General features: G+C 37.7%; 2 protein-coding genes across 4 annotated transcripts; both read left to right on the forward strand.

The window, feature by feature from the left end:
* Positions 1 to 50,350: 50,350 nt before the first annotated feature.
* Spink5 (serine peptidase inhibitor, Kazal type 5) lies at positions 50,351 to 113,293 on the forward strand. 3 transcript variants are annotated; one of them, XM_006526279.4, is made up of 34 exons: positions 50,351 to 50,579; positions 52,554 to 52,604; positions 53,927 to 54,166; positions 55,249 to 55,274; positions 57,805 to 57,932; positions 60,098 to 60,173; positions 68,455 to 68,582; positions 71,938 to 72,001; positions 72,986 to 73,113; positions 74,352 to 74,418; positions 77,102 to 77,229; positions 78,587 to 78,674; positions 80,164 to 80,291; positions 81,470 to 81,548; positions 82,968 to 83,095; positions 83,685 to 83,733; positions 87,422 to 87,549; positions 89,589 to 89,670; positions 90,607 to 90,734; positions 91,317 to 91,377; positions 94,001 to 94,128; positions 97,177 to 97,270; positions 98,435 to 98,562; positions 99,988 to 100,060; positions 100,715 to 100,842; positions 101,006 to 101,084; positions 103,648 to 103,775; positions 104,729 to 104,798; positions 105,494 to 105,583; positions 105,690 to 105,817; positions 106,395 to 106,491; positions 107,174 to 107,304; positions 109,507 to 109,597; positions 111,630 to 113,289. In XM_006526279.4, exons 3-34 carry the CDS (start codon positions 54,112 to 54,114, stop codon positions 111,645 to 111,647), a joined length of 3,054 nt encoding a protein of 1,017 aa, XP_006526342.1. In that variant the 5' UTR covers positions 50,351 to 50,579; positions 52,554 to 52,604; positions 53,927 to 54,111; the 3' UTR covers positions 111,648 to 113,289. The 3 variants fall into 3 exon arrangements, with proteins under 3 accessions (XP_006526342.1, XP_006526343.1, NP_001074649.1); XM_006526280.4 differs by lacking the exon at positions 52,554 to 52,604; NM_001081180.1 differs by lacking the exons at positions 50,351 to 50,579; positions 52,554 to 52,604 and having other exon boundaries at positions 54,047 to 54,166; positions 111,630 to 113,293.
* Positions 113,294 to 118,674: 5,381 nt separating this feature from the next.
* Spink14 (serine peptidase inhibitor, Kazal type 14) lies at positions 118,675 to 123,014 on the forward strand. Its single transcript, NM_001039218.2, has 6 exons — positions 118,675 to 118,701; positions 119,503 to 119,628; positions 120,351 to 120,394; positions 121,681 to 121,817; positions 122,669 to 122,714; positions 122,829 to 123,014. The coding sequence occupies exons 2-5, from the start codon at positions 119,565 to 119,567 to the stop codon at positions 122,712 to 122,714; spliced, it is 291 nt and encodes a 96-aa protein (NP_001034307.2). The 5' UTR covers positions 118,675 to 118,701; positions 119,503 to 119,564; the 3' UTR covers positions 122,829 to 123,014.
* The last annotated feature ends 21,165 nt before the right edge of the window (positions 123,015 to 144,179 follow it).

The following is a 144,179-nucleotide window of genomic DNA, read 5'->3' on the forward strand; positions in this document are numbered from 1 at the left end:
CTGTGGCAACCAGGTTTTGAGGAACCAGTATTAGCATCAGTCTATAACCTAATCAGAATCAGGTCAACCCACTACTTAGCTATAAAAAGCTCTGTATTTAGAGGCTGAAATTTTAACTCAAACCCTTATGCTTATGCAATAAGCACTTTTATCTATTGAGTCAATCTGCTATGGTTTTTCTTGTTTGTTTTTTGTTTTTGTTTTTGTTTTTGTTTTTGTTTTTGTTTTTGTTTTGGACAGGGTTTCTCTGTATAGCCCTAGCTGACCTGGAACTCACTTTGTAGACCAGGCTGGCCTCAAACTCAGAAATCCGCCTGCCCCTGCCTCCCGAGTGCTGGGATTAAAGGCGTGCACCACCACTCCCGGCCTACTGTGCTTTTGGATTGGGATTTCTAACTGAAATTTTGGGCTCAGATTCCTGGCTATGAAATTCTCTGGGAACCAAAAGTCTCATTGTTCCCAGGCATCTTAAAATGGCCTAGTTCAACCCATATTTGATTCAAGAATTAATACTACACCTGATTATTTGGCTTATAAATTCATTATGCCCTGTAGAAAATAAAAAGAAAACACAAAAATTGTATCCAGAGACATCTGTCAAATCTCCTCAGTATCCAAAAAGAAACAAAGTCAACACGCACATTCATCATCATGAAATCCTGTTTTGCTTTGTCATATTTAGGAAATAATCAAGTCTCACACTTGCTAATTAGATAAAATATAAAACATGCACAAGAAAAGTTTCACATACCTTCTGGGTAGAAATAAAAATGTCATGGGTACATACAGGTGTATACACCTCCAATTTGACAATGATTAACAGTATCTTTGGCAGATCTTTTGTTCTTTCTGGGCATCAATTTTAATACCATGCTAAATAATGAAGGTAGAAAAAGATGACGCTTTAGGGCCTCCGTACTCAAAGGCTAAGAATATGGATAGAGCTGAGGATGCTGCCAAACAAAGGTAAAATGTGAGTACTCTTGGAAGGTTCAATGCCCCTTTGTGATTTTTTTTATGTGAAATATTATGAGAGTTTGGTAGAATTCTATTGAGTGGTGTTGACTGAGTTACTCTAGAGCATATTTAGATATTGAGCTGGCTAAGTCAAAAGTAATTTTCAAACCCAGACCAGTCTTAAAAAATCATTTTATCAAGATAAACCTATTAACAGAATCTTCAGATTTCAGGCCAGAACTACCCAGGGATTTTACCTGTCACTTCATTCAGGTGTTGTTCTCCTTCCACTCACTACATAATATTACTTAAATCTAGTGGCTCATAGACTGTGGGCTGATTGTGACTGTGTGGTTCACTGACTAGACAACTGTTCTAGCATATAGGTTAATGTAGACAATGGGGCAGTGAGTAAGGGTGAAGAGGTTGGTGATGTCTTAGCCCCAGGCAACTGCACAGTGTTTAATCTGCATACACTTTAACAGAGATGGATGAGACTCTGTATGGTTTCCTAATCCCTTAAGTAACTTACATGAATTTGTGGGGAAGCAATTGTAAATCTTTTATGATTTAAAAAAATAAATAAAGGTGGTCTGGTTATAGTTTTACCACTGTCTTACTCTTTTAAACCCAAACTAGCCATTGATGTGTCAACAATCATTCTCTACAGAGTGGAACTTGGGATATATATGTTATCGGTTGGGTAGAACACAGAGAAAGATTCTGTAGATGATGTGTCACATCATGGGACTAATTCTAGGCAGGACCTTTTAATGTCTGGGAGATTGCTAGAATGTGGAAGTCTATCTACCTACTGCAATGGGGAAGTGGTGGGCAGGGACTCTATTATAGATGATGCAATTAGGTTTTCCAAGTCAGCCAACACATATATATATAAATGGAAGATACGGTTAAAGACAAGTGCTAGTTTCCTTATGTACTTGACAAGTTAAAAATGCCCATGTTTTAGTTTAACAGTTCAAGGATCAAATATACTATTTGTTAGCATGGAAACTTTATCTTTCTAAGCTCCAGTTCAAATAGCTACAAAATGAAAGCAATAATTTTTTATACAAAATTTCCATGAGGAAACACATGCAACAAACTTAGCAGTTTCTCAGGAACAAGAACTTGTGCTGCTGTTGTTAGCCTAGGAGCATTAGTGTCATTTGGCATTAAATCTGGGGCAATGACTCCTCATGGAGGAAGGTAAACATAGTCAGAAACTACTGAAACCTTCCTTAGATATCCAGTCAAGTTTACAATGTTGAATTCTACCAGCAAAACAAGTAGGCTTGATCTAGCATTCTTGGACAGGGTTCTATACCATGAGGATAAACAAAGAAAACAATTTAGTCTTGGACTTAAAGCGGATGGATTTTACTTGAGTGGATAAAACACTGGTAAAGTAGAAATCAAGTTCATTACATTGACCCCAAATAAATAACAAGAAACAGAGGAAGAATGGAGGAGTCTTGGAATTCTGGGGCACTTCATGGAGATAGATATAAATCAGGACTCCCTAAACCTCAACAGCTCCATATTGAATGACCAGGGTGGGGTCTGTTAAAAAGTCATTGAGTACTCTTTGAACACTACAAAGTGATGAACTTAACATGAGATAACGTTCCTTTTTGTAGAATGAAGACTCAACTTCACCCTGAGAAAATGAGCCCTGGTAATATTGGCCCGTGGTCTCATCTAGTTATATGCAAAGAAATGCCTGTGGAGAAAAGAAATCACAGAAACTGAAAGAACTTTGACTTATTTATTTTTTACTTATTTATTTATTTATTTGTTAGATCTCTATTGTATATCTAAAGAAAAGACAGCACTGTACCAATATATGTCAGAAGTTTTAATCAAATGATCTAAAAAAAATTGTAAATAATAGAGTCCCAAGATGTGGTCTATCTTGGTTCCCTAGAGGGCCGGTTTCTTTCCTAGTTCTTAGCATTTGTTGTCTGGCATTATTTGTTTACTTTCCTAAATCCCAATAGAAATAGAAATCTTTCTTCCTGTTTGGCCAGGATCATCGTTTTAACATTTCATTAAGATTATCTGAAGAAGGCAGCTTTTGCAGTGTTTCCTCAACATTTCTGACTTAATGGCAGTGTTCACGATGGCAATGAGGGCCAACATTATTATTTTTTTCTTTTACATTTCATAAAGATTATCTGGAGAAATGCAGTTTTTACAACATTTACTCAACATTTCTGATTTAGTGGGTTGGGGGGCAGTGTATATGATTTCATGTACCACAGAAAAAGGAGATGAACATTATTCCTGGTGATGTGTGGTAGTTCAAGAGCCCAAATCCTGGAAATTTAGGAACCCTGAAATTTAATTCTGGGCACAGATAGCTACAGGGAGAGATTCCCTAATTGTTTGAAGACAAAAGCTAATCTCTGGGCAAAGAGATAAAGGTGGGTTTTCCAGGTCCCAGGAGGAAGAGGAGGAGACAAAATTGAGAAAAGGCCTTTTTGGCCAGGCTGTGGTGTGGAGAAGTCAGACACCATGTAGGGCTGGGGGCTATTAGATCTGCCACCAGATAAATTCTAATATAGAATAGCTGATGAGTTTAGGACAGTAGATTCTGAGCACCGCTGTTGTGTCATCTGGCTGATTTTAAAATATTAGGATTGTCTGGTGTTTTCCATTTGTGTTGATTCAGGTGGGCAAGACCATGAAGCAGTCATTGGCGGTAGGCGGAGCCTACCACCTGGGAGGTCAGTCCTTGAGAGTGGCCTTTCAGGCACTGGGCAAGGAGCAAGTGAAGACTGGGAGAGCCAGCCATGTGAGCTGAGTAAGACCTGGGCGGTCCTTAGAGACTGATGGAGCTAGCTGGGAGAGGTTGAGAGAGCACAGAGCTCTCTCAACAAAGAGCAAGCATGGATTATCAAACCACACGCAACAGATAACTACACAGTTCTTAAATAAATTCAGAGGCTCACTAAATACTGATGTTCATTGAAATATGCAATAGTTTGTCTTGCGACTGTAGATAAACATCCCTTCCCCTAAGACATTCATCAGCAAAATGAGGCACTAAACTGGCAAAATACTAATGTCCTTTCACGCTTTGAATGTCTTTGGCACTCTAATTCTGAGGCTTGTTATGGAAAAGAGTGATTACTTCGAGGAATTTGCTTGGCAACATAACGCTGCTGCAAGACTGTGCTTGTTATTTTCAGCAAAGGAAAGTTTTTTTTTTGTTTTGTTTTGTTTTGTTTTTGTTTTTGTTTTTGTTTTTCTGAATTTAACTGAATTTCCAAGTTGGTATTCTGTTGACCCGAGATATGGGGCTTGATTGGTGAAACCAATTCTGTTTCATAACATAGTAGCTTAAAGAATATTACAGGCTAATTGCTTAAGATATGATGTTTAATTTTTAAAATTCTAGAAATTTTTTATTTCAATTTTTTCTGCCATCAAAATATAGGCATCTTCCACCCCAAGGTAAAATCTATAGTTCCAGATTTAGTAAATGAAGGTACATTTAACAATGCCAAAAATAAGAATAGATTTTAAAAGTATCTGGTAAACACAAGCTATTATTTGTATCTGAACTTCCAAAAAGAACCAAGTAAATTCTTTACATTCCTCTGGTCTGGCGTTTCATTGCAGCAAAGAAAAATAGTGAGCAATATGTATAACAGCAGAGTAAAACAGTCTTCACAAGAATGTGTTGGAAGTCCTAGAATTTAGCAACTATTCAATATATTTTTGGGTTTTAATATCGAAAACATGTGAAGAACATATATCAAAAATGGGCTGATACCTTAGAAAAAAACAATGATAGCTGGATATATGGTGACTGCAGAAAAACAAGAAGCTACTGTGACTTTTCTACTGGAACTCAATTTTTAAGATCTAATTCTAGGCTTCTCTATCAAAAGGTTGAGACTGATAACTTTTGGGGGGCATGCTGCCCTGACCATTGTAGGTTATTTATCATTGTAGGTTATAATGAGTCTATATCCATTAGATACCGATAATAACTCCCTTCCCCTACCCCCACATGAGGCAATCAAAATATATTTACATTTTATGAAAAAGTAAAATCTCAATGTTTTGAGAATTTCTCCTTTTTATTGGATATTTTATTTATTTACATTTCAAATGTTATTCCCTTTCCTGGTTTACCCTCCAGAAACTCCCTATACCATCCCCCATCTTTCTGCTTCTATGACGGTGTTCCCCATCCACCCACCCATTCTTGTTTCTCCACCCTGGCATTCCCCTACACTGTGGCATTGAGCCTTCACAGGACCAAGGGCCTCCCCTCCCATTGATGCCTGGCAAGGCCATCCTCTGCTACATATGCAGCTGGAGCCATTGGTTCCTCCATGTGTATTCTTTGGTTGGTAGTTTAGTCCTTGGGAGCTCTGGGGAGTCTGGTTGGTTAATATTGTTGGTCTTCCTATGGGATTGCAAACCCCTTCAGCTCCTTCAGTCCTTTCTCTAAAGTTTTGAGAATTTCTAATAAAATTATAGAGTCCAGTGATTCCTAGTCTCCCCTTTCTTTTATTTTTTTTCATTTTTTTATTAGATATTTTCTTCATTTACATTTCAAATGCTATCCCGAAAGTCTCCTATATTTTCCCCACACCCTGCTCCCCAACCCACCCACTCCAGCTTCCTGGCTCTGGCAATTCCCCTGTACTGGGGCATATGATCTTCTCAAGACCAAGGGCCTCTCCTACCATTGATGGCCGACTAGGCCATCCTCTGCTACATATGCAGCTAGAGACCCAGCTCTGGGGGATACTGGTTAGTTCATATTGTTGATCCTCCTATAAGGTTGTCGACGCCTAAAGAAAACTTTTTAATGGTCTTTTAAAAATATTTGTTTATTGCCTTACAAGGTGGGAAGTTCTCAAAAACAATATTTTTATCTACTGTGATGAAATCATAGTAGTAAATGATATAGTTTTCAAAAGTGTGAATTACATTAGCCTATCTATTGATTGTGTTAAGAGCTGAACTTCAGGGCACAGATAGAGCACATCTTTAATCCCAGCACTTGGGAGGAAGAGGCAGGCAGATCTCTTGAGTTTGAGGCTAGCCTGGTCTACAGAGCAAGTTTCAGGACGGCTAGGGCTAAATAGAGAAATTCTGTCTAAAAACATCCCTGAATTTATTATGATGAGTAGGAAGCCACAGTATTCAATATTACAGAACTTATATTTCAATGTACTGGGCAAGAAAGAGTAGTCAAAAATAATAAGTGAATAAATAATTATAGATGTGATAAATGACACAAAGAAAATGTTCATGATTCTTTGACAGAAAACAATGATAATGTTTCATATGAGATATAAATTTAAAGGAAAGTACGCAACAGAAAGTCCTACAATATGAAGCATCTTTATAATAAAAATGATGATGATAATGATCATAATAAAAATAATGTTTTCAAAATGTTAGTAACATTAAAGAGACTTTTAGGGGTTGGAGAGTTAGCTCAGCAGTTAAAAGTACTTGTTGGCCTTTTAGAGGGCCCAAGTTCAATTCCCAGAATCCACATTGGCATATTGGGCCACTTACAACTGCCCAGTTCCAGAATATCAAACACCATCTTCTGGCCCCTGTTGACAGTCACATATATGTTGCATAAACTCTCATAGATATACACACATACACATAAATATTTTTAAAATATCTTTTATTTAAGGTCTTCTAACATATATAGAATCAATTTACAGTAGTGTGGGTATCACAAATAAACATTAAACAATTATTTAGGATTTTAAAAGCTGGGTAAAGAACTTGGTTGCTCAATAAAGATGTGGAGGTGCTAGTGGAAGCTGAGAGGATACCATGTGGGATCATGTCTGTCAGAAGCTGTATCTGGAACAGCGGGTGATGTATGCAATGTATCTGTCACTTTTGGCAATTTAAAGGAGTAGAAAATAAGAACCAGTCCTATAATTTTGGCATGATGAATGTTTAAAATTGTCTTGTGTGTAGCTGTAATCTGGCAATCTGGAGTTGAAGGTCATCTGGGGATCAGAAAAGTCAAGAGCTATCCTTAAAGAAATGAACGTGAGAAGATGAACGTGAGAGAATTGTTAATAAGGATAATAAGGCATAGATTTGGGATGCCATAGATAGAACTGATAAGAAGTCATGACCATTAGATATTCTTAAGCATAAGAGAGAAAAGTCTGAATACAAGGAATGAAAGAGGAGGAGGAGGAATCTTTTGGTGATCTAGAAACAGTAAAGTTGGATTTGAATATATTTTTTAATAGTGTTTCAGAAAAAAGTTTAAATTACGAGGAATGTTAAAATGGAACATATTCTGGATATTCTGAATATTATAGATTTTCCTACACTGCCCTGCTATGTGAAGTCTGTTCCTGTGGGATTTTGTTTACTTCCCTTGGGAGAATGCCTCTGCCTGTCCAAGCACTGCTACCAGCAAGGTGCTCTCCCACCTCTACCCCAACCCCAGCAATACAGCAATCCACTCAAGGACATCATACAAACAGCCCCCAATTGGCAGTGCAACTTTATGTTTCCGAGCACATCTGGTGAAAGTGATGAGAACTACTGAGTCTGTTTATCATTGCTTCTCTGTCCGTGCTTTGAATCCTGAGCTATTCTGGAATAAAAGCCTCAGAGATGTGCAGTGAAGGGCTCTTGAGCAGTCTGACCTAGAAAGTCTCCTTGCTTTGTTGAATTTCTAATTCTGCTTACTTTCCTCAACACCCACAGTCATTGGAAAGTCAAGATGGATTATCTGCATGTTGCAGAAATAGTGAAGCAGATATTAAAGTTTCAGACGTTCCAGATTTAACCATAGGCAATGAAATTATGGGCACTATTCTTGAAATATAGGATATTGACTTCTTTCAACAAGTACTCTTTTGTTTATCTGATTGTTGTCTCCCAATGGGCTGTGTCTGGAGACATGCGGAACCAAGGCACCCAGAGACTAAGTAAATAGTCTCAGCTCAGATACAGTAAATGGAAGAGGTGGAAGTCTAGGTTAGGTCTGTCAGAATCTAAATCCTGTCTTCTAAAGTAATTGGTTAGAGGTGAGTTTTTCTAAGAAGTGACTGAAGTTGGTTTAAAATAACGTAGCAAGAAGGTGATCAAATATCCAAAATGACTGATCATTGCCTTTATGCTAATAAACAAATAACAAAGCTTAGGAAGAATATGTGTGAAAAGATCAGACGAGTGGGAGAAGAGACTTCTGTGGTTACATGGAATGAGCTGAGTGGGTGTTATACATCAGGAAAGACAGATATCAGAAAGAGGACTTTAGATTTCGCATCTTGAAGGTGGAGTGATTCTTCATAATGATGAGACCTAGGGTGTGTCTTTGTGTACATGTTGCTAAAGCAGAAATTTCAACAATAAAAAGTTATTGGATAACATAAAGAACATATTAATTCAGGGAGAAATAAAAAAAAGCTCCATATCATTAAAATACAGAGAACATAATCATACTTTATGTGTCTTTTAATGAAGAGCAAATTTTATGCAGTATTGTTTATTCACGGAGGCAAATTATATATTGATAGATTACTTTTATAATAACTTCCTTAGAATAGTTCCTTTGGATTTTATGTCATATGGGCAGGTAGAAGTTAGTTCTGAATTATTTAGGAAGTTTGATTATATTAAATAACATCCTCTAAAAGATTTGCTCATTAATGTCACATTTAAAATTATTTTCATTAACTTTATATTCATTAGATGAGGATAGCCCAATTCTGTAATGAGATTTTTTGTTGCATGTGGCCAGGCTACCCATGAGTCCTTGAGGTGCAGTGCCAGTAGGTAAAGGAGTCCTCAAATCTCTCCGGTCCTAAATCGGTTCTTAAGAATAGATCAGATGAACTTTCTTTCCACCACTGTGTCTGAGATGATATTTTTCCTCTTGCGGATGACACTTCAGGAAGTTGACTCATACATTCCACTTGAGTGCCACAGCTACTTCCTACTCAAATACTTTTGGGGTACTATAAATATCTTCTTTCATCCGGCCTTCCTGTCTTCTTATGGAAACAAGTGAACAATCATCAGGAAGTCGTCATAAGCGGGAGCCTCCACAAAACGTGGTCTTCATGATGTTTGTTTGGGAAAGCTCCATCACATTCAAATCTCTAACTGATGAGAGATGTCAGTAGCTTGCCCAAGTTTTCCTTCTCCTAGTCAATAATGGTGGCCATCACAAGAAACTTCATTTTGCAAAGCCGAGTCCAGTTTCCAAGTGTGTGATCTAACTTACAGGGTTATTTCAGAAGTGAAAACAATAATTTTGGATGCTATCAATATTACCTTTCCATTTATTGATAATAACTTTACCCTCAATGTTTTCAGCAGATGTAAATGATACCTATTTTCCCCCTCTATCTCTTTGTTCTCTTTTTCCTCCTCTTCTTTTTCTCTTTCTTACTTTAAGTTTTATTTTGATTGTATTTCACGGAGGCCAGAATATTACCCATGATCCTCTGGAGCTGGAGTTAGAGGAAACTGTGAGGCACTGAATGGATGTAGGGGCTAGGAACCAAACTTGGGCCCTTCAATAGCAAGCACTCTTTATCATTGTGCCCTCCCTCCTCCTTATCTGATTTTTAAAATATTAGTTGTACATATGCTTCAGTGCTCACATATTATGATAACAGATGAAATCTAAGTATCTGAAATGAAAAACTTTACTCAATGTTAAGGCATATAATATGCAATAACTAACAGTTTTTAACAGTAAATACCGACTCCTTTCAAGGTAAAAAAAAAAAAAAACATTGTACTTTAAAACATTTTTAGTTTGATTTCAGATTGTCTCCCTAAGTAAAAATCCTTGTAAAGTATATGTTTAATTTTCTAAATTATGAGGAATTTTGTCCTCTTGAGATGACAGAATTTTTTTTTTACCTTCTTAGGTCCATTCATCTAGGTCTATTTGATTTTCTGTATAATAAACAAAATTATTCTCCATGTATCTTCTCCCAGTGAACCTCTAACCATAATCTGCAACCACAGATATTAAAGCATCCAGCTCTTACTTTGCTGGGGCCATGTTTTTGTCTTTCTAGGCCCTCTTCTTTGGGAATAATATCGCTATTACTTCTTATTATTCTCAGGGAATACCAGTTTGTTTTAGACAAATATTCTCCAGGCAAAACCTTTATTATTGATTACATCATTAAAACTTGGGGGTAACAATTGATCTCAGTATTCTAATGTATTTACTCAATAGATTATAGTGCAGTGTAATACCACAGTAAGATGTGACTTTGTTGATGTTTTAGGGTAGTCCCTAATGATTCATATTGACATTCAAATAAAATGACTTTTCCTATGATCACTCTACAGTGCAGATTCTACATGATAAACAATAATGTCTCATGCTCTTTGTTGAAGTTAATTCCTTAATCCGGAAAGAGGACATCTAGGCACTTTCAATTGGAAAGCTACATCTCATTCACATCAAGTCAGCATTTCTAGGTGTTTCACATATTAATTAATGTATTAAGTTATTAACTTGCTTACAAGTAGAATTTAAGAGTGCTTTATGCTTCCCTAAAGTTGTTTTTATTTCTAGCTTCTAATTGGAGTTAAAAGCAAAGTTATTAAATCTGAAAGAACAGTTAAGCTTTTGCTTCAGTAGCTGCTGTCACAGTTACCCTTTCAGATGGTCCCTGCTGTAGTTGTTTCTCTAGCAGTCTCTAGCTTACAGTTTTCCATAATAGTGACTTTTACAATGTTGAGCATAGGGAATGTGCATAGGGAAGACTAAATTCTGTTCCCAAATAATTGAGAAAATCTTTAACGTCTTCTTTTAAAGTCTGGAATAAACCTGTTTCAATGAGGAAAAAAAAATCTGTTCCCAAACCTAACATCCTTTATTGATCAGTATTTCTGGAATGCTTCTTCTAGTTATTGCCGTTCTCCAGGGTGACTATTTAACATAATCTGGATGTATTGTGTAACAGATCTTCCTGTAGCTTGTTTTCTGGACATTCACTCTCATACTACATTACATTTTTTCATCTTGTCTGTTTTACTGTTTACTACATTCTGACTGCTATTTGTATTTGAAAGTCATTCACACCACCATTATGTAGTATTTATAGTGGGATATATCACATCTTTTGTGTAGCAAATCAACATTTTTATACTTCCTAGCTTTTTTGATGTCATGAACAATGTACTATACACATTTAAAAACATGTAGCTGAAGTAATTTCATGTATACATTTGGGGATGGGAATACAACAGAATAGCGTTATTGGGAAATCAAATCCCTTATTATAGTTTGAATTTCTGTGACTGCAGATACATTTCATTTGCTATAACATAATAAATGGAATATAATTCCCCATCATCTTTTGTGTATGACTTCTTTCAATTATAATACCTTGATAAGGTTGAATTTAGTTGTTATAAAGAGTTTTAATGCCCCCAAGCCCTCCATTGCTAAAGAATGAACTAAAAATGATCAGGCTAGATGAACTCTAAGACCTTTTTGAGTTCTGGAAGTCAGTGAAAAGCTTTCTCCATTGTTTTGCAACAATTAAAATTCATGAATACTGACCTGAATCAGTTGCCATGATACCATAACAACACTGGGAATGACAGTTTTGATGTGTAATCCAGTGAGAGAATTTACATTGCATATCTGGTTGGGGAACATTTTATGTGCCTGCATTATGTAAGGTTAGAACCAGTGTTCCAGCTTAGGATGCCCTTGCTAACATCTGAGTTCTCCCACATCCAGCATTCTTCCTGGGTGACTTGCTCAGTTGGATTACACACATTGCAATTTAAAAAAATGATAAACAGGATTAAAGTGAAACTATATTCAAAACTCCTGCCTACTTTTGTTTGGCAATATATATTTGTAGTCTTTAGGAACAATCTACAGGGTCAGGTAGACTAGTATTCAAATCCTGGTTCTTAATTCCTTCTTGTAAGACCATAGGCAATTGGTGAAATCAAGCCTACATTTCCCCATCTGGGAATGAGATAAGGACTACTACCTCCCAGGTTATTATGAGGGACTGGTGAGATAATTGATGTGAAGGGATTGGAGTTCCAGGAACAGGGATTATGCATACTCCAAGCTGGTCATGACTGGTGTTGTCTCTCTATCAAGACAGTCATCCTACCGTCCTGGAATTCTGATTTCTCACAGAGGGTTCATCTCTATGCTAGTCCTGCTTGGTCACATTTGGTGGGAAAAGGTTGGTGTAAGCACTGAGTCGTGGGCAGCCAAATGGTGTGAAAGCAATGCTATAGAGAGAACATTTTAGGGAGAGTGGAGTGGAGCAATAATAGAATGAAGAGTATGAACCTGCATGAAGAGTATGAACAACAGCCTGGGATTAGAAGCCCTGGTTCCTTATGACTTTTCTCATGGGAAGGTATTTCAGGCTTTTGAATGAGCCATTAAATTTCCTTGGGAAAAGCAAAGTTACATAATGGTTTACAGTACAGATTTGACTTCTTTCCATTCAAACCATATTTTACCACTTAAACTCAAGTTTCTCAAACTCTTCCAAAGGAAATTTTCTCTTAAGAAAATGAGTTAGGTTTCAATCTTTTTCTTTTTCTCTTTCTTTTTCTTTTCCTTTTTCTTTTCTTTTTTCTTTTTCTCTTTCGTTCTTTTTTTCTTTCTTTCTTTCTTTCTTTCTTTCTTTCTTCCTTCCTTCCTTCCTTCCTTCCTTCCTTCTTTCTTTTATCTTCCTTTCTTCTCTTTCTTTTTTATTTTTTTGAGACAGTTTTTTGGTGTATGTGTGTAGCCTTGGCTGTCCTAGAGCTCACTCTGTAAACCAAGCTGGCCTCAAACTCACAAGAGTTCCACCTGTCTTAGCCTCTTTGCCTTCCAAGTGCTAGAATTAAATGTGTGTGCCACCACCACCCATCTAGGTTTCAGTCTTAATCCTTGTATTAAAATGTGCATGAGCTCTCAGAGAGTTTATTTATTTTTTTTGACTTCTTGATTTTAAAATAGATTTCTTTGAGTTGGTTAACTAAGAACATTTTAATGTTCTATCCAGAATAATCCATTAGCAAATGATCCATATTAATGGTAGAGTAGACATAATGGTATTTACCTCTCCAAGCTGTTGGGAATATTCAAATGAGATGAGATAGTTTAGTGGCTGGGACACATCCTTAAGATACCTCACTGCTACTGCTAAACATTGTGATTTATGAAAACACAATTTGGATAAGATGTGATAAGGAGATGTGAGGAAAATGTCAAGTAACCCAGTACTGAATTAACAGGGTCTTCAGTTTCTTCAATGACAGAATGAGAAAACATGAATGGGAAAGGCTGAAATTACAAAATCCAGAAAATAAAAGAGATTATATTTTTGTTCTGCAACAGGAAAAATCAAATGAGAATTCTCAAATCAAACAATAAAAAATATAAAAATGATAGGGATAATAATATCAATTAAATGTGTTTGCATGAAAAAAAAACCAGTTCTTTATGAAATAGAGTCTTTGCTCTATGCAATTTGTGTTCTCTACAGAAAAACAAACACTAAAGAATTAAGCATATTCATTAAAAGGAACTCAATACAGGAATTGCTCTACAGAGGTAGGAAGATAAATAATGCACTAAAAAATGAATGGTCTGGGAAACAAATAATAGAGTCTGATTTAGATTTGTTACAAACAGAATTCCCTAAAAATCTAACTTTTATGTTGAACTACGTATAATGAGATTGAACCAGGCATTCACAAAACCATGTTTTATGGGCAGATGGAGCACCTGGCATATGAGGGTGAGGTAGAAAGAGTTCCACATATTAGAACAGCACCGATTGTTCTAGACAATAATAAATGAGGCTTTGAAAAAAATAGCACAATTTGATATTGGGAGGACTTATGAGCACCAGTGAGACACACCTAGAGTTTGAATCTAATTCCACATGTGAGGTTTAATGGAAAATAAGTAATTAAAAGGCTGTAAAAATATGACCTAATTGCTCTAGTGTATATTTTTCAGATTAGTCATCTCATGCTATTACATGAAAAGTGGCTTGAGAGTAGTATCTAAATAGAATCAAGGAACTAAGGAAAAAGCCAAAGCCATATGAGTTAGCAAGGCAGAAGTAGATTCGTTCTGCAGGTTGGGTTGCAGTGGAGAGACTCATTGGATTTTTTTTTTCAGAGACAGGATTTATTGGAAGAGTAAACATTAGAATTCAGGAGTTCTAAGATATTGACCTGGAAATTTGCATTTCAGTTATAGCCACTTCCTAGGATAGGTCAAAGTGATGGAGGTTGGGACTAAAGAGTTGAGGTGCTCCAGCATAAAAGCTGTATCATTATTAATATATAATATTAATAATATAAGAAATTGTAGTACCATACCTAAGATATTATTTTGTTTAATGTAAAATACTGAAATTATGCTTATTTTATTTTATTAGTATAAAGAACAAAATTCTAAGATTGGGATGATCACCTCATTTGCAAAATCTAACGAAGTTGAATGCCTGAATAATCATTCTTGAACAGTAATATGCAAATGTGCAAGAAATATCTGACATAATGCCCAACATGAGTAATCAAGAGAGAAATTAAAACCATGATCATGACCACAAATCATTTCTCTTCATATAGAATGGCTATTATCACAAAGATCAACAAATATTAAATAAAACTTTTAAGACTCTCCCTACTTTTATCAGTGCAAAAGGGCAAAGAAGGAATTCTCATACACCATTAATAAAACTGTATAGTACCATAGTCATTATAGAAAATGCTATGAAATTTACTCAAAAATATGGAAATATAATAGCAGTTAAATCCAGCAATCAATTTTTGGCATACAACCAAGTGAAAGGAAATTACTTTATTGAAGGAAATACTGTGTATTTACTAAAGGACTATTTTGAAAAAAAATCAAGATTTTAAAATCAATCTAGATGACCATTGGTAGAAAATATGACAAAGAAAATGTGGTAAAGGCATGCAATGGAATATTATTCAGCCAGACAACTATTTTAGAAAATAGTATTAGCCAGAAAAATAGCTAGAACCAGAAGACAGTAGGTTAAGAGAACCATATTAAGCACAAAAATACAAATGTCTTTTTGTATGAGGAAGCAAAAGTTGATCTCAAAGAAGTTGATAATAACATAGTGGTTACCATAATCTGGGAAGGGTGTTGGGAGCAAGATGGTAAAATGATCAGGAAAACAGTTGTGGGAAAGATACTGGGACAGTGCATGTAAAGAGGAATTAGTGGAAGCAAAGGTAGTTATTTGCAAAGGATAACTTTCAGTGTTTTATAGCACAATGCACTAATTAAAATTGATACCAAATTGTTGAATATTTCAAAAATAGATGTTTCTAATGTAAATAAATAATATGGGAGATGGCACTGTACATGAATTATTTACTTCCCATCATAAGGACCTGCAATCATATATCCAGCACTAGTGTAAAAGTTGGACATCACAACCTAAGAAATGTAATCCAAACACTAGGGCGGTGGATACAGAAGAGTTCTTCCATGTGCATTGGCCAAATAACCTCACCTGATTGAGCAGAGCAGTGGTAGCGCATGCCTTTAATCTCAGCACTTGAGAGGCAGAGGCAAGTAGATTTCTGAGTTTGAGGGCAGCCGTGTCTACAGAGCAATTTTCAAGACAGCCAGGGTTACAAGAGAAACCCTGTTTCAGGATAGCCACGGTTACAGGAGAAACTCTGTCTCAAAACAAACAAACAAACAAAAAATCACAACAAAAAGCAAAAAGAAACAAACAAAAAGCAAACAGAAAAGTCTCCAAACAACAACAAACTTCACTTGATTGATGAGCTCTGAGTACAAAGAGACCTTCTCCCTTGCTTCAAAAATCAAAACAGAGAGCATTTGAGGCGCTTTGGAGTATGCATGGGCTATTGAATGAAATCAAATAATTATAGTATCTAATACCCATTGAGACCTTAATACAGAAGGAAAAAACATAACCAATGTGTATGTATTAATCTATTTCATTTTGATTTGTTTAATCATGAGATGGCAACTCTAAAATTTATGAGCAATTGGAGATAAGAAGGAATATAACTTGCCTACATTTACAGATGCAGAACAAATAAGAACTAGGAAATGCTTCTCATAACCATGGTCTTCTGATCTTCAGCAAGTCATGTGAGTTTTCTTCAAAAAACTGAAACAGTATGGGACTCTATATGTGGTCCAACCACCCAGAACTGTAGTAGTTATGAGAAACCACAAACAGGCTGTATAATACAATGTCTTCCTCAAGGATGATGCGATTAGCATTACCTCAAAGCTCTGAGAAAAAACAAAACAAAACAAAACAAAACCAAAACAAAACAAAACAAACCTTCCCTGATCTTTTTTTTTTCTGTATAAGTGACCAGTTACAGTCACTCATCACCATTATCAACAACTATTGGGAATTTCTATGTACCATGCCCATATTTATAAGTATGTTTGTATTTTCCACAATCTTCATATAAGCCTTACCCTTTCACAGATGGAACAAGCTAAGTCAAACTCACAGGATCCAGTAAGCATGAAGTGCCTAAGACTGGATTGCAAGTTTGCCTGCATCTAGCCTCAAAATCCCAAGTTTTCATCAGTGGCAAATGCACAGTCAGTGTCGAGGGTAAAGGGCTTATTTGCATGTATTCCATTGACCACATTATGTGGGCTTTGAAAACTAGAAACAGGAAAATAAATTGGCTGAGAAAAGCTTCTGGACGATGTCTTTTATGTAAGAGCGTGTAGATATGAAGGAGGGCTGTGAAATGGTCCCTATATGTGGCATGGTTGTTTCACACATAGGGCAGTTACCTCCACAAGATCATGTGTACATGACCAAGCAGTGGGGAGTAGGGGCTCCCCAACCCTACTCCAAACTCAGATGCTACTGAAAGTTGATGGTTACTATCAATTTTCTGAAATTTTCTGGTGGGTTGTCCATCTCCTTATGGATGGTCCCATACACATACTCAGATGGTCAGTATTAATTGGACTCGTTCGGTGGATTGGTTATGAGCAAGAATAGAAGATTAAAATTGGGAGGGAGATGTTTGAAGGAAAGAAGGTAGATATGACCAAAATGTACTACATGAATGTGTGAAAATTTCAAAATACAATGAAAAGTATAGAAATATCAAATTACTCTTAATCTTAAAGGAAAAACACAAAATAATACCTTTAAAAGGTGACTAGAATAGATATCATTTACTGAGAATACTGGATCTTAGGAATACTCATGCTTTGCCTTATTAATACACTAGCTCTAAAATCCTATAACAGAGGAGTTGATATTTTCATGGCTGATCGATGTTGGAGCCAAGATCCAGGCCCTGAGCTGTAATTTTAAAGCTTTTGCTTTGTTTTAATACTTTAACATTGCATGAATGCAGTCTGACCACACTTGAAATTGAGCCTGCTGGAGGCAGGCAGGGCAGTGAGTCACCCTTAAGTAAAAAGACTCTGAATAAATCCCAATTCACCGTGGAATATAGAGAAATGTGTAAATTCTCTGGTTGGCCTTTTTTTCTTTTTTCTTTAAAAATTCCCAACCCCCACTTCTGGAAAAGGCCACAGATGATTCATTATAATTTTTTTAGTATTTCCCAACTTAAAACCACTTTGTGTGTTTTATATATGTTTGTGAGAATGATGCTGTGTATGTGGGTGTGTGATGTGTGGTATATGTGCCATGTGTATATGTGTTCTATATGTGAGAATGGTGTGTGAATATAAAATGAATGTACTTGTTAAGTGCTTAGAGATGAAATTATATAAGGAAGATTTACAGCTTCAAATTGGTCCTGAGATATACAATAGATTTAAATGGGATATACAATAGATTTAATGAGAAAGGAAAAGGAATACAGAATATTGGTGGTTTGGCCTTCACTGTGAGATTTCTTGGAGATTTCATTTTGAAAAGAACTCCTAGCAGCTAAATGCAAGTCAAAAATTCACGTACAATGTAAGTATATGACTGTACTTTATAATGTCTAATTCTGACATGAGTAATAAAGATGATTTTCTAGCTGAACCAGGAAATAGTTATAATTTTTAGCATATTTTAGGTAGACTAAAATTTTAACTAAAAAAATTTGGAGAGCTAAAGAATGAGGCTTTTCTTATCATTGAATATTCATTGGTCATTGTAGTTAGATGAACTTATGAGATATTGATTCCATCCTGTTAGAGACACAACTCAGAAGATAAAGAATAACTCATATAGTCACTAAAATTATTTATCAAGAGAGTAATCTGAGTTTGGTAAGTATGTGCAGGAGAATGTCAAGGATGGTGTGGTCCTTGAAGCCAGGAGGATAGAATGGCTCCTTGTCACATGGATCCGTGGTTCCTCTCAGTTTTAAGGCAGTAGGCAAATTGTTTGATTGCTATTGCAATCCTATACTATAACAAAATGATGGAATTGGCTACTGTAACACTCAGATTTTACAGCTATAGAATCCAGAAAACAGAGAGAATAACTGCTAAATTAAAGATTTTTAAAATAATGTCGTCAACGCTTCACGCTAAATGCATATGGTTTTCAGACTGCATTGTCTCGCTTTCTCTCCTTGCTCCTTTTCTCTATGTCATCATCTCCTTGGAAAGCTATTAAGTAAGTAGACCGTCCTATCTTTAGGCTTCGGTTTTTATCTGGAGATTTTGATTACAAGTAGCAGTTGTCTGACTTGGTTGCTTGTTAGACAAAGCTGGGGCGGAAATGCACGATTAAGTGAAATTAAACAGATACGGGTACTTCTGCAGAAAATGGCACCCTCCAAGTCTCAGGAAACCTGTAAGAGGAATCAAGTCTCTTGCAATCCCCTTGATAATTTTGTCTTGAAGACTTTTCTTGAAAGCAAGTGTTAATTTTAGTCAGTTTAAAAACGGTGTGGGTCGGATCAGAAGGAAAGGGAGAGGAAAATTATTTATTCAAATGGATTTGACAATTTTGAGATAATTTTCATTTATTTTTAATTCCCTCTTGGTTTCATGATATCGTTTCCATCATTTGACCTTATTCTGAACTCATACCCCTGCCTAGGGAGGTGATCTTAAAAGTTTGGACCCTTCCTACTGCTTTGTAAGCATTGTGCAATCTTCATATCAGGAGAGATCTTCTGTTCACTTTCTTACAAAATGGGAACCATATTCCATTTCTCATCTATTTTCCATAAAGGAAAAATAAAGCAGTGAATTATTACAAAATATAAGTTAAAGATATGGTCAATTTTTGAAAAGAATAAATTAGTATTGTTTTCAGTTAGTGATACGTGATACTGAGTGCTCTAGTGCCCTTTCAGATTGCTGCTTCTGAAGTAGAGAGTGATGAATTCCATTGCTGGCTACCCTTAGATGAGTCTTTCTATCTAAACTAGTCTAATAGAAAATCCCCCAACAGACATGGCTAGACATTTGTCTTCTAGATGATTCTAGATCTGGTCAGGTTAACAGCCAATAGTAAGCATTAATAGGTCCCTAGAAATTTACATCTCGAAGCAAATACAATGGCATGACTTTGTTAGTGCATCCCTCTTAACTTGAGATCTGAGCTACTTTATGCTTTTAAGATTTGGAGTAAGTTAGTTCAGGCATCAGAGTCGATGTTTCTAATTTTAACATGGAGATGGTAGTACTGTATAGACTTACTGTGAACCCTAAGCCACATGGTAGTTGCAACACATTTCTTTCTATGTTCTAAAGAGGTTTTCTTTAAGCAGTTGAACAGAGTAGGAATGCTTTATGAGACAACATGTAACAGGAAGATAAAATAACTCCAGGGAGGGGTTGCTACATACACACAATGGAATATTATTTGGTTATCAAATTAGAAAATCCTGCTATGATATAACATAAATAAAGTTTGAAGACACTATAGTGTGTGAAAAAAGCTAATTGTGGACAAACCCAGTTCGACATCACTTATATGAAGTCTGTAGAGTAACAGAACTGATAGACAGAAAGAATTTCAGTTTCCAGTTCTGAAACACAGGGAAGTAGAGATTGCTGTTTACTGGGGGGTAGAGATCTAGTTAGAAAACTTGAAGTTATAGATTCTCCTATATAAATAGACTTAGGAAGAACAACCCTCATCATGTGCTTACATGCTTGCTGATAAGTGGGTCTCAGGTTATGGGCTTTGGATCATAGAAAGAAGGAAACATAGAAGGGTACTAAAGAAATTCTACAAAGGCTTCAGTCTGAAATCAATATCAGACAAAGCAAGCAGTTCAATAACCAACCAGAAATGTGCTGAAACTCCCAGAGACAGAATTTTTAGAAATTCTAATATGTTGATATTTCATTACAGTATGTGTATAGCCATGAAAGGAGAATTCACATATATTAGAATTTTATCTTATTTTATGTTTAGCAATTTTACAATTTTGAATTTTATATTGTAAAAAAGAGTGTTTGTATAATCTGAATTTTAATTGAGAAGCCTTTCCTTCATCTCTGGAAAACATGGGCTCTCTTGCTACTAATTTTCTTGCTTTACGGATAAAATTTAGGGATTTTTTATTTTTTATTTTTTTTGCCATTGACTCTATGTTGATTTTCTCTATTTTATACTCTCAAATTTTAGCAATGCAATTATTTAGTGAAAATAATATCCATAATTTTTATTTAGCAGATATACTTTTGCATAGTATACCCAGCCAATAGATAGACATCTTAAGACCAATGAAAAGCCTAAAGCTTTTCTTTTATTAAATAAATCATATGGCACAACTTCCTGCAGACATGGTAGGCATCATGGAAGACAGAATGTTTATTGCTCTTGTTTTTTGGGATGGAAGAGCATTTGGTTCTCTCTATGTGAAATAAATAAGAAATCTCTGATAGAGATAATATGGGCTTTGTCCTAAAGCAGATAGCTTGAAGTGATATCCAAGCAATTGTATCTAGTCAGTCTATCATATCTGGATATTTTGAACTATTTCTTCTATATCAGGTATTAACAGTCTAGCCATCAACTTCGTTAAGGAAAACTAGCCTAGTGTGTCGACACTTTCTTTGAGAGGGACCTTTTTGCTTTTGTTGTTACATTTGTGAAAGCAATTGTTATCCCAGAATGTGTAGATAGAGATGGGTATAGATGGAGATAGAGGTATAGATATATACCTACAAGTAAAACCCATTTCTCTCTCTGTCTCTCTCTCTCTCTCTCTCCTCCCCCCCCACTCTCTCTCTGTCTCTCTCTGTGTATTTGGGGAACTGACTCCAAAATTGTTCACAAGATAAGCAATTGATCTATATGTCTGATAAAACTTTAATGTACTTTCATTTAATAACTTATTTTGGAAACTTTGACCAAGTTTTAATGACATGTCACTATTGATTATATCAAATCAATATTTTTTCATTAATTATGTTTTTAATAGTTCAGGTAGCACTTTGACTTGACATAATGAATTATAGTTGCATTCAATAAATATTCAAAGTTGAAAAGTAAATGAGGATACTTATAAATATAATATTGACCCCCAGTATGTCTTCTGTTAAAAAGAGGTTAGATGTTGGTGAATTCTGGGTAGGAGAGACATTAGAAGCAAGTCAGCAGAGTAGAGTCTAGGTGTGGTGTCCTCTTTGGACCAGGTGCATTTTCAAGTTCTATAATCATTTCCATCCATCTTTCTGGGAATAAACTGAACTCTGTAATATCACTTTTCCTTAAAATATCACCCCTAAGTTTACCTACATATCCAGAGAGAAAGTGAGAGGTTTCTTATTTTGTAAAGCATTTGTTAAATTACACTTTTTCTGAAATTCCAGTCTTCGGCATCTCTCACCTGATCATGTATTTCATCTGTGGAATTTCCCGCTGGGTTTTATCTCTCTACAGTTACAAACTAATGTTTGAAGATCACCCATGCTGAAAATATGATTTATCTACCTTATTGCATCACAGGTTTCCCCAAAGACAAGATTCTTGATTCATCTCCAGTACATTCCACAGAGCTGTGAAATTAATGTTCAGTTTGTCTGAATGAATGAGTGAATAAGCAGTTTTGATAGAACTACAAGATGATGAAAGACGTTGCCCTTAGACATGAAGGAATGAGTAACACATCTGGAGGACATGGTCCACAGGAAAAGATCCACTTCTCTAACAAGTGAGGGCTGGAGCACGTTATCACACGCCTCAGACACTTGTCATCCAGAAACTATAGTAGAACTGTCCACATTTGGCACCATTGAGATTTGATGTTTTCTTTCTTTTTTTCCATCAGTAATCTAAGGCTCATTCTGTTTGAGAAGCACACAGCATGGGCTCTGCGTCTCTCTCTTGGCCCTTAGAACTGGGTTATTCCTTGCTGAGTATCTATTGTATAAACATGCATTGTATGCCCTATTGGATACTTAACAGTGTTATCAGGTCATTTTCCTGTAGATTCTATAGAACCTCACTAAGTACAACCAAAGTATCTGCATACACTGCCAAATGTCCTTTAGGAGCAGAACAGCCTCCTAATGTCAACTACTAACAGCAGTGGAGGCGCACACCTTTAACCCCAGCGCTTGGGAGGCAGAGGCAGTTGGATTTCTGGGTTCGAGGCCAGCCTGGTCTACATAGTGAGTTCCAGGACAGCCAGGGCTACACAGAGAAACCCTGTCTCAAAAAAAAAAAAAAAAAAAAAAAAAAAAAAAAAAAACCCAAAAACAAAAAACAAAAAACCACCTTAAGATTTAATCCACTAATGACTTTAGTAATCTAAAGCCAAACTCTGCATTAAATGGTGTACACAGATCTGAGTATGTTCTGTGGAACATAAAATGATAAAATGACAATTCCTTAAACTGCTCATAACTGTGTTAGGAAAAAAAATTACAGGGCCTGGAGAGGTGGCTTAGCAAGCAGTTGAGGACACTAGATGCTCTTTACAGAGACCCAGGTTTTATTCCTGCCACTCACAAGGAAACTTACAACATCTGTAACTCCAGCTTTAAGATATCTGATGCTCTCTTCTGGCTTCTGAGGGTGCCGCATACATTCAGATGGAAACATCCATACAGAGCCAATAAAAATAAAAACTTTTAAGAAAAAAAAAAAAACTGGGAAAGTTGGAATTTCTGGCCCCATCTGCTTTCTATCCATTTGTCCTTGAAGCAGTGTCTTCCACCTGGCAGTGACTGGGGGGCGGGGAATTATCAATATATTCAAATATACTAAGCTTCCTACCAGCTTAAGTCCTGTTTGTGAGCCTATGGCACTTTGGGCAATAAACTAAAGAATTTCTTCTAGGACTTTTGGTTTAGCATTGGAAATGTAAATGAGCTAAATACCCAATAAAAAATGGAAAAAAAAAAAAAAGAAAAAAGAAAAGTGCTCCAGAAATCTAAAAAAAAAAAAAAAAAAAAGAATCTAACAAAGTTCTATTTTGATGAGGGCCAAATGTGCTTTCTTACCAAAGTCTAACCTCAATGACTTTCCTTATTTCTTGTTTTTCCTGAAACACAAATGTCTTCCTGATCCATCCTAACTGATGAATGAGAAACAGAGAAGGAGTGATCTGGCAAAGGCACTTTATTTGCCCTAAAATGACGCTAACTTTTTACTTGGAAAGGTGGGCAGGGCACAGACTACGTTAGTATTGTTAGCACTTTTTGTTGAATTCAAAATGTCAGTAAAGGAAGCAAGGGCTAGATCTAGCATGAGGTTCTGTGAGAACTGCAATCCTCAGACCTCTGCACTTACCTCTCTCTTCCCAGAAAACGGATGTCAGAGGACACTCAGCATTTCCGCCACAAGTAGGATGTAACTGCATCATTGCATCAGGACACTAAAATGGGAGATTACTCGGCCTCCCAAGATTGTTTTCCACACACCAGCTAATTAGGCAACACAACAGCAGGGTGGAGTGATACTGGCTGTCTCCACACCCACAATGAATTTGGCCTGCTGCCGCTGCAAACCACCCTCTTCTCAGAGCAGGGCCATCTTCTGCAGTCACGCCCAGACACAGCAGCACATTGTATTTTTAAGAGCTCATTTTAATTTAAAAATGTGTATATCAGTTAATCTAGAAGCAAAAAAGAAAGTATCAGCTCCTTCTTGCCTTTAATTTCTCTTCTTAAACTTTTTCTTTCTTTCCTTCTTTCTCTCTTTCTTTCTGTCTTTCTTTTTCTTTCCAAACATAGAACTTGACTTTTTTTTAAAATAAAAGAATATGGCTTTAAATATGTAAATAATCATACCTAATAATCACGAGCTGTTAGTCAGGACCTGAGTTTTCGTTTCAAATTCTTTCTCTGTCTGTCTGTCTGTCTATCTGTCTGTCTGTCTCTCTCTCTCTCTCTCTCTCTCTCTCACACACACACACACACACACACACACACACACACACACACACACACACACACTACACATACTGTAATGTTCCAGCCAAAGAACTTATCATTTAATTTAATGTTACTTGTAATACTGTGTTCTATATATTATGCTTCTGAAAGCAGCATGCCCATTGCATTGATTAGTAGTCACAAAAACAGATTAATTTGTCTAACTTCTCTTTGTCTTTTTCCCATTTGTAAGGTGCCTCACCTCATGAGCAATCTGGAAATTGACTCTGTGCTGACAGACTCATGTCAGCCAACAGTGAAGGCAAGAATTCAGAGACAAACTTCCTAATTATCATACCAATTCGATTTTGGCTGCATCCATGACCTTGCTCTCCATGACTTAACTGAGAACATTGACGGACATTTTACCTCCAGTTTGAGAATTCAACATATGATTTGTTAAACAAGGGGGATGTCTGAACATTTCAGAGCTTAGAGTGAGCTGTTTTTCACAGACCAAATGACCTGTCAGTCTATTCAGCCATGTGTGACTATTGTTCATTGAAAGTGACCCAGTTCCCTACAAAGGTTTCGCCATCTGGAAAACATAAGCTGTCCAAGGGAAGGGGCGTTGATGAGCAAGTGACTCCAACGCTCTGGAGGCTATGAGTTTGCTTCCTTAAAGGCAAGCACTATTTTGGTACTTGCCAAGTTATATTCTTCAACGAGACCTAAGTAGACTTCCAATAACAGCTAACGTTGACAATATCTTATCCTTTCAAATATGACATAAAGACTTCACATGACTTAACTCATTTAATCCTTGGTACAGTCATTATTAACAATTCTCAATCTAATCATGACAAAACAGGTTGACATAGAGACTCCAGCTAAATTATCCAGTGTTCATGTGACAAAGACATTAGTTAGGATTGCTCCAGAGCTCACTTCCAACTGGCTCTCAAGTGGACATTCACAGTTACCCATGCTAATAATGTCAATGGCTACAGCGTTCTCACATCATCCTCACAATGTGCTTAACAGTTTTGACTAGTGAAAATTATTGTAACCATTGTTCACTTAGATAAAGATGTTTGCAACACAACATTTATAAAAAGTCGTTTGTCTTCTATGTGTCGGTTGGAGAACTGATCTCTGTCAGGAGTTGAAGGATATATTAGCAGAGGGTGAATCAGGAAATTTAAAAATGCTTTGCTTGGAGAATCTGGAGTAAGGTATATCTATAGCTATATATCTTTATCTCCTCATCTGTCACGTCTACATTCATATCAATCATCTGTATACTACTTATATATCCATTTATTTATATATTTATAAAATCAAACATCTATACGTAATTTGTCTATGTGTGTACTTATATTTATCTATCAGTTCTCTATATCTACAATGTATTTATAATATTTTCTATCCATATGTAATATCTGCTATCTTTCCCCAAAAAATCTTGCCTAATACTGGGGAAACAGACTCAATGCACTTAAATGTCTTATGAAGCACCCCAAATGTCTAGTTACTTTGTAAAAACAACGTTTCTAGTTACAAAATAATATTCATTTCATATAATAATTTTAGACAAAAGTAGGAAGAGAAACATAAAATGTACAAGTAAATATACTAGCCGAAGGTGAGAAATATTTCCATTTTTAGAAGGGGAGGAATTTATTTCTATATTATATACCTTAGTATATAATATGTAAGTAATTTAAAAACAGTCTAATAGTAAATGTACTTTTTTCCATACTCAACATTTTTATGATACTTTTATGAAAGCAGATTTTGTGTTTGGGCTGAGTTGAGACACACTTATTTACCAGCACTGCAATCCAGACGTACAGTAGTGCCATCACCCCGAATGTTCACGAGTCCCCCTACTCTCACCTCCAGTGTGACTATCACTAACATAATTATTACCTCTACATTATTTTCACTTTGACCTGTCACATAAGTGGAACCACACAATTTTTTATGTCTTGCTTCTCACAGAATAATGTTACTGAGCCCCCCCACCCCCCGAGATGTTGTAGCAGGTTTAGCAGTTGATTTATTTCTGTTCTTCAGTACCAATCTATTGCAAAGATGTTGTATTGTCTGCCCATTTATCAGTTTACATAAATATGAACTTTCTTGGGTTATAGTGATAATCAAAAATGTTGTGGTAACATTTTTAATATTCTCTCCCAACACTGGAGTTCAATTACTATTTTTCAATTAATTAATTAATTTACATCCCAAATGTTTCCCCCTTCTGGTCATTTATCCCAGAGTTCTTCACCCCATCCCCACTCTAACCTCTCAGTGGGTACTTCACAGCCCCTTCTCTGGGGCTTTAGATCTTTACACAATTAGGCACATCCTGTCCCATGGAGGCCAGACAAGGCAGTCTTCTCCTGCATATGTACCTAGGGCCTCAGACTGGCCGATGTATGTTCTTTGGTTGGTGGCTTAGTCTCTGGAGATTTCCAGAGGTCTGGGTTAGCTGGCACTGTTGGTCTTCCTATGGGGTTGCTCCTTCAGCTCTTTCAGTCCTTTCGCTAACTCTTCAATCAGGGATCCCAACCTCGGTCCAATGGTTAGCTGTATCTACATCTGTCTTAGTCAGCTGCTGATAGAACCTCTCAGAAATCAGTCATGATAGGATCCTGTCTCTAAGTATAACATGGTATCAGTAAATCAGAAATAGTGTCAGGTTTTGGTGTCTGCCCATGAGATGGATCCCAAGTTAGGTCAGTCACTGGATAGCCTTTCCTTCGGTCTCTGCTCCATTTTTGTCCCTGCATTTCTTTTAGACAGGAACATTTCTGGGTCAAAATTTTTGAGGGTGAGTTGATGTCTTCATCCCTCTACTGGGAGCCCTGTTTAACTTCTGGAAATTGTCTCTTCAGGTTCCATCACCCCACTGTTGGGAATTTCAGCTAAGGTCACGCACAGTGAGTCATGGAAGACTACGTCATTCCGGATCTCTGGGATGTTCTAGAGGTTCCCCACCACCACCCAATGCAGCTACATATTTCCATTCATTCTTTTGGCTATCTTGTCTTTTCTCTTGTCTCCCCCATACCTGATCTTGCCCCACTTTTCCTCTTCTGCTCCCCTCTGTCACCCAAGTCCTTCTCTCACTCTGCCTCCTGCACTTATTTTGTTCCTCTTTTTTTATTGGATATTTTCTTTATTTAAATTTCAAATGTTATCCCATTCCCTGGTTCCCCTCTGGAAACCCCCTATCTCATCTCCCATCACCCTGCTTCTATGAGGATGCTCACCCATCCATCCACCTACCCCTGCCTCCCTGCCCTGGCATCCCCCTACATTGGGGCATCGAGCCTTCACAGGACGAAGACCTCTCCTCCCACTGATGCCCAACAAGGCCATCCTCTGTTACACTGCAGCTTGTTCCCCTTTCTAAGTGGTATTGAAGCTTCCTCACTTTGGTCTTCCATCTTGTTTAATGTGAGGCCTCCAGTCTCTTGAGGGTTTGGTGCATCATCTCTGAATGAACACAGACCCAGAAGTTCTCTGCTGTATGTGTGTTGGGGGCCTCATATCAGCTGGTGTATGCTGTCTGTTTGGTGGTCCAGTGTTTGAGAGATCTCAGGGATCCATATTAATTGAGACTGCTGGTCTGCCTACAGGATTGCCCTTTTCAGCTTCTTTCAGCCTTCCCTAATTCAACAACAGGGGCCAAGCCAGCTTCTTCTGTCCATTGGTTGTATGCAGATATCTTCATCTGACTCTTTCAGCTACTTGTTGGGACTTCCAGGGGGCAGTCATGATAGGTCCCATTTTGTGAGCACTCCCCAGCCTCAGTAATAGTGTCAGTCCTTGGGACCTTCCCTGGAGCTGGATCTCACTTTGGTTCTGTTCCTGGACCTTCTTTTCCTCAGGCTCCTCTTTATTTCCACCCATGTATTTCTTTTAGACAGTAACAATTAAAAGTCAGAGTTATGACTTTGGGATGGCCCCTCTCTCCCTCATTTGATGCCCTGTCTTCATACTGGGCTCTATAAGTTCCCTCTCCCTACTGTGGGATATTTCATCTAAGGTAACTTCCTTTGAGTCCTGAGAGTCTCTCATATCCCAGGGCTCTGGTGCATTCTTGAGGGTTCCCCCCAACCTCCTATCTCCTGAGCTTGCCTATTTCCATTCTTTCTGTTGGTCTTCAGGGCTTCAGTCCTTTTCCCTCACCCAATACCAGATCAGGTTCCCCTCTTGCCGCCCCCCCCCCAATCGACTTTCCCTCCCTGGACTCTCCCTCCCTCCCCACTTGTGAATGCTTTATTCTCCCTCCCAAGTGGGACTAAGGTGTCCTCACTTGGGCCCTTCAGCTTGTTGACATTTTGAGTTCTGTGGACTGTATCTTGGTTATTCAGTAATTTTTTTTTTTTTTGGTGTGTGTGGGGGGGTTAACATCCACTTATTAGTGATCACATACCATGAATGTCCTTTTGGGTATGAGTTACCACACTCAGGATGATATTTTCTAGTTCCATCTATTTGCCTGCAAAACTCAGGATGTCCGCATTCTTAATAGCTGAGTAGTATTCCATTGTGTAAATGAACCACATTTTCTGTATCCATTCTTCTGTGGTGGGACATCTGGGTTGTTTCCAGCCTCTGGCTATTACAAATAAGGCCACTATGAACATAGTGGAACATGTGTTACTGTGGCATGGTGGGGCATCTTTTGGATACATTCCCAAGAGTGATATAGCTGGGTCTTCAGATAGATCTATTTCCAATTTTCTAAGGAACCTCCAGATTGATTTCCAGAGTGGTTGTACCAGTTTGCAATCCCACCAACAATGGAGGAGTGTTCCTCTTTCTCCACATCCTCTCCAACATGTGTTGTCACCTGTGATTTTGATCTTATCCATTCTAATGGGTGTAAAGTGGAATCTTAGGGTAGTTTTGGCTTGCATTTCGCTGATCACTAAGGACTTTGAAATTTTCTTTAGGTGCTTCTCAGCCATTCAAGATTCCATAGTTGTGAAATCTCAGTTTAGTTCTATACCCCATTTTTTTGATTGGGTTGTTTTGGTTTTTGGTGACTAGCTTCTTGAGTTCTTTATAAATTTTAGATAGTAGTTCTGTATTGGTTGTGGGGTTAGTGAAGCTTTTTTTCCCAATCTGTAGGGTGCCAATTTGTCTTATTGCCTTTGCCTTACAGATATTTTCCAGTTTCAGGAGGTTACATTAATAAATTCTTGATATTAGAGCCTGAGCCATTGGAGTTCTGTTTAGTAAATTTCCCCCTGTGCCAATGAGTTCAAGGGTCTTTCCCACTTTCTCTTCTATTAGATTCAGTGTATCTGGTTTTAGGTTGAAATCCTTGATCCACTTGGTCACGAGCTTTGTGAAAGGTGACAAATATGGGTCTATTTTCATTCTTCTACATACAGGCAGCCAGTTAGACCAGCACCATTTATTGAAGATGCTTTCTTTTTTCCATTGTATATTTTTGGCATCTTTGGTAAAGATCAAGTGTCTGTAAGTATGTGGCTTTATTTCTGGGTCTTTAATTCTATTCCATTGATCAACATGCCTGCCACTGTAACAATACCATAGCTTTTATCACTACTACTCTGTAGTAAAGCTTGAGGTCAGGGATGGTGATTCCCCTCAGCTGTTCTTTTATTGCTAAGAATTGTTTTCACTCTTTTTTTTCTTTGCAGATGAATTTGAGAACTGATCATTCCATACCTTTGAATAATTGTGTTGGGATTTTGATGGGGATTGCATTGAATCTACAGATTGCCTTTGGTAGGATGGCCATTTTTACTATGTTAATTTTGCCAATCCATAAGTCTGGGAGATCTCTCCATTTTCTTTGATCATCATCAATTTCTTTCTTGAGAGACTTGAACTTATTGTCATACAGGTCTTTCACTTGTTTGGTTAGAGTTACCCCAAGATATTTTATACTATTTGTGGCTATTGTGAAGGGATATGTTTCCCTAATTTCCTTCTCAGCCTGTTTATCCTTTGTGTAAAACAATGCTACTGATTAATCTCAGATGATGTTATATCTGGCCATGTTGCTGAAGTTGTTTATCAGCTGGAGAAATTCTCTAGTAGAATATTTGGGGTCACTTATGTATCCTATCATATCATCTGCAAATAGTGATCCCTTTATTTCTTCTTTACCAATTCATATCCTTTTGATCTCTTTTCATTGTTGTATTGTTCTAGCTAACACTTAGAGTACTATATTGAATAGATATGGGGAGAGTGTCCTTGTCTTGTCCCCAATTTCAGTGGAATTGCTTCAAGTATGTCTCCATTTAATTCGATATTGGCTGTTGGTTTGGAGTAAATTGCTTTAATTATGTTTAGGTATGGGCTTTGAATTCCTGATCTCTCCAATACTTTTAACATGAAGGGGTGTTGGTTTTTGTCAAATGCTTTTTCTGCATCTAAGGAGATGATCATATGATTTTTTTCTTTGAGTTTGTTTATATAGTGGATTAAGTTAATGGATTTTTGTATATTAAACCAACCTTGCATTCCTAGGATGAAGCCAACTGGATTGTGGTGAATGATGGTTTTAATGTGTTCTTGGATTCAGTTTGCAAGAATTTTATTGAGTATTTTTGCATTGATATTCATAAGTGAGATTGGTCTGAAGTTCTCTTTTTTGGTTGGGACTTTGTATGGTTTAGGTACCAGAGTAACTGTGGCTTTATTGAATGAGTTAGGTAGTGTTCCTTCTCTTTCTATTTTCTGGAATAGTTTAAGGAAAATTGATATCTATTATTGTGTGGGGTTCAATGTGTGTTTTGAGCTTTAGTAAAGTTTCCTTTATGAATGTGGATGCTCTTGCATTTGGGGCATAGATATTCAGAATTGAGAGTTCCTCTTGGTGGATTTTCCCCTAGATGATTATGAAGTGTCCTTCTTCATCGTGCTTGATAAGGTTTTTTTTTTTTTGGCTTGTCTATCTATCTATCTATCTATCTATCTATCTATCTATCTATCTATCTATCTATCTATCTATTTTTATTAGATATTTTCTTCATTTACATTTCAAATGCTATCCCCTTTCCTAGTTTCCTCTCCGAAAGTCCCCTATAACCTCGCCCCGCCCTACTCCCCAACCCACCCATTCCTGCTTCCTAAATTTTGGTTGAAAGTCTATTTTATTGGATATTAGGATGGCAACTTCTGCTTGTTTCCTGTAACCATTTGCTTGGAAGACCTTTTTCAATTCTTTTACTCTGAGATAGTAACTGTTTTTGAGGTGTTTCTTGTGTGCAGCAAAATGGTGGATCTTATTTGCAAACCCAATCAGTTAGCTTATGTCTTTTTATAGGTGAGTTGAGTATATACGTATTGAGAGATATTAAAGACAGATGCCTGTTGGTCCCTGATATGTTTGTTTTTGTCGGTGGCTTTATGTGCTTGTGGTTCTCTCCTTTTGTCTTTGTTGTGAGATGCTTAATATCTTGCCCTTTTATTAGTGCAGGTACCTTCCTTGTGTTGAAGTTTTCCTTCTAGGATCCTCTGTAGGGCTGGATTGGTAGATAGAACTGTTTGAATTTGGTTTTGTCTTGGAATATTTTGGTTTCTTCGTCTATGTTGATAGAGTTGTTTTGCTGGGAATAGTATTCTGGGCTGGCATGTTCTATTAGATTCTAAGTGACCTCTGACCAGGCTCTTCTGACTTTCATAGTCTCAGTTGAGAAGTCTGGTGTAATTCTGATAGATCTACCTTTGTATGTTTCTTGGCCCTTTTCCCTTGCAGCTTTTAATATTCTTTCTTTGCTCAGTGCATTTAGTGTTTTGATAAGTGTGTGACGAGAAGACTTTCTTTTCTGGTCCCATTTATTTGGTGTTCTGTAGGCTTCCTGTACCTTTATGTCCATCTCTTTCTTTAGGTTGGGGAAGTTTTCTTCTATGATCTTGTTGAAGACATTTTCAGGTCCTTTGAACTGGGAATCTTCATTCTCTATTCTGATTGTTCTTAGATTTGGTCTTTTCATTGTGTCCTGAATTTCCTGGATGATTTGGGTTAGGAGTTTTTTATATATTGAATTTTTTTGACAGTTGTGTCAATCTCTTCTAGTGTATCTTCTACACCTGGGATTTTCTCAAGATTATCTCTTGTATTCTGCTGGTAATACTTACCTCTGTAATTCCTGACCTCTTTCCTAGGTTTTCCATTTCCAGATTTGCCTCCATTTGTGTTTTCTTTATTGTTTCTACTTCCACTTTTTTTAAAAATTTTTTATTAGGTATTTAGCTCATTTACATTTCCAATGCTATACCAAAAGTCCCCCATACCCACCCATCCCCACTCCCCTACCCACCCACTCCCCCTTTTTGGCCCTGGTGTTCCCCTGTACTGGGGCATATAAAATTTGCGTGTCCAATGGGCCTCTCTTTCCAGTGATGGCCGACTAGGCCATCTTTTGATACATATGCAGCTAGAGTCAAGAGCTCCGGGGTACTGGTTAGTTCATAATGTTGTTCCACCTATAGGGTTGCAGATCCCTTTAGCTCCTTGGCTACTTTCTCTAGCTCCTCCATTGGGAGCCCTGTAATCCATCCATTAGCTGACTGTGAGCATCCACTTCTGTGTTTGCTAGGCCCCGGCATAGTCTCACAAGAGACAGCTACATCTGGGTCCTTTCGATAAAATCTTGCTAGTGTATGCAATGGTGTCAGCGTTTGGATGCTGATTATGGGGTGGATCCCTGGATATGGCAGTCTCTACATGGTCCATCCTTTCATCTCAGCTCCAAACTTTGTCTCTGTAACTCCTTCCAAGGGTGTTTTGTTCCCACTTCTAAGGAGGGGCATAGTGTCCACACTTCAGTCTTCATTCTTCTTGAGTTTCATGTGTTTAGCAAATTATATCTTATATCTTGGGTATCCTAGGTTTGGGGCTAATATCCACTTATCAGTGAATACATATTGTGTGAGTTTCTTTGTGAATGTGTTACCTCACTCAGGATGATGCCCTCCAGGTCCATCCATTTGGCTAGGAATTTCATAAATTCATTCTTTTTAATGCTGAGTAATACTCCATTGTGTAGATGTACCACATTTTCTGTATCCATTCCTCTGTTGAGGGGCATCTAGGTTCTTTCCAGCTTCTGGCTATTCTAAATAAGGCTGCTATGAACATAGTGGAGCATGTGTCCTTCTTACCAGTTGGGGCATCTTCTGGATATATGCCCAGGAGAGGTATTGCTGGATCCTCCGGTAGTACTATGTCCAGTTTTCTGAGGAACCGCCAGACTGATTTCCAGAGTGGTTGTACAAGCCTGCACTCCCACCAACAATGGAGGAGTGTTCCTCTTTCTCCACATCCACGCCAGCATCTGCTGTCACCTGAATTTTTGATCTTAGCCATTCTGACTGGTGTGAGGTGGAATCTCAGGGTTGTTTTGATTTGCATTTCCCTGATGATTAAGGATGTTGAACATTTTTTCAGGTGCTTCTCTGCCATTCGGTATTCCTCAGGTGAGAATTCTTTGTTCAGTTCTGAACCCCATTTTTAATGGGGTTATTTGATTTTCTGAAGTCCACCTTCTTGAGTTCTTTATATATGTTGGATATTAGTCCCCTATCTGATTTAGGATAGGTAAAGATCCTTTCCCAGTCTGTTGGTGGCCTTTTTGTCTTATTGACGGTGTCTTTTGCCTTGCAGAAACTTTGGAGTTTCATTAGGTCCCATTTGTCAATTCTCGATCTTACAGCACAAGCCATTGCTGTTCTGTTCAGGAATTTTTCCCCTGTGCCCATATCTTCAAGGCTTTTCCCCACTTTCTCCTCTATAAGTTTCAGTGTCTCTGGTTTTAAGTGAAGTTCCTTGATCCACTTAGATTTGACCTTAGTACAAGGAGATAAGTATGGATCGATTCGCATTCTTCTACATGATAACAACCAGTTGTGCCAGCACCAATTGTTGAAGATGCTGTCTTTCTTCCACTGGATGGTTTTAGCTCCCTTGTCGAAGATCAAGTGACCATAGGTGTGTGGGTTCATTTCTGGGTCTTCAATTCTATTCCATTGGTCTACTTGTCTGTCTCTATACCAGTACCATGCAGTTTTTATCACAATTGCTCTGTAGTAAAGCTTTAGGTCAGGCATGGTGATTCCACCAGAGGTTCTTTTATCCTTGAGAAGAGTTTTTGCTATCCTAGGTTTTTTGTTATTCCAGATGAATTTGCAAATTGCTCCTTCTAATTCGTTGAAGAATTGAGTTGGAATTTTGATGGGGATTGCATTGAATCTGTAAATTGCTTTTGGCAAGATAGCCATTTTTACAATGTTGATCCTGCCAATCCATGAGCATGGGAGATCCTTCCATCTTCTGAGATCTTCTTTAATTTCTTTCTTCAGAGACTTGAAGTTTTTATCATACAGATCTTTCACTTCCTTAGAGTCACGCCGAGATATTTTATATTATTTGTGACTATTGAGAAGGGTGTTGTTGCCCTAATTTCTTTCTCAGCCTGTTTATTCTTTGTATAGAGAAAGGCCATTGACTTGTTTGAGTTTATTTTATATCCAGCTACTTCACCGAAGCTGTTTATCAGGTTTAGGAGTTCTCTGGTGGAATTTTTGGGGTCACTTATATATACTATCATATCATCTGCACTACTTCCACTTTTAGGTCTTGGATCACTTTACTCAATTCCTTCACCCGTTTACCTATGTTTTCCTATATTTCTTTCAGTTAGTTATTGATATCCTCTTTAAAGGACTATGTTATCTTCATGAGATAGGACTTTAAGTCAGCTTCCTGATTTTCAGGTGTGTTGTTGTATTAAGGGCTTGCTGTGACGGGAGAACTGGTTTCTGATGATGCCCACATATATTGTCTTCTGTTGCTTATGGTCTTGAGATTGCCTTTCGACATCTGGAGTTTCCGCAAAAAAAAAAAAAAAAAATTGCCTGGTGTTTGTTGGTCTGGGTGAATGTCTGGAGTCTGCCTCTTTGGTCCCTGGGTTGCTTCAGGTCTCCTGGTAGGCCTGTGGCCTTGGCTATAGCAGACTTCCTGTGGGGCCTTCTAACTGGGGGCTCTTCATAAAGGCAAAGAAGCTGCTGATCTGTTTCCCTGGCTGCAGTAGATATCCTGGGTGGCCTTCAGACTGTTGGGTCTTCAGTGGAGCAGTCAAGCTGTTGTCCAACTGCTCTGGGTGCAGTGGGTCCTCAATTGCTCTGAGTGCAGAGGGTCCTCAACTGCTCTGAGTTTAGCCAGTCCTCAACTGCTGAGTGCAGCAGGTCCTCTAGGATGGGTCATGCATGATATGGTGCATTTACTGGAACCGACCAGTTAAGAGTCTGCCCCAAATGATAGGACTAGGTGGAAGGGCTGAATTTTCCACTTAACACTGTTTCATTGTATCCTATACGTTTGGGTACGCTGTGCCTTCATTTTCATTTCTTCCATTTGTCAGCAAAGTTATGGTTGAGTAGAGAGTTGTTCTGTTTCCATGAGTATGTGGGCTTTTGTTGTTTTTGTTGTTGAAGTTCAGCTTTAGTCTGTCGTAATCTGATAGAATGCATGGAATTTTTTCAATCTTCTTGTATCTGTTGAGGTTTGTTTTGTGTATCATTATAAGGTCAAGATTAGAAAAGGTTTCATGAAGTGTTGAGAAAAAAGCACATTCCTTTGTCTTGGAGTAAAATGTTCTTTAGATGTCTTTTAAATCCATTTGATTCATAACTTTGTTTAAGTTCACTGTGTCTCTGTTTAGTTTCTGTTTCAATGATCTGTTCAATGGTGAGAGTGGGGTGTTAAAATTTCTCACTATTATTACATGAGTTTCAATATGTGTTTTGAACTTTAGTAAAGTTTCTTTAATGAATATGGGTTCCCTTGCATTTGGTGCATAGATGGTCAGAATTGAGACTTCGTTTTTGTGGATATTTCCTCTGATGATTTTGAAGTGTCCTTCCCATTCTCTTTTGATTAATTTTGGTTGAAAATATATTTTATTTGATATTAGAATGGCTACTTCAGCTTGTTTCTTGGCACTGTTTGCTTGGAAAATTTTTTCCAGGTCTTTACTCTGAAGGAGTATCTGTCTTTGTTGCTAAGGTGTGTTTCTTGTATACAGCAGAATGGGGAATCCAGTATATGTATCCAGTCTGTTATCCTGTCTCTTTTTATTGGGGAATTGAGTCCAATGATGTGAGTGGTATTAATGAACAATGATTGTTAGTACCCATTGTTTTTGTTGCTGGAGGTGATATTATATGTGTATGATTCTCTTCTTTTGGGTTTGTTGTGATATGATTAATTTCTTGCGTTTCCTTGAGTGTAGTGACTCCCTTGTATTGGAGTTTTTCTTATGGTATCCTCTGTAAACCTGATTAGTAGAAAGATATTGCTTAAAATTTTTGTCATGGACTATCTTTATTTTCACATCCATGGTGATTGAGAGTGTTGCTGGGTAGAGTACTCTGGCCTGGCATCTGTGGTCTCTTAGGGTATGCATGACATCTCTCCAGGATCTTCTGGCCTTTAGAATCTCTGTTGTGAAGTCAAAGGTTATTCTGAAAGGTTTATATGTTACTTGATATTTTTCCTAGATAGCTTTTAATAATCTTTTTTCTTCTGTACATTTAGTGTTTGTATTATTATGTGGTGGGAAGATTTTCTTTTCTGATTCAATGTATTTGGTGTTCTGTATGCTTTTTGTATGTTTATGGCCATATCTTTGTGGTAAATATTTTTGTAAATTTTTATATGAGAACATTTAAATTTGTCTTGGATAAATGTCTAGGGGTTACACTGTTGTGTTATATAGTAAGTATATGTTGGATTTTATAATATACCATTCAATAACATTTTTAGAAGTGACTATGGATTCATGGGAAATTGAAAGATGGTAGAAAAATACCCTCTGTAATTTTTATTTATAGTTTCTAAAAGTTAAGTCCTAATTACAGTGCAATATAATTTGATGCAGTTTGTCTGAATACTTGGTGACATGCTAATCATGCATAGAATTACTAAAAATGCACATATTGCCAAATTTTATCACTTTTAATATCACTTTCTGTCTGTATAGTCATATTTATCTTCTGTCTATCAAGTATTTTCATGTCTACAATTTTATAATTTTAGGATGTTATATAAGTTAAAATGCACTATAAGAACATTTAGAGAAAGGTCATTTTTACTCAGAATAAGACCATTGGGAACCATCTGAGTGGCTACATATACATATATTTTTTAGTGTACATTCTAATTTTTAATGTTTTCTAATGTTATTTCTAATATTTTTGTTCATACTAACAACACTACTGCTATAGATCTTTCTAAAAATTTATTCCTGTAAAAATTTCCCTCTCATTCTTATTGTATTTTATCCATAATTCTCATCCATCTACAGCTGTTGAAATGGCCCACACACTCTTACATAGGCGTTCTATACACATTGTTCTTGGGTCTTAGTCTTTGCTCTATGTAACCACCATTCATTTCACACCCTCAAATGTTCAAATGTTTTTAAGTCTCAAGGCCAATTTCAAAGGCCATTTCTCTCAAAATAGTCATTGTGCATTGTTTTGGTATAAATAATATGTTTCCTGTAGGTAACCTAATTTGTGCTATTTACTATGTTCTATTAAATCAATTGTTTTCTAAGTGTTATCATCTTCATAATATTTTGTAGGTTGCTACATTTTCTTGACCAGAGCAATTTTTGATTATTCTCTCCTTCCCTTCTGTGCAGAGATTTCCTCTGAACTGGAGTGTGTTTCCTCCTAGAGTGAGGGTGGAAACTCCTAAGACTCAAGAGACTAATGAAGCAGAGAGCCTCATAAAGTTAGATGCTTCTCAAGTCCCCCCCACCCCTCAATGTTACAAAAGAAGTAAACTTGCTGAGAAGAACTTGACTCTCTTTAGTGAAGCTGACTGCAAGATAGGCAGGGTCCTGAAGAGGTGCAGATTTTGTGAGTCATCACACCTGCTGAGGTAGGCTTTCTAATGATGCAGCTATCTCTGAGTCACACATATTCCTGTAAGAAACCCCTCACCCGTCTCCTAGGTCAGAGTTGATTCACTTGTCTGTCATCTGTGTCATCTGTCATCAGTGCATCATTTAATGTAAACAGATGTCTGTTTACAACTTCTGAAAGAAATACACATGTGTGCAAGGCTCTCTGTCTTCACTAATGATATTCAGTATGCTGCCTATACATCAATATTAAGATGAGTTTTTGCTATCCTAGGTTTTTTGTTATTCCAGATGAATTTGCAAATTGCCCTTTCTAACTCAGTGAAGAATTGAGTTGGAATTTTGGTGGGGATCGCATTGAATCTGTAGATTGCTTTCGGCAGGATAGCCATTTTTACTATATTGATCCTGCCAATCCATGAGCATGGGAGATCTTTCCATCTTCTGAGATCTTCAATTTCTTTCTTCAGAGATTTGAAGTTCTTGTCATACAGATCTTTCACTTCCTTAGTTAGAGTTACACCAAGCTATTTTATATTATTTATGACTATTTTGAAGGGTGTTGTGAAAATTCTGAGTTTTAATTGGATATTTTCTTTATTTGCATTTCAAATGTTTTCCCCTTTCCCAGTTTCCCCTCCAGAAACCCATTTCCCCTCCCCCTGCTTCTCTGACAGTGCTCCCCAACCTCCCTGCCCTGGCATTCCCCTACACTGGGGAATAGAGCCTTCACAAGACCAAGGGCCTCTCCTCCCATTGATGCCTGACAAGGCCATCCTCTGCTACATATGTGACTGGAGTCATGGGTCTCTCCATGAGTACTCCTTGGTTGGTGGTTTAGTCCCTAGGAGCTCAGGGGTGGGGGGTCTGGTTAGTTAATATTGTTGTTCTTCCTATGGGGTTGCAAACCCCTTCAGTTCTTTCAGTCTTTTCTCTAATTCCTCCATTAGGGACCCCATGCTCAGTCCAATTGTTGGCTGTGAGCATCCACATTTGTATTTGTCAGGCTCTGGGAGAGCCTGTCAGGAGACAGCTACATTATATTCCTGTCAGCAAGCACTTCTTGGCATCAGCAATGTCTGGGTTTGGTGACTGCATATCCGATGGATCCCCAGATGGGGCAGTCTCTGGATGGCCTTTTCTTCAGTCTCTGCTCCACAATTTGTCTGTATATTTTCCCCCATGAGTATTTTGGTCCCCCTTCTAAGAAGGACTGAAGCATGCACACGTTGGTCTTCCTTCTCTTGAGCTTATAGTTTTTATGGTAACAGAGTCTTATCATAGCTTCTCAGCTTTTGTTTTCATTTTACTGCTGGTAATTCATGGTGGTTCTTGGACCTGCCAGTGTGAAAACCTCTGGGATGTTGCTGTCTCATGATTTTTTTCCTGCTTCCCAAGCCCTACACAGGGAGATCACAGGTGCATCCAGTTAGCCTTTTTCTAGTTCTCCTTCAGCCCTTTTTTCTATTTATTTTGCCTGGTTTCTATTGTGTACATTCATGTTCCCTACTCTTTCTTTTACAAAGTCAATTCAATGTTAATTACATTTAGTCCATCCTCACCTTAAGGTAAAAGGGTAAACTTCTATTCAAAAAAAAAAAAAAACCTTTTATGCATGCATCTTATATTTTTGAGCATGTAAAACAGATTTCTGGTGTTTTAATTTCATTTTCTTATAAATATAGCACCCCTCACAGCTGCGCAACAGGTTTGAAAATATTCTGATTGATCTTTATTTCCCTTGGGGCATAAATTTTTGTTTGTTAACAGGCCTTTGGAATCTTAGATTAACATCAGGCACTATTAATGCATTCTTAGTTGGTGAATTTTGTGTGTGTGTGTGTGTGTGTGTGTGTGTGTGTGTGTGTGTGGTGGGGAGAGTGATATATGTTTGTTCTCCAAGACCATGTAATGATTTTATCATTTATTATAAAATTCTGTTGCATAGAATTAGGGGGATAATTATTCAGTTTATGGCAACTTATCCTCTACTAATGCAAAGCCCCTTTGAATACTTAGTCCAAGTCTTTGCAAACTGTCATGAAGTTCACCATGAGAGGTAAGGAGAGCACGATTCCTGACCCTGTGAGGAACATAAGTGCTGCTTTCTGTCTTTTCAAATATAATAGGCCTTTCATTAATCTCAATTTGCTCCTCTATATTCTTTTTAAATTTTTATCATATTTTGTTATTTTGTATGTATGCTGCTTTGCCTACCTGTGTGTTTATGCACATTATTAGTGACTGGTGCACTCAGGGGCCAAAAGAAGATAATGGATTCCCTCAGAATTGGGGTCACTAATGATTATGAGCCACTATGTAGGTTCTGGGAATTGAACCTACACAGTCTTGTGGAAGAGTTCTTTTTTTTTTTTTTTGGCAATATATAGTTTTTATTTCAAGTTCTCAAAAACAACTGCCAGCCTAGACTCAGCAAAAGTATGTGTGTGGTATTGTTCCTTTTTTTTTCCATTTTTTATTAGGTATTTAGCTCATTTACATTTCCAATGCTATACCAAAAGTCCCCCATGCCCACCCACCCCCAATCCCCTACCCACCCACTCCCCCTTTTTGGCCCTGGTGTTCCCCTGTACTGGGGCATATAAAATTTGCGTGTCCAATGGGCCTCTCTTTCCAGTGATGGCCGACTAGGCCATCTTTTGATACTTAACAGCAGAGCCATCTCTCCAGATCTGCCCCCACACCCACCCCATCAACAATAAGCATGCTGCTGAATACTTGAATGATACTCAGGTCTCTGGAGTTCTTACTTGGTTTATGTTTCTCTTATCCTGGGACTTCTTACTTATTGATGTTTTATTCTTCCTGCAAGCATGGTCTGTTTAACTGCTCTTTTGTTTTTCTTCCACACCCTGAAGCTAGAAGATACACTCAAACCAGAAGATTGGCACAATATTAGAACACTGTATGGTTTATTCTGTCACTAGGGGATTACCTGTCTTTATTTTGAGACACTGGTATGTACACGTTTAATAACTGGATTCTCTCATTTATCCCCTCGGTTTTTATTTTATTGTTATTTCTTCTATCTTTTTACTTTATATGTGGTGGATGGCAGGAAGCATAATTCTAGAATGGGACACATATGTAGTACTGTAACAGAATAAAAATTTGTTGCTGGAGAAATCTTTTACTGCTTCCTATCAAAATGACTTCTAAACATTCTTGTATGTACCCATAGATTTTGGTTTCTATCAACCTTGGTCATTAAGAAAAAAATCTTATTTGGAGTAGGTGGTGGTTATTACAGGAACTCATAACTAGAAGCTGCTGAGAATATATGATTATGGAGTGACAGGGTGGCCTGATATCTCACCATAAGAAGAAAATAATCATTTACCCTTATCACACTTTTCAAACTCAAGGAAACAGGATGAAATGTTAATAGAATGTAGGAGCAAGTAAGTGGTATATGCTGCATTCATGTCCTCCAAATTAAAATCTTTTCTCCTAGAAGGAGAAGGATCACTTCTGAGATGCAAGAAGCTCACAAAACTTAGAGTGCTCAACACTTGTGAGCCTCTCCACAGTGTTACATAAGGATTAAACCTTTGCTACAGTAAAAGAGAATCTTCATTGAAGCTGCCTGTGAATTCTTGAACTATGACCCATGCTAGAGCGGGGCTTTCAGGAACAGAGAACTACTTGAGTCACCCATGCTCCTATAAATAACCACATTTTATTCCTTTTTCCCTGGTAGACTCGTCAGTTCGCTAAAGGAGACTTGAGTGGAATGATGTTTTTTGTCTGTTGTTGCCCCTTTAAGTTTTGTTTTTTAAAAAAGTTTTAAAAGTCTCCCTAGGGCAAGTTATGTAACACCCAGTATCTTTGGATGTATTCAATTGTTCTGTTGAATATGAGAGAGCACAAATACAGAGTAGAAGAAGACTCCAAAGTCTTGAGTTCTGAAGCAACTCTTCTAATTATTGCTGACAAGCTAGAGGCCAATCATCCAGTCATATTGATTTTTAATCTTCCTGACTAAGACATGGCAATGAAGCATTCTATGCGTAACCTATTATGAAGATAAAATAGACACATGATTAGTAATGGCTTAACTCATGGTTTTTCAGCTTCGGGGTAGTGAGAAGATATAACACATCCATTTGGGGTTTAATTTTGGATTTTGAATCTTTGTGGTTTTGCAGGCTAGCCAGATGTTGTATGAAACTCTGTGACGATGTTGAGCAACAAGGCACAGCTCCCTGTGAGACCATGAGGATTAGAAATGCAACCTCACACTGCACTGCTTTCGCAGACTTTGGGGTTCAGTTACATCATGAGCATTAAATATATTATTGACATGTGATCATTTCAGTTGATAATAGGTTTGTTAAAATATAGCCCTGTCATTAACTGAAAAACCTTTGTATAAAGTATAATTTCTGCATATAAATGGTATATACATATCTATATACATGCATATATATATATATACACACACGCATATATATATATATACATACATCTAACATTTATATGGTTTAATAACTCACAAATGTTAGAAATAAAAGAAATTACATAAATACAGGATCTTGTTTTTCAACGCTCTTTGCTTATATAGGAATGTTGATCTCTAATGTAGTTATCTATATGTTTTAACAATTTATTATTCCTTTTCCCAGTAAATAGAAATAAAAACACATTATGAGGAAAGTTATCCAGTCTGGTTTAAAATATTTAACTTCATTATACAAATGTATGAAGTGATGAAGTGATCAAATAATTTTAAAATTGAAAAAACAAAATAACTAATCTGTTCAACAAGTTATTCTATGATCACATAATGCTCTGTAACAAAATATATGCATGCTAGACAAAAATAATAAATCAAAGAACATCTCATTAACTCTATTAACTATAAAAACTACTTAAATTATCTAGTACACATTTTTATTACTTTTCTTCATAAAATAATTTCTGTTTTTCTAAGAGAAAAAGAAAAACATGTATATTTTATAATTTTGACTGGTCCTGGATTTTCCATTCCAAGGCTATTTAAAGTAGGCAACCACATTTCCTCAATATAGAATTTCAGGCAATAAAATGTTAAATTACACTCTAGAAAATGCTTTCTCCAATCATGTGATTTTTACCATAAAGAATTAATAATGAAAGAAACTAATAACACACAGGAAAACTTATTTCAAATAACCAAGGCCAACTTATAAAAATATGTCTGTATTAATTTGAATGTCACCTAGGCATATTAGATAACTAAGTAGTTGTGTGTTGAGGGACATGATGCATCTATAAGATGATATAAACTGTATTAAACAAAAATGAAAGAGATGGAGAGTGAAAGAAGGAGGAGGAAATTACAAGGACAATATTTTACTTCCTATAATTATTTAGGAGATAATTCATTCCAATTAACTAATTTTTTTCACTAAAAAAAAATTGCTTCACTTTTCAGTACTCAAACTCATTTTTGCATCTCATACACACTGCCCACTCAATTTACAAATGATAGCTTATATAAATTAATCTGCTTAACTATCTGCAGGGTTGAACTTAAGATCATGTATTGGTTCAGCAAGAAAAAAAAAAGCTTTTGGTAGGTTACAGTCTTATAGAATGGTTTAAACAAATTACCAGTAGACTTATTCTTAGACCACTGGATAATCAAAAGAATTGTTCAACTGGGGCTTTAAATTGTTTAGAAGTTGAATGGTTGGATGTGTAGATTGTTTCTATCATCAGTTGGTCCCCTTCATACTTCTTAGTGACACACCACCCTCACTTCACTTTTGCTGTAGCTACTCTAGACTTCCTACAATAATTTCTTCTTTGTATCTGCTTAGAACACAGATGCTTCCTTTTAGTTGCTTTCCAGCACTAACAGGAGTTTGCTTTTGAGTATATTTGAAGAAGGGGACTGAATAAATGGCTCAAACATTAAGGGCATTTACCTGGGTTTGGTGCTCAGTATCCACAAATTAGAATGCTAGTACCACCATCTATAGCTTGTTTCCACCAAATTTGACACCTTCATCTGATCACAACAGGCACCAGGCACTTATTTGGTTCATATATATGTGCACACACACACACGCACACGCACACATATGTGCACATAGACATAAAATGCACAGACAAATAAAAGATGTATATTAAAAAGAACTTAATGTGTATAATTTAATCTGGGATCTCTTTATTTTCACAAGTAAAATCTTTGTACTACACAAGAGCTTCCTAATAACTTCATAAAAGTTCCCTTGTAGATTCAATGAGATAAAGATTCATTTTTCTGTCTCTTCCACCAAATTACCTATGATGCCTTATAAGTCAGATAGTGCTTGGTCTTGTTCTTCAGTTTAACATTGGGTCCTCTTCTGGGGTCAGACCAACACAGGTATTTAGTAAATATTTGTGGTGTTCATGAGAAGATTCATATGCTTCTGAGAGATAGGATGTTCGATTACATGTTCAAGTCCCTGAAGTTTAATCCTTAGTTCTATCAAAATAAATGTGTCATTGAACTACTATAAACCTATAAAGGCATATTGGAATTTTGTCAGTCTTGAGTTTTTTACAGGTCTTATGCATGCTGTTATAACTACAGAATTCAAATATTCATCTGCCCAGTTGTGTCTAGAATACAATGTTTCCTTGTATTTATCCACTGACTCTTTTACACTCTTTCTGCCTCATTTTTTTGGTATAGGTTCCTCATTCTTGGGAAGAGGAGTATACATGAACATAAACATGGATGCTGGAAACTTAGGTACACTTAAAAAGTAGCAAGTACTCAAGACCTACAACTCAGCATTTTGACTGTGGTGTTTTGTAATAGTCTATACTTTTTGCAAAGAAAGCACTATAAAAGTGATTTGAAGGAGAAAATGAAAATGCAGGGCTCTTATTAAGGAAAGAGTGCTGTTCTCCTATCTATTGCTCTTCTATCCTCTACAAAAGGTCCCGGCAATGATCTCTTTATACCCATAGACAAGTGTAGTCCTCACCCCTCAATGAAACTTCTCTTTGCAACAACTGTAGCAATAAACTATTACAAAGAAACACAATTAAAATGCACAGTTGTCACCAACTGTGTCACTCAAAATCTAGTCCTGCTCCTCACCTCCATACTACAGCAGAGCTGACCCTAGCACTGGGGTACAGATGAGCCAGCCCTGAGGCTCTAAGAGCTGAAGAGCTAGCCCAGCCCCTCCCAGGCTGTAGCTCTTGGAAGAGTGGGCCCCTTGACTAGGCAACAGAATGGAGCTGTATCTGGAGGAATGAGTGTGTATAACTCACCCTGGTGGTACAAATGAAGAAAAGCCAGTGGGCTGACCAGCTCGGTTACCACTCAGGACCATAGTTAGGGCTCTGAGATGTGCAAATCTAAGTCATCTGCAAATGGTTGGGAAAAGGCCAGTCCAGCTGAAAGGGAACTGCAGGATCTCCATGACACAGGGCAACAACAGGATAACTGGAAGGATTCCCAATTAGGTTCCAATATTGATGGAGTCACAGAAGCCAGAGATCTTGAACCAGACCATTGACTCACTGCAATAAACATTTGTCAGTGGCGATGCATGGACAGATGGGTGTACTCTAGGACACACTATGAAACACTACAGCATCCACAATGAGATGTTTTCTATGTTTTGTTTTTGTTTGGGTTGTTGTTGGGGTTTTTTTGTGTGTGTTTCATTTTGGAAGGAAGTTGCAAGGGCAAATGGCAGATATGAGGGGATGGGGAGATGAGTAGGACTCCCCACATGATGTGAAACTCAAAAAGAATCAATAAAAAAGTTTTAAAAATGCTGAGTTGTAGATCTTAGTAAAGATGTCTGAAAAAGTCATAAGAAATAATACTACTATTTACCTAAAATACACATAATACTCGCAAGTCTGTATTTAAATATACATATGTAATTCAAATGAAAATTTCCCATTTGAGTTGACAATGCTTCCTACAAAATCCAAAGCAAAAAAAAATCTAGCAAAAGCCACAGCATGCCCTCTTTTATGTTGTTGGTCCAGGTTGTCCAAAAGATGCTCAAAACATTAAAGTCTATTGATATCACTTTTGGTTGCCCCAAGGGTTGTAAATTAGGTTTCTATCCTTGAAGATGCCATGCACTTCTGAAACAGGGTCTGTAGACATCTACGTCGGAACTGATCTGAGTGTCTTCTCCATGAGAATTAGCTTTCATGGTACCAGAAGCTTCCAAAGAAGGGAAACAACCAAAAGTCCTCCACAGGTATGATGCCTATGAACTACAGCAATTACTACCAGCATGTCAAGACAACCATAATGCTGCCATAGTGGGACTTCTACCTTGATTGTATCCAACAGCTCTGTAATTGGCCTTGAAACACATTCAACAGGAAAGACATCATGCCCCAGGACTAGTGAGGCCATGGATCTTGAAGGAGAACCTGCAACTACCAAGTAGTTTATTTTAAACAGGCACTAATCCCTAATTCCAGCCCCTCATTCTTAATTTTGAAGCCTAAATCTCTATAAGTGAATTTCATAGTGAATTCATATGAGCCATACAGGTATTATCTGTCACTAGTCACAGAAACACATTCGCTTTAGGTTAGATTTTATTTTATTCAATTACATTTTGAGATACCTCACTGACTCACACTGCACAGCCCCAAATTGCTCTCAGACTTATGATCTCCCTTCCTCAGCCTTCTGAGCTCTTGAATCATAGTTATACATCAAGCACTTGACCTTCTTTCTAAAAGCAACTGAAACCAAATAAACTATTATTTATAGAAATTTTTTTATTATAAAGCAGAATTTCCTTTTCAGGATTGTATTCAATTCTATATTTCCCATTAATTCTCTCTCTTTTTTTTTACAAGAAGGGAGGAAGAATAATATAAGATAATGTGATGAACATAAGTTTTACAAAGCACATCGTGTGCATGATTAACTGACACTAAAGGATGCTGAGAATGAAAGGCACTGTACCTATGCTCAATATATACTTATCTCCCCTTACTTCATGTTTCTATTCAGGCACCACTGAGATCCCTCAACATGAGGAGGGTCCTGAGAAAGGGGGAATGGGAACTGTGCTGATTCAATAATGACTCAGAGTCAGCAGTAGATCCAACTGTCAGTTCAAGTCTTCCTCTTTGTCCAAGGATGTTCATCATTCTTCCTTCTTCTCCTTTCTTCACTTTTCATTATTCTCATTCTTTTGCTTTCTCCTGACCAGAGATCCTGAACCTAGTCTTTTATTTACTAAAACTACAACATCAAGGCTTTGAACATTGTTAAAAAATGTTTTTTAAATCCTTAAATGTACATAAAGTTCATGAATTTCAGATCATTAGTTCCAACCCCTGCTTCCTTAAAATAGAAACTAAACACAAAGTGAAAGCACATTTCCTTATAGTTTTTACACAGCTTGTTCTTCACAGGTAGCTGGGCACAGTTCTTGTGGGTTTCTAGTACAGCAGACAGCAGTGATTAAGTAACTTTTTTATGTAAGAATAGAAAGGTGACAGACTAGTAAGGTTAAAATGCTTTCTTACAAAGTTTTAAAATTTATGTAAGTAAGGCAGCTAGAACTTGCTAATATCTCTCTAGGCACTGTCATCTCCAACTCCTGAAGGAGCCAGAATGAAATACTAACCTTTTATAAGGTTATACATTGCCACTTATACTCTAGTCCTTGTTTCCTCATCCTAGCAATTCCATTGCCTCAGGTATTCTCTTTCTAATTCTATTTGTTTCTAGATACAAACCTTTTTTCCCACAAAATAAACCCATCTATCATTTGCTTGTTTTTTTTTAATATAAATTTCTTCTTTTCCTATCCATGCCTTTTCTTCCAAAGATGACTTTAATTTTCCATCCTTGTTGTCCTCAAGTTCACCCTGAATAATTTATGCAACAATCATTGGACCGGAGGGTACATGTATCTCCTAATAATTCCAAGTTCAAGGCCAAATCACACAATGAACAGTTTCTATGAAGGACCATGTAGGCTTTTATGGCCTCTGTGGTTATACTGTCTAGATCTTTTCCCATGGCCCTAAAGGCTAAGGAGAAGGCCCCTAACTTGACCTCCACAGGCTTATGACCACTTACATTCCTCATCCCTGAGAACTGCATTTGTTTCCTTTATTATGGGGTGATTAGCTTGGTGAAATTAGTGAAGGCATATTCCTCAGAAAGAGAGATTGAAAGTAGAATAAAAGAAACAGCAGATCAGCTTCAGGGCAACAGCAGTCATCAGCACAGGTCAAGATCAATGGCCTGGCAATGCTCCAGAGGCAGGCACTCCCCTTAATTAAGCCATGCTGGACCCAGTATGCATGATTTTCAGATGCTGGGATTTGAACTCAGGACCTCTGGAAGAGCAGTCAGTGCTCTTAACTGCTAGGAGCCATCTCCCTAGCCCACTATACAGTTTCTTTTACACATTGCAAACTCACATGTAATACTTAATGCATTAAAAATAGACATGAGTCTACCTTGTTTTCTTAACCCTAATCTAATAAAAGCAATAATTATATCTATAAATAGCAGTCTAGATATTCACTAAACAAACAATTTACTCTATTCTTAGATACAAATAGATTCTTATCTCTTTCATTCTGAGTCTTTCCATGTAAACAGAAAGGAATTCTCAAAGAGGGAGTGAGGTGGATTGTTAATTAAGCATTCTAGATAAGAAGTTAAGTAAAGACTATATTCCAGTTGGTGTCTTTCCCAAAGAAGTGCCAAAATATAAAATACATAGAGAAAATAATATAATTATAGGAGAAAGGAATTAAGAAGTAAAAAAAAAATTTATTTTGTCTTCAAAGATCTATTATGAAATGTAGATACTCCTCAACTAATAATTCTTGGGGTCCCAAGAAATCCATAAAAGTTGAAAGTACAGTACTTCAAAAATGGAACACATACAAATTCTGTCAACAAAGCCAAGAACCTCTGATGACATAGGTCACAGGCCCTAGAAAAGCACCTGCTACTATCCTTCTGCTTGATTACATAACAGTAAAACAATTCCTGATGATGTATCACTATACCATTTATTAGCATTGATCAACCCTCAACAGAGACTCTTCCTCCCCCTACCAGTGGACAATTAATGAAGAGACTGACAACTGGGAAATCTTCGTAGAATAAGAGACTCTGAATGTCAGACATAAATGCGATGTCTGTACCACACCACACCCTTAATGCTCAGGGATTTATGTAAAAGCGATGGTACAAAGATGGTAAAATCCAGAGGTTCTGGATGACTTCAAGGAAACAATGTTTTCCAGACACAACAGGTTAAATGAGCATATGAACACACAGACATTGTGACAGCATGCACAATGTCTGCACAAATTCAAGCAAGACAGAATTTCAGCATAGAGACAGGGAGAGGGAAAGATATCCCATCTATACCTCAATAACTGTTCATGTTTGATAGCTGTTGGGAGAAGGAAACTTAGTTTTCATTAGTGGTGAGACAACAAGCATATGGTCTACACTCCAGGACAGGCCACATGCCCAAAAGTAATTGGACTCAATTAGCTTTAAAAAGACAATGAGCTTTTAAAAAGTTGGGGAAGAAAGGAGATGGGTGAAGAGATGAGTAGGATGATGGATGATTTGGGAGAGGAGATGAATAAGATCCAAATACATTGTATGAAAGAGGGGAACCTGATATGGTATTGATGAGGGAAAAGGACTGAAGCCCTGAGGCCCAATAGAAAGAATGGAAACAGGCAACTTCGGGAGGTAGGAGGTTGAGAGTCCCTCCAGAATGTACCAGAGACTTAGGAGGTGAGAGATTCTCAGGACTCAAAGGGAGGGACTTTACATGAAATGTCCAACAATAGGAAGAGGGAACTTACAGAGTCTACCTCCAGCAGGAAGACAGGGCATCAAATGAGGGAGGGCCCTCCCACAGTCAAAATATTCACCCACAATTGCTCCTGTCTGGAAGAATTACGAGGATGGAAATGGAGAGGAATCTGAGGAAAAGAAGATCCAGCAACAGGTGCAAAATGAGATCCAGCTCAAGAGGAGGTCCCAAGGCCTGACTCTATTACTGAGGCTATGGAGTGCTCACAAAAAGGGACCTAGCATGACCGCATTCCAGAAGATCTAACAAGCAGCTGAAAGAGTCAGATGCAGATATTTGCACCCAGCTAATGGACAGAAGCTGCTGACCCCTGTGGTTGAATTAGGGAAAGGGTGAAAGAAGCTGAGGAGGAGGGTGGCCCTGTAGGAAGACGTTTATACTGGAACTGCTTATTTCTTTGGTTTAGTTTGGTCTGGATTGTGTGTGTGTGTGTGTGTGTGTGTGTGTGTGTGTGTGTTTCCAACTTAACATATGCAACATTCATCTGGGGAAGAAAAAGGAACCTTAATTGAGGGACTGCATTCATCAGATTGTCTATGGGTAAGTCTGTGGGGAATTTTCTTGATTAATGATTGATAGGGGAGGGCAACCTACTCTGGACAATACTACCCCTGGGTAGGTGTCTAGGGTCGTATGTGGAATCAAGCTTGAGGAGGCTTTGGACAACAAATCACTAGGCAGCATTCTTGCATGGCCTCGCTTCAGTTCTCCTTCTACATTCCAATTCTCACTTTCCTTCCCAGTGGCCCGTGATAGAGCATGTAAGCTGAACAAACTTTTCTGTCCCAGTTGACTTAGTGTCTTCTCCTACACAGAAAGCAAAACCAGCATACTTATTTTCATCATTGTTGTCTATTTGACTGTTGAGACATATAATTGTGTGTGTGTGAGAGAAAGAGAGAGAAATAGAGAGAGAAGAGAGAGAAGAGAGAAGAGAGAAGAGAGAAGAGAGGATAAAATCAGAGAACCAACAAAGGAATCAAACCAATGGAGTAATAAGTGGAAGATCATCGTGAAAGCTGGGGAGTTATAGCATAGCTATTAATTAACCACTAAAAATATCAAGTATCTCAATGCATAGAAAAAGAGAAAACAAACTTTGATGTCTAGAAATGTTCATTGTCTCCAAAGATATTGCTGTTCTATTAAAATGCTTTTTCTCTCTTTCTGTCATGTGGGTTCAGATTTGAATGCGGCTGACAAATGAACAGGACTGGACAGGTCACAGCTTTTTTTCATCCAATCCTTTTCCTTTCTAGAAAGAGGAAATGGTTTTCTGTCTGTGATGAGTAAACTGGATGCTCAGAAAACAAGGATGGAATTGTGAATTTGAAAAATATTCTTTGGTAGCCTAGCAGTGATCTGAACTAGGCTTCAATCTCCATTTTGATTTAATAACTGTGATTTTAAGAAACAGTGGATGAACAACAGAACCTGTGATTCATCACCTCCAGCTTTGCAAGGTTCCTGAAGTGAACTGAAGAGAAAGCCTTGATGGCGGGGGCAGCTAATGGGATCTTTCAGTATTTGGGGAACTGGGTGTTCTCCTCCTGGGAGTGGAGGCCCTGGCTGTCAGTGATGAGCATTTTGCCAGGAGGGAGGACTCCACCTCCTTCATGTTTCCTCATAGCAGAGATTCTTAAAAGAGAGACTCACCTGTTGGCTCTTTTGTTTTTTCCTGCCTGGTTCTAAATCCACCCCTGGGAATAGTCTTCATCTGATCTAGTGTTGGGATCATCAGAGCATTTTATAGTCACTGATTCTATTGTACAGTATTAACTTGCCTACCAGCAAACACAGGTGTCAGGTGGTCTGACTTGGCTGATACAAAATAAACTATATTAGTAATTTTACATCAATATTTAAAAAGCTTTTACAGGCAAGGAAGTTCTTTTCTGGTCTCAGTGGGGGAGGATGTGCCTAATCCAGTAAAGACTTGATGCCCCAGGAGAGGAAGATCCTGGGGCCTGAGTGAGGTCAGGGGTGGAGGAGGAGGGGGTGGGGTAGTGTGGTAACATCCTCTCAGAGGCAAAGGGGACACCTGGGATAGGATTAAGAACTCTATTTGAAATGTAAATGAGAAAATACCTTATAAAAAATTAAAAAAAAAGAACTCTGGGAGGGGGAACTAGGAGGGGGAAATATTTGGAATATAAATAAATAAAATAATTTAATTTTTTTAAAAAGCTTTTTTTATAGAAACAAGGGTGTCCTTATGAACACAATTATAAAATAAAAAGGATACTTTTGATTTCAATTCAACTTTGGAATGGAAATGCGCAGGAGAGTTGTAACTGTTGCTGAGATGCAGGTTCAAGCAGGTTGACTGTAAAATGTAGGTGCTGAGAACCTACTGGGAGCCGAGCTCTCATTAGCTATACAGCTCACCATGTATTCTCAGTATCGTGAAAAGCAGTAAAGTTCTACAAACACACCATCACCGTACACAGGTAACATTTGAGCCTGAGAACAAGTGTAGGGTACATGTATGATTTCCTCTGCTTCACATGCTAGGAAACAGTCTCGGAGGAAAGACGCGACTTGCCCAAGGCAGCAGAGCAATTGGTGAGTCAACTGTTGGACCCAGGGAGATCTTGTTCCAAAGCTGGTTCATTTCCATGGGGCTGTCGTCACACGGACAGGAATAGAAACAGACTGCCTGCCTCCTTGCCCATTTTCCTTCCATTAAGTTATGAAAGACCTTGGTTTTCTAACCTGTGACTGTAATACATAGACTTTGCTTTCCATAGTCACTATTTTACTGAGCAATGGAATTGTGATTAAAAACTATTACAAAATTAATAGTCAAATAAGTACATAAAATAATAAATAATAAAAGCTTTTAAAATTTATTTTGTAACTGATAAACTATTTCATGAGAGAAAAGGGAGAAAAATCTGGCATTTTGAATTTTGAAAGTGCAGAGATTATTAAAAGGTCTTTGCTTTCGGGACTTTTCTGTATACATGGAAACTCTGAGAATTACTGAAATCAAACTACTTGGTTCTGGCTTTGGTTACTTTTTAAAATGTCCTTTGGCTGAGAGACCTAAGTGAACACTGGAAGGAGTGCTGGTATGAACAATGAACTACTTGTAGAATGAAACAAAGAAACAACATTACTAGGAAAAAGGGTTATATTCATGTATTTATATTCTCTAATTACTTACTTATTATATTTTTTCATTGAAGTAAGGCTAAGTAATAAAACAATCAATTTATTTAGCATAGAGTATAATTTTCATATCATGGGTTATTGAAAGTTTAATCTTGAATCTCTAATATTTCGGAGAAGTGTGGGATTTGGTTAGGATAACATATTCTTTTGACTGAGATTTATTTCTGTGGTTCTAAATAGGGAAGAAGATTAGCATCTCTCACATGTTAGGCAAGTGCTTCGTGAAGGGACTACTTCAGCAGTCCTACAAGAACGTTTAAAAGTAGTTATGTACAAGACCTATTTTCACAAAGTTTCTGCTCTTACCTATGTGCACACTGAAAAGGATGCCAACTTTGTAGCTGCCGTGTGGCAATTAAGTCACACACTTCAGAACTCTTGTAGATAAAGTCAATGGGAGCACGAGGTTCTCTCACTATACACAACTTTTCCCAGATGTAGAAATCTCTACTTCTTTTTTTTTTCCTGATGGGTAGGAAAACCGATCTGTCTGCTTCTCTCTTCCCCCTCTCACTTATGAAGGGAAGTCAATTAGAGAGAGGCATATTTGACTAGGAGGTAGCATGCCTGGTATCACAAGGGAACTCACATAGGATTAGAAATGATCAACTTCAGGAGGGTTCTTTCTCTAGACTTATGAGGATGGGTATTATAAAAATATATTACTTTCAGAAATAGATACTATCTGCTTAAATCCAACACCTTGGCAGGATCTCACAAGATGGAAACTAAACTGGTGTTCTCTAAGGAGTCTAACATGAGCCTGAACAACTGGTTCTGTGTGTGTCACCAACCAGTATGTATAAAAGTAAGCTGCATCTCACGAGTTCAGTCTTAGAGCACCAGCTGAGCAATGCACAGAGCAGTCCTGTAACCAACTTACATCATCTTCAGCATGAAGACAGCCACGGTGCCAATGCTTCTGACCCTGGCATTTTATCTCACACAAGGTGAGCAATTTGCATACAACTGAAGTTTCTTACCACACAGCCCAGAGCCTGGGGAAGGGACTTTTCTTCCTCAACTCCACTTAGAAAATGTGTGTGTGTGTGTGTGTGTGTGTGTGTGTGTGTGTGTGTGTGTGTGTGTGTGTGTGTGTGTGATTTAAAATCTTGAACCATTTTTAAAAACAGAAAGGAGTTTGAGAACAATTAAACTTTTATCTCTGAGAGGCCCTCCTAACAATTTTATACTAGTTCGGAAGAGCCAATAGATTATTCTGTACCTTCCCCTCATTAAGCATCCAGTTTTCACTACTTTTAGATATGAGACACTTAAAACTGGTATATATCAATAATACATGTACTTTGATAATACATGTATAAATTAATATTAAAAATGAATTAGTAAAATATGAAAATAAATTATATTGACTATTCCTGTTTTAAGACAATAAGGTCTTATGTGTTTATTTTAAAAAAGTTAAATACACAACTTTCTAAAATATCTTAAAAATGAGTAAAAATGTTGGACCTGAAGGATGAAGTACTTTTGTGTGAGCTAAAAAATAAATTTTCTAATTTTGTGTTTGATTGTTAGGATGACATAGGCTACGTAAATTTACCTTTCTACAAGTGCATTTTAAAACACATAACCTTGGTATAAGCTACTGCGATCATGATAAACAAATGATATCTTCAACTTCATACTACCTGGGTGGGCGTTTTAAGTTATATTTAATTTAGTATGAAGTATTTCACAGTATGCTATCACCTTTTAAGGAAGAATGATATATTTTAGTATGCAATGAGTTTTGGGGAAAGGAGATAATCTGGTAGGAGTAGGATTATAGTATAGTATTATTTTCCAAAGTAGATGAACCTTCCTAAGTGTATGAACCTTTGTGACCATTTCCTAGTACACTGCACTCATTTGATTGGCCACCATAAATCTTAATACATTCAATACAATTTGTGGTTTTAGAATATACTTTCAGTAAAGCAATAAGATCCCTCCATTACATGAATAATATGTCTAATTTATTATATACTTTACATTCTCTTAACTTTGGTTTCTGCATTTTTTGTCCCAGATGCTGCTGGTGAGAAAGGCAATCAGGTCAGTCCTGTTTATTGTCATTGAATTCATTCTAAGTTTCCTAAAGAAATTGATTTGTGGCCAACAACTTCATGTTACTGGCAGGCATGAATAGCTTCTGTTAAAAACAGAGAAACAAGTTTTTATGGATCTAACATGAGTATTTCTCCTTATGTCTCTTTCTCTGCCTGTCTCTTTCTCTGTCTCCTTCTCTGTTTCTCTTTCTTCTTCTCAATATATAATTGATATAAGGTGTTTACAAGAGGCAATCCACCATGCTAAAATGATGCTTTAAAACACCATAGGCAAGGATACAAAAAAATCAACTAAAATAATTAATACTGTTTCACTCAGCAGTTGAAGAAGTCAAGATACAGCACATATTTTCTGGTAATTATTATGCAAAAAAATGATGAGCACATGTGCATGCACGCACACACACAATTAAATAAATATTTATTTAATGGCTAGTGTATTTCTAATTTTATTTTGAATTGTCAGAACATTTTAAAGTAAACATCAAAACCATGCCTCTCTGAATTAACATGTGGTATATTAAATAGTAGTAACTAGGAAGAAAAAGAGTAAGATACAGAATATTCCAAGAAATAAAGGTTGTCTCCATTTCTAAATGGACTAAACACACAGAGTTTTATATGGTGAGAAAGCATGGGAAGAAAAATCAAAAACCAAAAGAGATCTTTGCAGCTTACAGAAGCCCATGTAGAAGTAGCTATGAGGGCAGAGTCCTGGATGCAGGAAGGTATCAGCCAGCTGTGATAGTCCCAGTATTGAGAAATAAAAGAATCATCTTGTATAGAAATACATTTTTATCTATTTGAAATATAATTGAAAAGGATGTGTCTTTGTCATGTACATATTTTATTTGTGTCCATTGGCTACTATGCATGCCATTGATTATTATTTAAAGCAATATTGCACGTGTAACAACAGACACCAGATCTAGACATGACCAGCTGGTAGTCTGTTAAATGGCTACTTCTCTCTGAGAGAAGATCACTGAGCTGTGATAATAATCAAAGATGATTTAGGAGTAAACCCTTAGCAAAATTTTCCAGTAATGGTCTGGTCTCTGATACTATTCACTAATCATTCAGCATGTAGTTTCAACTTCCAAACTTATTTAAGAAGGTTGATTAGATACAATGAAACTTGTCAGTCTCTATGAGCCACTCAGACCATCATTCTTCTGCTATTTTACTAACTCAATATGGTACTGAATTTAACAGTAACCTCACAATGAATGATTGTTGACAGTCTGCATTATTATACAGATTTCTGGGAGTCTGTAGACTCCTATGGTCAGTTCTTTGGAAGAGGTGCATTTGACAGTTGGAACAAAATCTTTATTGCTTATCTTCTGATCAAAACTTGTAGGAAATAGTTTTGTTTTGTTTTGTTTTTTCAAAATCAAAAGAAAGTATTAACTTCAAATTTGGCAAGGTTGATCTAGGACCTAGAAAACTTTCTCAGTTGATAGTGAAGATACTGTTTAGAATGGCTGCTCACTTCCACTGTACAGACACACTGTTGACTTTAAGATGAACTTTGGCCCTAGAAAAGGCAGAGTGACAGAGAAAACAGGTTGTCAATAAATCATGCTGAACATAAGAATGAAAACTCATATTCTTCTCTTTTAAGAGGCTCTTTCTCCATTCTTTTCTGTTGATTTTATTCTTTAAAATGCTCTCCACACTCTTTTGTAAAATCGATAAGGAAGGGCCATTGGCATTTTCCAAAAGGAAGTCCAAATCAAGAGGATCATATGCCTTTGAGGATGTTGCACAAATAATAGTAGTAGACCAAAGGTCAAATTGGAATTCAACATGCCTTGGCCTGTTCTAAGCCTTTGGGAAAAGAACCCTGACTCTTCCTCTCCATTATCTCCCAAGTAAGTCAGTCCCTGGTATAAGGTGTGCCAAGGGATCTGGAACTTGTCCAGAGAATGAATCGTTATAGAAACTTGTTTTTTACCAAGTATCTGGGAACTCTTTGCAAATATTTAATAACTGCTAATATTGCTATTTGACAAGGAATACACATTTCAGAGTAAATAGCAGGGGCCCCTGGCAGTGTCCAAGGCTCATACACCTACTCTCTGTGCTTCAGCTATCCTCTCTTATTCTAGTTAGCTATTGTTTTACTATATGCTAGCATTTAATGTATCAGTTTAGCTTATTGTTGTTGTTGTTGTTATATCTGCTGTCACCATAACAAGAAAATTAAATGAAACTATTTTACTTATTGAGTTTTTATAACATGTCAAAGATTCTTTGAGGTCACTGGTAGCATCCATGAAAGATCATCAAGGATCCTTTGTCTCCCTCCATACCTTTTCTATCAGATTAATGCTTTTTAGGTGATTAATTAATTAATTAAATTAATTAATTAATTTAGATTAATGCTTCCTGTTTCTAACAGACAAGCCAGAGTTATTATTTTTTGTGTTATTGAACTGACCAAATAGCTTCTTTTTCTATTAAACAAAGTTGTTTGCAGTGTTTCGATGATATAACTATATTTCTTTCAGGACCCATGCATGAAATTTCAAGCACAGATGAAAAATGGTACACTGACGTGTCCCAAAGGCAACAATTCTTCTCAAAGTCTCAATGACATCATTTTCCAAAGTGAATGCATCTTGTGCAAAAGAGCACTGTGAGTAAATTCCATTTCCTTCCACATGTTCAAATCACCAACTGCCTCGTCTCTGGAGCATTGGGAACATGGGGGTTTGGGTTTTTTTTTAAATTTTTTATTAGATATTTTCTTTATTTACATTTCAAATGCTATCCCTGTCCTGATTTCCCCTATGAAAACCCCCTCTCCCCTTTTCCCTATTCCCTCCCCCTGCTCCCCAATCCACCCACTCCCACTTCCTGGCCCTGGTATTCCCCTACACAGGGGTATAGAGTTTTCACAGGACCAAGGACCTCTACTCCCATTGATGACTGACTAGGCCATCCTCTGCAACATATGCAGCTGGATCCATGAGTCCCACCATGTGTACTCTTTAGTTGGTGGTTTAGTCTCTGGGAGCTCTGAGGGTGCTGGTTAGTTCATAATGTTGTTCCTCCTATGTGGCTGAAGACCTCTTCAGCTCCTTGGGTCCTTTCTCTAGCTCCTTCAGGGTCCTTGAGGACCCTGTGCCCAGTCCAATGGATGGCTGTGAACATCCACTTTAATTTAATTTAATTTCTCTTTCAACTCCATAATTTTCCAAACCTAGAAAAATAAATACGCATGCTGAGCAGGCTCCTGTGCCACCTCCCATAACATAAAACTTGATAATTGCCACCCACATAGAATGATTTTAATGATCACTCAATGGGATTTCAAAGGACTTTCAGGGAGCACTATGTTAATATCTTAGCCAGCACTCTCTGTAGTCTTCTCAGAATGTGGTTCCACTTTGAGCTTCTGCTTCTAAGATGAAAAAAACTTAAAGTCAGATTCCTTGGGCCTGTTTAGACTTGATTCTGCTGTTTCTGAGAGGCTAAAAAGTTCCCCTAAGAGGAAACCAGAGGCGCCTTGTGGTTGCCAGCCAGCAGAGAGATTTATGCAGAATGCATTTAGACTATTTAGGGTGCCAGGGGAAAATCTGCCAGGATTACACAGGGTGCGGTGGACTAAAGATCTGACTGTAGCTTTCACTGCCATGCTCAGAAATAATAAGTACACTGGAAATTTACCAGGATGTTACTCAATGCCTCAGCATTTGCCCAATGTTTCTTAACTTGGTTTATTTCTCTTCGATGACAAGCAGAAGGCAATAGAAGGTTTGAGTTATCAGTTCTAAGTCCTCAAACCAGAGTAGTATCACAATTCTTTTTGGGATGCTTTTTGGATATTTTTTCTGCTATTAGGGATTAAACCTAGGGCTTCCTGAATGCTAGGCAAGGACTGTATGACTGACATACACCACCGGCAGGTCTCTAATGTGTTTTCTTAACAGGGATCCCAACTTCAATTTCCAAATATTGTCAAGATTCATCACTGAAACCAAGACCATGCTAAAGTTATGCATTTAAGACAATTATCCTATAATTGGTTTTTCAAAAGTTGTGATAGTATAAGTCAAGGTTTTAATGTGACATATTCAATAGTGTTGATATAAAAAGCACTGAAAGTATGTTTTACTTCTACTGAAGAAACTGAGGGATAAAGAAAAATGACAGGACAGGACTTAAGTTGTGGGGAAGCCATGCATGTATTATAATATTTTCTCATTCATTTGAAAGCTACATGAGAATCATTAACTAATCTAACTCTTTTTGTTATGTATGTGAAGCCAAATCTATGAATACACTGTAACTGATAAATAACTTTAAACAAGAATGAAATGCTCTAAGACTTATGAGACAGTATATTAATAGGGTTACTTGTTAAATTGTTATTTTTGTTTTTTACCTGTGTAATAAAGTAGTTGGCTTAACTTGGAAGAAGGAACTATAGACTGCTAGAGAGTTAACTTTCAAATGAGAATGGGCTGTGTAATTCGATGTAGTCTTTCAAATGTTGAAAATAATGAGACAGACTGTGTTTAGAGTAGCAAGATAGTCATCTGCTATAGGAAGTATCAGAGATCAGGTATATGGTTAAACACCATATATCTTCTCTATTCTAGTCCATATTTGAAACGCTTTTCCCAGTATTGTGGAGATTACAGAATTTCTCATGCAATAAAGGACCTATTTTCACTCTGGCATGTCAGACTAGGCTCAAGAAAACATTCAAGATGAGCATTGCCATCTAAGTTTTTATTCCTAAAGGTTGGCAAGCAATTTTAATTTCAAATTATATTATTTCTTTTTCTTGCTCAGAGAACAAGGAGCACCTACCAAGATCATGAATGTGAAGGTTTTGTCAAGAGCCAACAGGGCCACTGACCCAGCAAAGGTGAGACTATCTGGAGTCAACCCATCATGTTTGCTGAGATGATGCTGGACTCTATTTAGAATTAGCTGTTTGTTTGCTAATTACCTGTTGTGAAGTCAACCACTTATAAAGGGAGGGAATGTAGCTTAGTCCAAGGGTGGGCTAAGTATCTGGTACATCTTGTCCGTAGGCCCAACCCATGACCCGACTCTGAAAACATTGCCAGGTGTTGAGAGGTGGAGCAAGCCAGATGGTGTGAGCTTTCCCGGACTACTTCTCTTACCTCCTTGTCTGTCTAGTTCCTGTAAGAACCTTTCTTGGACAATAGAGATAATAACACATTTCAGAACTCTTATTGTCTGTGTAATCTGGCCAATCTGTATCTCTGGGTGTCATTATTTTATCAACTAAAAATTTAAAAGCTAGCCACAGTGTTTAACGTGTGTCAACAGGCATTGAATCTGCTCTCTTTACCTTTTATTTTCCTTGTTATTTATTTATTTTTTATTTTTTATTTCTGATTTATCTTGTATGATGCTTGGAGTGTTCTGATAAGTCAACTGGACTCATTTCTGTCGATTTTGTTGATTGAGATTTAAGTTAATATTTTGCAAGAGTACAGTGTCCAATGGTTAAAAGGAAAACAAATCATAAAATAGAAGGGGGGCAGAAATCATGGAACAGATAAGGAGCATTACACTGGACAAGTGCATTTTATTATAGAAAAAAATCCAAAAATAAAATTTAAAAATATTTTAAAAATAAAATAAAAACATTCCATATTGATGGAAATGTCTCTTACCGAATCCCACAATTTTAGTTAACAGCTAACCTGACAACCACATCACCTCCAAGTTCTCCATGTTGCTTTTTCTTTAATTTCATCCTTCTCTCCCTCCTCCTTTGGCTCTGACATATAATTAAAATGATCAGTCAAGGTAGACACACCCTAATTATCCGTATCATACATGGTCTAGCCCAGCTACCATCTTCCTTGGCATTGTTGCTCAGGAATGTCTGAGAAACCCAGCCTCCACCATGAACATAGTTGACTAAATTCTTCTCCTGGGCTCAGTCAGTCTCACTTTTAAAACAATACCAGGTCAGCCACTCAGCCAGCCAATACCTGTACATCTTTCATCTATAATTAAAGGAACTACTTTTTAAGTTAGGAAGACTGAGAAGGTCTGTTTGTTACACAGAAGTCCAAGTTTCTCTTCTGAGACAAGGCCATTCTGCATATCCTCTTTTCGGTTCTTTTTGTCCCATCTCTCCTTACCCTGCTTCTATGAAGGTGCCCCCCACTCACCTACCCACTCCTGCCTCACTATTCTAGCATTCCTCTACACTGGGCATCAAGCCTTCACAGGACGAACAGTGTTCAAAAATATTACACACAAGAAAATGAGAAAAATGAGCAAAATATATTCACATACACACCCCAATCTTAAAAGGCTACTACTTCTTGTATGTTTCCATCTGTAAAATGCAATTTGCTAAATTTTAAGTAGAAATCTTAAGATATAAAATGATGGAATTGTGTCTGCTATGTTAATTCTTTTAGCTTGATGACTAGGCTTACAAATAACATCTACCTGCATCTTCAGAGCAGACATATCAACCACTAACCATCATATGAAGCAAGATTTCAAATATTTAGTGCAATTAAAGTAAGAGAAATTGGAGCAAATGAAAACTTTAGGGGACAATAGCAATCATTTATCTCTGTAATATAATAGTATGTACAGTTTTAAAATATGAATGAGGAAAATAAAAATATGAATTTAATATGTAGGAAAAATATGAATAAAAATGTCTCTGAATGCATTCAGTTGTTCAATTTGGCAACTGTAGTTGAAATAGTTGTTTAAAATGTATACAAAATATTGAAAAAAATCATGTTAAAACTTGAAAGGAAAAAAGAAGAAACAAGCCCAGTTTCACTACAAATAAATTATTTTTTAAAATATAAAAATAAAAATTTGGGGACTCATCTAAAAATACAAATAGAATATAACAAAAGCAAATTTATTCTTAAATTATAAAGGAATAAAATTAATGAAAACAGGGAGACACTGCTTAGAAAATAGAGAGACTTGCAAATTTTCTGGAACAAGAGATGTGTAATAGGAATGAGAGACAAAAATATAAAATGTAAAGGAAATATTCTTGAAAGTTCTGTGGCCTAATTAGCTCATGGAATGTGATCTGACCCTTACATGTGTAGTTGCATTCACACACACACACACACACACACACACGAGAGAGAGAGAGAGAGAGAGAGAGAGACAGAGAGAGAGAGACAGAGAGAGAGAGAGAGAGAGAGAGAGAGAGAAAGCTAACGACAAAGAAGTCAGTTAAAGTGTTTTGACCTTCACATGTGTGTCTTTTCTCTCTCATAGATTAATATATCAATTAGATTATGTATTTATGGATTCACATGTTTATTTAATCATTCTTAGCATTTGATATTTTTGTAATAATACATCCATTTTATTTTTCATTTGTATTAGCATATAGATTTGATATGCCTTAATTATATTTATACCTTAATTTTGTATAGTTATTTCCAATTATAGTTCTAGTTTTTTCATCTCTTCTAGTATTCATACTGGAAATACGGACTCTTCATTCATATTCTTTATTGTTTATGTCATCTATAACATTCATTTCTTTTCTCTACTGTTATTTAAATTAATATCTTGTTTTCTGACAAATAATAACTATAAGTTACCAAATGAAATGATCTATTTTCAAGCATATACACCATTTTTCTTTGTCCTTTTTCACACTTTCCCTAACAAGCCTTCCCTTTGAACCTTTACCTTCTACCTTTATGTCACACAAACAATTATGATGCCTTTATTCTACATATGGATCATTGTTTTACCTGTTTGCACTTTCCTCTTCCATCTTTTAAGTTGTCTTAGGTGTCTCTCACATCTTCTTTCTACTTCCATCACACAAAGATACACACAGAGAGACATACAGATTAATATAAATGCACACACACACACACAGACCCACACAACATACAGACACATGCACATATACATATATACACACACACCAACACAGAGATACACACAGAGACAAGTATACACACAGAGACACTTACACAATCAGACACAGACATGCAAACACACACACACAGATATGCACAGACATATACAGATGCAGACACACACATATACACATACAAAAACACACACAGATACACGCATTCACATGTGTATATACGGATATTATATGGATATACATTCACACAGACACACATGCACACAGATACACATGCACATACATAACAGACATGCACATATAATACTTATACACACAGCACTTAACATAATGGTGCCCACTTGCATTCTTATTTTTGGAAAATGTTATTATTTCATTGTTACAGCTTAGTAAAATCTCACTGTGCCTATAAACATTTTCCTTACCTGTTCATCTGTTGATGTACATCTAGGGCGATCCTGTTTCTTACCTGCTGTGAATAGTGCAACAACAAATATAATCGCACAAATATCTCCACTGTACATTAAGCTGGAGTCCTTCAGGTACATGGACAGAGTCATTACGGCTGGGTCTATACAGTACTCTATTTTTAGTTTGTTGAAAAACCTACATCATGACTTTCACAATCGTTGTATCAATTTACATTCCACCAAGAATATAAAAAAATGTCCCTCTAACTGTGCTAACATTTGTTGGTAGACAAGTACAAATAAAACATTAGTGATGGACAGGCTCATGAGTCATACCCCAGGCATTTCATTTTGCCATTATTAACTAAATGCTCCGCAGTACCCTCTACTCCACCATAATATCCTACTTTATTAGTTTGCTACTATAGCGAGTGCTGTTATATTAGGCTTAACATCTAATAAAATATGGTTAGAAAGTATAGATCACATGATACTAGTTATTTAGGAACTCTTTCCCTTTCTTTGTGAGCTAAGGCATAATTTATTTTGATAGTTCTTTCATGTGTTACATAAAGTAGCAATGTTTGGTTTTGTTTGTGTTAGTTTCCTGCAAAAACAATCTAAAAGACTAATCATTTTCTTTTTCTTTTTTTTTCTCATTTTTAATTTTTATTGCTAGGGTTTTTCACTGTCAGTAAGAGAAAACCCAGCCAGTGTGGCTTTTTTTTAAAAGATTTTTTCTTCATTTACATTTCAAATGCTATCCTGAAAGTTCCCTGTACCCTCCCCTCGCCCAGCTCTCCTACTCGCCCACTCCCACTTCTTGGCCCTGGCATTCTTTTCTTTTTCAAAAATTGGATGTTTTATTTATTTACATTTCAAATGTTAGCCTCTTTCCCAGTTTCTCCTCTGAAAAGCCCCTATTCTATTCCCTCTTACTCTGCTTCTATGAGGGTGCCCCACACACACCTACCCACTCCTGCCTCACTGCCCTAGCATTCCTCTACACTGGGGCATCAAGCCTTCACAAGACCAAGGGCGTCCTCTCCAATTGATGCCAGAGATGGCCCTTTCAGCTCCTCCAGTCCTTCCCCTACCTCCTCCACTGGGATCTCTGTGCTTAGTCTGATAAGCAGTTCTCTAAGTCTTTACTCAAACTCTCATTCTAGTTGTCAGTTTATCTAATGTTATTACATATTGTGAATTATTTGGGAGACTGTGGGCCTATGAGTGCACACACATTTCTCTCCTCCTAATTCTGTTTTAAATAATGATCTAATTCATCACTAATAATATGTCCAGACTCTAGCCTCCTAAGTATTAAGATTGTTGCATCTACTCTCTGCCTATTTCTATGTTTTATTTTTCTTATTTAACTTTAAATATTTGTATACCTTATTCAATTTTACATCTTCATATCACTTTTTATTTACCTAATTTTGCAAAAGGAACATGAAATCAATTTATGTTTGATTTTTATAATGTATTTTCCAATAAAGAAGCCTACTAGCAAAATGCTTTCTATAATTGTTTTGAACTTAGTCTATGTGTTTATATAATGCATTCGGATATCTCTCCCCCATGCTTATCTCCATTTCTCCACACATTGGCTAGTTTATTAGGAATACTGAGCTTATTAGCTTATTATTTCTTCTGCTGTTTCGCGACACACTGAATTTAACCATACTAAACCTTTTAATTTTAATCTTTTCCTGCTATCATTATGTGGTTTGGTATTACTTTAAACGACTCAAGCCCTGTGTCTTTACTTCGTGGGTTTATTTATTTTTCTCTGTTACTGCTACTACAGTACGACTTGAATTTTTTCTTTATTATGTTGAGTTTTTAAAATTATTTTCAAATTAGTGGATTTTTTTTAAGTTCCCAGCAGCAGTCATTTAATTGTAACATACTTGCCATTGATGTTATTATGATTGCCTTGAACCTAAAAATCCATATGTTCAAATATGTATAATGACAGCGAATATCTGTCTCTGTGAGTGATGCCTGTCTTCTTTCATATTGTAAACTTTCATCTCAGCTTATATTCTGAAAATATGCTATACTTTCACACATTGAGATGAACCAGATTTAGTTTTCTGTTGTTATGGCTGTGGCGACCTTGCATCATTTCACAGACGATGAATTTTCCTTTCTTACTCAGACACCTGTGCTCCTCCTTCCTCCCAATTTGTGAAGTTACTTCTTTGCTTTCCTGGGCTTCTATGTTTTAAAAGCTTCCATTGCTATTGCCTTTGAGGAGGTCCCTTTGGCCTGAACTTCAGCTCAAAATTCATTATCTATTTGCACATATCTTGTTTCTTTTTCCTTTACACTGTTATATTTGTTACTATTTAAACCTTTTCTAAGTGTGAACATTCTATTATATATTGCTTGTTTCTGAATGCGTTCCATTACCCTGTTTCATACTGAAAGTATCTTTTATTCTTCTGAAGAGTGTTGCACTTTTGATAAATTATTCTTCTCTTCATCCTGACAGTTTCAATTAAGTTGATTTATGGTTTTCAGTAGATAGTATTTCTTTAATGTTGTCTTAGTTCTGAGATATGCACACATTTTAGACATTAAATTCCATAGCCGCCCTGCCTTGTTTCCTTCCTAATAAGCGAACCAATGTGCATGATCAAGCTCCTGGCAAGTGCATCGCCAGGACAAGGAATGAGGGCAAGATCTGAAAGTTCTGGAACCTCGCCCAGGTTGCTGCCTTTCTTCCAGGTCAGGATTCATCCATGAGCTCTTAAGGGTTAGCCTTGGGAAGAGGTATTTTTCTATAAGATGTGATTCACCGTGGAGTCTGGAGGACAAGGTGGTGGAATAGTAAATGCCTGCACCTGTCCGGTCACCTCACAGCTGGTCTTTTGATTCACCCCGCCATCATTCAGCCAACACCTGTGACCTAGTATGCTGCCCTTGGTATTTCAGGTGAAGGGCAATGGCCTTGGTTGTTCACTTTGATCCATAATTTCCTAAGGATGTTTCCACACCCTCTAAGAATGACATCTTAGAGAAAGATCACCGCTCACCTGCTTGTTTCTTTATGGTACAGCCACACTTTCTTTCTCCAGCTATTTGAAAAGCGTGATCCAGTAACGACAAATCTCACTGCTCTAGCTCTTCCATCAGCTGTGGAATGGCTGGCTTCTTCTCACTAATGTCATTTCACCACAAAGATCGTCTTTGGAGAAGGATATTTCCGGTGAATTGATATTTAAGTGAAGTACATTACAGCTGTGTTTAAGTCTTTGACTTATTTCTGTTGAAGTATCGTAATCTAAAACTGTTTCTGTTGTGACCTTCCTGGTAGCATATAGACCCAGTAAAAGAGTATTCTAGCTCTGTTTACAATGCAATCTCACAAAATAGTTGACTACCAAAAGTCTTTCAGATAAGCAATGAAGCTTCTGTAATAATTTAGAAAGTAAGTGAATAAAATAACATATATGTTACTTTGTTTTTATTTTGCTAGTGGAACCATGATATAGTTTTTCTTACCACTTCAACCTTTCTTCATTTAGGACAACTCTATGTTGTAATCCTTTGACTGATAAATTCAGTATATAATTGTAAAAAGTTCACTTTTTATGCTTTTATGACATACTAAATCATTACTGGCATATATCATATGGTCCATATACACTATTGAAACATTTGAAAGGTACCAAAACTTGATTCTCAATGTGATATCGGCAGTGGGAGACTCTAGTTAAATGTGTTTGGTTTTAAATGGACATTAAACTCAAATGACACTGCATATTCTTTGTTAACTTATATCACAATAGTTATGGCCAAATCATATTTCATAATTATTTCTTTGAATTATTTCCATGAATGTGGAATGTGAACTGGCTTTGAATTTCGATTTTTCATATGAAGAAAGGTGTTCAAAAAGGTAAAGTGAGTGGATAGCAGATCCAACCTCACAACACTTGTCTTCAGTTACTGCCAGGGATAGTTGTTTTGTCACCATCCAGGTTTGTCCTTAAACATATGCCGTTCTATGACAGCAGTTACCTGGAGATTTCTGCCAGCATCCTTGAAAGATACATAGTTCTCTTGTGCTGGTTGTCATTAGAGAAAGCATTTTTTAGTGTGGACTGATGTTTCGCCTACATGTGTATCTGGGTGAAGGTGTTGGATCTCCCTCCAACAGACTTAATCGACAGTAGTGAGCTACCAGTGGGTGCTTGGAATTGAGCTCAGACCCCGTGAAAGAACCTTCAGTGCTCCTAACGGTGGAGCCATCTCTCCAGCCCAAGAAAGCATTTTAAATAACCACAATATCCCAAACCGTTTTGTGATCAGACTGTCCTAGTCACTGCACCTATATTAACAACTTAAATACCCCTATGTCATCAATAATTGTTAAAATTGTACCCATTTTGCAAGTGAGGACACTTCAGTATGGATAGGTTAAAATACCTGCTCATATCATACAGTTGTAGCAGTAAATTTAAGAATCTGGAAATCTGGCTTAACTTAATGTATCATAATCATTTCCTATAGTTCACAATTTACAGAGAGTTTCTATGTCTATTATCTGCTAGGACCATTTATCATTCTGTTGAGAATACAGGCAGAATTTGGCTGGGATACAGTGTGCTCAGTTTAATTGAGGTGGGCTTGGCTTATCTCACCCAAACAACAAATTGCTGGGATCATACCAAAACCATTTCCCCTTTTTCAAATATAACCCTGTCTCTGCCTTCAGACCACATTTCATTATCTGTGATTTTATTAGCTCATTCATATCTACATTTATTTTTCCTGTAGAGTTAGATTGTGGGCTTGAAGTACTAACCTTTTTCTAATAGGTATTCTGACTTTTTGACATCCTTTGACTATATCTCTTGCAGTTGAACTGTGAAAGTTTCAAACAAAGAAGAAAAGATGGGGATTTCATCTGTCCATCTGACACTTCTTCAGTTTGTGGCACAGATGGGAAAACATACCGCAGTAGATGTGAACTGTGTGCTGAGAATGCGTGAGTACCCTATAAAGCAGATATAGTGTTTATGCAACTAAGTGATGTTTTCTTCCTTATAGTATTTATAATTTATTTGATTTGAGTTAACCTCCAACAAAATTCATACGCTGTTTCTTTTACTACTCTTTGAGGGAAATGTACACAGTGAAACATTTTATATCTTACAAAAATCTCCCAAGTGGAATAGTTTTGGACAGTTACCACAGCCTCTGTTAGGTAAATAGGGCGTGGAGATACAAATGCAGACAGATAAACAGAGGCTAAACATACACACACACACACACACACACACACACACACACACACACAAGCATGTGTATCTATCTTCTCTCATCTATCAATGTATTAATTTCTGATTGTTTTCTTTTATGCATAGAATGTTATCATATCAAATAATATTTAAATAATCAAGAGATTATAAAATTACATAGGATGTAAATGGAAGTTTGAATTTTTAACTCCTTTGCCAGATAGATATCACATCTCACTGGCCTACATTGTTCCCTGTGTTCTTCCTCCACCCTCACAGCTTGTTCTGGTTGTTAATTTTCTTTAACCAACAAGATGCACACCTGCTCTGCAGCCTCTTCTTATGGCTTCAAACTCGAATGAACGGGTCTTTTGTTTCTGGAAACACAATAGCAAATGTTTGAGAAGGTAATAGGGCAATAGTCTGAGATTCTAAACCTTTTCTTGTAAAGATTATTCTCTCATACAACATATCCCAACCACAGTTACAGTTTCTCTCTCTCTCTCTCTCTCTCTCTCTCTCTCTCTCTCTCTCTCTCTCTCTCTCATTCTCTCTCTCCTCTTCTTGTAGCCCTCCCCACCTCCTCTCTTCTCCAGATTCACTCCCCCTTCCATTTCCTCTTCAGAAAAGAGCAGGTCTCCAAGAGATGACAGCCAAGCAGGACAAAACAAGATATAGTAAGACAATGCAAAAGCCCTCATATCAAGGCTCTGCAAGGCAACCCAATAAGAGGAAAACAATCTCAAGAGCAGTCAAGAGTCTGCGAATATCCACTCCCACTGTTAGAAGTCCCACAAAACCCTCAAGCTAACACCACAACAGAGGACCTGGTATAGGGCCCTGTTGAACATTGTGCTTTCAGTTTCTCTGAGCCCATGGGAGCCCTGCTTAGTTGATTTGGTGGGACTTGTTCTCCTGGTGTTCCTCCATCCCCTTTAACTCCTTCAGTCTTTCCTTCCGATCTGTGAGGCTCCCCAGTCTCCAAGGGGAGGGACCAGATGGAGACATCCAGTTTATTCTTTTTAAACTCAGGCCATGGGTCTCTGTGCCCGTTTCCATCTGCTGCTGGATCTAAGAGTATAACAGAATATCATTAGAAATCGTTTCATTAAAAAATTTTAGACCAGTTGTGTTTGTTTCTACCCTAGTTCTCTGGGCTAACCAGCCTCTGCTTCCTGCATCCAGGCAGTGTAGGACATGGGCTCCCTCTTGTGAAGTGGGCCTCAATTTAAATAAGACATTGGTTGTCCACTCTCACATGTTCTGTGCCACCATTGCTCCAGCACACCTTTAAGGCAGGAGAGATTGTAAGTTAAGGGTTTTGTTGCTGGGTTGCTATCCAGGTATATTTTGCCATAGCCTGAAGAGTACTTACTTATGACAAGGAGACTAGAGTGTAGAGGTAAAGGCTCCAAGGTCACAATAGCTCCATCTCTCCATGTTCAATGAGCTGAGTATTAAATTCTCCTCAGGTGTGGGACTTCCACTCTCAGTCTTCAGAGGGCATCAGCCTGGATTATACAGGGATCTTCACTGGACCTTGTTTTGTTCTTTCTTATAATACGTGTCTGAATAAACTGATTGCAATTTGCCTTTTTGATTAATTCATGAGTGTACTTTCAAAGAACAGTCACCAAGAATAAATATTAAAAAATAGAAAACCCAGGGCCAGTGAGGCGGCCACCAGGCCTAAAAACCTGAGTTCTATTCCTGAAACCCACATGGTGAAAGGAGAGAATTAACTTTAATAGGTTATACTCTGGCCTTCACTTGCATGGTTTGCCCAGAACCCCCACTTTCTACCCCTCACACTAAATAACACCATTGCATACACTAGCAAGATTTTGCTGAAAGGACCCAGATATAGCTGTCTCTTGTGAGACTATGCCAGGGCCTAGCAAACACAGAAGTGGATGCTCACAGTCAGCTATTGAATGGACCACAGGGCCCCCAATGGAGGAACTAGAGAAAGCACCCAAGGAACTAAAGGGAACTGCAACCCTATAGGTGGAACAACAATATGAACTAAGCAGTACCCCGGAGCTCTTGTCTCTAGCTGTATATGTATCAAAAGATGGCCTAGTCGGCCATCACTGCAAAGAGAGGCCCATTGGACTTGCAAACTTTATATGCCCCAGTACAGGGGAACGCCAGGGCCAAAAAGGGGGAGTGGGTGGGTAGGGGAGTGGGGGTGGGTGGGTATGGGGGACTTTTGGTATAGCATTGGAAATATAAATGAGCTAAATACCTAATAAAAAATGGAAAAAAATAAATAAATAATAATAAATGAATAAAATAATGCAATATGATTTTAAAATAAATAAACCAAATAGACAAAGAACATTGTATGTTTTCTAAGGCATACATTTTTACAATATTACTTTAAACATACTGAACTACACTATATCATAAGCTAAGGTTAGTAGTTTGAATTTTTAAATCTCTGATCCATGTGATATTTTTTCCTAGAATATCATATGACTCATTGTGTTATTGTGACTCATTGCTCTGACCTCTACAAAACTCCCTACAATATTCCAGATTACTTTTTGTCAGCCTAGATATCCTGAAAATCTATCTTTCCTATTACTCTTCCATTCTTAGTTTTGTTCTGAGCTTTATGTTTTTATTGTTATACATATGCTGAATTATAAACTACTTCTATAGAAAGTAGAAATTATTTACATTTATGGTTTTGAATATTCTCTAAATTCTATTAGATTGAACAAAGTAAATAATAAGACTTTATGTACTTTTTACAAACAATAAAATGTAAGTTAGCATAGAAGAATCTTTTAATGAAAAGTAGGTACCTTAAGTTGAACTTTTTATTAAAAACTAGCAATGGCAGCAGCTACAAACAACTAAGGGCTTGGAGAGGTAGCCAGCATCTACTGCAAGCCTGAAATTTAGCCCCCAACATGACTTTGTTGCTTTGTTATTGTTTAAAATTATAAACAGGGGCTTTCATTATACAAGCCAAGTAAAAACTAAAGTGTAACAGTTTTCAGGTTCAGAAACAGTTAGAATACTGGGAGAGAGTTGACAAGCTGGGCAATTCTACCATGCTAATCTCTGTGTCTATGAACTTTGTGATTCCAGGAAAAGCCAGAACCATGTTGACGTAAAGAGTGAAGGTGAATGTGGCAGCAGCCACCTAGAGACGGTAAGGACAAGTGCCAATGTGGGGACACTGCTCTCAGTGTACAGCCGTGGCTCTCACCCTTCCTAATGCTGGGACACTTTAATACAGTTCCTCAAGTTGTGGCAACCCCAACCATAAAACTATTTTGTTGCTACTTCATTGCTGTAACTTTGCTTCTGTTATGAATCCTAATGTAAATCTCTGATAAGTGGGATATCTGATATGCCACCATCTGGAGGGGTTGAGAACCACTGAGTAAAGGCAAACGTAGCTGTGTTTCTCCACCATAGGTTGGGATGCTCAGGAGTAATTCTTGCTTGACTGAAATTCTGCATCCTTTCTGTTCATATGGAAAAATAAGCAGCCGAGTTTTTAAAACCATATGAGTTTACTCTGGTCATAAGACCAGTAGACTCTCTTAATACTATTAATTATTAATAAAATTAATTAATTATTAATTAAAGAGAAACATGGAAAACTAAACCAATCACTTCAGAAGTAAATGGGCACTAGAGGTCAACCACTGCCTTAGAGTTGAAACCTCAGCTTGGAAACTCACTGTTAAGAAACCTCAAGCCAAAGAGCTAAGGAAATGAGATTTAGACTAAGTTGTTACTTGCTAGCTAAGATTCTGTGAGCTTTTGATGTGAGGAAAACACAGGAAACACCATGAATATCACACTTAATCCAGTGGAGCATCAATCCTAATTTCAGTGGTTTGATGCTTTCATCCCTAGCCTCTACCATGGTTTGGTGTACATAGTTTTAAGAATATATTGACATTATCTATGACATTGGGAGCAGGTTGAGAGCAAGGAGAGTGATCCACATGAGTTCTAACATAATTGTTTCTTGAATACGTACATGAGAAAGTAAATAGTTCTGTACTTAGAGATGAATTACACAGACTCACAAAGCTGTTTCTGCATGACCAACACTTCCTCAAAGCATTGTTGAAGCGTTCAGTCAGTAGCTGTGTTCCATGTTCGTTTCTCTCTTCTTTAGGATATGTGCAGTGATTTTCGAGCCTATGTGCAAGATGGAAGACTTGGATGTACACGGGAAAGTGATCCAATCCTTGGTCCTGATGGGAGGACACATGGCAATAGGTGTGCCATGTGTGCTGAGCTCTTGTAAGTAGCATCTCTGGATGCATTTATGAGGAGGCCCTGATTTCCTGTCCTGAGAGCCCTAGAGTGCCAATATCTTCCTCATGATGCATGTGACCTTTTGCCTTCGTAATGAATGTGAGATAGGTCTAGCTACGAAATGGGCTTCTTGTCTTTTTTCTTCACATTACTACAATATTTTTAAAAGAAAAATTTGAAACTTCATTTAAAAATTATAATGCCTCAAAAGCGCTTAATGTTTTATTATATAATAGTTTAAGACTTGGGGAAATGGGTTTGAGCAGATAAAGAAGAAGAATTGACTAAAACTTTGTTTAGTATACTGTATTAATAACTTACATTCTAATTGAAAAAAATAAAGATAGACTTGGAAAGCACTTGAACACTGAATAATCCAAGCTGGTATTTTGACATGCAATGCTTTCTTTGAGTATTTTTAGTGACCTTCCCTGAGTAGTGCTACTGAATTTTAAATAGTAGTATAAAGAAATAACAATAATAATGAGAATTAATAAAGATAATATAGTCTCTGAACTCAGTATGAAAGATGAGTGTCATTTAAAGGAAGAAATATTGGTTTTATTGTTTTCTGAGTGCCCGGCATGGCACGTTTTTAATCTAGAAGGCATGAGTCTTCAACATTCAAACTGCCTCAACTTCTGTAGCTTTTCATTATTTTATGTCCTGATAGAAAATGAGAGTCTGATGTTTCCAAATTGGCTTCCTGCAGGATGAGCCTGAGACACCAGGATGAGGCTACAACGGAATCAGCCATAGTGTTCAGAACCTCAGTGCCAATTTATCATTTAGGAATAACCTTACTTTGAGAGGAAGGCCAACCAATGTCCTGCATGGTTTAAGAAGTTGCACATAGGGTGTGTATGGCAATACCTGAGAGTCTCAGTTTGGTTTCACCCTTGTCATACCATTGTTTCAAGGCTCATGGTTATGCCTGTTAGAGGGAATTTTCCTGACAATCTTCTGTTTGTCACTGGAGGCGGCACGCCCATCTGGCTCTACAGAACAAAGCTTCTAATTGAGTGGCAGCTGAGTCAGGTTCACGCCCTTCCTTATCTTTGGCAATGTCTTGGCCTCTCACGTTCAAGACAGGGAAGTGCTTGTCTCCTGAGAGTGGATCAGTTTCAACCGGCTGTTGTAAAGGGCAGGAAAGCGTTTAGTGCTCAGAAGAGGGTGGACACTGCAAATATGACTGGACCATGTGGATTCTGTTTCCTTGACAGTTTAAAAGAAGCTAAAGAAAATGCCACTCGTAACAGAGAGAGCAGAATTCGGAGAGATGCCGAGAAGGTAAATGGATCACTGCCAGAGTGTAGTGATTGGACTTATAGTCATGGACAAAAATTACACTTGCACTTTTGAGGGAACACAATAATGTCATTGTCCCATACTACTCTATTCACTTCATATTACTTAAAGTTCCTCAAATATATTATTCTTAATATAGCTATCATCAGGGTCTTTTGAAACCATCATTCACAGCTAAGGTTCCAAATATATAATTCCTACCCTTAATTGTTCTCCCCTCACAAAAGAAAGAAAAAAATTATGCACTCAAAAATTCTGTTGAGTTTTTTCCTTTTATTAGTTTTCCTTAGGTATATATATATACCATTATGCTTTGGTTTTGGTCACTCTGCCCATTGCTATTAGCCTTGTCTCTCTCACATTGGGGCAATCAGATTGCTTTGAATACACTTTTAAAACTTTTTGGCATAGTATAAATTAGATAGGAAAATTTTCAAATAATATAGTCTCTTAAGTAGTGTCGCTAATGGTGATTTACTCTAAAATTCTGCTAATATAATTGGAGTGATTCCCTTTTTCTAAAATGTGGTTATCTTATTTAATAAGACCCTTCTTAATAGAATTCTTGCTGCTTCTTAATGAAGATCTCAAACATTGAGGTGGTAGCTTAAAACGTACTCCTAAATTTAAGTTTTGTCATATTTAGCTGATGTTATAAAACTTCAGTTTATTACAAAAAAAATTCTTTCTTGTGTTGAAGTAAGTAATGCAGCCTTGGCTTATTAAAGCACTGGGGTTATTAAACCCTTATTGCACAGAGATGGATAATAATGGCTTAGCTGAAATGGCTGGCCTTTTGTGAGGAAACAAAGACACCTGGATTTTGGTCTTCATCTCATTGTGCTCTGGGTATTGAGAGTGAGGAAAATATCTCTCTGGGCCCCAAATTTCTTGTCATAAGGACATTAGACACAAGACTCAATCTTACCTTCTTTCTGTGTTGTGTTTTCACCTCCAATGCTTTTTCAGACTAATACAGACACACAGTTTGTGAACTTAAGGTGATGCTTTCCCATGGGAAAGAAAGACCAACTTTTTGGTAATCTAGAGATGACTTTTTCTTAACAATTAATGAAGCAAAATTTCCAAACTAAACTGAGTAGTTTGAGCTTAGCCATAAAGAAACAAAATACCCAGGGGCTGTTCCACACCAACCAAGGATAGAAATAATGCATTTTGTGGAGTCTGTATATATCAGTGGGACACCCTGGGCTAGCCTGTCATAGTTCTCATGTATTCTGTGTAAGCAGGGCTGTTTTCCAGCAAGTGTCAAGCACTCTACTTCTTCTTCTTCTTGATGGCCAGGGTCATTAGACACAACAGGGCTAAGCAGGACTGCTTCTCAGTGATGGCTCAATGTGTGCCCTGTAATTAACCTGTCAGTGGGTTGCTCACAAAAGTGCTTCTTCAGAATCCTCTTGGATGAATCACAAGCTATAAACTGAAATTATCATTGTTGGTGTTCTCCAAATCATGGAGCATTGCTGTTTATGGCCATGTTATTATCAGGTGTCTCCTTTCTACACCTTATTCCAAGTATTTTACCATTTTATGTAGGATATGTCCATTCCTCCTTTCAAAACTGGTATCTTCTTATTGAAGTGCATAAGTGGTTCTTTTAAAAAGCATCTTGGAATGAAATATGAACTTCAAATACAAACCACAGTGCTTATCTAGAAAAATCTCCCTGTATAGGTGGTAACATCAAGGTCCTGTGATTTTGTGTGAGTCACTCACTGAGTAGAGCCACAGTGCAGTCACCAAGGTCTCCTGACTCTTGCTCTTTTCCCCCTGCAGCTGCTTCCACTACCTTGGTAGATGTGGAAGGATTAAGGTCATATAGTTGATGGTCATGTTTATAGACCAGGCTGAAGTAAAACATTGCAGGTTTGTTCATATAGAGGTCCTGAAGTCTATAGTGTGTCTGTGTCTCTCTTTTCTGTGTGTGTGTGTGTGTCTGTGTGTGTGTCTGTGTGTGTGTGTCTGTGTGTGTGTCTGTGTGTGTGTGTAAAGTTTATTCAGTATCAAATACTAGCATTCAGAAAGACTAGAACAAAATTATCAAGAAGCCTAGCACCAAATCTCCCTTCCACTTTTGAATATCATTTTTTTAAATAGAAATTCCAGATAAGGAGAGTTCACACAGGTCAAGGTAAAGGAAGCTACATTCACTCTGAGGTTTTCAGCTACAGAGTCAGAAATGGACATAGTCAATAAAAGCAGAGCTCACATAGTAGCTGAAAACTACCTTGCTCCTATCTCTTTGCAAATGAGGTTAAATTGGCCCATCTCGAGTAGCATTAAAACACTTATTTCTACAAGCCCAATGTTTCCATTCTGTTGGGTTTATGTGGGGATATCATGAATGACCCTACCCCAACCCCTGAGTATTAGAAAAATAACAAGAATTACTTTTAGTTTTAGGAAACGCCTTACTGTGTCCTCAGCTCTCTTCCTTCAACAATTAAAGTACACAGGTCTTTAGAGTGCCGAGTAATGTGGTCAAATAGTTGGTGTTTAAAGAATTCTCAATTAGTGTTTATGTTTACCATAATTCCCTGATGTGTCATTCTGTGGTTATAAAACGATTATGCAAAAAATGCCAAAATTGAAGACCAGAAGATGTTAAAGGCAATTGCTTGTTCTTGTTTTGGTTTTCCCAAAGGAACTTTGCAAGGAATTTGAAAACCAAGTGAGGAATGGAAGACTCTTCTGTACCCGGGAAAGTGACCCAATCCGTGGCCCTGATGGCAAGATGCATGGGAACAAGTGTGCCCTCTGTGCTGAGATATTGTGAGCTTCCCCTCAATTCACTGAGAAGATAGGGATACAAATAGATTGATGAATAGCAGCAGTAGTCAGTGAGGGTTTTGCCACTATGAAGCATCTGAACAGACTTATGTCCTCCTAAATTCCATCTAGTCAATGTTTGGTGTCTGTGTCACAAACTGAACTGAGTACAAACTAAATTCATTTTCCAATTAGAAGGCAGGCTTCTCAATAACACATGTGAGTCCTGTGCCTTTGTGATCTTTTAATGAAGTAGTCATAGAACAGAATGATGTGTGGAAAGACTTTATCTTCACTAATTAACTCATTGTGGCAGCATTAATAGGACATTTTCAAAGATTCTTTACATTCATGTTATTATCTGGCAGTATAAGCCACAGAAAAAGGCTGACCCCACAACCCAAAGCAGACAGGCTTCATTACATTCTCAGATGCTTTGAGTTATGACCTTGTGTCTTGCTGGTTGTCTGCTCTTTTGAGATGAGGTTAGGCTGGAACTCATTATCTAGCTCAGACTACTTTGAAACTTTTGATAAACCTCCAGCCTTAGCCTCCAAAATTCTGTACTTACCAGTGTCAACAATATCATTTAGTAGAATTCCACAAACTCTTGACTTCCTGTTGTCCTAATGCATATATCTCTGAATTTTGGCCAGATAACATCCCCTCTTCTTGTAGACTATATATTAAGACTGTCCTCCTTGGATAAAGCCTCCTATATCCTAGTTGAAAATCAATCTTTGTAATCCTAAATTATAGTCTTCCATAACCACCATCACAATTGGCAATTACATAATTATTTCTGTGATCACTAGTTGACTATTACTGTTGTCTCCAAGGCTATAAATACTAAGAGAATAATGGATAGGCTTGTTTTGTTTTCTAATGTCCTATCAGGTTGAGTCCAGTGTTGACCCCAAAAGTAGATACTAACTGAATGAGGAGTGAGTGTATAAAAGTGTACATGAAGATGCTGCCTTTCTTAAGCTTAAAGCTAACAGTGAAGCAACACATGGGCCTGTGTACACATACTTACATACTTCAAAACAGAATGAAAACTAATCAGTAAAGAAAAGTTAACAATAAAATAATTGACTGATAAAAAGCTTATTTCTATTTAGAGTTTGCAATGTCTCCTTTTAGAAATATGATTTAAAATGAAGATATTTAAAAGAAATATTTATGCACATAAGCATGCACTTATGTGTACACTTGTATGTATATGCATGCAAAATGAAAGGACCTTATTAGAAATATGAGGTACCTTAAAAGCACCAGAAAAACATATGGTCCATCTGTGACTAATGAATATTGTGCAACATGAAGATTTAATATAATCTTTTCATTTTTTTTTCTCCAGCATGAGGCAATTTACAGAAGAAAAAGGTAAAGCAGAGAAAAACCAGAAAGATGCTGAAGAAAGGGCTAAAGCTAAAATGGAAATTCAGGTGAGGATCAGCTAACCAATATAGCTGTGACCTTCATGCACTGAGATGTGTGCAAGTATAGCCTTTTAGAATGCATTTTCAATACTGGTTAATATTATCCCCAATAGTGAAATTTTGAGTATAGCTATTGTTCTACAGTTAGAATGAAGCTAATGACGCTAAAATTTCTGTTTCCATTTGGAATAAAATACTTGGTCATAGTAGTATATTAATTCCACATTCTTAAATATATCTGTGCTAGATAGTTTTAAATCAACTTGATACAACTTAGAGGCATTTGGGAAAAGAGAACATCAATTGAGAAAATGTCCCCACTAAATTGGCTGTGGGCAAGCCTATGGGCTTTTTTTTTCTGGGTTGATGTGAAGAGGCCTGACTCTCTGTAGATGGTGATACCCTTGGGCTTGTGGTCCCTGGGACCATGAGAAAGTAGTTTGAGGAAGCCGTGAGATACTCCATTGTAAGCAGTGCACCTCCAGGGCTTTGTTTCAGAACCTGCCTTCAGGTTCCTGCCACAAATCCCTGCCCTGACTTCCTTCTGTGGTGGCATGTGACCTAAGAGTTGCAAACCAAAATAAATCCTTGTTCCCCAAGATGCTTTTGGTCCTGGTGCATTATCACAGCAATGGAAAGGGTCATTAATCATTGGCAGTCCCTCTTAATCTGGCCCCTGTGATTTTTCTGACACTCTCATTTAAATGCACTTGAACTATTCTTTTGGTTGTTACTCATGATCTCTCCCTACCTTCCTTTCTCCTTTCCTTAAACCCTCATTCTCTTTTAATAACCCAATTAATTTATTTAAATTTAATCTCTATTCACTGAAATCTTCCAAAGACCTGGTTGTCAGTGACAAAGATTTGATTATAAAAATTTCTTGTACTCTCATTTTATAAGAATAAACCTAAAGGCCCCTCAGTGTTTGCATGGTGGGTTTTAAGGTCACCTTTTTTAAAACCACTTTCAAAACCTTCCTAACTTTACCCATATAATTCTTGCACTGCCACATTCATTGGAATATTATAGTTCTCAAGATTTTATGCTAGTCACTGCCTCCATGGCCATGACAATGATAATTTCTTGATGATATTTTTAGCCACATGATTTTCCTGACTATATCCTCAGAATAGAACTAATGAAAAATTATTGGAACTTTTCTGTATCATTCATTTCTTTGTACTAACACATATTTATCTCAGGTCTAGCTACACCTCTTAAACTAATATGGCAATTGCTTATTCTTGCCCCGTGTCTAGCAAAGGAAACTAAACCATCTAGATATCTATGAATATACTTGCTGAATATGTATACATATGAACACATTTATTGCATATGAACATTACAAGGATAGAATTATAATGTTTTTAGTAGTGCTAAATCTTTAAAGTATTGATTCTCCACCTTTGATTCCTCCTGCCCAGTTTTATTGATATAAAATGCTGAGAATTACAGATGTAAAACATAATCTTAAAATACCTTCTTTGTTCAGAAACGATGTAGTGAGTTCCAGGATCGTGCAAGGAATGGAACGCTGTTCTGTACCAGAGAAAATGATCCTATTCGTGGTTTGGATGGAAAAACACATGGCAACTTGTGTTCCATGTGCCAGGCTTTCTTGTGAGTATGGAGATTTGAGGTGTCAAGAGAGAAGAAATTTACACATGGCCTTATAGGACTAGCTTCCTTGGGGAAGCTGACTTAAAATAAACAAAGCACTTGAGTAAGCTACAGGGGTAACTCTTGTAATACAGAGCCAAGGGTGGAAGCTTCAAGGTATCTGCTTTAAGATATCTTATTTGCTATGACTTTATATTTCTTAATTCTGGACCCTTGTTACAAAATGAACCTGTATAAATATTTGAAGTCCTATGTGTGAACCATATAGGCATCTCTAATATGGTTAGGGCCCAGCACTAGGCTTGAACTGAGTTAAGTTGCCCACAAACATAACGTACAGAACCACAAACACCTATAAAATTACTTTAATTGTTACTTTACAGGCCATAATTTTTTTTAGAAAGTTAGAGTTACTACTTGTCTTTTACAATTTAGAATAATATGAGTCATACTATTTTGCTGAGCTCAAAATAAGTATTTGGCTGTATTTATAATATTAAAATATTTAACCTTTTGTTTTCACTAATAATCCTTTATGTTTACAGTATCATCAATTTAACTGTAGATACAATATACTTTGTCTTACAAAGCACATTTGGGTTCTTTTGGTTTAATCAGTGTATGGAATCACTGGGTTATACACATCTGTCTCACTTTTGTCTTTTAGAAAAGACAGACATGTATGAGCAGTATATTTAAGTGTAAATTAAAGCAAAGGGTACATGATATAGGCCAGAGATATGGACAGAGGCATTGGTGAACTGTGATCTTGATTGAAGCACTTCTGCCTTTCATCCTACCTGACAATCAAGATGTGTCAGTGTGTTTTCTTAAGGTTTTATCATCACCTAGGTATGAGGTCACCATGATTCCAGTTTGACAGTTCTTTGGCTAACATTTTCTCACCACAAGCAAAAAGATGATAGAAAGCAAGTTTACAGATGAACTACTGCATCTTTCTTTTGATGTGAGAAGTCTAAAGATGTCATAGGATGTCAGCTTATTGGAAGTAGTTTCCTTAGTTGTTACATAGTGATTCCAAGCTGGGAATGAAGAAGAGATGGATGAGCAATGTGTAGAAATCAGAAGTAGTACATTACTTCATTTTATTTTATTTTATTTTATTTTATTTTATTTTATTTTATTTTATTTTATTTTATTTTATTTATTTTATTCAGCAAAACAGAAGCTGAAGAAAAGAAGGCTGAAGCTGGAAGCAGAAACAGAAGAGGGTCTGAAGAGTCAGAAACATATGCAGTGAGTGGGATACACCCTTAGCTGTTTGTCACTGTAACTGGACACATCTGCTAGAGCCTGGCAAAAAGTCATGATCCTTCAGTCTCGAATGGCATTGAAATGAGCATTGTATGAAACGGATTCATTCTTCCTGTTAAGAGACAAACAATGGAAAGTGGAAAAAAAACTTAAGAGAATAGAAGGTCTTGAGTTTTACTCTTACACTCAACAAGAAGATTTTAGTCTTTGCAAACCACTTTCCAGAGAAAGTGTCCATGTACACTCTTTGTTATAGATTCTTGAAATTTAATATTTGAGTTGATTTATGTAAAAACTAGATCTATAAAAGCACAATTTAAAAAAAAGTTTAGCATTTACTTTCTGCACACACGTGAGTGTGTGTGTGTGTGTGTGTGTGTGTGTGTGTGTGTGTGTGTGTGTGTGTGTGTGCAGTGCATGCATGTGTGTGACTGTGTATGTGTAGGTGCATAGGCATCTAGACACACATGTAAAGGGTAAAAGTCAGAAGACAACATGGAAGAGCTGATTTTTCCTTCAACCATGTGGGTTGTGGGACATGAACTCGGGTCATCAGACTTGATGACAACTGCTTTCATCTACTTAGATCCTCTCAAGTCAGAAAACATAAATCTTAAGTCTAAAATATTGCAATACTCATTTCCAGAGACTTGCATGTCTTATCACCACCTATTGTTTTGATGTTGAAAGTCTCCTATTTTTTCCCTCTAGACTTTCCTTTCCCTTATACCACCACTAAGATAATATAAAAACCACCATTGTAAATCTGTCTTGCTGAAAGCTCACACTTTTGAGCTGTGGAGATGACTCACAATAACAGGTACTGGGTGCCAAACTTGACACCTTCAGTTCAGTCACTAGAACCTACATTTAAAAAATTATTGGTGGATGTGGTCCTTTGTTATTTTTATACTCCTATAGCAAGATGGGATGGGGAGACAGGAGAATTGTCTTGAAGGTCATTGACCAGATATCCTGGAGTACTCTGTAATGCCACAGCAGAATCTAAAACAGAACTTGCCTGCACAAGGTGGAAGGAAGACAAGAACCAACTCCTGAAAGTTTCCTATGACTTCTATGATGTGTGCCTAAATCAGTTATGCTTATACTCGTAAACTCAAGCCAACTTTAACATTGGTAATAGAAGCTTCTTTTTGCAGTAGGCATACAGGATGTATTAAATATCATCACCTTCCTATTTAAATATTCTTACCTTCCTTTCAGTTTTATCACTTAATAATGTTTAATGCTTCTTTCAAAGTTTAACATTACTCTAGGGTAAACCACTACATATTCTAAAGCTAAAAAGCCTATTAAGAAATAAATTTCCACATTTCATTGACTTTCATGATCTGACCAATCATGTGGTCATTACCTCCAACTTTCTCTTTGGCCATATAGAAGCTATGTGATGAATATCGCAAGGCCAGGAAGAATGGACAACTATATTGCACCAGAGAGAATGCCCCAATCAGGGGCCCTGATGGGAAAATCCATGGCAACACATGCTCCATGTGTCAGGCTTTCTTGTGAGTACAGCAGGACCCTCTGGGCTTGTGAAGGGAGTGAGGCTTAGAAACTCATTGGAAAATACAAGGGTAGTTGTCTTTGAATGGAGATAACAGTGTATATCCTTCTAGGAATCTCTCAGCTTTGAATGTCACATTTAACTTGTTAAAGACAAACAAAAACAAATGAAGAGCTTTCAGATTGTTACTATTATGCTAGAAACAGTAGACACTAGTCAGGAAACACAAAAAGAAGTAATACATGAGGTCACTTGCATGTGGAATTTCAAAATAATCCAAATTATAGTAGGCAACAGAAAAGTGGCTGCCTATACCTGGAGAGAAGGTGAACACTGTGGATGAGGAGATGCTGAGTGAAGGGTATAATTAAAGGGTATAAAAGCTCGTCTTTTGTACCATATTCTTCAGAGAAGGGAGCCATTCAAATTCATTATCTAAAAAGAAAACAAATGACAAGCTTGGCGTTACAGGACTTTGGGGCCACTGGGGAAGAGTCAAAGCATTGAACGATGAGCTCATGAGTATAAAGACTTTTTGCTAAGACAACAATATTTGTTTCTTCATAATCTATCCCCTTTTTTTCTCATAGTATTCAAGAAGACAAAGCAAGAGCAAAGGTTAAAAGAGAAGCTGCAAAGGTAATTTTCTCAGCACTCCTGTGCCCTACCTTTTCGGCTCCACAATGGCATGATGTTCTGGTTGTCTCACTAACACAAGTGTTTGCTTTCTATACTTCATGCTTGATGAAATAAAACAGAGCTGTGTTAATGCACATCCTAGTTTAGCTTCTCATAAGGCTAATTTGAGCACAGAAATCAAAGACTAGCCTGAGAAACAGGTAAGACCAATGGCTAGTGGAAGGGAGTGGGAGAGTGTGTGTGTGTGTATGAGAGAGCTCTTAATGTAAAAATGATCCTGATTAGAGTATTCCAAAGTTTCAATTTTATTTCATAATTGTTCAAATTTTGATGCTCATTTACTGAAATATCGAAGGATCCACTTTCTGTAAGAATTTTCTCCATGCATTTGTATTTCATAGAGTTAGTTTGTTAGGCAAAGATTGTTTATACATAACATGTTTACTAGGATTAATTTACATCGTTTACACCTTTAAAGCACATCAAGCAGATGGGACAAAATTCTAATCATCAGAACTTACAATATTATATATTTGTGTTATCATATTAGTCATGGGGAATTTCTAGCAATCTTGACCCCCATTGCCATTATTTATTTTGACTAATTCCTTGATTTTCCAATCTTACTATATAATAGAAAATAGTATTTTATTACATATCATATAATTACATAATATTATATAATATATTACATAATCTCTATTATAATTATATATTTTATATATTTGTTAATATATAATCATATATAAGATATAAGATATATTATATGTAATGTAAATATATTTTATTATGTAGTTATTAATACTATTCTACTATATAGCATATATGAAATATTATATAGTTATAATTTTATAATATATAATAGAAGATATTTTCTATTATATAGGAAGACAAATTTGTTTGTCTGTATATGATTAGTTTCACTCAATAGCCACTTAAAAACTAACCTAGTATGTATTTCTAACTTCCCTGAACTATGAACTTAATCACTATTTGGGGAAAGTTGTATAGTTTAAATGTTTATCTTTCAACTAATTCATTTTAAAAATAACTGCTAGGCAGGCTGGAAATATCTTTTATTAGTAATTTAGGTCTGTAAATTTGGCTCTACATTGTATTTAATTAGATCAAGCCTTGTCACTCTGGATACACTCTTCTCTTCTCTGATTGTGTTGCTCTGGTTCACATCCACATGCTCCGTGCCGAGATGAAGATCCCCTCTTAAAGATATGTCAAAATCTCCAGCTGTCAGACTTGTTTTTTTTTTTTTTTCTTTCTCATAATACTGAACACAAAAGACAGCCTGGCAGTAATCTCAGTTCCTGTGGAAAAGCTTGTTCCTGAGGCTCCCTGGATTCCTTCCCTGAGATCTTCCATAGGTTTTCCATGCTGCAGCACACAGAACAACAAAAGTACAGGCATATCTCCTGGTATCTACCAAAGTGTTCTGCTTTATTCTAAAGCCCAAATATAAACATCCTTAGTGATGGTACACTGCTACAAATGCCAAACTCTTTTTCTTCTATAAAAATATAATTTCCCTTTATTCTTGAGAATTTCGTATAGTATGCAATGAAACATGATTTTACCCATTCATATTCTCCCTCTCCCTCTCTCCCTCTCCCTCTCCCTCTCCTGCTCCCTCTCCCTCTCCCTCTGCCTCTCCCTCTTCCCTCTGCCTCTCCCTCTTCCCCCTCCCTCCCTCCTTCCCTCCCTCTCTCCTTCCCTCCCTCTCTCCTTCCCTCCCTCTCTCCTTCCCTCCTTTCCTCCCTCCCCTTGTATGTTGTGTAGCACATGTTCCTAGCAGTTTCATGTCTTTCATTTTTCTGATAATCCAGTTGGGACTGCCCATACATTCATCAGTAGGGGACTGACTGTTCATGGGGACAGATGTACCAGTGGCTAGGTCATCAAAGAAGAATGATTATATATCACTCAGGAACTGTCCACTGCCAGTGACTACGCCTTAATCAGGGTGGAGCCTAGAGAAAACCTTGCCCAACTATTTTTGGTTGCAGGCAACCACGGCTGCTATGAATCTATGGATGTGATGACCATGATGTATTCAGCAGACAGCATTTCACAGTAGACCTCCCCATTCGCGAATTCATACAATTTTTCCCATCTCCTCTTTGGTGGTGTGCCAAAGCAGTGGCAGGGAGGAAGTTCAATGATGAAGATGTTCCACTTAGGGCTGAACATTCAGTCTCTTATTGTGGGTACTTTGGACAAATATGTTTGCCTACTGCAAAAAGAAGCTTTTCTTACCAATGTTGAAGTTATCTTGAGTTTATAAGTATAAACATAGCTGTTGATAAGCACTTTGTTCTTAGTGATTTATTGCAATATTATTATTGCTCTTTAAGATTTTGTGAATCATTGAACATTATTACTCATAGTAAGAAAAGATATAGGAAATGAAGTAACTGCTTTTTCATTAATTGTTTTATCTATTTACGTTACAATGTTGCATCCCCCAGAGTTCTTCACTCCTTCCCTCTCCCTTTTGCCTCTGAGAGGATGCTCACCATCCACCCACACCCACCCTACCCAGGGCATTCTCTGTTCCTGGGGTGTCAAATCTCTGCAGGATTAGGTTCATCCTCTCCTACTGAAGCCAGACAATACAGTCCTCTGCTACAGACCAGCCCATGTATGCTCTTTGATTGGTGGCTGAGTCTCTGGGAGCTCCCAAAAGTCTAGGTCAATTGACACTGTTGCCATCCCTGTCAGCTCCTTCAATCCTTACCCTAACTCTTGCATAGGGGCCTCTGACCTCAGCCCAATGGTTAGCTGTAAATATCTGCATCTGTCTCAGTTAGCTTCTGGTAGGACCTCTCAGAGGAAAGCTATGCTAGGCTCCTGTCTGCAAGCCCAACATAACATCAGTAATAGTGTCAGGGTTTGGTGACTGCCCACAAGATAAATCCTAAGTTGAGCCAGTCACTGGATGGTCTTTCCTTCAGTCTCTGCTCCATGGTTGTCCCTGAATTTCTTTTGATAGGAACAATTGTGGGTCAAAAAATTTGTAGTTGGATTAGTGACCCCATCCCTCCACTGTGGGCCACTGGAAATGGTCTTTTCAGTTTCCATCTCTCCACTGTTGGGCATTTCCACTACGGTCATTCCCATTGGGTTCTGAGAGCACCTTACTTCCCAGACCTCTGGGACTTTCTAGAGTCCACCCCTGTACTCTACCTCCAGCAGCTACATATTTTCACTCATTCCCCTGGCCCTCTGGGCTTCTCTCCTGCCCCCTATACCTGATCTTGGCTCCCTTTTCCCTTCTTCCTCTTTTCTCCCACCAAGGTCACTCCCTTACTCTGCCTCCCATGACTATTTTGGGAGTGGCTGAGTCTCTGGGAGCTACCAAAGGTCTAGGTCAATTGACACTGTTGCCATCCCTGTCAGCTCCTTCAATCCTTCCCCTAACTCTTCCATAGGGGCCTCTGACCTCAGCCCAGTGAGTGGGATTGAAGCATTTCACTTGGAACTTCCTTCTTGTTAAACTTCTTACAGTCTGTGGATTGTATCATGGGTATTCTGTACCTTTGGGCCAATATCCACTTATCAATGAGTATATACCATGCATGTCCCTTTGGGCCAGTATTAACTTTTTCAAGATAATATTCTCTAGTTCTATCCATTTAACTGCTTCACAATCTCTTTTTTCTTTTTAATCTTCTAGGAAATGTGCAGTGAGTTCCGGAACCAAGCAAGAAATGGAATGCTCATGTGCACCAGAGAAAATGACCCTGTTGTTGGGCCAGATGGAAAAAGACATTCAAACAAATGTGCAATGTGTGCAAGTGTATTGTGAGTATTTACCCTCATATCTCTACCTAATCATATACCATTATTCTTGCCTGGGATTGAGATTCCAAAGTGCACCATGGATTGATACTAGAAAAATCTTAAAAACAGATGAACATAATATTAAGCAATATATAATAATAAAATGATATTTTTCTATTCACTTATTCTTCTATCTTCTAATTATGTCAAGTGGCTATATTCAGCACTGAATGTTTATAATTCTTGACTGTCTTAATTTATAGCAAAAAGATAACAAGTCTCAACTTGGATCTGGTGCTTTTTTTTTTTAATCTCTCTCACCTCTGATAGTATGTAATTCTGTGAATATATTAAGATATAAGTTTAAAAATGGTGAAGCTGGTATATCAGAATTGTTACAATACCTGAGCAGTAAGTGAAATAACCTTTTGGGGCTATCCCTACTCTCTACCAGTGAAGTGCCTTGGTGGAAAATTAAGCCCTTAAGAGACAAACAAGCTCCTGAGTGGTCTGTCAAGCTACTTTAGGCTTTATAAAACTTTCTTTTGCCATGTGCTTGGGTCAACCTGTTGCTAGAGTTCTCTTACAGGAGATAATATAGAAGGTGTCCTTTTCGACTTGAATACTACAGTTGTAGTTTCAACCCAGGAAGATTCAGGAGCTACCTTTTCAAATTTATTATAAAACTAATTTCCTCCAGTGAATTGCCCCAAAATAAATGATGAAAGATTATATTCAAGTTATGGGCCTAGAATTCTTGCACTGTATCATTCTACCCCCCTTATCTTCAAAGTATATTTATGTAAAACATAAAGTTATTAATTATCTCAGTCTTCCCAGATTAGTCCATCCTTAAGTATATGCCTATAATTCCTTACAAGAGAGATTGAGAGTAAGTAGCTCAATAGACTAAGGAAAGGCCTAAGGTTCATGAAATAATAGTTTTCTCTAATTTGCTCTCATTGATGGGGAACATCAGATACGGTGGATGTTCATAATGAATTTTGACATGTTATATGTCAGTAGAAAATGGCAAGAAATGGGGTAGACTTATTGGTTGTCCTTTGGATCTCAGCACTCTGGAGGCTAGAGAAGAAAAATGAGTTGGAGGTCAGCCTAGGCTACATGGCAAAAACATTGTCTAAAAACAACAGCAAAACAAAAAACAAAACAAAGCAAAACATAGAATATTTGGCTTGTGACAGACATCATAAAGTGCACTGTTGAAACTTATTGGGATTCTGTCATGGCTACAACTAAAATTTTAATTGTAATATAATGAAATCATAAAATATTTGATTTGTTATTTTAAAATGAAGGATTGTTCATGTTATGATGCCTCTGTATCTGACTTATCATTCCTTGTTATCATTAATGATATCGTAGCTCCCTGGGAGGGAAACAGTCATGATTTAGGAAGAAAGAAGTCAAAATAATCATGGCTCTTTATAGATTGAAGCCAGTGACCAATAAAATATATTATCAGCAGAAGGTCTTACACACTGATAAAAAAAAATGTGTGCTTTTGCCTTTGTTATTACTTTTTGAGAAATGTAATAAAACAGCTTTCTTTGCATATTGTCCAAAATAATCACACCTCTTAGAACAAATCATTTTTCCCGAAAACTTTTATTTATTTTTATCATCAAACATCATCATCATCATCATCATCATCATCTCTCTCTGTCTCTCTGTCTCTCTGTCTCTGTCTCTGTCTCTCTCTCTCTCTCTCTCATGTGTGTGTGTGTGTGTGTGTGTGTGTGTGTGTGTGTGTGTGTGCATGTGTGTGTGTATGTGCGTGTGTGTATACGTGCCACAGTGCACATATAGAACTAAAAAATAAGGACAACTTCTTTCTGGAGTTATTTCACTTCTTCATCATGGTTTCTAGGAACTGATCTTATGTCATCAGGATTGCACAAAAACAGTTTACTGACTGAGCCATCTCCCTCATGCAGTGTCCAGGAGACTTCTGAAATTTGGTTGGAGGACAGTCTCTTTTTTTGTGGAAACATCAGAGTAATTGGAGAGTTAAACTTAGTTTCTGTCTTCTATTACAGCCTACTAGAAGAGGAAGAGAAGAAAAAAGATGACAAAACGGAGAAGGTTGACGCTGGAAAGGCGAAGAAAGAAGCTGTACAGGTATCTGCTTCAGGTCATCAGGCCACACACACAGTCGTCAGTCTTCAGGGCCAGCCTCAGCATCCTTAATGATTTTGCCAAGTGGAAACATATATTTGAATCCTCATGTCTAACAAATTGTCTGTTTTCCTTATTACATTTATTGGTCCTTATTTCAGTTTCTGATGTTCTGCAAGCTGGACTTCAGGCTTTCATATTCTCCTTTCCTCGAGTGTTTCCTTATTTGGAAGCTTTCTTTTGTGTATGTAGTGGTGGTGGTCTCTCTCTCTCTCTCTCTCTCTCTCTCTCTCTCTCTCTCTCTCTCTGTGTGTGTGTGTGTGTGTGTGTGTGTGTGTGTCTATCTCTTTCTCTATCTCTGTGTATGCATGTGTGTGCTGCACTCATATCTATGTGTGGTTGTGCATCTCCTGTATAGGGAAGTGAAGCCCGTGTAGGAGAGTTATCACTTCCATGCCCACTGCTCTCTGACAAGGTCTTTTGCTGCCCTGGAGCTTTCTCTGTTTGCTAGATAGGCTTGCTGGACAGGAAATCCTGGGGATTGGCCTACCCCCTTCCTCCAATCCTGGAGTTACAGGCACACACAGACCCGCTTATCATTTTATGTGAGAGCTAGGGATCAAAACTTGCTATTATTTTGCATACCACAAACTCCTATATCATCTAAGACACTAAGCTATTATTCCTTTGTCTCCTATGGTTGCTATATCAAAATAATGTTTAAGGTGAATATTTTCTAATTGTTATAATAGCAGCAATCTTATGTTCCAAATACTGTGTTACTTAAGCCCATCACAGAGTAGTGGCTAAAGCTGATATCTGACATCACTTTATGCTATTTTCTTGCAGCACATCACAGTTTTCAAAGGGAGTAAGGTGGGTGAGGGAAGTTTTGTAGTGTTTAGTGATCTGATTCTCAAATCCTTCTTCATTTGACAGGAGCTCTGTCGTAAATACCATACCCAGCTCAGAAATGGGCCGCTCCGCTGCACCAGAAGGAATAACCCCATTGAGGGCCTGGATGGGAAGATGTATAAAAATGCCTGCTTCATGTGTTGGGCCTTCTTGTGAGTATAGCTGCAGCCATTACTGTTAGGTGTTAAATGTAGGGGTGGCTTACTCCAGAACACTGATGATGAAGCCTGTCTTTCTTTGTGCTGAGTTTGGGGGCAGGGTATATTATCATCAAGCCACACACTGACAGTACTTTCTACTGCTTCAGTGTTCTGAAAGATGTTGAAATTATCACCATAGTAGCATCATGTGCGAATACCAGATATCCCCAGAGTTATGTTAATAACTCAGTTTCATGACTAACACAAAGGTAGAGTCATTCAATGATAACAAGTTGAAATTTGTCAACACTAACCATTTTTCTAGTTGTTTTCTGTGGAAAAAAATATAAATCTTCATTCATCAAAACAGAGTGGCAGATGTATTTTCTGGGTTTTGATGGCATTAATGTTTTAATTTTTAATCAATGTTAAAAGAAAGAACAGCAACATAGAGGAGAATATTCACTAACCTTTCAATTACCAAGCTAAGCTTGTAGAGACACTAAAGTAATAGGATATTCTACCTGATATGTTTCTGTTTAAGATGCTATGCATTGGTGTTAGAAATAATTCTTGCCCATCGTTCTATTGCAGCCAGCAAGAAGCCAAGAAAAGTGGGGCTGGTTTCAGACCAAAGGTTAAAAGAGAAGTTAAGGTAGTTATCCTGGGATACTCGAAATACACTGGAAAGGTTAAGTGTTGCCATTTTCTGTAAACATCACACAGAGAATTATTGAAGGCACTCACTTGAAGGAAATGTGGTGTTATATAGTCCAGAGTTTGGCAAGACATTTTTTTAATTGTGTATTTAAATTAGATTACCAAGTAGTATGTTTCTGTAAGATGTTAATCATGTGTCCTTAGTATATGTAACTATCTAGCCACCAAATCCTGGTCTTAGTAACCAGAGAGTATATTGTTTCATTTTGTGGTCATGTAACCTCTACCACTACTACCAACTCTGCAGTTATAGCTATAAAAAACAGTCATGAAATTACAAACACGTAATGCTATATAGATTCTCTTGGATCTTTATTCACAAATATCAGGGTCATAGGAGGTGGGTGGCCAAACCTTGATCATAGTACACAGCTTCATATTTACCTCATTCTCTGAATGTATAATAAAAATTTAAGTCTAGAGAGAAAGAATATCTTGATTGTAAAATTGATGCTTTATTGGTATTAGGACCCATGTTTCAAAGTTCTTACAAAGAAGGAACGGAATTTAAATGTAGAGATCCTGAACCCAAACCGAGCACTCTTCTTAAACAGCTTTGCTTTACTTTTTCTGTTTGTCAGCTTTGAGGGAGGAATGTTTAAAATGCAGCATCCCTAAGAAATATTTTTGTTGGTTCAGATACTAACTCAAGATAACTTACTACAGTCAGTGCTAACTTCTCTGCACCCACCAAAGGCCATGAGCACTAAAATCAAATCTCTGAAGAACCACTGAATTTTCAATCCTGTAGAATTACTTGCTTACAGTTAAATTGCAAGCAACTGTGAATTGAAACTTTAAAATGCGAGTGGGTTAAGTTTCCAATGTTTTCAAGAGAAAGTCCTTCAGTATAATGCAGGTCTCAACCTTACATTAGCCTCAGCAGACAAGATGTATTGCTTATTGTATCCCTAATTGTGATCAGCTAAGTGATTTTATAGATGAAGCATTTAGTGCAAAAAATGGTAAGAAAGCTCATTTAAGCTTCATTAGTAGGAAACTGGAATTCTAACATTATGATGTAGCCTTGAACAGAGCAGTACTTGCCAGGCCACACTTGGAACAGTATTCTACACTCCCCAGGAAAGGAAGAGAAATCAGGGCAACAGATCATGTTGAACTCGTGCCATAAACAGAAAAACTGAAGTTCCTGGACATATATGGCACTTGAGAAAGACTATTGGGATTCATAGGAGACCTTGCTTTTCTAAGATATAGTAGCAGATGCTTTGTGGTTGTGTTCCTGTCTACTTCAGTTCCTACTCAGCTAGGAGCATGTCATGAAACATCTCTGCAGCTGTAGCATTTAAAGATACAAAATTGACACTTATATAACAGCAATGGAGATTCATTAAATTTTAATTACCCTCTACAGCCCCAGTGGGAAGTCTCTAGAGAAGATAGGGCTTGAGTTGACCAGAGGATCAAAGCAAGAGTATCTGAAAGGGAAAGGCCCAGGTAGAAGGGCCACTATTGAGAATTTGATTGTGTGGAGGATCTAAAATATGAAGTTGTTTCCAGATGAGAATCTAAAACTTACTCTTTGTCTTCCATGGTATTTCTGATATGGTTAAACAGGTTACATCCATCAGTGCTGAGTCAGGAATAGAGGTTGCCAAAGTTAATTATTTTATTAAATTGACTTAAACAGTTGTTAAAGGGGAAAAGCTTTTTTTCCCCTAAATATTGAGAAAAATCTAATTTGGAAGAAGAAAAATATTCCTGATTTTTTCTGAAAGAAATAAAATATGTCATCTTCATATGCTGGTCTCAAGAAACATACTCATTATATCTTATTAATTTAGAAAAATAAACCTTAAGTGTAGGAATCATATAAGATTTGTTAGGGTTCTTTTCCAATACCTCTCAAAGTAGTTCTGTAGCTAACTTGTTGCAACTATCTGGTAGGAATGTCCTTTAGGGATAAACCATCGGGATAAAATAGCTGTAGGTCTTGAAATCGCAAAATAGCTTTGTTATGGTTTATGTTAAAGGGATCAAGAAAGTAGGAATGGCAGAGGACCTTTGACATTTTCTTCAGACTATGAAAGTGCTTGATTTTATGATATGTATGCTCTTTAATTGCATTATGACATAATACAAATGACCAATAAATCCCTGAGAAAGGATTTATTTATGCTCAGAAACTATAGTTTAAGGGCAGTGAGATGGCTCAGTGAGTAAAAGTGCTGAACCCCAAGTCTGGCACTATGAGACCAATTCCCAGAATCTACATGGTGGAAGGGGAGAGCTGAAATCTACCATGGAGACACATGCATCACGTTAAAGAAATAAATGTAAACAACATAGAAAGGTAAATCCAGTTAGTTAAGAGAATTGTACATGCATGTGGATCCAGGGTTCAATTTTAACATGCATGAACCAATAAAGACTTTTATATGTCCTGCTTGCTTGGTAGGAATTGAAGGATAAAATCACCAGAGGGAAAAAATCCTTTGATCATTTTTATTTCCTCTCCCAGGAAGTGCCAAATAAGAAGCCAACAAAAAGCTATCAAAGAAAATATTTAGACCCTTGAAATTCTCTTCTTCTTTTAGGTTGACTGCAGTGAATATCTGGCTCTTTCAAAACGTGGAGAAATTTTCTGCACACGAGAAAATGACCCTGTGCGTGGCCCAGATGGCAAAACCCATGGCAACAAGTGTGCCATGTGCAAGGCCGTCTTGTGAGTACAACACACAGGACAGCTCCTACTGAGAATTAGGAGGGATAAGGGCAATTGTCCTGAGTGCAGGCTTATACATATCTAATACTGTGTGGGAGAGATACAAGGCAGCTCCTACTGTGAGTTTGGAGAGGGGAAGGTACAACTGGCCTGAAGGCAGACTTATGCATATATAACACTGTTTGTGAAAGACACACAATTCAGCTCCTACTGTGATCCAGGAGATTTAGAAAGACAACTAACCTATAGACTTACACATAGAGAGGAATGTATATGATAGACACATATACAGCCCGTACAGTCAGGAGAATGGGAGAGCAACAAGCATGTAGACTACACATGAGACAAACATTGCAGTTCCTATTGGCAGTCTAGACATAGGGAGAGGCAACATGCCTGCAGACTTACACATATATAATACTGAATATGAGAGACACACAATACTGTTTCTATTGTGAGAGAGTGAGAGAGAAACTGGCGTGCAGAATACACATACATAATATAATATATGAGAGGTGCCCAGGGCAATTTCTACTGTTAGGAGAGTGGGAAAGGCAAGAAGCACACACACACACACACACACACACACACACACACACACACACACGAGGCAGCCCTACTGTGAGTTAGAAGAGTGGTAGAGACAAGATTCTTCAGACTTACACATATATAATATTGTGAGACACACAATTCAGTTCTTATAATGACTTGAGAGAGTGGGAAAAGCAACAAGCATGCAGACTTACAAATATGTAATATTGTGAAACACACAAATGGAGTTACTATTATGAGTGAGAAAAGGCAAAAATCGAGGTAAACCTACACATATATAATATTGTACATGATATTACTTGAGAAAGAAATGATTATCAGTAAAGTATATTCAGGTAGACCACTCTTCTTCATTCTCCAATAGTTATAATTCTAGAAACAGACATTATCCTACTAGATTGCTGCATTTTTATTAGTTCTTTCAGTAGATAATTCTATTTTTCCAGATAAAACATTTACCTATTGTCAAATAGATCTCTTTTATGGTTTATCTTACAATTCAATTTAAGAAGAAAATACATAGGTTTTATTGATCACTCTGTATTCCTGGAAATATAATATTTCAGGAAAACATAAGTAATGCCTCATTCAAAGTTTAGAAGTATATCTAAAATAGCCAAGTCACTCAAAAGACATTTCCTGAGCACATATAGTAATTAGTGTATATGATTAAACAAAACTGAATGAGATGTATTCTTCTCAGAGATCATACAAATGGGTTTCTTAAAACTTTGCCACTCATAACCCCTTTTTACTGAGAAAATTTTATTGTGTCTCTGCAAATCAAATGCTTATTATCATAAAGAACTTTAAATATAACAATTAGTTACCATTTTAAGTAGAGAAAATCGAATGGATGATATTGTTAAATTGTAAATTAAGAATTAAATCATGGATGTTCATATTGCAGGACATAAAACATTTTAAATTTTTTTAAAGTTGGTAATCATTTATAATTTAATATAAAGTGTTATAATCATTATTGTTGAGAATGCACTTTTGCATAAATATTGAATGTTAAACTGCAGGAGTATACTTGAAGTCATTTCAGAAATTGGTGAAAATTATAATCTAATCTGAAGACAAAATTTATTTTAAAATTATTTTATGAAGTACAAGTCAGCAAATCCTAGAGTAATGTCTAAAATCAAACTTTAATATAGTGCAATCAAAACATGAACTTGTTTGCTCTATCTATGCTGAAAATATTAGTAGGAGATAACTGAAAATTGTTAGTTCCCATACTTAAGTCCTTATAGTCCTGTAAACACATAAAACTTTTAACATACAGAAAAACTAAAACACTGCAATACTTTTGAGCCTCAGTTGAGATATTAGGTAATTTCCTATGGTGTTGAGTGGCTGACAGCTCACACAGTGGAAAGTGTTCAAAATTAATGCCGCGGTGATGGATGCTGCAATATGGACAACGTTGAGTATTCATTGCATGTTTCACTGAGAATTCATTTTGACCATCAGACATTCAGAAATCTTTAATGTTGCCAAATGTTTTTAAACACTCACGTTCACATACTTGATATCTATGGCCTACAAGCAGTCTACCAGATGTTGTCTGGATATAAGGTAGTGAAATACAAAGCAGGTAACTGGCTTTGGTACATCCATGAAGGGGCAGATAATAGAAAGTTTTAAGTGGAAATAGATATGGATCTTATAATTGGGGTGAGATTATGTAAAAGTCAGGGGCGTTTGAGAGAACAGAAATACATAAGGTCTATATTAAGAGAGTTGTGGTATGAAACAAACACTTAGAAATTAGGAACTTTACCAATTTTCAGGGTCAAACCAAGGATTTTGATGACAGTTCTATGTGTAGTGAGGACTACAGAAATGTTTCAGTTAGGAGAGGAAACAGTAGAAATATGATTCATTTAGGAAAGTAAAAGCAGCAGTAATCAATAGAAGAAAAAGGAGACTGAAAAGTCTAACATAATGAATGCTACTGGTGTGAGGAGATTGATAGTCAGCCATTATCCAGTGGGGGGCAGGATGGGCAGCTAGAATAAGGAAAAAGACACAAGTGGTCAAGGTGAAGGCAGCTGATGATAGGGAGATATTAATGGGCAACAGCGATGCAACCTGGAAGAAAGAATTACAGTCACAGGTGATGTCAGTGTTTTGTTTCTGAAAAGCAAACAATATAGGAGGAAGATCATACTTGTTAAAAAATGACAGCACTTGAGTCCTCTTATACATGGGAGAAATTTTAACAAAAAAACTCAAGGCCCTAAGCAAACATTTAGGAAATGCCAATTAGATGGTAGTTAAGGATATGTTTTTTTAAGCGTGATGAAAACTTTGCCAAGCACAGGACTCCACAGAATTCATCTCGGGCATTTTACGAGAAGATGGCCTATAACAGGTGTTAAATAAACACTGATAACCAATCTAGACCCAATTGAGGCGTTTGATAGGTTCATAGAAATGTATTCTTCCTTCAATAACCTATTGTTCCTTCCACTTTCTAACTTTCAGCAAGAAAGAAAATGAAGAAAGAAAGAGGAAAGAAGGGGAAAATCAGAGAATCACCTCAGGGGAGAGTTCCAGTGGTGGGAACCCGAAGGCTAAGGTGAGAGTCCTGACTTCCACTGCCAGAGTGGGCTGAAATCATAAAGGTGTGACTGTGCCAGGGCACAAAGTCAAGGGAAATGCAGGGGATGCCGAGACCAAACAAGTCTTTAGAACAGTCTTCCACTTAAGCCTGTCCCGTCAAAGCATTGGCATTTTCTGCTACTCTGTGACTCTAAGCTCCTTCAAATCTGGAAATAAAGACAGTGAACCTACCCAGGCTCCTGAGTACTCTAGTCCTTGGGATAATCTCCATGCTCATCAACACCTTCACGTTCTTTCACTGTTCTTTCATTGTGGATGAAGCTAAGTCTTAGAATTAACTTTTCTACTCTCCAAGGCAGGACAGTATGATAAAACAGAGCAGATATAGATTCATTACAACTGGTCCCTTATCATATGGACTTGTGAAACTTTGAATAAATTACCTCATCTCTCTTAGCTCAATGTTCTTTTAAAGAGTCAGATGAAGATAATTTAGATACCTTGAGAACATTTGAGATATTTTACAGCACCGGCATGACACCATTGTATGAGATACAGCACCAATTCATGAGATTTCTGTTGGCCATTCATCTGTCTTATAGCCTTGGTGAAACCAAGGCCATATCCTTTCTCCCAAATATACTACCTGTAATAAAATCTGTCTTTTCTGTTTCTTTCTAACTCATCTGCTTTAGGACGATGAATTGTCACTCTTAGGAAATAGACATGTTCAGGCTGGTTGACTATCTTCTCCAGACAGTGGAACCTGTCTGATGAACATGTTGCCTTATTCTGGGGTAGGAGCCATAAATGATGCCTAAATAAACAAAGAAAAGATTGTTTCACTGAAACATACATCTGTATAAGGAGAAACATAGGTTTGGTCTTTGGTATACAGTTTTCTGACTTTTGGTCTGTCCTATCAGGCCGTAAGCACTTTATAATTTCCCTGTGTAAATAAAGCTATGAAAACTGGCCCCTTATAATTAGAATATAGAACATAATACAGAATATAGATGAATGTAACCCCACCCCATTTCTCTGTGGACAGCAACCCTAGGTGATGAAATATTTACAAGAGTGAAAGGAAAGTGTGTTTCTGATGCTGATCACTCCATGAACTCAGTAATAATACAATAAACTGAGTAACTATGTGGTCTGCTTTCTTTTGCCTTTTCAGGATGAATGTGCTCAGTATCGGGAAAGCATGAAACATGGACAACTCAGCTGTACTAGGGAGAGTGACCCTGTACGTGGTGTCGATGGGGAACACTACAACAATAAATGTGTCATGTGTAAAGAACTACTGTAAGTGCTTATAATAGCAAGTGTGTCTAAAAGACAGCCAGACATCTCTTCTGAATTAAAGACAAGGCTCTCTTCATGAAAGTTCTTTGCATTAACCACAATGGTCTTTTTTTCTTCTTCTTCTTATTTCCTAAGGGACATAAGCCTGAGAGGATCAGTTAATTAAGTGACTGATTGTCCTCTGTTTGCCATTGCAATTCTGTGACATCTAACTGTCATCAGTATAGGAAGTTTTCCACTTCCTTGAGCTAGTGACATTTAATAATGATCATTTGGAATAGCTGCCCAGTGTTTAAGAGAGCTGGTTTCTTGTCAGGTGTATGAAACATATTCAACTACAGAAACAGGAGTTGGTTACTTCTATTTATTTTCCTTTGGTGAATGGCTTTAGAGTATTTTATGACATTGCTTGGCCCCTTTGGTTCCTCTTGGTAGGGTCAGTAACACAACAATTGCCAATTGTCCAATCTATAAACCGAGATAATCCTAGGTAATCATGAACATTTTATGGATGCATTCAGTTGTGGCATTTAATTGATATGCGATTAAATCACATTTAATTTGGATTAACAAATAAGTAGTTTCTACCTCCCATCCCCAAGGTATAATTCATGCATTCTTCACTTTTCTGAAGGATAGGTGATGAACTCTTACCAAAATGCTGACATTCTTCTTATGAGAAAAGTGAAATTTGCTTTCTTAAACGTATCATGAAGAACAGAATTTGAGTGCTCTACGCAGAATCCAGTTTTTCTGTCCACCAGCCTAGAGCATATTCTGTGTTATTATCATGTGTAGCATATATTGTTGATGAGAGACCTGGAGCTGGATGATGGCCTTCATAGATCCTCATGTTTCTATATTCCCATTGCTGGGGTTATAAGCATCTGCCACCAACCTCTGCTTTTGATATGAATGCTGGAGGTTTGAACTCTGGTCTTCATGTCTGTAAGGCAACAATCTACCTCTCCAGATAATTACTAAAGGTTTCAGACCAGAGGTATGACTCTAATCAGAATTTCTCATGCTGTGACATTATAGGTATCCCTATTTTCAATAATTAGCTTTGTTAAAAATTTATGACTTGTATATCTTTGAATTGTTTACTTCTTTATTGATTTATTAAAAATCTATTTGGGGCCATGCTCTAAGAAATAACAGTATGATGATATTTACTTTTGTCTCAAAATCATGGAACACTGCTCTAGGGAATGTAAACTAAGACTGGAGATGAGTATGGATACCTACTATGAAGACTGTATTCAAATGATTCAATAATGTATTTTTTGTCAAAGGGATCCTTACTCTAGAATCTTAGTAAGAGAACAGGGTGTGGCTCTCAAAGAATAGATATAGAAGGAGCCTTCGTGTCCTTTACCCTTGCATTTGTGCCAACAAGATGACAATACACCCTTTCTCTCATAGGCAGAAAGAAATGGAGGAAACAAATAAAAATTCTGCCTCAAGATCGAATGGAACTGGATCAGCAACAGGAAAGGTAAGACATTGCTGAGGTTTAGATGGGACTTTCTGGTTTAAGCCATCGAAAATGTGGGAAGAGATTATCCACATGGTCAGTAGAAATCTTTCTTTTAGGCTATCAGAGCTAACATGGGATTTTATATTGCTGCTATAAAGCTACTACTGACAATGGCTCACAGTAACGCAAGCTATTGCCCTATATTTCTGGTGGACAGAGGTTTAAAATGACCCCTCTAAAATTAAGGTTATGTTGCACTTGTGTTCCTCTGTGGATGCTCCAGAGTAGGCTGTTTCTTTTGCCCTCTCTGATTTCTAGGAACTACCTGCCTTCGTTGGTTTGCAGCCACCTTTCAGTCAGCATGCTTACTCAGTCTTACAATCCTTCTGATACCACTACCTCTGCTTGAACATAAATTTTGTGATTAAGATGGATTACTCCTGAATAGTGCCCCCACTTCAAATACAACTGATTAGTACTCTTAATTCTGCATTTAGTTGTAACTGATAAAACAACACATTTACAAATGCCAGAACTTAAGATATGCATGACCTTCTGTCATAGTCCGACCTCGGCAAGGTTAAGTGACTGCCAAACTTTTGAATGGAAATCTTTGCTAAATACTATATAAACACAGCATTTCTGATTATCTTTCCTTTTTTTTATTATCAGGATGTATGTGATCAGTTTAGAAGCCAAATGAAAAATGGGAAACTCCTCTGCACTCGGGAAAGTGACCCTACCCGGGGTCCGGATGGCGCAATGCATGGCAACAAGTGTGCCATGTGTAAGGAAAGACTGTAAGTGTTTTCCAAAACAGAGGTTGGGCTGGGGGTCCAGAGAGTATAATAACCATGTTGCAGCAGTTTGAGCAGCACATCAACTGTTTTAGAAGTGAGTCCTATAACTAATGAGATATTTATTCACTTTAGTAGAAATGTTTCTTTCAATCCCTTCTCTCAGGGAAAAAGAAGCTGCTGAAAAGAAAAAGAAAGAGGATGAAGAGAAGAGAAACACTGAAACAAACAAGAGCGATAAGGAGGTAATATTTGAGACATATTAATATGTGAAGTTGGCAGGTTCACGTTATGGAGAGATAGATGATGGCTTGGAAGCTGGCATGAAACTACCTGTCAGAAAATGAGCTTTATTAATAGAGATGCATCCATGGGAGTCATGGCTGGACCACAGTGAACGAGGTGGTTCTAATGAGGGAGGATTCCTCATGGTGGAGACAATATAAAAGGACCATGAGGTAGCAGACAGTTACAGACATTCTAAAACCAACCCATTACTTTACAAAGTTAGCTTACAAAGAAATGCTACATCAAGCCAGGCGTTATGGTGCACGCCTTTAATCCCAGCACTCGGGAGGCAGAGGCAGGCAGATTTCTGAGTTCGAGGCCAGCCTGGTCTACAAAGTGAATTCCAGGACAGCCAGGGCTATACAGAGAAACCTCGTCTCAAAAAACCAAAAAAAAAAAAAAACCGAAAAGAAAAGAAATGCTACATCAGACAGCATGAGAGAAATACCTGATTGAGGGAAGGAACAAAAATGCCAGAGAGGTAGAGAGAGCTCTAAGGTTTGGGGAGCCTGGCCATAGCTCAAAGCCAGTTTCAGGAAATACATCAGAGTTGTCTGACTGGAGTGGCACAGATAAGAGCATTTATATGCAAGTTTTTGCCATAGGCATAGGAGACAGTGTGCAGAAATAAAAAAGCGCCTATTTTACACATTTATTTTGCCCCCACAAAAGTTAAAAGACCAGAATAACCTTAGGTGAAGTACATACCAGAGCCAGTGAGGGAGGTACAGCCTGATCTCTGATCTCCTAGACTCTATGACTTAGCATAATGACCACAGGTCCACCAAAAGCTGCATTGTAAAGCAAATTCATTTAGTTATTTTGAAATCCCCATTCTCTTTCAATACTTGACAGTAAACAAAAAGGATATGGCTAGCTCTATCAAAAATATTAGCATATCGCTCTAAAGCCCTAAAAACAACACATGCAGATACTACATATCCACAGGACGAGCAACAAGAATCAAAGTGTTATGACTAGCCACTCAAAAATACATACATTTGGAAAGTGCATGGTAACTTCTCCATATGACACTTGACTGCCACCTAGTGTTGTTTGGGGCTTTATAAATAGTGCTCACCTGTTCACAATGACAGCTGACTATTCATTATTATACAACGTATCTCACCAACTTATGAAATCTAATTAGAAAGACAGAATTGTAATCTCTCTAAATATAAATTATTGCTTTTAGTCATGTCAAAAGAGAAAAATAGATTTCTTTATGTATGCAAATAAAAATAAGATTTGAAAACTTATGTCTAAGCAGTTCACACACACACACACACACACACACACACACATGCACACACACACAAACTCTTATGAATTGTATAATTTTATAACTAAGAAAAGCCCAAGAGACAGAAATTACAGACAAACAAGATCAGGAGATCAATTCCCCAAAGCTGGCAGTAAGATAAAAATGAGTGCTAGTCTTCATGTGTGTGCAGTACTGTGCATATCTGGAAAAGAAAATAATTCCAGCTAATGTTTGTGAGACATGTAATACAGTGATCAGATTCTCAACTCCAGAGATAACTTTAAGAATTCAGTGTACTAAAAAGCGCAAATGTCTGTGGAAGGAAAGATGGTGTCTCCAAAGTTCTCTTTGCAGTTAAGGGAAACCCAAGGTAAAATATCATGGGAACAGTTCCCTTGACAATGTTTTAAGGTTAATTTTTTTTATTTACAGAAAAAAAACAGCTTTATACTCTTATAAATTAATGGCTTTGTTCTCTGTCATGTAAAAGTAAAGAAGTAAAAATGAAACTATCTAAAGAAGCTTCCTCATCACAAATCCATTATTTACTTTCATTTTTTTTTAAGTTTTCTGGGCCTTTTATAAAATGTAAAATGAGGATAATGGATGCACATCTCATGAGCCAAGATGTAATGTACATGGTAGAAAATCTCTTTAAGATATGATTGTGGAGGCAAGCTAGCTCAGAAGGTAACGGCACTTGCCACCCTGCCTGGAACTCTGAGTTAGATCCCTGGGATTTGCCTAAGTGAGGGGAGAGAACCAGCCAGGTGAATATTTTCAGTTCATTCTATATTTTTGCTTGGTTGCTTACTTGGTTTTGGAGACAGGGTTTCTCTGTGTCACCCTGGCTGTCCTAGAACTTGCTCTGTCGACCAGGCTGGCCTGAAAATCACAGCAATCCATCTGCCTCTATCTCCGAGAATTTACAATACCACCACCTGACTTCATTCTGGATTTTGAACTTGACCTTTTTATATGTGAAATAGTGAGTACAGCTGCAGACAGGCATATTCGGGACACAGCTTCAAAGACAATGTGTACAAATGAGGGGAGCTGTCTTAGGCAGCAAGGGAATTCCAATGAATGAAACATTATATTCTGTATTTCCCCCCTATGCTTCACCACCATGCTTCTTTCGGATGGGTAATGTTTAGAGTGAGGTAGTGCTGTGCCTCTTCCTCTGACTGTCCTGGTGCTGATGGATAATAAATGTCAGACTACAGCAACAATATGTTTCCCTGCCCTCTTGTCAGGATAAATGCCATGAATACCGGAGCATGCAGCTAGATGGAAGGCTGATCTGCACCAGAGAAAATGATCCCGTTCGAGACGCAGATGGCAAGATGCATGTTAACAAGTGTGCTATGTGTCAGATGATGTTGTAAGTGGAGAGGCTTATCAATGAGTTTAATAAATCAGCTTGCTGGCAGAAAAGAATTTCTGTCATTGAAAAATCTGTGACAATTGGTTTCACACATTATAGATACATACATCCTCATTTATGAATGTACAATTTGTTTTCAAAGTACTCAGTGAGAAACTGTTCTTTTAAATAAGAAACATAATCATACCTGAGGCTTCTATGGTGATACATTTCCAAGTCAAAGAAAGGAGTTTAGACGCTGATGAGAACCATGTATTTCACGGAACTACAGGTCATCTTAAATATTGAAACAACTACAATGACCATACATAATAGTTTTGGTGGAGTTTCAAAGATATAATATTTTCTAAAATGTTCTTAAGATTTGAAGCATCTTCCTATGTGAAAAACAAATAAAACTGGGAGTTTAAGTGGAACACAACTGTAAAAGTGTCACAGGAGAAATGAAGTTATTGTCTATATGATAGGGTAAAATAAACACTATTCTCTCTTTCTAAGATTTATTTATTTTATTTCATATAAGTATGCTGTTGTTGTCTTCAAACACACCAGAGGAGGGCATAAGATCCCATTATAGATGGTTGTGAGCCACTATGTTGTTGCTGGAAAATTGAACTCAGGACCTCTGGAAGAGCGGTCATTGCTGTTAACCACTGAGCCATCTCTCTAATGATACTCTCTTGATAAATGACAGTCCTTTAGACTTTGATTCAGGATAATAGTAAAGCCACTGAATCAGTAAATGTTGAGACCATTGCCGCAAAAGGATATGGGCAACCCTGCCATTGGAGACAACATGTACAATGTATGTCTAGATGTTTAGAGTCTTGAGACAATAGTATTAGATTTGTTAATGTTTAGTATCAGAAAAATACTTGCTTAAAGATAATTCAATGTAATCCTAGTAATAATACTACTGTTTCTTTTCTTTTTTTTTTTTAATTCTGCAGTGAGCGTGAAGCTAATGAAAGAAAAATGAGAGAAGAAAACTCACGCTCCCAGCCCACAAATGAAGCAAAGGTTGTGTTTTAACTAAACCTTCAATACTAAATCCTTGACCTTACCACTCATTCTCAGAATATTACCTTTCCATATAGTTAATATCTTTAAATAATAAAGATATTAACTTTTTACTTATTCAATTTTTGTTTTGACTTTCTTACTTTCTGTTTTAATATAAGATACACACACACACACAAACACACACATCCTTTTAAAAAATCTTACAGAACTCTCCTACAGTGTATGTGATTTATTGTCTTTCTGTCTAGCAGAATTATGACTTGTAAAACCAAAGGACACAGCTTTCTTTCACAACAACTGCATGCTTATCTTGAACACTTTAAATGTGAAGGGAGGCTCTAGACATCTTGTTGATATTGACTCTGACTCGTAACAAGTAGACATTTCAAGCCTTCTGTTCATCTTCCCTTTGATGACTTCCTCTGTTTTCTCCAGATGACTTTCCAGGCATCTGTGAATCAATCGTATGCATGTATTATAATACTTTCTATCTTTGTGTCTCAAGATTCCAAAGAAGGCAGACATCTTCATTTAGTCATTCACAGTGACCATTACATTTTCAGCACAGACTACTGTGGGAGTCTCCTTAGCTTAAGAGTGTGGAATTGTCAAAGGAGGCAAGATGAGTGGGCAAAATCCATCAGAGATGAGATGTGTCTATCAGTCTTGTCTTATGTTTCCTTATCTTTCAGGACCAGTGTGGAGAAGTTCATAACTCAGTAGAGGATGCCAAACCGAGGCCAGCCAGGAGTTCTTTGCCCTCCATCCGTGGGATCAGTAAAGTGAGTACCAGCCCAGAACCAAAAGCTATCTCCTAAAGCCGAGTTTGAGAAAACCACCATCAACAAAGGAAAAGCTTATGCTCATCTTCCCTCGCTCATTTACTAGGATGAGTGCAGTGAGTTTCAAAATCTCATGAAGAATGAAAAACTTACCTGTCCAGAAACAGATGACCCGGTGCGTGGTGCTGATGGAACCTTTTATCAGAACAAGTGCCACATGTGCAGAGATGTCCTGTGAGTAGTATCATTACCCTCAGAGCCAGACGGCAGGGAACACACACTTTTACAAATTGCTGTTTGAATAAATGTATGTGCTCATGAGTCCAAAGAAATCTAAAACATAACCAAAGGCCACAAGTTAAGAACAGTTGATGCAGCAGAAAGAGTACTTGGGTCTGGAGATGGGAAATGAAGTTGTGTATTCTTATCAGGGTGCTCATTCCAAATCCTTGATCCAAAAGTAAAGCCATTTAAAAAACATAAGTTGTAGACTTTAGAATACATTAATAATAAGGATCTCATGGGATTAATAATTTGAATGATAGACAAACACATTTCAAGATTGGTGCACATGAGAACAATATTAATACTCCTTAGGTTTCCATAGAGAATGGCTTTTGAGCTAAGGATGGATTAACAGTGTTGCACAGTGTTAGCCACCTTCATGTGTTTTTTAAACCTTTCTTTCTGGTCATATCCTGAAGGAATGTCCCCTCATCTTTTCTCAAGACTGTCTATCTTTCCATGAGAAGACACAGAGCTAATCCTTGTGAATGTTCTTTTTATATATTATTTTTCTTTCTTCTTCCAGTAAAAATGAAGCTATGAAAAGGTCTGGGCTTCAAGAAAAGTCATCAGACATTAGGTCTACTAAAGAAGGTGATCCAGAATTTTCCAGCTCCTCTAGGGTAAGAAGCGTCTCCCTGGATTTCTCGAGTCAGCTGCCCTTCGTCCTCTGGGACTAACAGTTCTTAATAACAGCTTGAAGAATGGCATCATAGTTATTTCACTGGAGCAGCATAATGAGAACCTTTGTTTACAAGTCTTGCCATATGCACAGGAGGTAGAGTAGCTGAGATAAAGAAGCGCATTTTCTTTACATATTTCTTTTGCACATCACAGAAGATAAAGACCAGAGGAGATCCTGAGGAGACAGAGCTAGCAGGACCTAATTCTTTCAGAATAGAATCTGAGCTCTTAGAGTAATCAGTATCTTGAAGAAGCAGGTACACACAAAGGTTCATTGTGAAGGTAATTAATTTTTTAAAAGTGAAATTGTTCTAGCAAGATTATTGTTCTAGAATCCTTCCTAGAATTGTGACCCAGCTTACGTAGCCTCATATTGTTAAAGTGTCCTTTCTACTGATCCATTCTTGGTTTCTTCTTGCATGCTAATATTCTCTGGTTAAAAGAAGCCAAAGATTATATGTTATGTCAACCCAATATGATGTCAAATAATATGTGCATTTAAATAATATATATCACAGCCCACTTCAATTCAGATGCAATTAGGAAAATCAAAGCTTCTCCAATCCCATACAACCCCTTGAAAGTTCTTAAGAAACTCTGCTCTCTATTTTACCTGTGCAGGACTCTGACATGTGCAAAAACTACCGAATATTACCCAGAATGGGTTATCTTTGCCCAAAGAATCTAAACCCTGTCTGTGGTGATGATGGCCAAACATACTCCAACCCTTGTATGCTCTGTCATGAAAACCTGTGAGTACCCATACTGTACCATCTCTACTTCCAGTGTAGAGGTTTCCAGCTGTAATGTTGCCAACAGTAGTGCAATGATATTAACTACATCTATTTGAAGGTATCAATTAATCACCAGACCAAAATTCAAAATTTGTGGCTTATCCTTCTCATGTTCAAAACAAAAACTATATAATAGTATTTCTTTTAGTACAACTGTTTTGTTTCTATTACCTTATACTTTAGAGTGGTAGGAGAGCAGAATGGTGATGAGATCAGAATAATTGGAGAACATCTCTATAAGCCCATGCAGAGTCATGCATATTCATGAGAATGTGACACATGGGAGAAGAAAGCAGTTGAGAACCATCTCAAAAATGGTTTCTGTACTACCTACAACATCTATGATGACTATAAGACAGTCATTGGTTTCCCATCACCTCTAAGTCTTCCTCATAATGAGCCTAGTCCATTTCAATAGAAAGCATACTTGGACAAATGACCCATATGATGTCTGCTCTAAGCTTTATTATTGTTTATACATCTTGGGTGATTATCTCAACCCTTGAAGTCTCAATTTCTTTGTTGAAGAAATTGGAGACAATACCTTAAGATGCTAAGTTCCTGGCTACTGAGCAAAATTTGCATATGAAAGCATAGTTTAAGTCCAAAGAGTGTTCAATTCTTCCACCAATTGTTTTAGCTTTGTCAGTTTTCTTCTCAAATGCTGATTATGCAATAACTTCTCATTGCCCCTATACACATCACTCACATTCTCTCAGCTTTCCTGTAACCAATTTTCCTTGGAAGTACAGTGGCAATGCCTCATAATCAAAATGTGAATATGAACTGTGTGTGTACATGCTGTTGTACCTGTACATACACCATGGTGATAGGTCCCGTTTTAACATCAAGATTTTATAACCTGATGTGGATTCTTGTTATTGTCTTAGTACATGGGCGAGCCTATAGAGCACAAGTGATTTGTCAAATATCACAAAACTCATCACACCCTTGCTTTTCCGGGTCTAAATAATTGAGGCTTTCCTATTGTATGATTGCCATCTCCAATGTGGTGGTTTCACTCTCATTTGTGAGACTGTAATCTCCTTTGTTAATATAAAAATGGAATACACTGTGTGGATTCAACATGTATCATCTCATGGGTTCCAGGATTATATCAATGGAAATTAAATATTTAAGGAATGAATTAACCTTTCCAGGGATTCAGTATATATACTTAATTCTACTCCTAAATCCATCATTGACTTTTTATTATAAACTTGAGGAATTTTATCATTGGCATTATTTAATCACACACTTTATTAAGCATGCCAATCCAGGGTGACCCTCTAATCAAGAAAGCTTCATGGACAAAAACATGTACTGAAAGGTTAAAGCTGCCTGCAGCTAAGGAAGTTGGGACTAATGTGAAGACTCATGCTTCTCATGGAAGAGAGACCAATTGTGTTCTAAGGGGTTCAATGAAACTATAGTGATGCAACTTCACACTAGGCAATGTCCAAAATCAAATTCTGCTTCTGTGGTAGATGGTGGATCCTTCCCCCTCACCACATATGAGATGTGGAGTCTTCCTTTACAATATTTCTTAAGTGAGGGGTCTTGAAGGATCTTGAAATTCATTCAAATATTATTACAGGTTCTAGCTGTATTGCTGTATTTTGTTCTATTGTCTATCCCTAAAGTGATATTATAGATACATGATATAATCAAATTTCTCTCCGAGATCTAATTTTTTCTTCGAAGAATGAAGTCACATGAGCGAGTGAGATGGTTCAGCTGGCTATTTCCACCTGCCTACCTGAATTCAATTGCCAAAACCTGCAGTGAAAGCCACAAATTGGTTCCCAAAAGTTGTCCTCTAACAACTACATCTGTGCCATGCTACATGTGTGCCAGTGCTCATAACACACACATACACACGTGGACACACACAAAATCTAAAGGAGATTAAAATTTATGAAAGATCTTTGTATTAAGAACCTAATGACTATTATGGTTGAAATGTGATGAAATAGGCTTAGAATAAGGTAAGTTAGGAACAAAAGAGAGCACACATCAATATACTAACAGGGAAATGGTTCAATGAATATCCTGTGCTTTAGACTAATTTAAGTTTGCATGATCCTCAAGTATTACTTGCATTTGTTTCTTATTGTATCTGAGTATTTTCCTATTATTGAGACATCTCTTCTCTTTTAGGATGCGTCAGACTAATACACGCATACATAAACAAGGAGCATGTGAGGAAAGCAGCAACCTGAAAACAGTATCTACTGGCACACCTGCATCTGTGAGTGCACTGGCATTTGGAGTTAAGGTGGTAGTTGTTGAAGGTCCTATTTTGGTTCTATTGCACTGGAAAATGAGAATTTGTCTGGCCAGAGAAGTCACACTAGTAGGTCATATGACTCCAGAATTAGCCACATTATTACAGGATGATTAAATAATAATTGAAGCATATGGTAATAAGCATAGACCAATTATAAGATGAGACAGAGGCCAAGAGAGGCAGACATTAACATCCAGATCGAAACTTTTTCTTTGTAATTCTCAAATCTCCAGAATTTAATTTGCAAAGAATTTAATTTTCCTCTATGCTAGGAGATACCTCCTACTTCAATACTTAACAAGGTATTTGAACATACATTATTTAGTTTGGAATTCTCTATGATGACTCTATCTGAAGTCATTTTCCCAAGCTAGATGGCATAGAACTTGATAATGTAGAAACCTCTGAATGAAAATAATGTGTTATATAAGATAAACATGAGTTTGATATCTCGTTTTTGATGTTTTTCATGTAGGATATTTCTAGTGAATCACATCTAAACTCTTAATATCATAATGAGTTATTGAAAACATCCAATAATATACATTGACTTTAGGATATTTGTCCCAGTGCTAAAAATTAATGTTATCTATCATTATATTATTATTATCATTATCTGAAGAAACAACCTAAAGAAGAAGGATTTTTTATTAGATATTTTCTTTATTTACATTCCAAATGTTATCCCCTTTCCTAGTTTCCCCTTCGGAAATCCCCTATCCTCCCCCTCCCCCTGCTCCCCAACCCACCCATTTACACTTATTGACCCAGGTATTCCCCTATACTGAGGCATAGATCCTTCACAGGACCAAGGGTCTCTCCTCCCATTGATGACCCACTAGGCCATCCTCAGCTACATATGCAGCTGGAGCCATGAGTCTCTCCATGTGTTTTCTTTTATTGGTGGTTTAGTCCCTGGGAGCTCTGGGGGTACTGGTTAGTTCATATTGGAAAAGTCTTAAGTATGAACTTAAAAGAAACACAAATGCAGGCACAGTTAATAGTTAATATGAATAAATGAATTAGTTTAACTAATTGTATTTCAAGAAAATTATTTATTTACAGCTAATAGTACTATATAATATTGACATTTACTAGAAATATTATTTATTATACTCCATTATGATGCCACATAAGACTTGAGAAATAACAAAATTGGTAAATATCTACTTGATTTGAAAACCTTAATCAAGCCTATTCCATGGCATGGGAAAGTACAGGTGGAGAGATTTCTAGTCTCAGATCAACAGTGGGAAGACACACTGTAATTGGCTGAAGGCTGGAACCTTCCAACTCCTTCCCATGTGAACTTGCACCTAACTTAGCTATGCTAGGCCTTCATACACATAAATAAAAGCAATTGAACCAATTTTAATGCATGATTGTTTGCTATTTTATTGCATATTAATTATTAGTGGCTTGCTTCCTATTGTATCCAAAGAATACATTCTTCTTCCACCTCATAATCCCACTTAAATACATATCTGAGAACAACAAGATCCTAGTAATTTTCTGAAAGCTCATTTTAATAGAATAGCCTTGAACCATGCTTCTCTGTAATTTTCATCCTGTGTGGGTCACTTGACAAGAGTAGTGTGAGTTTCACTACTCTGTGAAACTCACCTGTACATTACACAGAAATAAATTTCTTTAATGAAGGACTGCACCAGAGGCATGACCTAACTTGGCAATTTTGAAAGCCACTAAATTATGAAGCATATATCCTTATCAGTGAGACATTGCTAATGGCAATGTTTATTATTAGGAGGGAACACAAAATCAATAGCAGAGTTAAACCACTTTTGCTTTGCGCCCACCTCAATATTTGATGCATAGTAGGTGCTCAAGGTAATGGTTATTACAGCATATAGAATGTGAGCGTGATTTAATATCCTTAGATCATGGCACAGATTAATGCATTATCTTATGGTTCGACCATATCCTTGTAGTTTTGATAAGTTCTAGCACCTAACTTATCCATCTTCTTTCCCAGGAAAAAATGATGCAATGATTGGTGAAATTACAGAGAAAAAGCTAAGCCTCGATTCTGAACTGCCTGCCTTCACCATCTGTGTATATAAAGAATTCTTCAAACTCATCTTTTTACTATAGAAAATAATGCAGAGCTGTTGGTATTGGACTCACTGGTTTTCAGTCTTTCCATCTCTTTCCTTCTAGACTCAGTGATCTGAGGATGTGGAGAAGTCTCCACTCAGTCTATGCTCTGGAAATCTGATCACAATGTTGTCTATCCAGCTGCCTGTTTAATAAAAGTAGAAACTCAGCAGAACATCCTTTTGGGGATTTGTTTATGACCGCTAGATAATAGAAATATATTTTAATAGTAGCTGAATATATGGTGCCCTTTGTCTTGATTAAACACAGTGGTAGACAAGTTGCTGCCATTGTTGAAGAAGTGGGGCAAGATGGACTCTGAGGCAGCCAGTACATGTATGAAGCTACCTGTTAACATGTCAGACCCCTACCTAGTATTTGTATTTCCATAAATACCATACCTCAATTATATAAGTTTTATAGTTGACAACATCCATTACTTTCTCATAACTAATTATTTACTTCTTTATAATATTTTTGTTTAATTTTTGAGATTATACCATAGCTTTTCCATGCTAGAGTGTGGGAGAGACTAAAGAGATGAATCTACAAATATATGTAAATCTCAAGAATGGCAATCTCCAACATAAATGTTGTATGAGTCATATATGTGTATGTATGTATGTGTGTGCATATGTATATATATACACATATATACATATAATTTTAATTTTGAGTAGTTAGCAAAACAACTAGATAAAACTAATTCTAATTGTTATCTAGTACTATATATCACTTATTAAGTCAACTAATATAAATGTTTTATTTAATAAATCTTTGATATTGGTGTATATTTTCCACTATTAGTACCTCTAATTTGGACCAGTCTTCTTTCAAGTGTTCATTGGCCCCATGGAGCTGGAGGTGGCTGTAGTGGATAATGTAACTATACCATGGGATAACGATGGAAAATCTGAGAAAGATACATGTACTAGATAGGGATGACATGAAACAAAACTTGTGGCTTCAGGATCTCTGCTGAACTCCGCTACTCTCAGAGTTTAGTTGCTGATGTTCTGTGGTAGTGGTAGTGGTAGATACCAGGCTTACACCGGAAAGCACAGAGAATCTTACATATATTACATAGTCACTCTCAGCTACAGAAAAAAATGTTCACAGTGGGACTGACCCATTTGGATCTAGGAAGTTAATTTTGTATTTTCTCTCTGCTCTTTTGTTTTTATAAATAAATCTCCAATAAGCCAAATAGAGGATTTTATGATTGTTGTCCTTTGTAACTGAATGAAAATTAGTCATTCTTTATGCTACATTTTTCTGTGTCATCAAGAACGAAGACTGGATTATCAATAACCATTTGTCAAGCATGGTTGAGCTATGTTCCTGATAATTCCGCTATGAACAGGATGAATTCAGAGATTATCTGAAGCTGTCTTCTTCATGCTCATATGTAGGAAATATAGAAATTCTCTTTCATGAGCTTTTGAGAAATATGTTTGTCATGTCATTTTTAATATTTTGTTGATGTCTAATCAAGAAAACCTTTATATTTCATATTAAATACAATATGCATAAAATTCCTTGATTTAGCCAACCCAGTATATTCATTGTGAAACTTTGTTTCATATTCAAGTTCATTAAGAATATTGGCCTATATACAATGTATGAAGCACAGATAATTTTAGCCTTTAAATCCTAACCACCAAGATGTCTCCTTATATAAGAAAATGATACAGAATAACAAAAGAAAAGAAACAAAGACAACCAGTATTTACAGCCCTCTTAAGTGAGTGGAATTTGGAATAAGGCACACCCTTGGAATGTACATTCACCAAGAAGCAGATCCTTCAATCTTTTCCTCCATAACTTCCACAGATTTCCCAAGCTCTGTGGAATGTTTGGCTATGCATCTGTTTCCATCAATTCTGGGTAAAGTCTTTTTGATGACAGTTAAGCTAGGCTCCTGTCTGCAAGTACAGTCGAATATCATAATAGGTTCAGGGCTGGGTTTTCTCTCATGGAATGTGTCTCAAGCTGGGCCAATCATTGGTTGGCCCATCCCTCAATTTCTGCTCCATCTTTTACTCCTGCACATCTTGGCTGGGTTAGTGTCACCGTCCATTGGAAGTCTTGCCTGGTTACAGGAAATGGCCTATTCAGACTGCCTATCCCCCACTGCTAGGAAACTTAGCTAAAGGAGTCATAGATTGCTAGGAGTTCCCATTGCATTACATTTCTAGATATCCCAGCGATGCACCCACCCCAATTCCAGTTCTCTTTCCCAGTATTCTCTCCCTTAGTTCTCCCTGCACCTCATCCCTCCTGCTTTCTGACCCCACCCCCTTCCCCACACAGCCCCCTCCATCCATTCACCCTCTCCAATGTCTAATGTATTTCAACTTCTTAATGTTATTTATACATCTTCCCCTGGGCCATCTTTGTTACTTAACTCCTTTTGGTCTGTGAACTCTATCATGACTATCCTGTGCGTTATGAGTAATAACCACTTATATGTGAGTACATACAATGTCGTTCTGGGTTACCTCACTCAGGATGATCTTTTCTAGTTTTATCCATCTGCCTTAAAATTTCATGGTGTCATTGCTTTTAATGCCTGAGTAATAATGCATTGTGTAAATGTACCACATATTCTTTATCCATTCTTTGGTTGAAGGACAACTAGGTTGTTTCCAGTTTCTGGCTACTACAAATAAAACTCCTATAAACATAGCTAAGCAAGTGTCATTATGGTGGAACATCCTTTTAGTATATGCCCAGAAGTGGTATAGGTGGATTTTAAGGAAGATCTATTCTCAATTTTCAAATTGACTTCCAAAATGGTTGTACTAATTTGCTCTATCACCATCAATGGCGGAGTGTTCCCCTTGCTCCTCGTCCTTAGCAGGAGCTGTCATTCAAGTTCTTGATCTTAACCATTCTCAAAGGTGTAAAATGGAATCTAGGTAATTTTGATGTACGTTTCCACGATGACTAAGGAAGTGCTTCTTCGTCACTAGAGACTCCTCTGCTGAGATCTGTGCCCATTTTTAATTGGGTTACCTGTTTTGTTGATGATCTTATATTTTTGGTTATTCGGTTTCTTGTGTTCTTTATATATTTTTGTATATTAGCCCTCTGTCAAATGTGAAATTGGTGAAGGTATTTTCCCATTCATTTTGTCCTTTTGATGTTTGTCCTTGCCTTACAGAAGGTTTTCAGTTTCATGAGGTCCCATTTATTAATTGTTGATCTTAGTGCTTGAACTGTAGGTGTTCTGTTCAGAAAGTTGTCTCCTGTTCCAATGCATTCAAGGCTATTCTTCACTTTCTCTTCCATCACATTCAGTATATCCAATTTTATGTTGAGGTCTTCAATCCACTTGGACAGTAGATGTGGATCTAGTTGCACTTTTCTGCATGCAGACATAGAATTAGACCAGCATCATTTGTTGAAGATGTTTTATTTTTTTTATTGTATAGATTTGGCTTCTTTGTCAAAAATCAAGAAGTGTCCATAGGTGTGTGGATTTACTTTTGGGTCTTCAGTTAGATTTCATTAATCAACCTTTTGTTTTTATCCCAGTACCGTGCAGTGGTTACTACTATTGTTCTGTAGTACAGCTTGAAATCAGGATGGTGATATGTCCAGAAGTCTTTATATTGTTATTTTAAAGTTAGTCCATTAGGGCAACATATGACAAGAACCATAGATTTGGGTGCTTTGAGACAGATCTGAGTATTAATCAATATCTAGTTTCTTTTCTCAATATTAGTTCTGGGATTTGGAAGGGTCTAAAAATGTAAAATCTTTCTGATTTTTTTTCTTCTATACTAGATTGATTTTTTTTTCCTAAGATTTTTAGGATTAAATGATGTTTACAGATCCTGTGTGTTGCAGTATGAAACCAACTTTATCTTACAAAGTTGGTACTTAATTTTACAAAGTTGACGCATCATATCTGTGGGTTTTATTGGTCATTTCTCAATGCTTATGTGAGAAACATAGTGGTCATCATCAATACTCTAATGTCACAAGATTCAGAAAACTTGACTACGGGCAATTACATTCTTGAGCTTGTATAATTATTGACTCAGTGACTTTGCCTGGCTGTGATATTGACTACATTAGAGAAAGAGATTGGCCATTTGTTTTCACCTTGTTTTTCCAGTGTTTACCTTACTGTTTTTGACCAATCCTAGACCCCACAAGTCTCTGTAACTTAACAGAGCAGTGATGAACTGTTAATGGATTTTGCAGCAAATCAAAGTAGAAAACATGGGTGTTTACTTTCTAGTGGAAAGTAATTTTGCATTCACTGTTATTTTTTAACAATGAATGAGTCAGTCACTGTGACCCTAGGACATCTACATCAATAGCCATGGTTATAAGCCATCAAAATAAGTGCACCAGGGACGGCAGATGCCGATGAGGATGTGGAGAAAGAGGAACACTCCTCCATTGCTGGTGGGATTGCAAGTTTGTAAAACTACTCTGGAAATCAGTCTGGTGGATGTTCAGAAAATTGGACATAGTACTACAGGAAGATCCAGCAATACCTCTCCTGAGCATATACCCAGATGATGTTCCAACTGGTAATAAGAACACATGCTCCACTATGTTCATAGCAGCCTTATTTATAATAGCCAGAAGCTGGAAAAAACCCAGATGTCCCTCAACAGAAGAATGGATACAGAAAATGTGCTACATTTACACAATGGAGTACTACTCAGCTATTAAAAAAATGAATTTATAAAATTCTTAGACAAATGGATGGATCTGGAGGATAACATCCTGAGTGAGGTAACCCAATCACAAAAGAAGTCACTTGATATGAACTCACTGATAAGTGGATATTAGCCCAGAAACCTAGAATACCCAAGACACAATTTGCAAAACACAAGAAAATCAAGAAGAAGGAAGACCAATGCGTGGATATTTCATTCCTCCTTAGAATAGGGAACAAAATACTCATGGAAGGAGTTACAGAGACAAAGTTTAGAGCTAAGACGAAAGGATGGACCATCAAGAGACTGCCCCACCTGGGGATCCATCCCATAATCAGCCACCAAACGCAGACACCATTTCATATGCCAGCAAGATTATGCTGAAAGGACCCTGGTATAGCTGTTTTGTGTAAGGCTATGCCAGTGCCTGGCAAATACAGAAGTGGATGCTCACAGTCATCTATAGGATAGAGCACAGGTCCCCCAATGGAGGAGCTAGAGAAAGTACCCAAGGAGTTGAAGTGGTCTGCAGCCCTATAGGTGAAAACAACAATATGAACTAACCAGTACCCCCAGAGTTTGTATCTCTAGCTGCATATGTAGCAGAAGAGGACCTAGTCAGCCATCATTGGGAAGAGAGATCCCTTGGTCTTGCAAACTTTATATGTCCCAGTACAGGGGAACGCCAGGGCCAAGAAGTGGGAGTGGGTGTGTAGGGGAGCATGATGGGGGGAGGGTATAGGGGACTTTTGGGATAGCATTTGAAATGTAAATGAAGAAAATATCTAATAAAAAATTTAAAAAATGATAAGTGCACCAGGAAATTTCTATAATGCAGATGGAATAAATGATTCTCCATGTTGACAAAATACTGTTGCCAGTTCTGTTTCTACATCTGTAAACATTCCTAAACTGTTGAATGCCTCGTCTTTCTGAACTGAGGAATACATTGTTCATCTAAGACTATTACATTATTGTCAAAATAGCCTGCATTTTAGCTATGACATACAAGCTAGATAAAAACATCATTGGCATACACTAGTTGTACAGTGCCATGGGTTTCATCACAACCTTTTTGCTTAGGCATATAGTGTGTTTGGAGCATACACATCCCCTCCATGGCCCTCCCATGCTGCCCTTCTGCTAGTCCCCTTTTTCACCAATAGTCCACCCTCCACTTTCCTGTGCTTATTTCTTTAACCTAGCTTCTGCATATAGAATTCTCTTTCATATTTCAGATTGCTCTGAGTCTTTACAGACTCTATAATATACATATAGATGTGCATATTAAAATATTAAACTGGAGTAAGAGATAAACTAATGGATGCCAATATAAACTTGTTATTACAAAAATTTTAATAACAATTAAAATCAGAATCATCATAATGAGCAACAATTAAAAAGTATTAATAAATTCTCATTCACATATGTGAACATAAATATAAGCTTTAAATAACTATTTAAAACTAAGAAAATGTGGCAGTTTATTTTTCACTGAAAACAAAACAAAAACAATGTAAACCTCAAAACATGATTGAATATGGAAAAAACAGTGTATTGTGTGTCATTATTTGTATTAGTTTAAAAATAATGACACTCAATACACAGTTCATTTTTAACACTTCTTTCTGACTTGCCTAACTCCATGTCATTTTGCTTTTTAAAAATAATTCTATCTTATGTATTTTCTTCCTAGATGAAAACAAAAAGATAGAAACCACCCCTCCCCACATACCCCCCCCCAAAACCCCATAAAACTCATGCAACAGAGGGAGCTCTACCATGCTAACCACAGTCTCCATTAAGAACTCAAAGGCTCAGGTTGCCTAAGGGACAAGGGTGCGCCCACTGCAGATGACATCTGTGGATCTCACGTACCACTGCAAATCACTGCTCCAGACTCCTGTACCTTAGGTGTTTCTTTGTATTTTGTCATCCTGCCTGGGAAGCCTTCACTCTTAGGGGACACTTACTGTGTGACTGTGCTCCTACCAACTGCAGCAGGTATGCTCACATGCTACTCTGGCTGCCCTTTCCAGTGACCAGTTCTTGCCCTCCACAAGTCCTTCCAAAAATCCCCTGCTGAGGTCTGACCTTGACCTAACTAGAATCATGATAAACCTACCAGGGCCTGCTCAGCCCAGCACACAATGCCTCAGTGCCTTCTCCTACGCAGCTACTGTCCCCTCGAGAAGCCCCAACACTTGAGCTTTAAAGAAGAAGTAACAGCTGAAAGGGAGCCCATTGATTTCATCTTCTCTTTCTAAGGTGGGTCAGTTGTGGCATGGAGCATGAAATGACTTCAGTTGATGTGTTGGACTTATGGCTTTTATTGTTACTGCTCCATCCCTAAAGAATCTAGAGGGAGATGGTAGGATGAGATAGTGATATGTTTATCAAGACCATAATGCCCAAGGTTGTTTCAGGAGACAAGACATTCAGATATTCTGCCAAAAATGTCCAATTGTCATGGAAAGTGCTACTCTCCAGAGACAGTTTAGTGTCTTAGATTGGAGATTCCCCTGAGATGGTGATATGGTGCTTTCTTTTGTTACTCAGTATCCCAGAATACCCCAAAGAGTTTAATATTCAGCCAGAAGATTTTTAGCACAGCCAAGTTTTCCTGTAGTATCACTGCCTTTTTCTTGATTTAAAGATCCCATCTCTATATCATAAGAAAATATAGACTTCCTTCTCCCTATTGCTCCAGTAATGTCTGTAAACCTCTAGGAGCCCCAGCTTGTTTTGTACCTTAAAATATATGTGAATAGAATTTAGGGTATGGAGTATCCATTTCAAGAGTTGTAAAACACCTCTATACTAAAATAGTACAATTGGGCACACAGAAAAGGAACTTCTGATCCCCATCTATTTTCTCAGTATTCACATTCATTCTGTCACTGAAATTAATTTTAATCTTTTAGGTGATTAGTAAAACTCTAACTTTTCCTAGATATTTACTCTTGAAGCGTGGTGGGATAGGTTTTAAAGTGGAGTTTGCAGTGGGCTATTCTTTCAAAAGTTGTTTTAACATTCTGATTATGTCCCCCTGGATGGTTGGATCTAAAGGTGGTATCTTCAGACAGCATCTCAGGACATCATTCCACGGTAACACCAAAAGGAAAAAAAAAATGGTCAAATATTTCCAGTGCTCAGTTTTGTTCTCCATTATGCTCCACTTGGTTATCCTGGCTGGTGAGTAATTTGCTTTTCCTTTAAGAATGCAAAGTTTTGTGGATGGGAACGTGTAATATAAAGAAAATACTTTGAACTACAAATGATTTTAGTGAAAATATGTCTATGAATAAAGGTGCAGACCACCACTACATCTGTGCTTCCCGATACACATGCTTAGAGAGACAGTGAAGTCTGATCCGGAGACATAAAGTTTTGATTTTTTTCAACATATTATATGCAAGTTGTGGGACCTAATGCACAGAGAAGAGAGAGCACTTGGGGAGGTAGTGGCTGAAAGTGACCAGTAGTATTTCTTCATCCAGAGGACATCTTTAAAATATCTGGAAATGCCCCCACAGAGATCTCCAGTGGCTCAGGATCTCTGTGACCTCTCAGGAAGAGGCCATACTGGGAATCCCAAGGAGAACAGAGTTCTCAGTTGTTCACCATCTTCTGAAAATCCTGAATGTCAACTTGACAAGGTGTTTTCCTCCCAAAGCGCTCTATACTCTGGGCTCCCAGCATCCCTACTGATGGTGCACTCCTTCCCTGCTGATTGTTTACAGAAGCAGGAATGTCAGTCCGCATTCTACAAGGGGATGCATAAATATATAAATGAAACAATGCTTTTCATTGCTTTGGGGTTACTTTGTAAGGAATTAGAGCTTTCTTGTTCTGTCAGAAGGTTATGTTATGATTTATCAGGATTAAATTTTGCAATATATTTATACATTCTGTAGCTCCAGGTGCTCGAGTTTGGTGGCCTACACATGGACTTATTAAGGTAATTGCCTACTGGATTTTCTAGAACTCAATTCAAATGCAATTTTTAGAAGATTTTTTTGTTAATTGTACAAGAGTTTTGCCTGCTCCCGTGTAAGTGCACTGCATACGTGCGTGGTTATCACAAGAGACAGAAGAGGTCACTGAATTTTCTGGAACTGGAGTTACTGACTGCTATAAGTTTTCATGAGGCCCCTGACAATCTCTCTAGGTTCTGAATCTAATATTTTAATTTTTAAAAATCATCTGTTCTTTGAGAATTTCATAAGGCATAAAATGCATCTTTATTTTGTCTACTCCTGTCCTCCCTATAACTTCTTAGACTCCCCCCACTCCCCTAACAATTTAATGTCTTCTTTCAGTTTTCGTGTTAGAACTCACTGACTCAATCTGCTGCTGCCAATATGTACATGGGTACATGAGAATTTCAGGCGTCTTGTTGTTTAGAGTCTAAAATAAAGTGCTCTAAGCTGGGAAGCAGCGAGCGCGCGCGCGCACACACACACACACACACACACACACACACACACACACACACACACACACACAAATACCCAGTGGTGTTTAGAAACTCTTTCTGCATAATGACAGTTTCCATTTGCCAGGTGTTAGGAGTTTCTTGGTTCTTAGAGGACCATGGACTTGAGTGTTCACAAAGTTGCTTTCAGGGAGTTGTTCTTTTGTAAAAAAGAGTGGTCATATCACATTCTGCTGTGTTGAAAATATGGAAAGCATCAATCTCTTGGGTTCTGGATACAGGAAAATGTAAAGGAATGAAGAATCTCTGCACAGAAGCTCAAATTAGGTTTGCAGCTCCTGTATGAATAAAAGAGAAGGGTGAATGGTTTTTTTCTTCTTGAAACTTATCCTGCTCAGCTTTGTGTATATTGTGGGGCCAACACATATGTGATTAGTGAGATAAAGGAAAAGTATAAATAAAAGGTTATTTCTTTTCCATTTTTATAGATGTGCTACAGAGTAGTCTCTCAACTTTATAAGTATTGGTGACTTTGTCTTTGCTTCATTCATGAATTTAAATGTTTTCTTTTCTCTCACTGTAGCTTAGCAGGCCTCTAAGAGTCCCTAGGTACAGGAAATGATGCTTATCAGACAGAGTGTAGACTGAATGTAGTGCCATTGCTTTGTATGTAGATACACTGGGAGACACTGTGATACTGGAATGTGATTCTGACTTGACGGGATTTCCCTAATACAATCCACAAGAGGCCTATTGTTTGAGCGCAGTTCTCGTGATTTCTTTGTCTGTTTGTTTCCTCTCAATTTCAGATCAAATGTCCTTATAAGAAAGTAAATTTGAGTTGGTTCAACAAAACAGTGGACCCCTGCCCTGACCTAAAACAACCCATCTGCGGCACCAATTTTGTAACCTATGATAATCCCTGCATCTTGTGTGTTGAGAGCTTGTGAGTATTCTTTGGAGAGAAAGAAAAAAAAGTAAGCTTGTTGCTTACTATTTCTGTCCATGTTGCCCTAACCAAGTTCAGCAGCCATGAGGCCAGTCTTTCTCTCCTATTTGGGGAGACAGAAATCAACTTCCTTAGACAAGCCATCATAACAGAAGGTTCTACAGGCATCTAAGGTAGCCATGTTAGACTGAATGGTGGCCCTCATGTGCCATCTCATAGTCTCAATGCTCCCATAATTAATGGATTGCCTACAGAAATTCTAGAACTCCTTCAACCCCCCCACTTTGATTTTAGCATAAAATTTACCTTTATCTTGTATTAGATATTTTTCTGCTGCCTCAATGTCTAAAACCTTGAGTTGTACTAGCCCAACAGCAGACTTTGGCCCACTGCCTGGGACTGGTTACTCAGTTCTTTGGATTTACATGACAGGAAATCAGTCATTAAACACCCAGATTGCAATGTCACCATGATGTTAGCTTTCGTCTATGTGAGGCAGTGTGTTTCCCAAGAAGCAAACCATTTCTTGTGCAGTCGGACTGGAACCTTACTCTAACAACCTTTTGTCCTTTTGTGCAAGGAGCAAAGAAGAGACGGTGTAAACCCTGAGCCGTCACAGTAGTTTCCATTTTAGCCAAAGGCTGAGAGTGTTGACTGGATCACTGATGCCTCTTCTACCTCACACATCGCAAACTCAGGCCCAATCAGAGAGATGATTTTAAAGAGGTTGTAGGTATCATCAGTGGCAAGTGCCCTTGTCCTTGCCCTAACCAGCTAACTTTATAGTTTGTGTCTTAACTTCCCCATGGAAAATTTCCTAATGAAATACTTATTATGCTTTCATATAGGAAATCTGGGGGAAGAATTAGATATTACTACAATGGAAGGTGCTAGGTGAGTGAACCTGGATGTGTAAGATGATATTTTCCATTCATCTCCAGCAGAGACACTTCCTTATTATACTTAAATTTCTCCTTTGACCTTTTTTTTTTTTTTGTCTTTTTATAGATTCCTGGTAACAAAGACCTGTTGGAAGCTGGTGGCTGGATGGTCCTTCTGTGTTTTCTTTAATCTATAAGCTATTCCGGCTTGGAGATAGCTTACAATTTTACAATTAAAGCACCATCTCACAGGTTGGAGGACTCTGGGATCAATCCCAATCTCTACAAATAAACAAAGTTTCCTGAATATCTTAACTTGTGTCTTGGATCCTTGGGTCTCTGTTTCGTGTCTTAGCAGTAGAACAGATGTGAACATTTAAACCAGAGGCCCAAGGCAAACAGTAAGTTTTTTCAGTTCACCAACATTATCACCAGTGGTCTTCTTTACGTAAAACATCCAGGGCTTTCCCAGAACAAGTTCTTCTTTATTTTCTTGCCATTTAAATAAATGAACCCAATGACAAAGCATTTCTGTCTTCCTGATCCATCCCTGTTGCCCAGCTTTTATAAATTTCTCCTTAAATATTTGCACTTTTATCACTTCTGTCTTTGTGATATGTAGTATGTCCAGGCTGGTCTCAAACTTGAAATTCTCCTGTCTTAGCCCCCCAAGTAATAACAATAACTAGAGTGTTCCATTGTGCCCAGCTACAATCCTTATCTAAGCCTTGATACAGAGGAATCTATTTGAGTTTAAAACGGCTCCATGTCTTCACTGTCCCTACCTTTCTCCAATAGAAAAAGATTACATTGTTCATACCTATGAATGTCTCAGTGGTCATTTCTCTTAAATCCTAAAGACACATTTTATTCTCTGGAGGATATAGGAAGATATGCTTCTCCCAGTTATAATACCTCATCTGTATGTATGCCACATACTCACTCACATGTTTTTTTTCCATTTTTTATTAGGTATTTAGCTCATTTACATTTCCAATGCTATACCAAAAGTCCCCCATATCCACCCACCCCCACTCCCCTGCCCACCCACTCCCCCTTTTTGGCCCTGGTGTTACCCTGTACTGGGGCATATAAAGTTTGCAAGTCCAATGGGCCTCTCTTTCCAGTGATGGCCGACTAGGCCATCTTTTGATATATATGCAGCTAGAGTCAAGAGCTCCGGGGTACTGGTTAGTTCATAATGTTGTTCCACCTATAGGGTTGCAGATCCCTTTAGCTCCTTGGCTACTTTCTCTAGCTCCTCCATTGGGAGCCCTATGATCCATCCATTAGCTGACTGTGAGCATCCACTTCTGTGTTTGCTAGGCCCCGGCATAGTCTCACAAGAGACAGCTACATCTGGGTCCTTTCAATAAAATCTTGCTAGTGTATGCAATGGTGTCAGAGTTTGGATGCTGATTATGGGGTGGATCCCTAGATATGGCAGTCTCTACATGGTCCATCCTTTCATCTCAGCTCCAAATTTTGTCTCTGTAACTCCTTCCATGGGTGTTTTGTTCCCAAATCTAAGGAGGGGCATAGTGTCCACACTTCAGTCTTCATTCTTCTTGAGTTTCATGTGTTTAGCAAATTGTATCTTATATCTTGGGTATCCTAGGTTTGGGGCTAATATCCACTTATCAGTGAGTACATATTGTGTGAGTTTCTTTGTGGATGTGTTACCTCACTCAAGATGATGCCCTCCAGGTCCATCCATTTGGCTAGGAATTTCATAAATTCATTCTTTTTAATAGCTGAGTAGTACTCCATTGTGTAGATGTACCACATTTTCTGTATCCATTCCTCTGTTGAGGGGCATCTAGGTTCTTTCCAGCTTCTGGCTATTATAAATAAGGCTGCTATGAACATAGTGGAGCATGTGTCCTTCTTACCAGTTGGGGCATCTTCTGGATATATGCCCAGGAGAGGTATTGCTGGATCCTCCGGTAGTACTATGTCCAGTTTTCTGAGGAACCGCCAGACTGATTTCCAGAGTGGTTGTACAAGCCTGCACTCCCACCAACAATGGAGGAGTGTTCCTCTTTCTCCACATCCACGCCAGCATCTGCTGTCACCTGAATTTTTGATCTTAGCCATTCTGACTGGTGTGAGGTGGAATCTCAGGGTTGTTTTGATTTGCATTTCCCTGATGATTAAGGATGTTGAACATTTTTTCAGGTGCTTCTCTGCCATTCGGTATTCCTCAGGTGAGAATTCTTTGATTAGTTCTGAGCCCCATTTTTTAATGGGGTTATTTGATTTTCTGAAGTCCACCTTCTTGAGTTCTTTATATATGTTGGATATTAGTCCCCTATCTGATTTAGGATAGGTAAAGATCCTTTCCCAATCTGTTGGTGGTCTTTTTGTCTTATTGACGGTGTCTTTTGCCTTGCAGAAACTTTGGAGTTTCATTAGGTCCCATTTGTCAATTCTCGATCTTACAGCACAAGCCATTGCTGTTCTGTTCAGGAATTTTTCCCCTGTGCCCATATCTTCAAGGCTTTTCCCCACTTTCTCCTCTATAAGTTTCAGTGTCTCTGGTTTTATGTGAAGTTCCTTGATCCTCTTAGATTTGACCTTAGTACAAGGAGATAAGTATGGATTGATTCGCATTCTTCTACACGATAACAACCAGTTGTGCCAGCACCAATTGTTGAAAATGCTGTCTTTCTTCCACTGGATGGTTTTAGCTCCCTTGTCAAAGATCAAGTGACCATAGGTGTGTGGGTTCATTTCTGGGTCTTCAATTCTATTCCATTGGTCTACTGGTCTGTCTCTATACCAGTACCATGCAGTTTTTATCACAATTGCTCTGTAGTAAAGCTTTAGGTCTGGCATGGTGATTCCGCCAGAAGTTCTTTTATCCTTGAGAAGACTTTTTGCTATCCTAGGTTTTTTGTTTTTCCAGACAAATTTGCAAATTGCTCCTTCCAATTCGTTGAAGAATTGAGTTGGAATTTTGATGGGGATTGCATTGAATCTGTAGATTGCTTTTGGCAAGATAGCCATTTTTACAATGTTGATCCTGCCAATCCATGAGCATGGGAGATCTTTCCATCTTCTGAGATCTTCCTTAATTTCTTTCTTCAGAAATTTGAAGTTTTTATTATACAGATCTTTCACTTCCTTAATTAGAGTCACGCCAAGATATTTTATATTATTTGTGACTATTGAGAAGGGTGTTGTTTCCCTAATTTCTTTCTCAGCCTGTTTATTCTTTGTATAGAGAAAGGCCATTGACTTGTTTGAGTTTATTTTATATCCAGCTACTTCACCGAAGCTGCTTATCAGGTTTAGGAGTTCTCTGGTAGAATTTTTAAGGTCACTTATATATACTATCATATCATCTGCAAAAAGTGATATTTTGACTTTCTCTTTTCCAATTTGTATCCCCTTGATCTCCTTTTGTTGTCGAATTGCTCTGGCTAATACTTCAAGTACTATGTTGAAAAGGTAGGGAGAAAGTGGGCAGCCTTGTCTAGTCCCTGATTTTAGTGGGATTGCTTCCAGCTTCTCTCCATTTACTTTGATGTTGGCTACTGGTTTGCTGTAGATTGCTTTTATCATGTTTAGGTATGGGCCTTGAATTCCTGATCTTTCCAAAACTTTTATCATGAATGGGTGTTGGATCTTGTCAAATGCTTTTTCTGCATCTAACGAGATGATCATGTGGTTTTTGTCTTTAAGATTGTTTATATAATGGATTACATTGATGGATTTTCGTATATTTAACCATCCCTGCATCCGTTTTTTAATAGAGTCAGCAAACTGATATGTAATCATATTCTGTCTCCTATCACTAGCTTGGTCACATCTGGCCTGGGAGAAAGATGACTATTATTTATCAGTGCATTATAAACTTGGGTCAGGTTGATGACTCTATGATGAATAAAGGGGTACAATGAAAAGGAAGTCATCCTTAGATCTCCCATCTTTAGAATTTGAAAGCAAAGAGCCTTGGGGGGAAGGAGGTATTCGGTCTTCATAGCATGCCAACTCTCATTACTTCACGTACTTGATACAGGAACATCAAGAACTCTGGGGACAAGGGTTGTTTCCAAATGCTACTGATATTATATCACATTTGTTAATCTGTTTTTGTAAGATTATTAATCCCACATTAATGTCACAAATTGAATTTCTTTTTTATCTTAATCGAGCACTATTGGAAGCCTGTGTAAGATCCGGACTCCATTATCTTTTTGATTTGTGTGCTTTTGTTCTCCATGGGCAGCAATCTGAAATCTCCTGGGCCCTTCCCATGGTTGCACTAAGCAGACATTTCATCTCTCCTTACTCCCAGATCTACATCCTTAGTTCAGGATTTTCCCATGACTTTTCTATTCCTATTCCAAGGATCTCCTATAATATGAATGCTGAGGCAGAGAACCTGAAACTCATAAACAATATCCTTCAATGTCTTGCGTTATTTAGTCTAATGTTTGTTAATTTTTTAGGTTCTATATCTTAGTTTCTCTGGGAGCACATTGTCAGGAAGGGAAAAAAAAGTGTCTTTATTATGCCATTGTATTTATTTTTCCTCTAGAATCTTCTAAAGTTTCTATTAGAATATAGTATTACTCTTTTTCTTAAGAATCCCAGAGAACAAGACTGTTTTTTATAAGAATAGAGATGATTTTAGTCAACATTTACATAAAATATGCTACACATAACTGGTAATAGCTTCGATGACATTTTTTTCCTGTAACTTGATTGTAGATATGTGTGAAGAGGGAAAAGAGATCAGCATGCATCTAAATGCAATACTGTCTTACACTATGACTTTAAGAGTAAATCTCTCTACTCCTCACAACTCTGCAATTTAGAATGCGATCTCTACCTTCAGAATTATCTCCAGTAGCCACTCCTTCTCTCTTTCCTTCCTGCCCACAGAGACTCCTTCCTTCTATTTCCCAATTGTCCTCCTTTTCCTCTCTCTTCTTTCTTCCTCCACCTGCTCCATCATCTCCCGTGTTTCCTCTTGTCTCTCATCTGTTGTTGACTACAACTTTCCTCTCTAATTCTTCAAACCATCATTCCTTTAATTTTGCATAAGCAGTTAAACATGACCTGTAAAAATCACTACCCACTCTGAATTATAACATCTCAGTCTAATCTGTAAGACACATTGCTTGCTCTGCTATAGTAATTATCAAAAGCATCATCGCACCAATGGACAGAAACTAAACAGAGAAATAATTAAGCTAAGAGAGATTATGAACCAAATGGGACTAACATACAAAACTTAAGAAGAACTCAAGATGTTAGACACAAACAGAGATATAACCCAGTTAAAAATGGGGTACAGAGTTAAATAGAGAATTCTCAACAGAGGAATCCCTAAAGGTTGTGAAACACTTAAGAAATGTTCAGTCTTTAGTCATCAGGAAAAAGAAAACCAAATGACTCTGAGACTCCATCTTATACCTTTCAGGAGGGCTAAGATCAAAACCTCAAGCAACAGTACATTCTGCAAAGGATGTCGAGGAAGGGGAACACTCTTCCATTTGCTGGTGGGAGTGCAAACTTGTACAATCACTCTGGAAATCAATTTGGCAGTTTTTCAGAAAACTGGCAACAGTTCTACCTCAAGACCAGCTATACCACTCCTGGCCATATGCCCAGAAGATGCTCCACCTTCTTGCAAGGACACATGCTCAACTATATATATAGCAGCTTTATTCTTAATACCCAGAACATGGAAATAACCCAGATGTCTGTCAATTGAAGAATGAATAGACAAAATGTGGTTTGATTACTCAATAGAATACTACTCAGCTATTAAAAACAATGACATACTGAAGTATGCAGGCAAATGGATGAAACTAGAAAATATCATCCTGAGTGAGGAAACCCAGACTCAAAAGAACATACATGGTATGTAATCACCTATAAGTCGATGTTAGCCATAAAGTACAGGATAATCACTCTATAATCCAAGGACCCAAAGAAACCAATTAACAGGGAGAATTCAAGGGAAGATCCTTGAATCTTTTTCAGAAGGGGAAATAAAAGAGATTTCAGAGGTGGATGGATGGAGGGAAGAGGGTGGAAGAGGATGGTGGAGAAAGGAAAGGGGCAGTCAGGTATAGGGACAGAGGGGGAAAGAGGATCAGATGTGGGTGGGGCATCTCTCTACTTGCCAGAGACCTGGGATTTGGCAGTGGGTAGTGGTGGTGGAGGCCCCATGAAATCTGTAGAGGTGACTCTAGCTGAGACTTAGCACTGGTAGATATGGTGCCTGAAGTTCTCACTGCCTGTCACCAGGAGTACGCCCAGTGAAGGCATAAGGACAGCAACCCACCCACAAAGCCTTCGACCCAACATGTGCCCTGCCTACAAAAACAAAGAACAGAGATGGAAAGAGTGGCCAATGATTGACTTCTCCAAATCGAGACCCATCCCATAGGCAAGAACCAATCCCTGACACTATTAATGATACTCAGTTATGCTTGCAGACAGGAACTTAGCATAACTGTTCTCTGGGAGGCTCCACCAAGCAACCAATGGAAAGAGATGCCGAGTCCCACAGCCAAACGTGGGGAGTCTTACAGAATAGTTGGGAGGATTGAGAGACCTGAAGAGAAAAGGGACTCTACAGGAAGACCAACAGAATCAACTAACCTGTACTCTTGGGGCCTCCTGAAGACTGAATCACCAACAAAAGAGTGAGAACAGGTTGGACCTATGCCCCCAGCTCATATGTAGCAGATGAGCAGCTTGGTCTCCGACAACAGGAGCGGGTGCTCTTCCAGAATCTGTTGCCTGCCTGCCTGTGGATCCTGTTCCCCTAAATGAACAGACTACCTTGTCTTGACTCACTAGGAAAGGATATGTCTAGTACTGCAGCGACCTGATGTGCTGGGGTTGGTGGGTAGCCAGAGGGTAATACCTAGAGGGGAACTCTGCCTTCCTAAGGAAAGAGGGGAGGGAGAAATGGGGGATGTGAATGAAGAAAGGGGAAGCTGATATAGGGATGTAAAGTGAATCAATAGATTAATTAATTAATTAATTTAAAAGTCATATATACATTAGTAACAACAACAAAAGCATTATCAACTGTTATGAGCCCTAGAAGGATTTACAACTTTCAATTGGCCATCCTTCATCTTCCCATCAGGGGGCAGTAAAGTACTGTAGTTTAGACCAATACCTTGGAGGAAATTTGCTTTGACTCAGTGCAAAAAAAAAAAAAAAAAAAAAAAAAAGATGGCTTGGAGCAGGTCGGGTTGTACGTACTTTGTAAGCCACAGACAGACTTTTCACAATTTCACACAACAGTTCTTTACAGGAACGTGGAAGTGTCTGTTATACATCACTCTTAGCTTTCGTTAAGGTCCAACAATGGGGATGGTATAGTGGGGAAAGGTCTGTAGCAGAGTAGTCTTTCATAAGAACCTTCTAACGAGTGGCATGCATACACGTAATTCTAAAATGACTTCTCCAGTTCTTTGAGGTTCCTTTTAATTTATGTTCTTTTTTAAATTATTTATTTATTTATTCATTTTACAACCCGATATTAGCAGTTCTTGTACTCTAAGTACCCTCCCCACCAGGCACACCAAGTTGCTGTAGGACTATGTTCATCCTCTCCCACTGAGGCCACACAAGGTGGTCCATTTAGGGATGCAGGATCAACAGGCAGGCTACTGGCTCAGGGACACTCCCTGCTCTGTTTGATAGGGGACCTGCATGAAGACCAAGCTGCTTATCTGCTACATATGTGTGCGGAGGCCTAGATCCAGTCTGTGCTCGCTCTTTGGGTGGTGGTTCAGTCTCTGGGAGTCCCCAAGGGTCCAGGTTCGTTGATTCTGTTGGTCTTTCTGTGGAGCCCCTATCCTATTCGGGTCCCTCAGTCCTTTTCCCAACTCTCCCCCAAGACTTCTCGAGCTCTATGTATTGTTTGGTTGTGAGTTCCTGTTGTCAACAAGTTTAGTAAGTTAATTTCAAGAGTTATCCAGCCGGGTGTGGTGGCACACGCCTTTAATCCCAGCACTCGGGAGGCAGAGGCAGGCGGATTTCTGAGTTCGAGGCCAGCCTGGTCTACAAAGTGAGTTGCAGGACAGCCAGGGCTATACAGAGAAACCCTGTCTAGAAAAACAAAAAAAAAATAAAAAAAAGTTATCCATGCATTTCCCAATGACGATTGAGAAATGACCAGGATTCAGGCTTTTTTAAACAGACAAAGGTATCCACTGTTGCAGAAATAACATACAAGCAAAAAGAAAAACCTACACAATGGTTAATTTTCTTTAATTTAACATTTCCTTCTATAGTGTTTGATAGTTCATAATTGTATACACTTATAGGGTACAATATGATGTTCTGAGCATTTTGTGGTATGATATTTAGAATTTTATTTCATATGTTTCAAAGGGCAGTGATTGGAATTCTGCTCCTGTACTTCTATAAACTTCTTATTTTCCTGTGGAACTAAAAAAAAAATAGCATCTCTTGAGTATCTCACGCTCCCTCTAAACTCCAGCCTTCGGCTTCCTCACTCCTTCCACAGGTTTGACCTGCTTGTACCCACATGTAAGTGAGAACTGGCAGCTTTCATTTGTCTCTAGTTAATCTCACACATTCTTATAGCTTTAGTCACACCGTTGCCAATGACAGAGTTTCCTTTTTAGGACAAACTAATAATTCATTGCTTAGTGCTTACTTATCTATGTGTGAATAAGCTGTAAGGTCAATTTCCTCTTCGTCGCTTATAACTAATGTTACATGAACAGGACTGTTTCTGTTTCCTAAAACACTTAGCATTTTTATTCATTCATAGAAACTACGTATTCCAAGTATATACACACATGTACTACTCAGTTCAGAGTAAGCACTGCTTCTATTTCTCTATCATCATAGTGTATCTGGAGTCCTGAGGCCTCCTCTTCTCCTTTGCCTTTGTTACCTGTGTTTTCTGTTCCCATTCAAAACTGTTATGGTCCAGGTCGGTAACACGGAGTTTTTCTCCTGTGTCTCTTCTGTGCTTCCATGTTTAGGTCTCATGGGTAACTCTTTAATCTATTTTTACATAAGGCTGGGAAATGTTTTCTTCCTATCTAACACTGTACCTGCCTCTCTGCTTTCTGATAAACCTTTATTCTATTTTCAACTTCCATGAGATGAATAATCTTTTGGGGTCTCACTTCTACACATGCATGATATCATACAGTATTTCATTCTATGCCTGAATTATTTTACTTAATGCAATGATGCCAGGAGCCTCCCAGCTCGGGCCAGGATACCAGTGGAGTAACAGAGTAGGACTCTGGTGATGGCTTTAAAGTCTGAGGGTCTTGGGACTCTCTGATTATACTGAAATGCTGATGATAACTTCTAAAATTCCTAAAAACTTTCTTGCTCTTACTGAGGGTAAAGGACTGCTGGCTTAGGTGTGGCTAGCCTTCTGGGGTACCGCTTGGCAGGAGTCTGACATTGGCCAAGGACAAGGAAATGGGCTTCAGGCAGGAATCTGACATTAGGGCATAATAAGGAAGTAGGTTTTGGCAAGAATCTAACTTTAGGCTGTAATAGGGAAGTAGGGTAAGGCAGGAATTTTAGTCTTGGGGTGGAACAGAAGAAATAGGCTTCAGGCAAGATTTGGGGCTTGGACAAGGAAGTGGGCTCAAGTATTTTGGTCATTCTGACAAGCCCTTTTAAACATGGGAGTGATCACAGGACTTTTCTTACTGCTTTGTTAGTTCCTTATTGTACTGCTCGCCCAAAATACTTGCATGGAATTAAAATGGTATAAAAAGTAGTTTGGAAAAATTAAATTTGCCTTCAGTCTCAGAATTGACTGGGGTCATGCTACAATGTTGTCTAACTGCCTTTTTTCTTTTTAATCCTCACTCTTGGGCTGGAGAATCTGTTGACTGAGTGAGCAGGCTTGGTCACTTAGGTGCTTAACACCTGTAGCCTAACAGCAGAGGATTAAGCAATGTAGCCTTTGTTCTATCTCAGCAGGAACTGCTGGGTTCAAACTTTCAGCCTGCTAGTCGAAAGTTACAGGAAGAGAAGACACTTAGAGAAATGATTATAAAGTTTATTACTAAGTTATAAAAAGTTTCCTATGAAAGCTATCTAAGGGGGAAAGCGAAAGGTCCTAAGCAGAGAAAGGGAAAAGATTCTTGTCTAAGTGGGGGAAGGCAAAAAATCTCCTTTATTGATCTAGTCTCTTCTCTTTGCCATCAGTACTTAAACATCTTTCAGAATACATGATCACATGTTACAAAGTTCATCACAGGTTCACACAAAAAATCAAATCATAAATTGAAATAGAAGTTTAGAACAGCGAATGTTTCTATGCATATCCATTAGGAGTAATTACCTGGCTAAACATCCATCACCTGTCTGAGCTCCACAGGTTCACTGAAGGTTTAAAACCATAACTAAGTTACCAGTGAAGTTTTGTATAGTTAAACCCAGTCAGTTTTTATCTTCTGTCCTAGTACCTACAATAAATCGTTAGTTCCCTTTTAATGACCTTTGGTTAATTGTTTTGCAACCTCTTGGAATGTGCTCTGAGTGGGAGAAAGTCAGGTTACCATCTAAGAGCAATTAACTGGTGACACTTGAGAGACTGGCAGAGTTCTCATTGCAGCTTTGATTATCATAAAAGGACCTAATAGCAGTCCCATTATAAAAAAGCTTGATAATCACAGATATAATTTTAGGAATTCTTATAAGATAATCATTAAGACTTAAGTCATCTATTTGTCACTATAGCATCACTACAAGATAGTACATCTTTGTGGATCTGCAGAGATCTGGCTCAAAGGGGGTGTGCTCCTACTTAGTGATTGTTATATATGTTTAATAATAGCAGGAAAGAATATTAATAGCAGGAATCTTTCCTAAAATGAGTCCCTCACAGCCTTGCTTAATGAGGGCTTACCTGTCGCAGACTTTATAATAATCCAAGGCAGGCCACTTCAAGATGATCACCTGCTAGTTATTAGCTTGTCCCATTATGGCTCCTGACACGATGAGTTTGAGGTCAATTAGTATATTAAGTGATGATATGTTACCTTTATGGCTGAGGAGGATATTGTGTTTGGGTATCACATTTTTGTCTCCTTTAATGCATTCTTTGAGAATTGCACATTTGTCCACAATCATCATGGCTATAATCCTTCCCCCTCCAATACTTCCAAGACTATGCTACTATCGTACCCATGGGCATACCTTGCTAGAATGCTTGTTCATGTAGCTCATATGTTCATAGCTGTCTAAGACATTTGATGACTTTTCATCAGTAGCAAAGGATAGTATCCTCTGGCAGTAGGAATGCTAACCAGTAGAAAGGACATGTCTATGTAAATATCAGCTCAATTTCTCTATGTCCTCTGACCCTAGTGTGTTCTGTGTTCAACAACAGGCCTTACCATATCTGCTATTCTGACCTACATCTCTTTACTTCCTTCACCCACCCCTGCCTATGGTACCACGTATACTGTTTCTCTAGCTCTACCACTCAAATTTTTTTCTTTTATTTGATCAGTTATATGTCAGACTGAGCAATATCATCCGTCTGTTTCTGGTTTATATCACTTAACATACATGTCTTCCAAGCTCATATATGTTGTGGTGAGTGGTGAATGTTATTTTATTTCTAACTTAGTTTATTTACACAATTATCATTTGATAGACCCTTAGATCGTTGTCATAACTTGGATCATTTTTAAATTACAATATACATACCAGTATATATCATCAACAGTGGGTGGTTTCATATTCTTTGAAGTAGTCCATGAGTCAAAGAGCACAATTCAAATGAAAACCTAGTGGAGCAAGCTTAGAGTGATTTATTAATACTGTGAGGCAAGAATACTTAAACTCTATCCAGTCAACAAAAATTAAAATACAGTGACACTCTTAGAAAACTACCACCTGCCAATATTGAACTATGAAGAACTATAAAAGAATCCAGTCAATCAGCAAAAGAACTGAATTAGAAATTAAGATTCCCCAACAAGAAAAGCCCGGGAGAGCTTTGTTTGAAACTGAAGTCTACAAAATATTCAAACAACAGTTAATACAAATAAATGACTAAGCCAGAACCATCAATGTTTCTTTTTCGTGTCATATCTATTTGAAAAGTAGTGATAATAAAATCTTTGAGGTGCAGTGGGAAGTATCTTTCTCAGTTTCTTCAGCTTGCAGAACATTTTCCAGCAGAAAGACTGGCACACAGCTAATTAAGTAAATATGAGTATGGCCAAAGCATGGACTATGTTATAAAAACAGCTGCTGTGAATACATGCTCACTCAACATTCTCACATCAAAGTTTCAATGAAAATCAGGGCATGTTATCATCATGACTAAGTTTTGCAAGAGGAAATTCCCATATTGCAGAACAGCATCTGAACTGTGAAGCAAACTTTTGTCTTTTTCTCAGTCAAATCTCCACAGATATCACTGCTACAAAAGGACTCGAAAGTAAGAGAAGCAATCTCTCTGGGACTCTGAGAAAACCTTGTACTCCATTCTCCTAACACATCTGAAACCATCTGATTAAGTAACTAATTCTTAGCCTCCCACATAGGAGTGTAAATTCTTTTCTTGATGATCTTGTGTCATCTTGGTGACCTTTGTACTGATTCTAGTAGGTGTTCATATGTATTTGTTAAGCAATTCATAAGCCCAAGAGCTAACTATTGTATAACATAAAACCAAAATCCTGTTCCAGCTCCCTAAATCCACCATGCACAACTATTGAAAATTCATTTATCTTTCTGAGCATCAGTTTTTCTCACATGTGAAATGAGATACTAGTATATAAACACCCCACATAATTTAACATTCAAGATTAATATCACAACAGATGCAGTTTTCAAAGGACATGCTCATTTAAAGAGGCAGGACCAACTTACAAAGAGGCAAGTGATCCAAAGGATAACTGAAAGCTGAGATAAAATTCCTCTTTGAGATAGTAAATCCAAAGCTTTCTTCTGTGAAACTGAGTACTAAATATGCTGTTAAAAAAAAACTGCCCCAAAGAAATGGACTACTACTTCAAACAATAATCATTACAATAAGCAGTATTGTAGTCTCTTGGTACAAGAAAATGAGAACTACTAAATATAACTTCAAAGTTCTATGGAACTAAAAAATATCATTCTGAGTAAGGTAACTCAGACGCAAAAGGATATGGATGGTGTGTACTCACTAATAAGTGGATATTAATAAACAAACAAACAAAAAGTACAGAATACCTAGGATACACTCCACATAACTCAAAAGAGTCAATAAGCTGAAGTGCCCAAGTGAGGACACCTCAGTCCCACTTAGGAGAGAGAAGAAAGCAATCACAAGTGGACATGGAGGGAGGGACCTGGGAGGAAAAGTGGAGGGGGAAGAGGGGGGGAAAGGGAGAGGGAAACCTGATCTGGTATTGGGTGAGGGAAAAGAAGCTTTGAGGGCCAGCAAAAAGAATGGAAACAGGCAGCTTCAGGAAATAGAAGGTTGTGGGGACCCCCCAGAATGTACCAGAGACCTGGGAGGTGAGAGACTCCCGGGACTCAAAGGGAAGACCTTATATGAAACGCCCAACAGTAGGGACAGGGAACTTACAGAGCCCCCGTCCAGCAGGAAGACAGGACATCAAGTGAGGGATGGGGTTGCCTCTGACTCATAATTGTTCTTGTCTGAAAGAATTACAGGGAAGGAAATGGAGAAGAGCCTGAGGAAAAGAAGGTCCAGGGATAGGACCAAAGTGGGATCCAGCTCAAGGGGAATTCCTAAGGCCTGGCACTATTACTAAGGCTATGGAGAGCTCACAAAAAGGATCTATCATGACTGCCCTCCAAAAGACCCAACAACCACCTGAAAAAGTCAGATGCAGATATCTGCACTCAACCAATGGACAGAAGCAGCTGACCCCTGATTTTGAATTGGGGTAGGCTGAAAGAAGGTGAGGAGAAGGGCGATCTTGTAGGAGGACCAGCAGTCTCAATAATCTGAACCCCGGAGATCTCTCAAACACTGGACCACCAAACAGACAGCATATACCAACTGAAATGAGGCCCCCAATACACATATAGTAGAGGACTTCCGGGTCTGTGTTCATTCAGAGATGATGCAACTAACTCTCAAGAGACTGGAAGCCTAGGGGTTTAGAGGTCAGGTGGGGTGTGGGATGGGGGCATCCACGTGGAGACTGGGTGGGGTTAGGGGAAGGAGGTATGGGATGTGGAGCAGTTAGAGGGTGGATGGGGGGGCAGAGAATGGACTAAGGAGTGTAAAAAAATAAATTAAAAATAAAATAAACTTTTACAATAAGTTCTAATATGATTTTTTAAAAATATTAAACAAAAAATACAAACAATGTAAAACAGTATACACCAATGGACAAGGGAAATGAAGTGGAGAGCTTCATTACTTACAGAGATGGATTCAAGTCAGAGAAATTTACAACCCTCATTCTCAAACACATTTATTATCTTATTTAAATGAGACATGAGAATAAATCACAAAGGTTCAGTAGTAGGCTCCCACCACCACATCTGGTTATTTACTACTACTATGAAGAGTCTTTCTTTCTTTGTACCAAAGACATTTTTGTTTTCCTTTTGTTAATAGGAAGAAGATCCCTTGGCTGGGCTTGTTACACTTAAATGTACAACCCAAGCTTTTGGGGGTCAAAAGCAGGATGACTGCCCTAAGTTTAAGGTCATCCTAGCCTAGCTACCTACATAATTCCATGGTTCCAGGCCAACCTGAGCTACATAGAGGCAAGACTTTCTAAAAACACTAAGATAAAATGCAACTAGGCATTACAAAACACAACTATCCCAGCACTTAAAGACAGAAAAAAAGGAGAACCTGGAGTTGAGAGCCAGCCTCAGAAAGTTAGAGGTAGGCTTAGAATATGCAATACTATTCCTGAAAAAAAAACTAAATAAGTTATAGTGAAGAAAAGAAAAGTCTCAAGCCCGTGACAATAAATTCCATTTTAAGAAACTGCAAAAGAAAGAGGAAATGGAGTCAAAATAAGCGTACAAAAAATATATCAAAAGAAAAACCAATAAAAGAAAAATCAATAAAAGAAAAATCAATAAATCACTAGAAAAAAAGTGGTTAAAATTAAGTAAAAGTAAGTTACTTAATATTAGTAAAATTGACAAACCTCTAGTTTCAACCATCAGAAATAAGGCAAAAATATAAAATGCTAATAGGAATGGCTAAAGCACTTTGTATATCTTTTTATTTGCTACTGAACTAAAAATTCTAGATAGAGCAGGAAGACAACAAAGAGGGAAAAGAAAAGAATAGAAAAAAGTGTCTTATAAAAAAAAGGATAGTGAGATAACCCGGCCTGAGCAGGGGCACAAGTCCCTTCCGGCCCACACCAGCACCAGGGTGCCTTGCCCGAGGAGTCTCTGGACACCCGCAAGGAACCACACAGGATTCCCCACAGGATCCTAAGACCTGTGAGTGGAACACAGCATCTGCTCCAATCCAATCGCACGGGACCTGAGACTGCATTAACAAATGAAGCAGATAACCCAGCCTGAGCAGGGGCACAAGTCCCTTCCGGTTCACTCCAGCAGGGGACTTCTTTGGGCGTGGAGTTTCTGGACACCCCCAAGGTCCTCACAGGACCCTCCACAGGATCTTAAGACCTCTGGTGAGCAGAACACAACTTCTGTCAGGAGGCAGGTTCTAAACCAGATATCTGGGCACCTTCCCTGCAAGAGGAGAGCTTGCCTGCAGAGAGTACTCTGACCACTGAAACTAAGGATAGAGCTAGTCTCCCAGGTCTGCTGATAGAGGCTAACATAATCACCTGAGGAACAAGCTCTAACCAGAGACAACTATAACAACTAGCTCCAGAGAATACCAGATGGCGAAAGGCAAACGAAAGAATACTACTAACAGAAAGCAAGACCACTCACCATCATCAGAACGCAGCACTCCCACCCCACCTAGTCCTGGGCACCCCAACACAACCGAAAAGCTAGACCCGGATTTAAAAGCATATCTCATGATGATGGTAGAGGACATCAAGAAGGACTTTAATAACTCACTTAAAGAAATACAGGAGAACACTGCTAAAGAGTTACAAGTCCTTGAAGAAAAACAGGAAAACACAACCAAACAGGTAGAAGTCCTTAAAGAAAAACAAGATAACACATCCAAACAGGTGATGGAAATGAACAAATCCGTACTAGACCTAAAAAGGGAAGTAGAAACAATAAAGAAAACCCAAACTGAGGCAACGCTGGAGATAGAAACCCTAGGAAAGAAATCTGGAACCATAGATGTGAGCATCAGCAACGGAATACAAGAGATGGAAGAGAGAATCTCAGGTGCAGAAGATTCCATAGAGAACATTGGCACAACAATCAAAGAAAATACAAACCGCAAAAGGATCATAACTCAAAACATCCAGGAAATATAGGACACAATGAGAAGACCAAACCTACGGATAATAGGAGTTGATGAGAATGAAGATTTTCAAATTAAAGGGCCAGCAAATATCTTCAACAAAATTATAGAAGAAAACTTCCCAAACCTAAAGAAAGACATGCCCATGATCATACAAGAAGCCTACAGAACTCCAAATAGACTGGACCAGAAAAGAAATTCCTCCTGACAAATAATAATCAGAACAGCAAATGCACTAAATGAAGATAGAATATTAAAAGCAGTAAGGGAGAAAGGTCAAGTAACATATAAAGGCAGGCCTATCAGAATTACACCAGACTTTTCACCAGAGACTATGAAAGCCAGAAGAGCCTGGACAGATGTTATACAGACACTAAGAGAACACAAATGCCAGCCCAGGCTACTATACCTGGCCAAATTCTCAATTACCATAGGTTGAGAAACCAAAGTATTCCACGACAAAACCAAGTTCACACATTATCTTTCCACGAATCCAGCCCTTCAACGGATAATAACAGAAAAGAAACCAATACAAGGATGGAAATCATGCCCTAGAAAAAGCAAGAAAGCAATCCCTCAACAAACAAAAAAGAAGACAGCCACAATAATAGAATGCCAACTCTAACAACAAAAATAAAAGGAAGCAACAATTACTTTTCCTTAATACCTCTTAATATCAATGGACTCAATTCCCCAATAAAAAGACATAGACTAACAGACTGGCCACACAAACAGGACCCAACATTCTGCTGCTTACAGGAAACCCATCTCAGAGAAAAAGACAGACACTACCTCAGAGTAAAAGGCTGGAAAACAATTTTCCAAGCAAATGGTCTGAAGAAACAAGCTGTAGTAGCCATTCTAATATCGAATAAAATCGACTTCCAACCCAAAGTTATCAAAAGACAAGGAGGGACACTTCATACTCATCAAAGGTAAAATCCTCCAAGAGGAACTCTCAATTCTGAATATCTACGCACCAAATGCAAGGGCAGCCACATTCATTAAAGACACTTTAGTAAAGCTCAAAGCACACATTGCACCTCACACAATAATAGTGGGAGACTTCAACACACCACTTTCTTCAATGGACAGATTGTGGAAACAGAAACTAAACAGGGACACAGTGAAACTAACAGATGTTATGAAACAAATGGACCTGACAGATATCTACAGAACATTTTATCCTAAAACAAAAGGATATACCTTCTTCTCAGCACCTCATGGGACCTTCTCCAAAATTGACCATATAATTGGTCACAAAACAGGCCTCAACAAATACAAAAATATTGAAATTGTCCCATGCATCCTATCAGACCACCATGGACTAAGGCTGATCTTCCATAACAACATAAATAATGGAAAGCCAACATTCACGTGGAAACTGAACAACACTCTTCTCAATGATACCTTGGTCAAGGAAGGAATAAAGAAAGAAATTAAAGACTTTTTAGAGTTTAATGAAAATGAAGCCACAACATACCCAAACCTATGGGACACAATGAAAGCATTTCTAAGCGGGAAACTCATAGCTCTGAGTGCCTCCAAAAAGAAACTAAAAAGAGCACACACTAGCAGCCTGACAACACATCTAAATGCTCTTGGAAAAAAAGGAAGAAAATTCACCCAAAAGGAGTAGACTGCAGGAAATAATCAAACTCAAGGGCGAAATCAACCAAGTGGAAACAAGAAGAACTATTCAAAAAATTAGCCAAAGGAGGAGTTGGTTCTTTGAGAAAATCAACAAGATAGATAAACCCTTAGCTAGACTCACTAGAGGGCACAGGGACAGCATCCTAATTAACAAAATCAGGTATGAAAAGGGAGACATAACAACAGATCCTGAAGAAATCCAAAACACCATCAGATCCTTCTACAAAAGGCTATACTCAACAAAACTGGAAAACCTGAATGAAATGGGCAAATTTCTAGACAGATACCAGGTACCAAAGTTAAATCAGGATCAAGTTAACGATCTAAACAGTCCCATATCCCATAAAGAAATAGAAGCAGTCATTAATAGTCTCCCAGCCAAAAAAAGCCCAGGACCTGATGGGTTTAGTGCAGAGTTATATCAGACCTTCAAAGAAGATGTAATTCCAGTTCTGCACAAATTATTCCACAAAATAGAAATAGAAGGTACTCTACCCAACGCATTCTATGAAGCCACAATTACTCTGATACCTAAACCACAGAAAGATCCAACAAAGATAGAGAACTTCAGACCAATTTCCCTTATGAATGTTGATGCAAAAATGCTCAATAAAATTCTCGATAACCGAATCCAAGAACACATTAAAGCAATCATCCATCCTGACCAAGTAGGTTTTGTTCCAGGGATGCAGGGATGGTTTAATATACAGAAATCCATCAATGTAATCCATTATATAAACAAACTCAAAGAGAAAAACCACATGATCATCTTGTTAGATGCGGAGAAAGCATTTGACAAGATCCAATACCCATTCATGATAAAAGTCTTGGAAAGAACAGGAATTCAAGGCCCATACCTACACATGATAAAAGCAATCTACAGCAAACCAGTAGCCAACATCAAAGTAAATGATGAGAAGCTGGAAGCAATCCCACTAAAATCAGGGACTAGACAAGGCTGCCCACTTTCTCCCTACCTCTTCAACATAGTACTTGAAGTATTAGCCAGAGCAATTCGACAGCAAAAGGAGATCAAGGTGATACAAATTGGATAAGATGAAGTCAAAATATCACTTTTTGCAGATGATATGATAGTATATATGAGTGACCCTAAAAATTCCACCAGAGAACACCTATACCTGATAAACAGCTTCGGTGAAGTAGCTGGATATAAAATTAACTCAAACAAGTCAATGGCCTTTCACTACCCAAAGAATAAACAGGCTGAGAAAGAAATTAGGGAAACAACATCCTTCTCAATAGTCACAAATAATATAAAATACCTTGGTGTGACTCTAAGGAAGTGAAAGATCTGTATGATAAGAACTTCAAGTCTCTGAATAAAGAAATTAAAGAAGATCTCAGAAGATGGAAAGATCTCCCATGCTCATGGATTGGCAAGATCAACATTGTAAAAATGGCTATCTTGCCAAAAGCAATCTACAGATTCAGTGCAATCCCCATCAAAATTCCAACTCAATTCTTCAACGAATTAGAAAGAGCAATTTGCAAATTCATCTAGAATAACAAAAAACCTAGGATAGCAAAAACTCTTCTCAAGGATAAAAAACCTCTGGTGGAATCACCATGCCTGACCTAAAGCTTTACGACAGAGCAATTGTGATAAAAACTGCATGGTACTGGTATAATGACAGACAAGTAGACAAATGAAATAGAATTGAAGACTCAGAAATGAAACCACACACCTATGGTCACTTGATCTTCGACAAGGGGGCTAAAACCATCAAGTGGAAGAAAGACAGCATTTTCAACAAATGGTGCTGGCACAACTGGTTGTTAACATGCAGAAGAATGCGAATCGATCCATACTTATCTCCTTGTACTAAGGTCAAATCTAAGTGGATCAAGGAACTTCACATAAAACCAGAGACACTGAAACTTATAGAGGAGAAAGTGTGGAAAAGCCTCAAAGATGTGGGCACAGGGAAAAAATTCCTGAATAGAACAGCAAAGGCTTGTGTTGTAAGATCAAGAATTGACAAATGGGACCTCATGAAACTGCAAAGCTTCTGTAAGGCAAAAGACACCGTCAATAAGACAAAAAGGCCACCAACAGATTGGGAAAGGATCTTTACATATTCTAAATCAGGTAGGGGACTAATATCCAATATATATAAAAAACTCAAGAAGGTGGACTCCAGAAAATCAAATAACCCCATTAAAAATGGGGCTCAGAGCTAAACAAAGAATTCTCACCTGAGGAATACCGAATGGCTGAGAAGCACCTGAAAAAATGCTCAGCATCCTTAATCATCAGAGAAATGCAAATCAAAACAACCCTGAGATTCCATCTCACACCAGTCAGAATGGCTAAGATCAAAAATCCAGGTGACAGCTGATGCTGGTGAGGATGTGGAGAAAGAGGAACACTCCTCCATTGTTGGTGGGATTGCAAGCTTGCACAACCACTCTGAAATCAGTCTGGCTGTTCCTCACACCTATTGGACATAGTACTACCAGAGGATCCTGCAATACCTCTCCTGGGCATATATCCAGAAGATGTCCCAACTGGTAAGAAGGACACATGCTCCACTATGTTCATAGCAGTCTTATTTATAATAGCCAGAAGCTGGAAAGAACCCAGATGCCCCTCAACAGAGGAATGGATACAAAAAATGTGGTACATTTACACAATGGAGTACTACTCAGCTATTAAAAAGAATGAATTTATGAAATTCCTAGGCAAATGGATGGACCTGGAGGGCATTATCCTGAGTGAGGTAACACAATCCCAAAAGAACTCAAATGATATGTACTCACTGCTAAGTGGATATTAGCTCAGAAACTTAGTATACCTGAGATATATGATACAATTTGCAAAACACATGAAAGTGAAGAAGAATGAAGACCAAAGTGTGGACACTTTGCTTCTTCTTAGAATTGGAAACAATCACCCATGGAAGGAGTTACAGAGACAAAGTTTGGAGCTGAGACAAAAGGATGGACCATCTAGAGACTGCCATATCCAGAGATCCATCCCATAATTAGCCTCCAAACGATGACACCATTGCATACACTTGCAAGTGTTTGCTGAAAGGACCGTGATATAGCTGTCTCTTGTGAGACTAGGCCGGGGCCTAGCAAACACAGAAGTAGATGCTCACAGTCAGCTATTGGATAGAGCACAGGGCCCCCAATGGAGGAGCTAGAGAAAGTATCCAAGGAGCTAAAGAGATCTGCAACCCTGTAGGTGTAGCAACATTATGAACTAACCAGTACCCCAGAGCTCTTGACTCTAGCTGCATATGTATCAAAAGATGGCCTAGTCGGCCATCACTGGAAAGAGAGGCCCACAGGACACGCAAACTTTATATGCCCCAGTACAGGGGAATGCCAGGGCCAAAAAATGGGAATGGGTGGGTAGGGAAGTGGGGGGGGGAGGGTATGGGGAACTTTTAGGATAGCATTCTA

The sequence above is a fragment of the Mus musculus genome, chromosome 18, assembly GCF_000001635.26.
Source record: "Mus musculus strain C57BL/6J chromosome 18, GRCm38.p6 C57BL/6J".
In the NCBI taxonomy this organism is placed as follows: Eukaryota; Metazoa; Chordata; class Mammalia; order Rodentia; family Muridae; genus Mus; species Mus musculus.

Coding starts and splice junctions, on each gene's coding strand:
- Spink14 (NM_001039218.2), top strand. CDS start 119,565: ATGGTCAAATATTTCCAGTGCTCAGTTTTGTTCTCCATTATGCTCCAC. Junction 119,629..120,350: donor CCACTTGGTTATCCTGGCTG/GTGAGTAATTTG, acceptor TACATTCTGTAG/CTCCAGGTGCTCGAGTTTGG. Junction 121,818..122,668: donor ATCTTGTGTGTTGAGAGCTT/GTGAGTATTCTT, acceptor GCTTTCATATAG/GAAATCTGGGGGAAGAATTA.
- Spink5 (XM_006526279.4), top strand. CDS start 54,112: ATGAAGACAGCCACGGTGCCAATGCTTCTGACCCTGGCATTTTATCTC. Junction 91,378..94,000: donor AGGTTAAAAGAGAAGTTAAG/GTAGTTATCCTG, acceptor TTCTTCTTTTAG/GTTGACTGCAGTGAATATCT. Junction 106,492..107,173: donor AATTTTCCAGCTCCTCTAGG/GTAAGAAGCGTC, acceptor TTACCTGTGCAG/GACTCTGACATGTGCAAAAA.